Here is a 134950-nt window from a genome sequence, read left to right on the forward strand (position 1 = left end):
CCGGAAGGACCATCAGATTGAGCAGCTGGTGCAGCGGGAGCGGGACTCAGAGCGGGACTCGGGCTGCTGCGTCCAGAACGACCACTCGGGCTGCATCCAGACCCAGAAGAAGGACTGCTCGGTGGGGTGTGGCCCTTGACCCGCCCTGCCTGTCATGCGGGGGTCGGGGGGGGGGGCTTTAAGAGCAATGCCTGCCTTCCTGCCCCACACGCCCTTGGCCAGAGCAGGAGGGTAGGTACTACTGCCAAATGGCCACTGTCCTCCCAGTTTTTGAGAAGTAAAAGCCAGTCTTGGGGACAGAGTGGAGTCAGGGTTGTACCTGAGCCCTGGGCAAGTAGAAAATACCTTTGTCCTGGAAGGCCCCCTGCCCATACCCACTGGGTGACATTGTCCCGGCGTGACCAGTCCGTCTCTGCCCTCCCAGGAGACTTTGGCCACCTTTGTGAAGTGGCAGAATGATACTGGGCCTCTCATGGATGAAGCAGATCTGGGCCAGAAGCAACCGTCAAGGGTTGTGTGCCACCAGGATCCCAGGTACAGCTTAGAGCCACCCACGGGTCCCTAGTAGCCCACAGCTGTGTGAGGTGCCCCCCCCCCCCGTGGTACTGATGAGTGGGTGTGGTGGACCGGGCTGCCCCCGCCATCCTCACTTGGCCCAATCTGATTGATCGCGGCCTCCAGGACGTGTGAGGAACCGGCCTCCAGTGGCGCCCACATCTGGCCTGATGACATCACCAAGTGGCCGGTGAGTGAGTGAGTGAGTGAGTGAAGGGCGTAGAAGGTGGTCGAGGGAGGCTGCGGGCGCTTTGCCCCTTGACACCCAGGCCTGCCCACGTCGGGGCCCTTCTCTGCAGATCTGCACAGAGCAGGCCCGAAGCAACCGCACACGCTTCCCGCATATCGACTGTGAGATCAAGGGCCGACCCTGTTGCATTGGTACCAAGGGCAGGTGAGCCAGTACCCGCCCCCCTGCCTGCCTCCCCAGGCTGTGGTCTTCCTGTGGGTATCGGCTCTCCTTCCATAAGCATTGCCACCCCTTCCCCCCGGGCTGACAGGACCGTGACTGTCCCTCCTTCCCCTGATCCCTGCTCACCCAGGATGAGTCGAGGAAAGGCGAAAGGGGAGTTTGCTATAAGGTGGCGGGCTCCCCTTCCTGCCTGCTGTGGCCAGTACTGGGTTCCAGCCTAGGTGGGCAGAGTTTCTCAGGGCTCTAATGGCCCCTTCCTCTCCTTCCTGCCTACAGCTGTGAGATCACCACGCGGGAGTATTGTGAGTTCATGCATGGCTATTTCCACGAGGAGGCGACGCTATGTTCCCAGGTGGGCAAGGGCTGTTGGGCTGGACACAGGAAGCTGGACACTGCGGTGCACACCTGGCCCTTCCCACTTCAAGACTTCACACACAGCCTGACCCTCAGGTAGCACTGACCGCCTTGTGCCCCCAATCCCAGGTGCACTGTTTAGACAAGGTGTGCGGGCTGCTGCCTTTTCTCAACCCCGAGGTCCCCGACCAGATCTACAGGCTCTGGCTGTCTCTGTTCCTGCATGCTGGGTAAGAGTCTCCACCGCCCATTGCCCCCATACACACACCTCAGACTCCCTGGAGTCCTGGGCCAGGGCCTCAGTTGCTCCTACTGGGTGCCTGGCCAGTGCCCATGGGCACTTGGTGACCCTTGGTATTCCCACCCCCAGTGTGGTCCACTGCCTTGTGTCCGTGGTCTTCCAAATGACCATCCTACGGGACCTGGAGAAGCTGGCTGGCTGGCACCGCATCTCCATCATCTTCATCCTCAGCGGCATCACAGGCAACCTAGCCAGCGCCATCTTCCTCCCCTATCGGGCAGAGGTATGGAGTTGGGACACAAGGGCAGGGGGAGTGGGACAAGCCCCCCCCCCCCTTGGGCCTACTGGCATTTGACACGTGGGGATGTCCTGTTTCCTGCCCTGTCCTCCTCCACCCCAGGCTCTGCTGCAGGTCCACCACACACCTCCCATGCCAGGTTTAAGTGCAGATGGACCGCTAAGCCTGGGGCTTATTGACTGGTCCCTTAATTCCTGGCCAGAAGGAACAGTGATACTCTTGATTGAGTTATTAGGGATCCCAACCCCCACCCTACTCAGTGAAATCCCCCGTTGAGGCCATTCCTGACTTACAGAAGTGTCAGTCTTTTGCGTCGTAGCTGTGCATAGTGGCATACCTCCACCCCCAGCATTCAGGAGGCAGAGGTAGGAGGATGGTGGGAGTTCCAGGCCACCCTGAGACTCCATAGTGAATTCTAGGTCAGCCTGAGCTAGAGCGAGACCCTACCTCAGAAAAACGACAAAAAAAAAAAAACAAAAAACGGCAGTCTTTCGTTGTGCGAAATCTGAGTCAGTCTGCTTGTTCTAGTTTCTCCCTTGAGCACCTACCTGTCTGTTGCCCATGGGGAGCAGGCTGCTTTGTGCTAAGCACATGGGGTCCACACCTGATGTTTGTGTTTGCTGCAAAGATGGGTGAGGCAAGCCCAAGGGCTCCCACTGCATCCCCTGCCCCAGGCGGGCCTCGAAGTTATGCTTCCTGTCTGGGACCCAGAGGCAAGATGCTACCTCTTCCCCTCCCTTCCCCCAGGTGGGCCCAGCCGGGTCACAGTTCGGCCTCCTCGCCTGCCTGTTCGTAGAGCTCTTTCAGAGCTGGCAGCTCCTGGAGCGGCCCTGGAAGGCCTTCTTCAACCTGTCGGCCATTGTGCTCTTCCTGTTCATCTGCGGCCTCCTGCCCTGGATCGACAACATCGCCCACATCTTCGGCTTCCTCAGCGGCCTGCTGCTGGCCTTTGCTTTCCTGCCCTACATCACCTTCGGCACCAGTGACAAGTACCGCAAGCGAGCCCTCATCCTGGTGTCGCTGCTGGTCTTTGCTGGCCTCTTCGTCTCCCTGGTCCTCTGGCTCTACTTCTGCCCCATCAACTGGCCCTGGATGGAGTACCTCACCTGCTTCCCTTTCACTAGCCGCTTCTGTGAGAAGTACGAGCTGGACCAGGTGCTGCACTGACCGCTGACCCGCTGGGCACTGACCACGCACAGACGGTGTCTGCGCTAGCCTACCTGTCCGCAGAGACTTGTGGGCAGGGTCCTGGGCCCGGGTGCTTGCGCCACCCAGCAAAGCTGACTCCGTGTGAGACAGCTGGTAACAGCAGGTTCTCCAGGGAGGTGAGGCCTCCCTTTCCTCAGGCCTGAATGTTCTTGGCCCAAGCATGGGGACACACACAATACCTGCTTCTCCAGAGCTCATGTCTCAGGCCCCTTTTCTCAACCCCTTGAGGAATGCTCTTTTTTTTTTTTTTCCTCCCCCAGGGTCCTGGGCTGCCTCTGCAGTGCAGGTACCATCTTCCTACTGTCACTGGGACTGGGGCTCATTAAGTGCAGATGTTTCCTCAGTTGCTCCCAGGGTTGGGGGTCCCCACCATGTTACCATGACCCTCCCCCTTCCTGCTCTATCAGCTCTCCCTGCATCGGCCCATGGACTCAAGCCTGCTCTTAAGCTCCTGGCCAGTGCATTGTGGGAGAAGCCTTGGACATGGTCTTGGGGCAGAGAACAAGCAAAGCATGGCTAGATGGGGACTCTAAGGGCCTTTCTTTTAGCAAAGAGGCCACATCTCAGCCCACCCACCAGCCCTGGCTCTGGCATTGGTATGGGCCACACAGGTTAGCTCTGAAACCAGGGCGTCCTCACTGCCTTTCTTGCTCCAGCTATGTGGGTATGGGCCTGAGCCATCCCAACAGCCTGCTCCCAGGGACGCTAAAGGCTCAGTTGGGACTGGGATTTTTTTTTTTTAAACCAGTTTATATTATGGTCCTAATTTTTAAAGGTAACGCTAACTTTGTATGGATGATGTCTCAGTGTATTAAGTGACTTTATTTGGAAGCATTGCTTTTAACCTCCAAGATCTATTGGAGACTGAAGGCTGGAATTTGGGGGGGGGGGTGCAGGGATCAACAAAGAGCTCAGGAGCAGATTAAAAATCTCTTGTGGGGGGCTGAAGGAATGGCTTAGTGGTTAAGGTCCTTGCTTGCAAAGCCTAAGGACCCATGTTTGACTCTCCAGATCCCACGTTAGCCAGACACACAATGGTTAGACAAGTGCAAGGTTGCACATGCCCACTAGGTGGCATAAGTGTCTGGAGTTTTAGTGCAGTGGCTGAGGCCTTGGTGTGCCAGATCTCTGTCCTTTCTCTAACACCTGTGCACTCTTAAAAAAAAAATCTCAGAAGCTGGGCATGGTATTGACTTTAATACCAGCACATAGGAAGCAGAGATAGGAGGATCACCATGAGTTTGAGGCCACCCTGAGAATATAGAGTGAATTCCAGGTCAGCCTGGGCTACAGTGAGACCCTACCTTGAGAAACCAAAAAACAAAACAACTCTTGGCATGTCTTCAGGGTCTAGTTGAACCAAAAACCGGATTGGGGGGGTCACATGGAAGACTTTCGGGGCCTTCTGAGACAGCAGGGCTGCAAGCTTCCACTCTGTGGTTCCCTCAACTACCCTGACTTTGCTCCGGGGCAGCAAGGGGGCTGGATGTGCTGAGGCATAGCCTGTCATGGTTTAGATGGCCGGCAGGGGCAAAACACTTTACTCCAACCAGACAGCCTGCCCACTCACTGAGCCTACACCTCACTCATGACCCCCCCACCTCATACCCACGAGCCAGGAAGGCACTTCTGGGGCATAGCTGCTTTATTACTGTGGGCAGAGGCACCAGGATAGAAGGGAGACCTGGAGTGGAAAGTGGGGTGCCTAAAGGCAGTGGGGAGTGGCCCTGTAGCACTTCTCTGCCTGGAGTCTGCCACCATTGGCAGGTTCTGGTCCCTCCTCTCGTCCCAGGACTGAGGGAGGGAAGGAATGTCAGCGACTGGGGAGAATTAGGACCCCCAAGGATCAGCACTGGGGCTGGAGGGGCAGACCAGGGTAAAGAGGAGAGGCAGCAGGGACTGAACACCTCCCTCCCCACTGTCCCTGATTCCCAGATCACCCTGGTCTTGGTCTTGGGCACAGTTTAGAAGGTGACTCCTCACTCCTCACCAGCTAGGAATCTGTCTCCACTGCACGCCCCCGTCTCTGCTTGGACAGGCGCCAGGCCGAGAAAGGGCCGATGGGACGGGACGGGCAGAAGCCCCTTGCTTGCAGCCAGGTGAGCAGCACGGCTCAGCAGCCGCTGTTCCTGCGCAGGAAGGCGTGGCCCCGCAGCGAGCACTGGAGCTCCGTGAAGGTGAGGGAGCCCACGGTGACCGCGCACGGGCCCACGGCCTGGAAGCCACACTTCTCGTAGAACGACACCAGCACGTCCTCACACATGAGCACAGCCCGGCGCACCGCGGGGAGGCTGCCCAGGTGGTACAGGTAGCGCCACAGCAAGATGGAGCCCTTGCCCTGCTGCCGGAAGGTGCGATGCACCGCCAGCACGTGCAAGTGGGCTGTGTGGCCTTCAGGCCTGTGCAGCGTCAGGGACTCCTGGGGACCGACGAGCAAGGGACAGAGGTCTAGGTCATCTTTGCTGACACCGGTTCCCCCAAACCACCCAGTCCATACTGAGAACAAGTGTCCCCCGAGTGCCTCTAGTCGGGGCTTCCTTCCCACCCAAGCGGAACCCCGGCTGAAAGACACCACAGTCTCATGAAGAAAACTTAAGGAAGGCCTTTGAGGCCTCAACGGGCTAGGCCAAGGGCTCTTGCCCCTGGGAGGAATCCTGTGGACTGCGTTCAATCTCTGGTTCTAGATGAAATTCTACCCAACCTCTTTAACAGAGCCTTCTAAGAAAAAGCCAGGTGCCTCAGCTTCCTGCACTCACCTGAGTGAGTCTCTCCTCATCCCAAAGTGAGCCGATGATGAAGGCCACCAGGCGACCCTCCTCAAACCAGCCTAGGGACAGCTCAGGACACAGAGTCAGGAAGTGTTGGATGTCATCCAAGTCGAGAGGGCAGACGCCCGAGACAGAGATAAAGGCTGTGGCAGAAGGCAAGGGCGGGTGACCATCTGCTGCCCATGCACACAAATGGTCACTCACATGCCCTCTTTCCCCCAGGAATGCAGGTGAATTGAGATTGTTTCCTGAGCTTTCTAGAACACTCATGCAGTGGGAGCCTCTGGGACTCGGCCCCCCAAGGGCAGGAGCCTCGGATGACAACTGGGCTAGCTCTGAGCACCCTCCTGCAAGTATGCTCACCTTCACGTTCGATCTCGAACACACTGACAGCATCCTTGGGGGTGAGGCAGCGGAATTCACTGGCAGGGAGCGTGTGGCGCCTCTGGCAGCCTGGAGACTCCGAGGTCCCAGGTGGTAGGTGTAAGACCTCAGGTTTCAGGGGCTGGATGCTCAGCATAGACATCCTGGCTACTGGCACCTTTCTGGGATGCCCCGACTTTGGAAGTGGGCCCTGAGCACCTGTCAGAGCACAGCAAGGGTCAGGGGCCTGCCCCTCATCTTCAAAGAAGCAAGTCAGGTAGCTGACACATCCGGCTTCTTTTTGGGTGGGACCCCCCCCCCCCCAAAGCAATGGTATCTGCAACTGCGAACATTCGGGCTAGTTTCTCACTTTCCCGCTCAGCCAGAGGCCACGGAGAGAATCCCTCAAAAGCTCCAGATTCTAAAGCCGATCATGGTGGCTCTCGTGTTTAATCCCAGCACTTGGGAGGCAGAGGCGGGAGGGTTGCCGTGAGTTCAAGGCCAACCTGAGACTACATAGTGAATTCCAGGTCAGCCTGGAATTCTAGAGTGGGGCCCTACCTTGAAAAAAAACAAACAAGAACAACAACAAAAAAAGCTCCAGATTCTGGTTTCACTGCCGACCCAGGGAAACTGAGCCTTGAGAGACTGTGGTAGAGATGGTCAGAGCCAGGGGTACCCCAACACTGCTGCTCAAGGGAACAGTGGGGCCAGGGTACCTGAGCCACCTCGGACCTTTTTTTAAAAAAATTTTTTATTTATTTATTTGAGAGCAACAGACACAGAGAGAAAGACAGATAGAGGGAGAGAGAGAGAGAATGGGCACGCCAGGGCTTCCAGCCTCTGCAAACGAACTCCAGACGCCTGCGCCCCCTTGTGCATCTGGCTAACATGGGACCTGGGGAACCGAGCCTCGAACCGGGGTCCTTAGGCTTCACAGGCAAGCGCTTAACCGCTAAGCCATCTCTCCAGCCCACCTCAGACCATTTCTACTAAAACTCTGACATGCACGGGTGCCTGTCACACCTGCCCAAAGGAAGACTTCCAGTCCTTTGCATGTGACATGGTTGGTTGATAGCTTTTTAAGCAGCCTCAGACCTCAGTCCAGGAGGGAAAAAGCTCTCTAATCCAAGTGAGTCTTAGGGAGTCTCCATGTTTATGCAGCCAGCCTCAGATTCAACAGGCATACAGGGTAGGGGATGGGGGCTGCTTAGAGAGTCAGGGCTGGAAAGGGATGGGGAAAGAGAGGAGCAGGTGTGGGGCACATGTAGGACACTGCCCACCCCTGGGTGAGGTTCCTTAGATGTGCCCGTGTGAGTGCCCTCTTTCTCATGACTCCCTGCAGAGTGGTGGTTCTTAGGGAGTCTATCCCCACCCCCTGCTGCCTTTAAAGACACTTAAGAGAGAGCCAGGGTGGGCTGGGGAGATGGCTCAGTGAGTGAAGTGCTTGCCCTGCCCAAGGACCTGAGTTAGATGTCCAGGGCCCATGCAAAGGCAAATACAGTAGCAAGCTTCTGGAATCCCAGCACACCTCCAGAAAGACAGGAAACAGAGACGCAAGAATCCCCAGAAGCTCGTGGGCCCAGGTGGCCCGACATAAGCAGTTGCGGACGACAAGAAACTGCTTCAAACAAGGTGGAAGGAGAGGAGCAACCCCCGAGGCTGTACTCGGATCTGCGTGCACGTGCACACTCACGCCACACGTAAATACACACATGCACACCCACAAAAGACATTTAGAGCAAGAAAAAAGAGCTAAGGGTAGGGGCCTGCTTACCAGGACTGTGGGGAGGGGCCTCAGGGCACCCACCCCAGAGCCAGTCACCCTGGAGGCTGTCGCCAGGCCCAGGAACCTGGAGAACCCGGGGCTCCTGGCCGCAAGGCAGTCACAGCACTTGTCCCCCGGAGGCGGGTGATGTGCTTAGACGTTTCTAATCCCTCCCCAGCCCCAGTGCCCCTTGCCACGTTACACCAGGCAGGATGATGCTGGCAGAGCTCCAGCCCCACCCTGCTGAGGGCAGGCGTCAGTGCTGGGGCAGAGGGGATTACCAGAAGCCGCTGAGGTCCTGGGCTATGGGAAGAGCCTGGTTTAAGCCTGGGGGGGTCTGGTTCTAATCCTTGCATGGTCCCCAGGTGTCTGGGCACTAGCAATCGCCTTCTGTCGCTCCTTTTAGGTCGCTTGCTACCACTTATAGCTATGTGCCAAGCCCTGGGTAGTCAGATCATGTGATTCTCAGGACAGCCATACTAGGTGGGTGTAACCCCCATTGTGCAGAACAGGAAATAGAGGTTCAGCCCTACACTCATGCGCCCGTCACTGAAAGAGCAGAAACACTTCTCTACAGTTTCCAGGATGGAGACACCTAGATACTCATCAGCCAAAGGAAGGACTGTGGGTCTCCACAAGACGTCAAGCCATCCCACAGGCAGGAGGAGGGGCCACCTTGAACGATACAGAAACAGCAGTGGCAACAACCAGAAAGCACAAGTGGGGCTGTGTGTTGCCATGGTGGGTTGATAATCCAGGTATTGGGTTCAACTTAATGGCTGCCTGGTTGAGGGGGGGCGGTTACTGGAACATTAGCGCTTTGACTGAAGGTTGATAACCCCTGTAATTCTGTGTACATTCTACCTACAGTTTTCTTAACCATCTAGGCACTTTATCTAACATCCCAACTCCAAAGCTCTCTGACCACCTTTGATCTTACTCTCGGGATGTTCCCCAGAGTCTTCAGCACCTGTCTGTCTGTCTGTCTGTTCCTCACATGGCTCTGGACTTCCCCTTTCACTCACCTGGGCCTGCCTCTCTTAGCTGGTCTCTGAGCAGCACCTGCTCCCTGCCCATCCCAACTTCCTGAGGTCTCAGAACTCACAGACCTGCAGGCGCATTCCCTTAACCCACCACAGAGGGCGCCCCTGCTCTTACCCATGGACCTAACCTTGGGGGAGACATAGGACCAGATTAGACACACCTGTTCACTGATCTCTCACCACACACACTTTCTGCTACTGGGAGGGGTCCACTTCTTCCAGGGGCCCTCTCTGAGGCCCCGGGGGCTCCCATACTGCCTCAGCATTTGCTACCTGCCTGCTTCCTCATCCCTCCCCTGCAGGGGAGCATCAACAGACTTCCTGGAGTTAACCTCCAGGAATGGAGGAGAATGACCCCCTCAGACTTGGCCTTTGAGCCTGGTGAGGAACACAGACACACACCAGCACCTGCAACCAGGGTGGTTCTCTAAAGGGCTCCTGTGTTTCTTCTCCACCGCTAGCTCCATTGCACCCCCTGGTGGCCAAAGGCAATGACTTGTCCATGCCCAGAGCATGCTTGTGAGGGTGAATCACATTTCTTGGTCATCCACATTGCTCTGTTCTTTCGGAGGGAAAAAACTTTGAGGCATGTTCACCTACCCAAAATATGTGTGGGTATGCTATCACATGAAAGCTGAGCTTAGGGGTGACCCCTGTTGGGGTGTAGAGATGTTAATATGATGGAAGATGAGGTCATTAGGGCTGGAGAGATGGCTTAACAGTTAAGGCATTTGCCTGCAAAGCCAAAGGATCCCAGTTCGAATCTTCAGGACCCACGTAAGACAGATGCATAAGGGGGTGCATGCATTTGGAGTTAGTTTTCAGTGGCTAGAGGCCCTGTCATGCCCATTCTCTCCCTCCCTCCCTCTCTCTCTCTCTCTCTCTCTCTCTCAAATTAATTAATTAATTAAAAATTTTTTAAGATGAGGACATTAAAGAGCACATGCCCTAGAATCCAGGGAGAGTGTGTCCATGGCAGTGAGCAGCATCAAAAGGGGAAATACTCCACTTTGCTATCAAGAGTCAGACCTGAGACTGAGGAGCTAGCTCAGTGGTGAAGAGTGATTGACCACACAAGGATTAAGGGTGTGGGGCAATACACATCCTAAGGGACTGGGACTTTGTTAGAGGATCTGGTTGTCATAATACCTGCTTTTGCATAAATACTCTGTGCTGTTTTTCATTGACTGTGTACATTGTTTAGTTAAATTTTAGAACCTGCCTATATTTTGTTCCATTCAGCCTACTTGACTACTCTCATAGCAGGCACACTCAGTATCTAGGGTCACTTTTGTGGTTACTCTGAGAATATTAAGAGCCACACCTAGCACCTTAAGCTCTATCCTGAAGATACATAACATCAGATTGATTGATACATCTAATAATACTGCAGCTAATTAGAAAATCCAAGCATTAAATTAGTCCAAGATGCAAAAATACATACATTATAACACAAGAAACAGAAAAAACCAAGACAATAGAAATCCACCAAAAAGTATTAATGCATCAGAAATGACCTCCAGTGAGACTGATTTGGAGGAAATGCCTGAGAAAGATTTCAAACAAATGATTAGAAATATGTTCAAAGAAATCAAAGAGGAAATCAAAGGAATGAAAGAAGACACAGGAAACCAACTTAGTGAAATGAGGAGGTCAATACAAGACATAAACAAGGAAATAGAAATAATAAATAAAAAACAGTCAGACTTACTAGCAATGAAGAACACAGTCAATGAAATAAAAAAAAAAAACTCTGTAGAAAATCTCAACAGTAGAATGGATGAAGGAAAGGACAGAATATCTAAACTAGAAGACCAAGTAGTGGATCTAATGTAGTCCAACAAAGAGAACGACAAACTAATAGGAAAGTATGAATGGGACTTTTAAGATATTAGAGACAACATGAAAAGATCAAACATAAGAATTCAGGGTATAGTGAAGATACTCAACAGTGGACACTGCAAGACTCATATTTGGCCAGCCAGGCCAAATGAGCCAACAGGTGCAATAGTGGCACGTTTGTTATGGGGGAAAACAACTGCCCTCTAATTGGACTGGAGGCCCACTCCATGGGAGGGAGTACATCCCTGATACTGAAAACCTAAGCAGGGGTAGTCGTGAGCCCTAGGGATGTAATACCTGCTGCTGTCTGTATAAATGTACATACTATGCTCATCAAACTGCCCAGTAAGCACTTCTCTTAATGTTCATATCCATATATTAATGCTACTCTCACTTTTTCATTAGAAAAATTTCTCTTTTCAGATGGCAGTAAGTAACCTTGGGGTGACTCAGAAGGCACCATGGTGCTGAGAAGTGACAGAGAAGTGCTCAGCACTGCAGTATCTCTACCACAGCTTTCTAGGCTCAGGGTCCATTGCAGAAGAGGTGGCAGAAAATAAGAGCCGAGCTGGAGAGATGGCTTGGCAGCTAAGCGCTTGCCTGTGGAGCCCAAGGACCCTGGTTGGAGGCTCGATTCCCCAGGACCCTTGTTAGCCAGATGCACAAGGGGGCGCATGCATCTGGAGTTTGTTTGCAGTGGCTGGAGGCCCTGGTGCACCCATTCTCTCTATCTGCCTCTTTCTCTCTCAAATAAATAAAAAGTTAACAAAAAAAAAGGAAAAAAAAATGTAAGAGCCAAAGGAAGGGTATGAATCTTTATAATGTGCTCCTCCAGACACAAAATGGCCTGGATATCCGTGAACTCACAGTGCCTGACACTACCTACACAAGACCTTCATAATAGGAGGAAAAGCTCATGACATCAAAATAAAAGAGAGACTGATTGAGAGGGGGAGGATATATGATGGAGAATGGAGTTTCAAAGGGGAAAGTGGAGGGAGGGAGAGAATTACCATGGGATATTGTTTACAATCATTGTCAATGAAAAAAAAATTTTTTTTTTTTAAAAAGCACACGTCCTGGAATCCAGGGAGAGTGTGTTCATGGTAGTGAGCAGCATCAAATGGGGAAATACTCTGGTTTGCTATCAAGGGTCACTCCTGAGACTGAGGAGCTAGCTCAGCAGTGAAGAGTGCTTGGCCACACAAGCATGAGGGCCTGGGAGCCCAGAGACCACCCGAGTTCCAAGCCTCAGCATCCCCGTATCACCTGGGTGTGGCCATTTACATCTGTAACCCCAGTCCGTGGAAAGCAGAGACTAAAGAACCACTGGGGCTTGTTGAGCAAAAAGAGGAAAAACAAAGTCTCAAGGAGGTGAATGAGCACCAAGGACACCTCGTATGTTCTCCACACACATGTGCGTGCATCTGCATATACGTGTGCCCACATACTCAAGACACACACACACACCAAAATGTTGCTTGAAAACATTTTTATTTGAGAGAGAGAGAATGGGCACACCAGGGCCTCCAGCCACTGCAAACGAACTCCATGTGCCACCTTGTGCATCTGGCTTATGTGGGTGCTGAGGAATCAAACCCGGGTCCTTTGGCTTTGCAAGCAAGTGCCCCAATCGTTAAGCCATCTCTCTAGCCCCTCAAAAGTTATTTTTTTCAAAAGGTCACTCCTGATGACTTAAAAACAAACAAACAAAAAAACAGCCTCACACTATAGTCAGGCACCTGACCATGCAGCCTAGACTACTGTCAATCTCAAACAATCCTCTTGTCTTGGTCTTTTTTTTAAAAAAAGATTTAAAAAATATTTTATTTTATTTATTAGAGAGAGAGAGAGAGAGAGGGAGGGAAGGAGGGAGAGAAAGAAGCAGATAGAATGAGCACACCAGGGCCTCCAGCTACTGTGTACAAAGCACAGACGAACACGCCACCTTGTGCATCTGGCTTACATGGGTACTGGGGAATTGAACCTAGGTCCTTAGGCTTTGCAGGCAAGTGCCTTATCTGCTAAGCCAGTTCTCTAGCCCTCCAGCCTTTAAAACATTAAAAATATATATCTTATTTTATTGATTTATGAGAGAAAGAGAAAAAAGAGGCGGGGGAGGGAGAGTGCTGCCTTGGTCTTTGGAGTGCTGGGATTACAGGCATGAGCCACCACACTGGGCTCTAACGACCTTTAAGAGTCCTTCCAGGAGAAAGGAATGGTGGGGAGGCCAGGTGCAGAGGAGGGGCCTTAGCTGTGGCCAAACAGAGGCGATAAATAGAGGCTATTGCCATTTGGCTAACTCACCAACATGTCAGAGGCTGGAGAGACGCCTGTAGCCCCATCCTATCCCGGGGGAAGACGTCTGCAGCCTGACCAACTTCCTAGAGGGTCAGGCGCAGTGCTGCAGTGAGCACCTGCCTGTTTCGGGGGCAGGAGGCCCGTCTCAGAACTTGTAGTGGGGCCACGTCTGCTCCACTCCACGTGTGCCCAGTTCTCACGGCCCCCTGACGGAGACCACGATGTGGTCCCTGTGAGACAGACCCCACAGATGTCTCTGTGAGACCTCTGGGACCCCAGTTTTCCATGCCCGACAAACTGAAAGACCGCTGGAAGGAAAGACAGCCCTCTATCAGGGCACGCCTACACATTTTCTGCTAGTTTGTTTACATGTATTTTTTTTTAAATTTAAGATTTGTTTTTATTTATTTATTTATTAGAGACATAGAGAGACACATACAGAGAGAGAGAGAGAGAATGGGCACACCAGGACCTCTAGCAACTGCAAACAAACTCCAGATGCGTGCGTCACCTTGTGCATTTATTTGGCTTTCATGGGACCTGGAGAATCAAACCTGGATCCTTAGGCTTCGCACGCAAGTGCTTTAACTGCTAAGCCATCTCTCCAGCCCCTGTGTTTTTTTTTTAATGTCTTTGTTTTTTCAAGGTAGGGTCTCACTCTAGCCCAGGCTGACCTGGAATTTGCTGTGTAGTCTCAGGGTGGCCTGGGATTAAAGGCGGGCACCACCACCACTCTGCTGTTTGCTTGTTTTTGAGACAGAGTCTCATATTGACCAGGATGATCTCAAACTAGCTATGTGGCAGGGGATGACCTTGAACTCCTGAGGCTCCTGCCTCCACCTCCAAGTGCTGGGATTATAGGTGGGCATCACCACACCTGCTGCATTTTCTGCGAGTTTTAATGATTCTTTTTCAACTTCAAACCCAAATCTGAAGTGTCCCCAAAGATGCTACAGATGTTGTCTTATTATCTTTATCTTTCTGCTGCCTGCAGGTTCCTGGGAGAGCAGCCCTGGGGGGAGAAGCAGGACAGGTGTAGAGTGAGGCACGCTCAGGAGCGCCCCTGCTGGGGACCAAGGGAAGTACAGGCAGCCAAAAGCCCAGCCGAGCTGGGAAGTCCTTAGCAGAAGCTCCCCGGCTGGAAGCCCTGGGAAATCAAGGCAGGGACCAGCCTTTGCTCAGCACCAAGCCTGGGTAAAGCAGCTTCCTCCGCCTGTGGCCAATTCCTGGGCATGTGGCTGGGAGTCGTGAAGATCTGGCCAGGTGGGCAAAGAATATTCTGTGTCACTTTCTCCAACCTGCCTACAGCTATGCTAGTGGCAGGTTTGCACCAACTTCTGGGGTTCTTCCTGGGGAGACAGACCCGTAACTGCCTGGGAAGCACTCCAGTACTAACACACTCTCCTTGCCCAGCATTCCTCAGTCCCAGGCCTAGTCTCCTAGGCACCCACTCACTGCTTCCCTCCCTCAGCCAGCCTAGCGCTGTGCCAGCAGGCTATGCTGAGATTTTTTTTTTTTTAAACACTGAGATTTGAAGAGAGTAACTGGTCTGGGATAGACACCTAGAGGGGCAGCACATGTTTATTTAAAAATATATATTTATTTGGGCCTGGCATGGTGGCGCACACCTTTAATCCCAGCGCTCAGGAGGCAGAGGTAAGAGGATCACCATGAGTTCAAGGTCACTCTGAGACTACGTAGTAAATTCCAGGTCAGCCTGGGCTAGAGTGACACATTACCTCAAAAAAAAAAAAAAAATGTAGTGAAGGTGCTTGCCTGCAAAGCGAAAGTACCCAGGTTCAATTGCTCAGGACCCACATAAAGCCAGATGCACAAGGTGGCACATATGTCTGGAGTTTGTTTACAGTGGCTATAGGCCCTAGCATGCCCATTTTCATTCTCTTATTCTCTCTCCCTTTCAAATAAATAAGTAAATAAAACGTAAAAAATGTTTATTTATTTATTTTTGATTTTTCGAGGCAGGGTCTCACTCTAGCCCAGGCTGATGTGGAATTCACTCTGTATTCTCAGAGTGGCCTCAAACTCATGGCGATCCTCCTACCTCTGCCTCCCGCTGCTGGAATTAAATATTTATTTATTTTTATGTGTGTCTGTGTCGTAGTGCACGAGGAGGTCAAAGGATCGGGATCACAGACTCATGTGCCACTTTGCATCTAGCTTTTCTTGGGTGCTTGGGAATTGATCCTGGGCTGGCAAGCTTTGCAAGCAAGTGCCTTTAACTGCTGATTCACCTCCCCCACCCCCAGCACATCTCTTTAGGAAGAGTCATTGTCCTTAAGCAAAAACGGACCACACCTGTGGGGGGTCAAAACACTCAAGAAGAATCTGGCATTTTAAGATTTTTTAAAAATTTGTTTTTATTTGAGACAGAGAGAAAGGGAGAGGAAAAGAGAGAGAGAGAATGGATGCAGTAGGGCCTCTAGCCACTGCAAGCAAACTCCAGACGCATGCGCCACCTTGTGCATCTGGTTTACGTGGGACCTGGAGAATCGAATCTGGGTCCCTAGGCTTCACAGGCAAGTGCTTTAACCACTAAGCCATCTCTCCAGACCACTTTAAGATTTTTTAAAATTATTTACTTAAGGTAGAGGTAGGAGGATCACCATGAGTTCGAAGCCACCCGAGACTACATAGTGAATTCCAGGTTAGCCTAAGTTAGGGTGAAAATTATTTATTTGAGACAGAGGAGAGAGAGAGAATGAGTGCACCAGGGCTCCCGGCCACTACAAATGAACTCCAGACATATGTGCCACTTTGTGATCTGGCTTTATGTGTGTCCTGGAGAGTCAAATGCAGGTCATTGGGCTTTGCAGGCAAGCACCTTGACTGCTGAACCTTCTCTCTAGCCCCATAGTTAATAGTTTTTTTTTTTTTTTCTTTTTTGAGGAATGGTCTCACTCTAGTGCAGACTGACCTGGAATTTACTATGTATTCTCAGGGTGGCCTTGAACTCATGGGGATCATCCTACTTCTGCTTCCCAAGTGCTGGGATTAAAGGCGTGCACCACCATGTCCGGCTCATAATTAATTTTATTGCATATGTAATGTGTATACATGTGTGTGGGCTCTTGTGTGTGTTTGTGTGCCCTTGTATGCACATGCGTGTGGAGGTCAGAAGTCAATGTCAGGTGTCTTTCTCAATTGCTCTCTACTTTTTTTCTTTGAGACAAAATCTCTTGCTGAGCCTGGAGCTCACTGGTTCAGCTAGTCTAGCTGCCCAGTTAGCCCTGGGGACCCTCCTGTCTCTGCTCCCCCGCACTGAGAATTACAGATACATGTCATAATATCTGGCTTTTACATGGGTGCTAGGGCCCCAAGCTCAGGTCCTCAGGCTCACACAGCAAGCACTGAGCTATCTCCCAGCCCTAGTACTTAATTCTATTGAAGTATGACCCTGATCCTCAGCCTTCTGTCTCCTATCTTCTTTCTTTACAGACGGACAAGGAGACAAACTTTCAATCAACAATGAACTCAGCATCCACTGCCTTTCCCTGTTTTGCCCTGGTTCAGCCACCAGCCCTGGCAGCAGCCATCCTGATGCTGTAGTCCTGGTCCCCCCCCCCCCCCCGCCCCGCTCCAGCCCCTGAGGCTCTGCACCACTCACCACCGCAGGAAGGCTTAACAACCACACTGCTAGTGGGCCAGGGCCATCCATATTACACCGGCCACTGCTGACAGGTCCTCATTAGCAGGTGAGCGATCCCGCTCTAAACTCCCATCTCCAGTCTGTTTCCTAGGCCGGCCTGCTCCAACTGTTAATGTAAGTCAGATTCCACAGAAGGGAGACTTTAGCTGCATGGAGAGAGCTCCAAACAGCACCTGGGAGGGAGCGAAGGACAGAAGTGGGCACGGAAAAAGGTTGGATTAGCTGGGTGTGATTCTCACGTGGCCTTGAACTCATGGGGATCCTCCTACCTCTGCCTCCCAAGTGCTGGGATTAGAGGCGTGTGCACCACCACGCCCGGCTATTGTTTTTGTTTTTCGAGATAGGGTCTCCCTCTAGCTCAGATTGACCTGGAATTCACTATGTAGTTTCAGGGTACCCTTGATCTCTCGGCAGTCCTTCTACCTCTGCCTCCCACAAGCTGGGATTAAAGGCGTGCACCACCATGCCCGGCTCCAATACCCATGTAAAACCAGATGCACAAAGAGGTACATGTGTCTGGAGTTCATTTGCAACGTTAGGGGGCCCTGGGTGCACCTATACTCACTCTCTGTCTGCCTCTGTCTCTCTCTCTCTCTCTCTCTCTCTCTCTCAAATAAATAAATACAATACATTTTTTTGTTTGTTTTTTCAAAGTAGGGTCTTGCCCTAGCCCAAGATGGCCTGGAATTCACTATGTATTCTCAAACTGGCCTTGAACTCCTGGTGATCTTCCTACCTCTGTCTTTGGAGTACTAGGATTAAAGGCATGCACTACCATGCCTAGTTTACAAATTCATATATATGATAATGAATCTCAGGGCTTTAGTATGGGTGCATATCCATGTGACATATTATAGAGTTCTAACACTGTGCCAAGCATTGTATTGGCACCAGGGTCACACACACAAATAGGACATGTTGCACACAGCAGGGGGTTGTCTAGTGAGGGGGAGATCAGCATTTAAAATCAAGAACGCTTACCTTCGACCTGGCAGGTTCCTGATTATCTATGCAAAACTCTCCATATAGAACTCTGCATGGAATTACCGCTCGATAAGTGGTAGCTATTATTAGCCCTCATTACAAGAAGCCTCGGAATAAACATGGCACATCTTCCTGGAGTGCCAATTTTACTCAACAATTTAGGCAGGAAAAGATATTTCTATTTCATATTAGAACAACAAACAGTAGTTTGTTTGGAGTAGGATGCAAAGTGCGTCTGGAGTTTTGATATCACACACAGCCTTCATCCTCACTGTGTTCCCAGTGACGCAAGGACATGTGGACACCGCCTGCTATCAGGAGCTCCTCAGAGAGAAGTTTGGAGAACCAGCATGATCTAGAACAGCTCCTGGCCTTGGAGTTATCATTATCTATGACCCTAGGCACTGGATCTCTTGGGTCCTGTGTTGGTAAAATGGGGTTAACCACACCTACATGCCTGACTTCAGTAACAATGTTTGTGAGGGCCTGGCACAATGTCTGCTTGATCATACAACACGCTTAATAAACATTCACTTATCTGAGGCCAAAGGGACAGGCCTTGAGGGGGCTTTGAGGTGGAACAGAAGCTATTGTTATAGCTGTGACATCTGCCAGGCATTTTCAGGGGAAGGAATGAGGATTTGTGTCCTCACAGCAACGATGCCTTGCTTTTCCCTTCCTTTTTCTTTTTTGCTTATCAAGGTAAGGTCTCACTCTAGCCCCGGCTGACCTGGAATTCACTGTGTAGTCTCAGGGTGGCCTTGAACTCATGGTGATCCTCCTACCCCTGCCTCCTGAGTGCTGGGATTAAAGGCTTGAGCTGCCACACCCAGCTCTCACTCTCTCTCTTTCTTTCCTTTCTTTTCTCTCCCCTCCCCTTCTCTTTTCCTTTTCATTTTCCTCTTTTTCTTCTTCTTCGTTTTTTTTTTTTTCCTGGTGTGTATATGCAGGTGTGGAGACCACAGGAAGACATTTGGTGTCATTTAACGTTCTTCCGCATTATTTTCTTCAGACAGGGTCTCTCACCATTTTCCTGGGTAGACTGGCCGACCAGTGAGCCTTAGTGATTCTCCCTGTCTCTGCCCCACTCAGTGTTGGGGTTACAGGAGTGCACAGGCTCTTGGGATCCAAACTCAGCAATGATTTCCCTCTCTCTCTCTCTCTCTCTCTCTCTCTCTCTCTTTCAAGGTAGGGTCTGGATCTGGCTGACCTAGAATTAACTATGTAGTCTCAGGGTGGCCTTGAACTCATGGCAATCTTCCTACCCCTACCCCTGCTTCCTGAGTGCTGGGATTAAAGGCGTGAGCCACCATGCCTGGCTCTCTCTCTCTGTTTTTAAGTTTTTCTTGCTATGGCACAGGCTTACTTGGAAATCACTATGTAGTTTTAGGCTGGCCTTGAACTCATGATGATCTTAATACATCTACCTCCCTAGTGCTGGGATTAAAGGTGTGTGCCACCACACCTGACCCAGCAATGATTTCTTTTATATTATTATTATTATTATTATTATTATTATTATTATTAATGAGAGAGAGAGAATCTTGGCACATCAGGGCCTCCAGCCACTGTAATTGAACTCCAGATGCGCGTGCCATCTTGTTCAAATGGGCGACCTTGCGCTCTTGCATCACATTGTCCGTCTGGCTTACGTGGGACCTGGAGAGTCGAACGTGAGTCCCTAGGCTTTGCAGGCAAGCACCTTAACTGCTAAGCCATCTCTCCAGTCCCAGCAATGATTTCTGATGGTCATTTTGACTCAGATAAAAGGGCCATGATTTGAGACCTCAGTTTTACAATAAATTGTATCCCAACTTCCCTTTAGCTTTTAGCCACAATTTTTTTCTATGCTTAGTACATGAACTTTTCAAGATTTGGATCAACCTGCATAAGTCTATTTTTAAGCCTATTAGCAGTTGGTCTAAGGCACCTTGTATACCCACTTGCCAATTGGGCTCCAAGTTATTATTTTTTGGTGTTTTGGTTTTTAAAAATATTTTTATTTATTTGAGAGGTGAGAGGGAAGAGGGAGAGAATGTGCATGAGAGGGCCTCTTGCCACTGCAAATCAACTCCAGATGCATGTGCCCACCACTTTGTGTAGCTGACTTTACTTGCATACTGGGGAACCTAATGTGGGTTGGCAGGCTTTGCAAGCAAACATCTTTAACAGTTGAGCCATCTCCTCAGCTCAGGAATCTTCTTTAAAAAAAAAAAAGCAACTTTATTTATTTAGTTGTGGGAGAGAGAGGGAGCCGGATAGAGAGAGGGAGAAAGATCATGCCAAGAACTCTAGCTACTGCAAACAAACACCAGATGCATGTGTCACCTTGTGCATTTGGCTTATATGGGTCCTGGGGAATTGAACCTGGGTCCTTTGTCTTTGCAGGCAAGAGCCTTCACTGCTAAGCAATCATTCCAGCCCTTCTTGTTTTTAGAAGAAAAAAAGGGCAGATGTGGTAGTGCACTCCTTTATTTATTAATTAATTTATTATTTATTTGCAAGGAGAGAGAGAGAGAAAGAGAGAGAGGAGAGAGAGAGCAAAAGAAAATGGTGTATCAGGGCTTCTAGCCATGGAAAACTAACTCCAGATGCATGTGTCAGTTTATGTGTCTGGCTTTACATGGGTACTGTGGAATTGAACCCTGGTCGTTAGGCTTTGCAGGGAAGCATCTTAACAGTTTAGCCATCTCTCCAGCCCCCAGACATATTCTTTTAATCTTCTGTGAGTGTAGTTCTTTATTTATTTTTTTCCGAGGTAGGGTCTCAATAGCTCAGGCTGACCTGGAATTCACTATGTATTCTCAGGGTAGCCTCGAACTCATGGCAATCCTCCTACCTCTGCCTCCCAAGTGCTGGGATTAAAGGCGTGCACCACCACTCCCGGCTTCCTTGAGTATAATTCTGTGTCACCAGCAGACTGCAAATTACCCAAAGTGTAGGGTTCTGCCTTATGTGAAAAACCTAAATATTGTAATACTAAACCACTTGACTAATTATTTTTGATGGTCTTGCAGAAAATGTGGGGGATGCTTTTGATTGAGAAAGGTTAGGGGCAGATCTTGAATGTCCTTAATTTGCTGTAAACAACCATTTATAAGTCCTTCCTCTGAGAATGTATCTAAAATCTTTCGGAACTTACTTAGGCAACACAGTAAGTTAGTAGAATTACTCTTTATATTTTATTTTTTAATTAGCATTTTCCATGATTATAAAAAAAATCCCATGTTAATTCCCTCTCTCCCCCCCACACTTTCCCCTTTGAAATTCCATTCTCCATCATATTACTTCTCCATCACAATCATTGTACTTACATATATACAATATCAACCTATTAAGTACCCTCCTCCCTTCCTTTCTCTTCCCTTTAACTCTTTATATTTTAAAATGACAATATGGAGCAGACCATAAGTATAACTGAGTAACAGTTCTGCAGTCTGGAATGTAGTCTAGGCGGGGGTTCTGAAGTATTAGCATAAGGGTTAAGTTTTATGGCGGGGGGGAGCTATATGCCAGGTACTTTTCTACCTCCTCTAACATTTCCAACTCTGCGAGGATACAGGTATTGCTACATCGTGTGACATGGTCCTCCAGGAAAAACAACTGTACATTGTGTGACATGGTCCTACAAGAAAAACAACTGTACATTGTGTGACATGGTCCTCCAGGAAAAACAACTGTTGCTATCTTTGTCAGAAGCAGCTGCATCCATGTAAGAGTCCCTTGAGATCATGTCTGTTGACATTCCAACATAAAAGGAGGGCAGCCTCAAACTCACAGTGATCCTCCTAACTCTGCCTCCCCAGTGCTGGGATTAAAGGTGTGTGCCACAGGCTGGAGGGATGTCTTACTGGTTATAGCATTTGCCTGCAAAGCCAAAGGACCCAGGTTTGATTCCCCAGGACCCATGTTAGCCAGATGCACAAGGGCACACAGGTCTGGAGTTCATTTGCAGTGTCTGGAGGCCCTGCTATGCCCATTCTCTCTCTCCCCCTCCCTTTTTCACTGTAAAACAAGTAAATAAATAAAAATATTAAAGGTGTGTGCCACCATGCCAGGCTAAGAGACTTTTTGTTTTGTTTTGTTTTCAAGGTAGGGTCTTGCTCTAGCCCAGGCTGATAATTCACTATGTAGTCTCAGGGTGGCCTCAAACTCACAGCAATCCTCCTACCTCTGCCTCCCAAGTGCTAGAATTAAAGGTGTGTGCCACTACGCCCGGCTGAGACTTTTTTTTTCAAGGTAGGGTCTCACTCTAGCCCAGGCTGAACTAGAACTTATTTTGTATCTGAGACATCTTAAAAAATATATTTTTATTCATTTGACAGAGACAGAGACAGAGAAAGAAGCAGATAGTGAGAGAATGGGTGTGACAGGGCCTCCAGCCACTGCAAATGAACTCCAGATATATGAGCCACCTTGTGCATCTGGCTTACGTGGGTACTGGGGAATCAAACCTCGGTCCTTAGGCTTAGCACCTTTTAACTGCTAAGCCCTTCAGCCCTAGAGGGAAACTTTATCTAAAAAAAAAAAAATTAATGCTATGATCCACCTTACTTTACAGATGAGAACACTGGAATGGAAAGAAGTTAATCCGGCTGCCTCTACCTTTATAGATCAGTAAGTGGCCCAGTCAAACAACTGGAGTCCACTCGTAACCACCTTGAACTCCACCACATAGAAGACCTCATCCACCTGTGAACTCACCTAAGTGGTTTATGGCAAGCCATTGGGGCTTGTGACTTGCTCTTCTTTCTAACCTTTCTTTGGCCTTCCTTCACCATCCATTTTTCTGAGGGTCATGACCTTTCAAGCTTTGCTTGGAATTTCCTGACCCAATACACTAGACATGCTCTAAACATACCTATTATAAGCTTGTTCATAAGCTGTCTTGGAGTTGCTTCTTTAGCTCTTTAATGGGTATTTGTTTTGTCTTTCCAGCTGGAATGTAAACATTTAGAGGGCAGGAACAGTGTCACTCTCTTTCCTAGTCTGGGATGCCAAGGGGGTTCATTAGAAATTGTTGACAAGCCAGGTGTGATGGCTCACACCTTTTGTTTTGTTTTGTTTTTGTTTTTCAAGGTAGGGTCTCACTCTAGCCCAGACTGACCTAGAACTCACTATGTAGTCTCAGACTGGCCCTGAACTCACAGTCACACCTTTTATTTTATTTTATTTATTTTTAAGTATTTTATTTATTTATTTAAGAGATATAGAGAGGCAGATAGAGAAAGAATGAGCATGCCAGGGCCTTCAGCCACTGAAAACAAACTCCAGACACATGCGCCACCTTTAGCATCTGGCTTATGTGGGTCCTAGGGAATTGAATTGGGGTTCTTTGGCTTTGCAGGCAAGCGTCTTAACCGCTAAGCCATCTCTCCAGCTCCACTTTTTATTTTTTATTTTTTTTGCTTATTTTTCGTGGTAGCGTCTTGCTTTAGCCCAGGTTGACCTGGAATTCACTGTGTGATCTTGAACTCACAGCGATACTCCTACTTCTGCCTCCTGAGTGCTGGGATTAAAGGCTCACACTTCCATGCCCGGCAGGCTCACACCTTTAATCCCAGCACTTGTAGGTTGAAGTAGGGTCGCTGTGAGTTCAAGGCTAGTCTCAGCTACAGAGTGAGTTCCAGGTCTGGGCTAGTGAGACTCTATCTCAAACAACCCGGAGGCTTGGCATACATCTATAATCCCAACGCTAGGGAAACTGAGGTAGGAGGATCACAGTGTCATGAGTTTGAGGCCAGCCTGGCTACAAAGTGAGTTCCAGGACAGTCGGGACCAGAGACCTTGCTCCAAGCCAAACCATCACCAACAGAAATCCACACCCCTTTAAAAAAAAAAAAAAAAAGGAAGAAACGTCGTTGACAGCGCTCTGCCATCCTCCGCACCACCTGGGCCACGCCCCTTTTCCTCGGTGACCACTCCACTTCCTCCCCCTGGTCCCCGCCCTGGTCCCTTCCCGGCTTCTTTACGCCGGCCGGTCCCCCGAGGCCTCGCCCCGCCCTCGTGCTGCAGTCCATCCTCTTCCCCCGCCCCCGCCCCCATCATCTTTAGCGTCCCCTAGCGACCGGGCGGCGGCTCCTAGCAACCGCATCCCGGTGCCCTAACGACGGCGGCACGTAGGGCCACGTCAGCGCGCGCCGGCCCCGCCCCCGCGCCAGGCCCCGCCTCCCCGGCCTCGTCTGCCGCCGCCGCCGCCGCCGCCGCCGCCGCCGCCGCCCGAGACTCGCGCAGAGCAGTTATGGCGGATCCCGCAGCGCCCGAGCCCGCAGCCAGCGCTCCCGCCCAGGCCCCGGCCGCAGGCCCGGAGACGGCCCCGACCGGGCCAGCTGCAACCCCCGCCCCGGCGCCGACGCCGACGCCGACGCCCGCTCCGGATTCGGCCTCCGGGCCGTCCTCGGACTCCGGCCCCGAAGCCGGCTCGCAGCGCCTGCTGTTCTCTCACGACCTGGTGTCGGGCCGTTACCGCGGCTCGGTCCACTTCGGGCTGGTGCGGCTGATCCACGGCGAGGACTCGGACTCGGAGGGCGAGGAGGAGGGCCGCGGCAGCTCGGGCTGCTCCGAGGCGGGCGGCGCGGGCCACGAGGAGGGCCGGGCCAGCCCGCTGCGCCGCGGCTACGTGCGCGTCCAGTGGTACCCGGAGGGCGTCAAGCAGCACGTGAAGGAGACCAAGGTGCGGCGGGCTGCAGCCCGGGGCCGGGCCGGGCCGGGAGGGCGGGAGCCGGCCGGGACGACGACCGGGTGGGTGTCGGGGTCACTGCAGTGGCCGCCGTGGGAGGACCGCCTCGGCGGAGGGGGTGCTCTCCATGCAAAGTCATTGCACCAGCCTGGGGGTGCCCACGCCGGCTCGGCTCGGCGGGCACCGCGGCTCTGGGACCCGGCTTCACGGGGAGGGGACGAGCGAGCCGGGTTAAGCCGTGGCGTCGGCCTCGAGATGGCAGAAGCGGATGGACGCCCCGTGGGGACCTCCCCAGGCTCCGAGGCGCGTTCGGCATTACACCAGTGCGGCGTTTAGCTGACACCTACCCCCCCCCAACACCCCTTCCAAGGAGCTCCAGTGCTGCAGTGTGCATCCCCAGAGGGAGGCCGGGCCGGGTCTGTGGAGGCAGGGGCTGTGGGCATTCCAAAACAAAGCTAGAGGTGAAGATCCCCGCGATGCAAAAACCCGAGAATCCTCCAGATTATGGCCGAATGCATGATGGGAGGCATCTCAACCTCTTCTTCTTCTTCTTTTTTTTTTTTAGGGTTTTGTTTTGTTTTACCTTGCTGCCTCATTTTAATTGCTCTGAGGGAACTTTGTGAGTAAAATCATTAACAATCAGAACTAGGATATTAAGAGCACTGAGGAGGGGCCGTGTGTGATGTGACAGCTGTTACTGGGGGGCCTCTGGACTTCTTGGAGAGAAAGTCATACAGAACCATGGAAGGAGTGTTAAAAGCTGTAGGGATTTTCTTAAGCTGAGGCTGTCAAGCAAATGCCAGAATCTTCTATGCTATTAGGACAAAGTATAGGGAATATGGCAGTTTTGCAAAACAGACAGGCCTGTCATAAACCTGAAACCTTACAGCCAAGGTTGGGTTTGTTTTCCTGAGTGAGAGTTCCTATCAGTGATCCACACACACTTCTGTATATCATAGCTCATTCCCTCATTCAGCTGCCCTTAAAGAAAACATTTCTAAGCATGAATCAGACGCATCACTTCAGGTCTCTGGGAGGCTGTTATTTATTTATTTTTGCAATACTGGAGGGTTGAACCCAGGAACATGTAGATGCTAGGCAAGTGTTTTACCACCGAGTCACATCCAGGGCTCATTTTACATTTTTTTGGTTATTCGAGGTAGGGTCTTACTCTAGCCCAGACTGACCTGGAATTCACTATGTAGTCTCAGGGTGGCCTCGAACTCCTACATCTGCCTCCCAAGTGCCAAAATTAAAGGTGTGCACCACGCCCGACTATTTTACTTTTTCTGAGACAGGTTCTTGCCAACTTGTGACCCTCGTGCCTCAGCCTCCCTAGTAGCAGTGGGGTAACAGGAGTCAGGGCACCACACCTAGCAGGGGAGGCATTTTAGAAGTTAGTGTGGGTTTTTCACACTGAGGAGAAAAGGACCACAGAGGAGCAGGGTTCATGCCCCATTCTGCAAGGGAGACTGAGGGGATGGCTTGGGCAGGGAAAGGCTGTACTGAGAAGAGCCTGTGATCCATTTTCTTGTGACAGAAGTGACTGCTGATACAGCAATGTCTCTTGTCAGTAATGCACATGCATCCGTGGTGTAAATCCACACACAGCTCCCTCAGAAAAATGCAAATTGGGTAAGAACTTTTATGACGCTCAGAAAATTCAAGTATTTGGAAAATACATTTTGCTGCAGAATGCTTGTTAAAAATAATTGTGGGGGGGGTGGGGGGAGTTACTGCTTTTTGTACTGTGAGTGCATGCATGTATTGTGTTACTGGCAGTCCACTGCCAGTGGCTTTCTGTGGGGCTTAAAAAGTGCTTTATTACCCATCTTTTCTAGAAGTTTATGACTTTTAGAATGCAACTTGCTTGGCTCCAGTGTCCTGGGCACCATGGCCTTCTGCTCTGGCACTCAGAGAGCAGGCCCAACTGGCTACTGGCACTACCATGTTTATGAGTTGTTCCTGTTCTTGACTTTGGTGGTTCACTCTGTTTATAGTTAGGTTCTGCTGCCTCTCCACCACTTGTAATTACATAAAATTTGACCTGAAATACCTTTTGTGGAGTTACATACAAAACAGCATTACAGCCTCTAGCTTGGATGGATTTTGAAGGTTCCTGTTCGTGACTTTTGTGTTGGGACCCATCTTGTGGCTCTGGTAGTGATTTCCTCTGTCATCGAAGTTTCTATAGCTTCTGGACTTAACCAAGGCCAAGGAATTCAAGGAAGTGGTGGGATACAGAACTCCCAGGTGTGGGCAGCAGGTCCCAGTTCTGTTTTTAAGGACTGGAGAGGAGATTTGGGGGAATGGGGAAGTAAGCTGTCTGTCACAATGAATTGTGTCAACAGTACAGAATAATTTTGTGGCTACATATTCAGTTGGTAGGGAGTGAGTGAAGGCTTAGGAATCGTCTCTTTCTGTCTCATTTTACTTTGTAGCTCAGACTGTGCGGAACTCCTCTTGTAGCACAGGTTGTCCTGAAACTTGCCATCTTCCTGCCTCAGCTTTCTGAGTTGCTGGGATTTCTCCCTTCCTCCCTCTCTCTGTTCCTTTCTTTTTATTTTTGGTTTTTGGTTTTTGGAGGTAGGATCTTGCTCTAGCCCTGGCTGATCTGGAATTTACTATGTAGTCTCAGGGTGGCCTCGAATTCAAGGCAATCCTTCTTCCTCTGCCTCCCTAGCGCTGTGATTAAAGGCGTGCTCCACCACGTCCAGCTTTCTTTTTTGAGGTAGAGTCTCATTCTAGCCAGGCTGACCTGGAGCTCACTCTGTAGTCCCAGGCTAGCCTCAAACTCACAGTGTTTCTTCTACTTCTGTCTCCCAAGTGTTAGGATTAAAGTCGTGCACCACCACACCCAGTGTAGCTGGGATTTCAAGAAGAAACTCCATGCCTCAGTTAATACTAATCTATTTTTAAATTTTATTTATTATTATTATTATATTTTTGGGTTTTCAAGGTAGGGTCTCACTCCAGCCCAGGCTGACCTGGAATTAACTCTGTCATCTCAGGGTGGCCTTGAACTCATGGCAATCCTCCTACCTCTGCCTCCCGAGTGCTGGGATTAAAGGCATGCGCCACCACGCCTGGCTCTAATTTTTATTTTTAAAAAATATTTATTTGAGAGAGAGAGAATGGATGTGACAAGGCCTCCAGCCACTGCAAATGAACTCCAAACACATGCGCCCCCTTGTGCATCTGGCTTATGTGGGTCCTGGAGAATCAAACCGGGATCCTTTGGCTATGCAGGCTAGCACCTTAACTGCTAAGCCATCTCTCCAACCCTATTTAATTTTTTTCATTTTTTTTTTTTTGGTTTTTCAAGGCAGAGTCTTCCTCTAGCCCAGGCTGACCAGAATTCACTCTGTAGTCTCAAGGTGGCCTCAACTCACAACAATCCTCCTACCTCAGCCTACCCAGTGCTGGGATTAAAGGCACTCTACTGAGAGTTTTTTTTTTTTTTTCAAGGTAGGATCTCACTGAAGCTCAGGCTGACCTAGATTCACTGTGTAATCTCAGGGTGGCCTCGAACTCATGTTGATCCTCCTACCTCTGCCTCCCAAGTGCTGGGATTAAAGACGTGCACCACCATACCTGGCTGTGGTGGTGCACATCTCTTTTGTAAAAAATATTTTTATTTAAGATAGAAAGAGGAGGAGTGGAGAGGGCACGCCTCTGTAATCAAGGCCTTTGCCACTGCAAACGAACTCTAAGGGCATGTGCCACTTTGCATCTGGTTTTATGTGGATATTGGGGAATTGAACTAGGGCCATCAGGCTTTGCAAGCAAGTGCCTTTAACTGATAAACTATCTCTCCAGGCTAATACTAATCTCTTTTAAGATTTTTCGAGGTAGGATCTCACTCTAGCCCAGGCTGACCTGGAATTCACTCTGTAGTCTCAGGGTGGCCTCGAACTCACATTGATCCTCCTACCTCTGCCTCCCAAGTGCTGGGATTAAAGGCGTGCGCCACCACTGAGATATACTAATCTTTTTTTTAAAGTCTTTTGTTTATTTTCATTTATCTATTTGAGAGCGACAGACAGAGACAGAAAGAGGGAGAGAGCAAGAGAGAGGGAGAGAATGGGTGCGCCAGGGCCTCCAGCCGCTGCAAACGAACTCGAGATGCATGTGCCACCTTGTGCATCTGGCTAACATGGGACCTGGGGAATCGAGTCTTGAACCAGGGTCCTTAGACTTCACAGGCAAGTGCTTAACTGCTAAGCCATCTCTCCAGCCCGAGATACTAATCTTTTGATATAAGTTTGTAACAAACATTTATAGAGATGGGCAGCAAGTCCTTTGCTGCCACTTACGTGTAAATGCCCAGCAGAAATAAAGTCACTTCTTTCACAGAGTGTGGAATTTATGGTTCTATCCCCTTCCCCTTTTAAAAAAATCTTCTAAATCTAACTTTATTTGAAAGAGAGAAAGAGATAGAGAGAATGGGTGCACCAGAGTCTCTAGCCACTGCAAACAAACTCCAGACACATTTGCCACCTGGTGTATCTGGCTTTACCTGGATACTGGGGAATCAAACCTGAGTCCTTTGGCTTTGTAGGCAAGTGCCTGAATTGCTAAATCATCTCTCCAGCCATCCCCTCTGTTTTTCTATTTTTTTTATTTTTATTTTTTGGTTTTTTGAGGTAGGCTCTCACTCTAGCCCAGTCTGACCCGGAATTCACTATGGAGTCTCAGGGTGGCCACCCCCTCTCCCCCTCTTAAAAAAAAAAGTTGATTTATTATTTTTTTTGAAGGGGGAAATGAATATGGAAGTATCAGGGCCTCTACCACTACAAATGAACTCCAGATGCATGTGCCACCTTGTGCATCTGGCTTTACATGGGTCCTGGGGAGCCGAACCTGGGTTCTTTGGCTTGCAGGCAAGTGCTTTAACTGCTAAGCCATCTCTCTAGCCTCCATCCTCCTTTAAAAAGTATTTAACTGGGGGGGGGGGGGACTCCAGACACATGTGCCACTTTGTGCCTCTGGCTTTACCCAGGTACTGGAGAATTCAACCCTGGACCTTCTGGTTTTGTAAACAAGTGCCTTTAGGTGCCGAATTTCTCTTTTCTGCCCTGATGGTCCTTTTCCTGAAGCTCCCTGTGGCCAGGGCTTGAAAGAAGCAAACAGCCTTCCCTCTTCCAGGCCCTTTCCCATTTTCTTACTCCTTAGCCTGGTAGCTTGTTCATAGGCTTGACATTTCCCACCTGGCCTCAGGTATTCTCTGCAGAGGTTGGCTCCTTCTCCATTGCTGGTTGATCATCCTTTGAGCAGCACTTTGAAATAAGGCCAGAGGCTGACAGTCGTCTAAGCCTTCTTGAGCCCTGGGTAGACCTGGGTTGTTGTGTGGCTACCCCCTGCTGTGTTTCGACGAGTTTTCACCCCACAAGGAACAGATACAACATGACCCCGTGTCTGCTCAAGCTCAGCTTCCTTCTGGAGCTTCCCCCAGGTAGGCTGACCTGGATTCACCACATAGTCTCAGACTGTCCTCGAACTCACAGCAAACCTCCTACCTCTGCCTCTCGAGGGTTGGGTTTAAAGGCGAGGGTTGGGATTAAAGGGTGTTCCATCATGCCTGGCTTTTTGTTTGTTTTTAAAATATTGTATTATTTCTTTGCAAGTCAGACATACAGAGAAGTTGGGCATGCTGGCACACGCCTGTAGTCCCAGCACTTGGAAGGCAGAGGTAGGAGAATTGCCGTGAGTTCGAGGCCGCCCTGAGACTACAGAGTGAATTCCAGGTCAGCTTGGGCTACAGTGAAACCCTACCTTGAAAAATAAAAAATTAAAAAAAAAAAAAAGGAAAAAGAAAAAGAAAAAAGGAAGGGAGAAAGAGTGGGTCAGGACCTCCACCACTGTAAACAAACTCCTGATGATGTGCCACTTTGTACACGTGGCTTTACATGGGTACTGGACAGTTGAACTTGAGTTCTTTGGCTTTGTTGGCAAGTACCTTAACTGCTAAGCCATCTCTGTCCAGCCTTTTCTTAATTTTATTTATTTATTTATTTTGGTTTTTCAAGGTAGGGTCTCACTCTAGCCCAGGCTGACCTGGAATTCACTATATAGTCTCAGGGTGGCCTGGAACTCTCAGTGATCCTCCTACCTCTGCCTCCAGAGTGCTGGGGATTAAAGGCGTATGCCACCACACCCAGTTTGTGGGTTTTTGTTTTTTTTTTTTTAGATGAAGTCTTGCACAGCTCAGCCTAGCCTTGAATTTGCTATGTCGCTGAGGTTGATCTTGAACTCCTGATCCTGCTTCCACCTCCCAAGTGCTGCCATTACAGGTGTGCACCCTCGCCCAGCAGTTGCTTTCCCACCTCTGCGTTGTTCTTTCCATTGCTGTAACATGTAGGCTGTCCCGGGTATGAGAGGCAGTGTCTGCATTCAAGCTGTCTGTGGTTCCTCTGCCTTCGTGGGGCTATGTGGGTGAAGCATCCCAGATGACAGGTCTCTGAGGAATTTGCTTTGCAGTTTATTTTTGGCTCCTGCTCAGACCAGCATTTCCATGGGGAAGGCTATTTAGGTGTAGCATCATAGCCTGAGAAGTTTGTCTCACTAGTCCAGGTGCCAGCGGTGCCCATTAACAGCCACTGTTTAGTGATGTAATAGGAAGAAGTTATGTAAGGTTAGCCAAGGTGCAGGGCTAAGTGCTTCTAAATTGCATTGTATTCAGATAGGATCACAGCTTGGAGACTCTTCACAGCTGTTCTGTGATTTTTATTCTCTGTCCCTTGATTTCCCTGCTTCTAATTCTGGGCCTTAGGGCTTCTGGCATGCCTCTGTGCTCATTGCCTGACTCAAGGGCACTTTGGCCAGATGATGGTGTGTGTTTTGTATTGCAATGGGAAGGCAAAACTCTTGGATGCTCTTTGGCTGGCACCTTCTCAGAATGACCTTGGCCAAGTCATTGCCTCATTTTCTCTCTGCCATGAGATCTGAGGTTGTTCTAGTCTCTGAAATGAGCCTGTTCAGATGCAGTACTCCGAAGGGTAGCGTGTCCATGCTCCATCCTGTGGGTTAGTCAGTGCCACCCTGCCCTGAAGAAAGTTGACTCCCTGGGGCACAGGCAAGCACAAGGTGCAGAGGGAGCTGTTTTAGCAGCATAGGCATTCCCCATTGATGTGTGCCCAGGAGGGCTGTGGAAGGTTGGGCTTCATTAAGTCTCTTCTAGCTGTACTCCTCAATCTCATGTTCTTTTGTCTTTATAGGAAGTTCATGCGGGGCGTAGTGGTACACACTTTTAATCTCAGCTCTCAGAAGGCAGGGATAGGAGGATCGCCATGAATGAGTTCAAGGCCACCTTGAGACTACAGAGTGAATTCCAGGTCAGCCTGGGCTAGAGTGAGACCCTACCTCAAAAAAACAAAACAGAAATTCAGAAATGTGCAGTTAAAGATAAACCTACCAGCCTCCAGGTGGGGTGGAACATACCTATGAATGTGTGCTGGCTTCCCTCTTTTATTTATTTATTTATTTATTGGTTTTTCGAGGTAGGGTCTCACTCTAGCTCAAGCTGATCTGGAATTCACTATGTAGTCTCAGGGTGCCTTGAACTCAGTGCCATCTGACCACCTCTATCTCCAGAGCACTGGGATTAAAGGCGTGCGCCACCACACCCGGCCTAAAGTCCTCTTTTGAAATTCCCCAAAGACAGGTAACAAGATTACGAATTTCTAGGATGATGGAGATCTGGATAAGAGACAAATGTGCGCTGTTTACTATGGGCCTGGCGCTCAGGGTGCTGTGCTCAGTGCTCACAGCCGCCCTGTGAATGAAGTGCTATTATTAGCTGCATCATTCAGAGGAGAAAGCTGAGCAACAGTGAGGTTACGGAACTGGTCCAGCATCGCCGCGCTGGGGAGCGGAGGAGGCTGAACACTAGTCTAGTCGGCGTGTTCCCACCTGACGACACCCAACTAGCGTCCTGACCAAATGGGAGTCTGCAGCCAGTGCTGGCGTAGCTATCCAGTCTCCAGTCTCTAACGAGTGAAAGCCTTAGTGGGATAGGAGGTCGCCCCAGGCAAGCAGGGAGGGAGGCAGGTGGTGTTTTACCAGGTGCCAGCGCTGTGTGCTGCTTGCCAGGCTTCTCAGAACTGTCAAAATAAATACCTCTTGTTTCTGGTGAACTCTGAGGGCCTCAGTGTTGGATGAAAGCAGCTGGGGTCGGACTCAGTCCAGCACCAAGTGCCCATCCTCCCCAAGCAAAGTAGTGGGCCCCCAGCAGCTGGCATTTCCCAGTTCTCTTAGAAACCGCCAACATTGGGACTGTCAACTTGACCTCCTGTCCCCTCAGCTGCTGCCATTGTCATCCTCCTGCTAAGAGCGCTGAGTCATGAATCAGGGTCAGGAAGGGTTCCCAGGAGAGGCCTGAGTTCAACCTCAGCCTGTGCACCACCTTTTTTGCCTCAGGACATTAAAGGTCTTTTTGTCCCTTCCCTACTTTGCCAATTTATTGTGTTCTTTTTCACTTTCTTGTTTGCTCAAGAGGAACTTTCTCTTTTTTTACTATTTTACCTATTGTCTGGCCTCATGGAGTTCTATGGAACCTGTTGAAGGCCAGCACTTTTCAAAGGGTGAGGTTATCATGTGTAACGTGAATACTGCTACCACACTGCCAGGCACATGAGCAATGTCAGCTGCTCCTGGTGTCCCCAGAGCTGCAGTCAGGGCTGAGGTCTGAGCTCCAGACTGGCCTGTTTCTGGGTTGAGCTGCTAATTTCAGTTGGTCATCAAGAGGTTTTGAAAAGTGACACTTGAGACCATTTAGAAAGCACCCTACAGTTTACAGGGTGCTGCCTGCCCCTTACCCTGCAGGAAGTTTGAGAGAGTGGCTTTTTATTTTTATTTATTAGAGACAGTGGGGAAGGTGAGAGAGGGGACCTGCCAGGGCCTCTAGCCACTACAAATGAACTCTAGATGTATATATCACCATGTACATCTGGCTTATGTGGGATCTGGACAGAGAATTGAGCATGTGTCCTTAGGCTTCATAGGCAAGCACTTTAAGCTTTAACCGCTAAGCCATCTCTTCAGCCCTATTTTTTTGTTTTTTGTTGTTGTTGGGTTTGTTTTTTTTTTTAAACTGGAGCCCCTCCTGGCTCTGCTGGGCCTGGGGAGGGAGGAGGCTAGGCAGCTCTCACAGAGCAGCAGTGCCCATTCACAATTTCCTGACATCTCAGCCCCAGGGGTCTATCATGAACCACCTGACGTATGTGGTTACAGACAGGGAGGAGCTGAGTGCTTACTGGAATTTTTTCTTTTTTTGTAGTTCAGAGTAAAATTGAATCACGTTAATGGATAACTGTCTCAATTTGTCCCATCCAAGGTTACTTGCCAGCAGCTCAGGGTGACTGTTGAATGAAGCCTCAGTTATTTGTATCCAAGTTGCCCAGAGTTCACCGAGGACCCAAGTATGCTGTTTTTCTAAAGCAGGGTTGTGCAAGGTGATTGTCTGATTCAAACACATGAGCAATGCTTTCTCATAAGGATTCAGTTGTCAGTATATATTGGAGGGACTGTCCTTTTGGGGTTATATCCAGCTTATACAGTTGGGGCATTTTCAGCTTGTTTACCTGTTTTGAGAGATTGGAGCCACACTTAAATTCTGCAGTTGGGTCAAGGGGCTGAGACATTTGCTGAATCACTTTTGGTTCAAGTTGATAACGTAGTGGTATCTGGGAAGCAGTCTGACTAGCAATTTAAAAGGTAAAAATATTAAGATACTGAGTCATGTTTGGGGGTGCAGTCAGCCCTACCGACAGACAGCAGAATGAAAACAGTCAGCACTGACAGGGAGATTTCCTGCAGGCACCCTCAAAGAGAGCGTCCCTCATTTGCATACTGCCTGGGGGAGCTGGTTTTCCTCTGGCTGCAGCTCTGGTCTTCCTCCTCCCTCTGTTCAGTTCTGATCCTTTTGCAGGAGCTCTACTGAGATGCAGGCTGGGGAAGCTGCCCTGACTGGCTGGCCTCCCCAGCACAGGTCGGGGGTTACAGGCCCGTGCATCCTGTCTCTTGTGAGTCTTCAGGAGTCTTCAGGAGCATCAGGCTTGGCATGTGCACTGCTGGAAGCTTCTGTTTAATGACTTAAGGGGTTTCTAGGGCCCTGAAGGTTGATGACATCATCTGCTAGCCAAGGATAAAAGCCTGTCCCTGGTTTTGGGCATCCTAGCACTGTGCTGTTGGGAGTGGATGTCTGCCTCTGTATCTTCCTAACCTCCTCCTTCTGCCTGGCCTCTCACTGGGTGATTGCTCCCCAAAGGTCATAGATGACTACAGAATGGTAGGTCACTGCTTCTGTTGACACTGCTCTGGTCCTTGTCTTCCTTTGGACCTGTTGGTCTTACTTAATGTGGTCAGCAGTGCCCTCGTAATGGAAACTTCTTCCCTGGACTCCATTATACCTGACTGTGCCAAAGTTTTCTCTCTTGCTTTTTTTTTTGGTGGTGGTTAAAATATTTATTTATGGGGGCGGGGAGAGGAAGAGAGAACGGGCATATCAGGGCTTCCAGCCACTGCAAATGAACTCCAGACCTATGCTTCACCTTGTGCATCTGTCTGGCCTACATGGGTCCTGGGGAATTGAACCTGAGTCGTTTGGCTTTGCAGGCAAGCAGTTTAACTGCTAAGCCATCTCTCTAGCCCTCTTTTTTCAAACCTTTTAAATTGACAACTTCCATAATTATAGACAATCTTCTCTGTATGGTTCCAGTTTTAGTATATGTGCTGCCAAAGCAAATACTCTCTTGCTTTATAATCTCCTTCCCATTCATTATCCTATAGACTTTGCCCAACATCTGTCCTTCCTCTCCCCTCCCTCCCCTATTCTCCCCTCCTTTATTCTTTCCTCCCCTCCCCACTGTCTTCCCAGGTTCTAAGTACACCTGGTACTTGTACTGGGATGAATGCCACATGGGCATCACCTTCTTAGCTGCCAGTCTGAGATCTCCAGCATCTCTCATGTAGAGCCTCAGACTTTGTGGGTGTGAAATCTTGTGATGTGGCTGTCTTCCCCTCTAAAACAACATCCTCACCCCAGCTTTTTAATATGAGAAACATTCAGACACATAGAGAAGTTGAACAACTAACTGCCAGCCATGGTGAGTCAGCAGCTGTTGTCACAGTGCCATGGGGCTTTAACCATGTGCACGAATGTTTCCTCCTGAGCCACTTCTGAGTTTGGAGCAGACGCTTGCCTCAGTGCTAATGCCCGTGGCTTCTGGCAGCCAGAACATTGGGGATCGTTTCAAGTTAGCTTTTGGCCCTTATTCTAAACATGCTTGCCCTCAGTGACTTCCAGAGATGCCTCTCAATTCCTGTACCCACTTCGTAAAAAAAATTTATTTTTATTTTTATTTATTTATTTGAGAGCGACAGAGAGAGAGAAAGAGGCAGATAGATAAAGAATGGGCACGCCAGGGCCTCCAGCCACTGCAAACGAACTCCAGACTTGTGCGCCTCCTTGTGCATCTGGCTTACATGGGTCCTGGGGAATCGAGCCTTGAACTGAGGGCCTCAGGCTTCACAGGCAAGTGCCTAACCACTAAGCCATCTCTCCAGCCCTGTACCCACTTTTATTTCCTTTCTTTGAGATGCTCTGCATGGAACCTCGGCCTCATGTACGTGCCAGTCCCACTGAGCTATCACGCTGGCCTTCTTTACTTTTTTTTGGTTTTTGGTTTTTTGAGGTAGGGTCTCACTCTAGCCCAGGCTGACCTGGAATTCACTGTGTAGTCTCAGGGTGGCCTCAGACTCACGGTGATCATCCTCCTACTTCTGCTTCCTGAGTGCTGGGTCTTAAGGCGTAGACTGCCATATCTGGCTTTTTTAAAAAATCTTTTTATGGTGCTGAGCAAGCCCCTCTACACGTGAACCATGCTCACAGATGCCCGTCATCTGCTTGCAATCCCAGTTCCTCCCGGTCTGTGTGGGCTCCCAGCGGACTATCTCCAACCCAGCCCTTCTCCACTTTTTTTTTTTCCTTTCAGTATTTCATTTATTTGCAAGGAAACAGGGAGGGAGGGGATGGGCATGTCAGGGCCTCTTGTCACTGCAGACAAACTCCAGATGCATGAGACCTTTGTGTATCTGATTTTATAATCAAAGCCAGGCTGTCAGGCTTTGCAAGCAAATGCCTTTAACTGCTGAGCCATCTCCTCAACCCTTCTCCACTTTCAGTAGCCCGTATAGGCACTGTAAGTGCAGATTAGTCACAACGCACCGTATTGCAGTTTACTGTTTGGGCAGCTCCCATCACAAAGCTCCCAGATGGGGTATGTGTGCAGAAGGCTAGAACTGAGCTAGCTGGAGCTAGAAATGTAGCAGTGCCTGGAGTTAAGTCCTAGCAGAAGTAGGTACTGCTGGCCACAGGCTTCCCAGGACATGGTCTGCGTGAGAGCTATGACTGGTTGTCACTGCTCTGGGTTACCTTCCAAGCCTCAGTAGTGCTGCTCAGAGCCATTTAGGGATAGTACTGGTTTGACGCTGATGGATTGTCTGCTGGAGTTGTGAATCTGTGACAAGTTAGAGGCCCCAACAGGAGCACGTACCTCATGGTCTCTGGTTCCTCTGGTGGGGAGCATGTCTGTCTGCTTGAAGGAACAGCTGTACTCACCTCTACCCCTCTCCCCAAAGCACTGGACAGTAACATGTGAGTCTCCTCTGATGATCAGCACACAGGCCTCCCAGTGGGCGCACGGCTCTTCTGTTGGAGACAGAGCGCCAACCCTGCCAACAAGCCAGCTGGGCTTTGTGTTCTGCCTGTGTGGACACTGCGGGGTTGCAGTGGTACAGCAGGCCTGCCGCTGGGAAGAAATTTAGAACCATGCAGATGTAGAAGACCCCTGGAAGTTCAAGGCCACCCTGAGTGAGACTACATGGTGAATCCTAGGTCAGCCTGGGCTACAGTGAAACCCTACCTTGAAAAAACAAACCAAAAAAAAAAAAAGGAAAAAGAAAGGAGGGAAGGACAGCAGTCCTAGGGCTGGAACAACGGCTTAGTGGGTACGTTGCTTGCCTACAAAGTCAAAGAACCCAGGTTCTAGTCCCCAGGACCCACGTAGGCCAGATGCACAAGGTGGCACATGCATCTTGGAGTTTGTTTGCAGCAGCTGAAGGTCCTGGCATGCCCACTTTCTCTCTCTGCCTCTATCTTTCTATCTCTTTCGTAAATAAAACAAAAAAAATTTTTTTTTGAGGGAGAGTCTCATTGTAGCATACGTTAACCTGGAATTCACTCTGTAGTCTCAGAGTGTCCTCAAACTCAGGGTGATCCTCCTACCTCTGCCTCCCAAGTGCTGGGATTAAATTGCCACCACACCCAGCTAAAACATTTTTTTAAAAACTTATTTGAGAGAGAGAGGGAGAGTGAGAATGGGTGCACTAGGGCCTCCAGCCACTGCAGATGAACTCCAGACACATGTACCCCTTTGTACATCTGGCTAACATGGGTTCTGGGGAACCGAACCGAGGTCCTTTGGCTTTGCAGGCAAACACCTTAACCATTAAACCATCTCTCCAGCCCTAATTTTTTTTTTTAATGCATCTAACTGGGCTGGAAATATGACTAAGGGGGTAAGCACCCATGTAAAAAACCTGGTGTGACTCACCAACAAAATGTCACAGGCTCCAGGTTCATTGAAAGGTGTTCTCAAGGAAACGCAGCAGACGAGTGATGAGGAGGGTCCCATCATCCTCCTCTGGCCTTTGTGCATGTGCACACTCATCTGCACATACTTTGCATACACCACACGTGCACACACACTTGGCAGGACATTAGGGGTGGGTGAAGTGAGGAGAGTGTGAATGAACGCCATCCAGACTGGCACTTCTCCAAGGCTGGTGTGTTGGCCCACATGTGCGCCTCTCAGTGTGGATTGTTCAGTCAGCCAGCCAAGTGAGCTGGGCATCTGCGAGTCTGAGTGGCTCCCATTAGGGCGGCTGTTCTCTGAATGGCCTGCTAACACATGGACCCTTCAGGTCCTGTGGCCGTCAGTAGGGTCTTTGGGGTGGGTATGCATGTTTGTGTGCAGGTGCATGTGGAGCCAGTGGCGGATGGCAGGTGTCTTCCTCAGTTGCTCTCCACCTTATTCATTGAGGCAGGGCATCGTGAACCCCCAGTTTGCCCATTGGTCTAGTCTAGCCAGCCACTTTGTGCAGAGGACCTCTTGTCTTCAAGTTCTGAGCACTGGGCAGGTGGGCTGCCAGTCCCACCAGGCATTTATGTGGGAGTTGGGGATCCAAACTTGGGTCCTCACGCTTCGGCAAGTGCTATTATTCACTGAGCCACCCTTCTCAGCCCTGGTCCTCGACTCTTAGTTTTATGTTATTCATTTTAAGGGCTTCTGTTTCCTTTTTTTTTTTTTTTTGAGGTAGGGTCTCGTTCTAACCTAGGTTGACCTGTTCACTATGTACTCTCAGGGTGGCCTTGAACTCACGGTGATCTTCCTACCTCTGCCTCCCGAGTACTGTGATTAAAGGGGTGCACCACCATACCCAGCTTGCTTTTCCTTTTATTTACTTATTTTATTTGCAAGGAGCGGGGGGGGGGGGGTGGGGAAAGGGAGGGAGGGAAGGGGAGAGGGAGAGGGAGGGAGGGAGAGAGGGGGAGGGAAGAGGGAAGGGGAGAGGGAGGGAGAGAATGGGTACACCAGGGTCTCTAGCTACTGCCAACAAACTCCAGATGCATGTGCCCCTTGTGCATCTGGCTTACGTGGGTCCTGGGGAATCAAACCTGGGTCCTTTGACTTCACAGGTAAATGCCTTAACTGCTAAGTCATCTCTCCAGCCCTCCTTTTTTTTTAAAGTTTATTTTAATGAATTTATTTATTTGACGGGGGGGGGGCGGAATGGGCACCAGGGCCTCCAGCTACTGCAAACGAACTCCAGATGCATGTACCAACTTGTGCATCTGGCTAATATGGGTCCTGGGTAATCAAACCTAGATTCTTTGGCTTTGCAGGCAAACCCCTTAGCTGCTAAGCCATCCCACCAGCCCTTTATTTATTTATTTATTTTGCAAAATTTTTTAAATTAACAACTTCCATGATTATAAAAAATATTCCATGGTAATACTTTCCCTCCCTCACTTTCCCCTTTGAAACGCCATTCTCCATCATATCTCCTCCCCTTCTCAATCAGTCTCTCTTTTATTTTGATGTCATGATCTTTTCCTCCTGTTATGATGGTCTTATGTAGGTAGTGTCAGGCACTGTGAGGTCATGGATATCCAGGACATTTTGTGTTTGGGGGGGGAGCATGTTGTAAGGAGCCCTACCCTTTCTTTGGCTCTTACATTCTTTCTGCCACCTCTTCTGCAATAGACTCTGAGCCTTGGAAGATGTGCCAGAGATATTGCAGTACTGAGCACTCCTGTCACTTCTTTCCAGCACCATGGTACCTTCTGAGTCATCCCCAGGTCACTGCCATATGAAAAGGTGCATTCATAAAAGGGTATGAACATTAAAAGAAGTGCTTACTGGGCAGTTTGATGAGCATAGTATATATTTTTAGCCAGTCAGCAGTAGACATTATAACCTTAGAGCTCATGACTACCCCTGTTTTAAGTTTTCAGTAGCAGGGATCTATTCCCTCACATGGAGTGGGCCTCCACTTCAATTAGTTGGTTCCCCTCATGACAGATGTGCCACTATTGCATCTGCTGGCTCATTTGGCCTCACTGGCCAAATACAAGGCTTGCAGTATCTACTATTGAGTATCTTCACTGGTGATTTCTCTCTTTCCCATTGAACTGCATGTAGAATGGCTTTTTCCAGCTTTCTGTCAGCTGGTCTACATGGAGGAGGTTATCAGCTCAGTTCCAGCAGGATTTCTCAGTGGCCTTGCAGCCCAAGTATGTGGAGTCTTCAGCAGTAAGGTCTTACCATCTATTCCTGATGGGAAACCAAGGACCTCAGCAATGGCCTATAATGTTTTGGGGGCATCAGGGACCTCCCTGGCCAACAACTCGCTGGAAGGTATCCTATCCTGGTATTGAAAAATTTCTAGCAACAATCTATGGCTCCTTTGTGTTCCATTGTCCAAAAAAGTAGGTTTTCGTATGATTTATGTATATCCTCTTAGATTTTAATTAGTCCTCCCTCCACCACTCCTTTACTCAATCTCTTCCCCTGACCTCACTTTAATCTATTCTTCTACTTACATATATACAATACCATCCTATTAAGTACCCCCCTCCCTTCCTTTCTCTTCCCTTTATATCTCTTTTCTAGCTTACTGGCCTTTGCTACTGAGCTTTCTTCCTACTCACACAGATGATTATCTGTAGCTAGGATCCACATATGAGAGAGAACATGTGACACTTGAATTTCTGGGCCTGGGTTACTACCTCACTTAGTATAATCCTTTCCAGATCCATCCATTTCCCTTCACATTTCATAACTTCATTTTTCTTTACCACTGAGTAAAACTCCATTGTATAAATGTGCTATATTTTTATTATCCACTCATCACTTGAGGGACATCTAGGCTGGTTCCATTTCTAAGTTATTGTGAATTGAGCCCTTTATTTTTATTTTTAAATAAAGAGAGAATGGCCATGCCAGGGCCTCTAGCCAGTATAAATGAATTCTAGATGCATGCACCATGTGTCTATGTACCTGCAAGAACCTGGGTCCTTAAGCTTCACAGGCAAGCGCACCTTAACCACTAAGCCATTTCTCCCTTCCCTTCCTCTCCTCTCCTCTTCTGTGAGGTAGGGTCTCACTCTCTAGCCCAGGCTGACCTGAATTGACTGTAGTCTCAGAGTGGCCTTGAATTCACAGTGATCCTCCTACTTCTGCCTCCCAGCTACTGGAACCACCATGCACCATCAAGCCTGACTTCATTTTCTTTTTTAACTACCCTCCCCCAGGTAGTCTCACTGTAGTCCAGGCTGACTTGGAATTCACTGTGTGGTCTCAGGATGGCCTTGACCTCATGGCGATCCACCTACCTCTGCCTCCCAAGTGCTAGGGTTAAAGGTGTGTTCCACCATGTTCAATTTGCTTTTTCTTTTTCTTTTTTTAATCCTACCTGCCTCAGTGGGTATAGCTGGGGTCCCCCTGTTTTCTATGTGCCACCTCCCTCCAAGGTGGCCAGTATCCCATTTTAGAGCTGGAGTGCCTAAAACCCACAGTGTGTCTGCAACTTGTCCAAGGCTGCACAGCTCACCGAAGGCAGAGTCCTTGAACTGATGCCTGTTTGTGCTTCCAGGACCTAGGTTCATACACTAGCTGCAAAGTTTACCCTGCTTCAGGCTGGGTATTGTGGGGGGAAGACACTCCTACCCTGTTCAGGGGCCAGTGGGCTTTCTAGAAAGCAGATGATAAGTGTGGGCTTTCTTACATCTCCTTTACGTCTGCTCAGCTTCGCCAGTGGAGCACATAAGCACATGAATGGTTAGGCTGTGTTCCAATAAAACTTTCATTTAAAAATAGCTGGCAAGGGCTAGGGAGATGACTCAGCTGTTAAAGGCTCTTGCTTGCAAAGCCTGCCAGCTTGCATTCAGTCCCCTAGTACCTACATAAAGCCAGATGCACAAGGTCGCATGTGTCTGGAGTTTGCAGCAGCAGGAGGCCCTGTTGTGTGCATGTGTTCATGGGAGCACACACATACACTTTTTTTTTTGTTTGTTTTACAGGTTTTTTTTTGAGGTAGGGTCTCAGTCTAGCCCTGGGTGACCTGGAATTCACTATGTAGTCTCAGGGTGGTCTCAAACTCACAGTGATCCTCCTACCTCTGCCTCCTGAGCGCTGGAATTAAAGACATGTGCCATCATGCCTGGCTTTTTTATTTTTTAATATTTATTTATTTATTTGTTTGTTTGAGAGAGAGAGAGAGAGAATGAGCGTACCAGGGCCTCCAGCCACTGCAAATGAACTATGCCTGGTTTATAGTTAAATTATGATTATGGTTTATATTAGATTATGATTAATTTTGGTTTTCTGAGGAAGGGTCTCACTCTAACCCAGGCTGACCTGGAATTCACTATGTAGTCTCAAGATGGGCTCAAACTCACAAGTGATCTTCCTACCTCTGCCTCCCGAGTGCTGGAATTAAAGGCATGCGCCACCATGCCTGGCTATATGTAATTTTTAAAAATTTCTTTGTGAGGGCTGGAAGGATGGCTTAGCTGTTAAGGTGTTTGTCTGCAAAGCCAAAGAACATAGGTTCGGTTCCCCAGGACCCACATTAAACAGATGCATAAGGGGGCACATGTGCCTGGAGTTCATTTGCAGTGAGTGGCTGGAGGCCCTGGTGCGCCCATTCTTTTTCTCCCTCTTTCTCTGTCAAATAAGTAAATTAATAATAACAAATATTTTTAAAAAGTCTTTGTGAGAGATTTACTTATCTGCAAACAAAAATAAATATATTGAGACTATACTTGCAGGGGTTGCTTCTAGAGTTTTCCTGAGTATAGAGCACCGGAGACCACAGGGAGGAGGCGCAGTGTTGTCGCCTGCGTGGGGAGCTGGCGCTGGCGCTGCTCTGCTGCCACAACTACTTGTCACTGGTGATGGCTCCTGCTCTTCTTCGGGGCGCTGGAGGGAGAGGACACAGTTGGGTGTTTAGGCAGGGCCTCTTTCTTGGTTGTTAATCTCTCCTCTAAAAAAAAATTTTTTTAAAAAAAGCAGGCAGATCGGACCCCTAAGCTGGAGTTTGTCTACTTTTGTTTAGCAGAGTACTGAGTAGTAGATAATACAATGTCAGCCTCTACTTAACAAGTAAATTGGGGGCCCAGAGAGATGGCTTAGCAGTTAAGGCACTTGCATTTGATTCCCTGGTACCCATGTAAAGCCAGATGCACAAAATGGTGCATGCATCTAGGATTTTCAGCAGCTGCAAACCCTGGCATATCTACTCTGTCTCCTCTCTTTCTCTCTCCTTGCAAATAAATAACTAAAAATGTGTGTGTGTGTTAAAATAAGCCAGGCATGGTGGTGCATAGCCAGATCTATGGACATGGCCCTTAGACCACGAGGGTGCATCCCACTCCCCCGTCTTTGGTCCCCAGATTTGTCCTCACGCCTCCTGACTTCTGAATTTAAAACAAATGTAATAATTAAAAAAATAAGCAAACAGCCGGGCGTGGTGGTGCACGCCTTTAATCCCAGCACTCGGGAGGCAGAGGTAGGAGGATTGCCATGAGTTCAAGGCCACCCTGAGACTACAGAGTTAATTCCAGGTCAGCCTGGACCAGAGTGAGACCCTACCTCGAAAAACCAAAAACAAACAAACAAACAAAAAAAAAATAAGCAAACAAATAGCACTTTGGAAGCACTTTGGAAGTTTTTGAGTGGTGGCACTTTGAGGTGCAAGGTAGCGATGACCCCAGGGCCAGCAGGTCCAGAAAGGCCGTGTTTCATGGCGCTATTCAGTCCCTTGTGATCTAACACTAAAAACAATTGCTGGCTCCTTATCTTATTTCTCCATACTTAGAACCTTCCCCTGATTGCTCAGTTACTCATACATTCTTGACTGTCCTACGTGGTTTATTAGACATGACTTTGCCGTTTGTGGTGACATCGGAGCTGCAAGCGTTGTGCCTTCTGTGTAGGCTGCGTGCAGTGACCAGCAGCATCATGGGAGAATGTGGCCCCTGCTTTCCTCACGCCTGTGGATCTGTGGGTGTCAGGGTCCCTCCTGGGAGCTTTGTGGGATGGGCCATTGAGGGCAGCTGAAGAAGTCTCTTGTGGGCAGCAGTGCCCAGCTCTCTTTAGTGACAGATTAAAGGCCAAGGGCAGACTTTAGCTGGCTAACTTCATGACGGACAGGCTTGCAGTAAGTTGCACCCTTAGGAATTGGGTGTTTGCAGTCACCATGTCACACATGAATCCAGCATATGACAGCCTAGTCTGCCAGTCCCGTCGGGTGGGATGCAGAGAACTGGTGCTGCCATCAGCCAGCGGCCGTCAGGAGAAAATGTCTCACGGTGGGCTACTTTCTGCATAGCTCCTGGATGCACACTTGTATATTCTTTCCCTTTCCCTTTTTAAAAAATTATTTGCAAGGAGAGAGAAAAGACACAGACAGAATGGGTGTGCCAGACCCTCAGCTATTGCAAATAAAATCCAGGTGCTTGGGCCACTTTGTACATCTGGCTTTACATGGGTACTGGGGAATCAAACTTGGGTCTTTAGGTTTTGTAGGCAAGTGCCATAACTGCTAAACCATCTCTCCAGCCCTATGTTTTTAAATTTTTTTTATTTTATGTTTTTATTATTTATAAGCAGAAAGAGAGAGTATGAGCATGCCAGGGCCTCCTTCCATTGCAGATGAACTCTAGGTGTATGTGCCACTTTGTGCATCTGGTTTTACATGGATACTGGGGCATCAAACCTGGCCATCAGGCTTTGCAAGCAAGAGCCTGCTGAGCCACTTCTCCAGCCCCCTCCCTACATGAGTATATTCTTTTTTTGTTTATTTTTATTTATGAGAGAGAGAGATAATCAGTGCACCAGGGCCCCTGCCCACTGCAACTGAACTCTAGTCATGTGCTCCACCTTGTGCAGCTGCATGACCCTGTGCTTCTGGCTTACATGAGTCCTGGGGAGTTGAACTTGGGTTTTTAGGTTTAGCAAGCAAGTGCCTTAACCGCTAAGCCATCTCTCCAGCCCTGTACTAGTATCTTCTTGATTCAGATTGCATGTCCTTTAGCCAAAATGCTTGTGATTTTTCAGGCTTGAGCATCAATAGTGGTGTTTCATATGTCAGAGCATTTCATATTTTTGGGTTAGGGAAACAACCTGTACCAAAAAATGCAAGAACATTCAAAAATTGTTTCGAGGCTTCCTATAATTCCACGAGAGGCATAACTGCTCTTTATGACATACACCATCAGATGGCTGTGCCAGTCTCTGGTAAGCATGTGACACTCACTATGCCAACTCTTACCTTCCCACTCCCTACCAGGTAACAAGCTGTACAAATTGGTCAGGTTTTGAAGGACTATTTGTAAGTGCCACAAGGGGGTTCCAGTTGGCAGTACCCCATGTACTTCTATGGGTTGATGAGTGTTCTGGAAGGCACCATATCACCCACACCTGAACGGTTTGTTTTAGTGCAGGTGTTCCCCTCCTGTATAACATTTCAGTCCCAGGAAACATGTGTCTAGCATGTGAGAAGGCCCCAGGTTCAATCTCTATGTAGTCAACCTAGAGTCAGGTTAGGCTCATATAAGCTAACTAGCAGTATTCCCCTAGACCTCCAATCATATTTGCTGTTTGCTTTCAGACACAGTGGGGAGATAGAAGCACAGCTAAAGTACCCCCATGGTCAGGCACTCTGCTCAGGGCCTCCCAGCGGTGAGCTTACCAGTTCCCAAACTGCAGAAGTCTGTCACCAACACGGAAAAATTGCAGGTCTTCACGTCCACCCTGACCCACATGCTGTACCACGAAGCTACAACTCCACTGATCCTCCCTCCCTCCCTCCTTCCTCCCCTCCCCTCCCTTTTTTTTATTTTTATTTTTATTATTTTTGTTCTTTAGAGGTAGGGTTTCCCTCTAGCCCAGGCTAACCTGTAATTTACTATGTAGCCTCAGGGTGGCCTCAAACTCATGGAGACACTTGTACCTCTGCCTCCCGAGGATTAAAGGCATATGCCACCATGCCCAGTCTCCTTTTTTAATATGATGAATAGAAACTGTAATTTTATTTCCTGTGCAGACTGTTTCGAATAAGGTGTCTGACCTTCACGTAGACTTTGGCTGCAAGCAACAATATGATCTGGCCTGTTAAAACAACGCCCAGAGGTTTTTTTGGATAAATGTGAAATGAACACACAACACACAAGCTATGATTTAATAGAGGGTTGGGGGCTACACTCCAGGGCTCCCTGAACTGACCGTACTTGCAGCTTTATTCAGTTTCAGGCAGTCAAAGCGATGGGGAGTCAGATCATAAGTTCCTTTCAATTTTATTTCTTTCTTTGCGAGAGGGAATGGTGTGCCAGGGCCTGGCGCCACTGCAAACAAACTCCAGATGCATACATCACTTTGTGCATCTAGCTTTATGTGAGTACTGGGAAATCAAACCTAGGGCTGTCAGGGTTGGAAGCAAGAACCTTTAACCACTGAGCTATTGCTCCAGCCCATATGTCTATTTTCTGTTACGTTCGTTGTTCAGATTTTATTTTAGGTGCATGGGTGATGCGTGTGTGAGCATGTTCAAGTGTGAGCAGTGCAAGTGCGAGTGTGTCACAGCAGGTCTGTTGGAGGACAACTTTGGGTGTCAGTCCTCACCTTCCAGCTTGTTTGAGGTAGGGTCTCATTTCTTCTTTCAATGCCAGTTCAGCAGATGGGCTGGGATTAATGTCCAGTGCTCTCTGTAGGTGGTAGACCTCCATACTTGGAAGTCACACTGAAGTGGCAAGTGCTTTGTCCACTGAGCCATTATTTGCCAGCCCTTGACTGATTGATTCATCCCTCCCTCCCTTCCTTCCTTCCTTCCTTTCTTTTCCTGAGACAGGGTTTCATTATGTAGCCTCTGCTGTCTTTGAACTCATGGTAATCCTCCTGCTCTAGCTCCCCTGGTGCTGAGATCACAGGTGTGCCACCACACCCAGATAGAGAGAATGGACATGCCAGGGGCTCCAGACGCATGTGCCACCTTGTGCAACTGGCTTAAGTGGGTCCTAGGGAATCAAACCTGGGTCCTTTGGCTTTGCAGGAAAGCTCCTTAAATGCTAAGCCATTTCTCCAGCCCTCTAGTTTTTTTTCTTTTCAAATTTTTTTTATTAACAACTTCCATGATTATAAAAAGTACTCCATGATTATGCCTACCCTCCCCCCACTTTCCCCTTTGAAACTCCATTCTCCATCATATCCCCTCCCCCTCTCAATCAGTCTCTCTTTTATTTTGATGTCATGATCTTTTCCTCCTATTATGATGGTCTAGTGTAGGTAGTGTCAGGCACTGTGAGGTCATGGATATCCAGGACATTTTGTGTCTGGGGGAGCACGTTGTAAGGAGTCCTACCTTTCCTTTGGCTCTGCCACCTCTTCCGCAATAGACCCTGAGCCTTGGAAGGTGTGATAGAGATATTGCAGTATTGAGCACTCCTGTCACTTCTTTCTAGCACAACGATACCTTCTGAGTCATCCCAAGGTTGATTTTTTTTTATAGTGTAATTTTTTTTTTTTTTTTTTGTCAAGGTAGGGTCTCACTCTAGCCCAGGCTGATCTGGAATTCACTATGGAGTCTCAGGGTAGCCTCGAACTCATGGCAATCCTTGTGCTTCTGGCTTCCCCCCTTTAAAAAAAAGTATTTTTTAATTTAATTTTATTCCAGAGACAGAAAGAGGCATATAGAGAGAATGGGTGCACCAGAGTCTCTAGTCACTGCAAACAAATTCCAGACACATTTGCCACCTTGTGTATCTGGCTTTACCTGGATACTAGAGAATCAAACCTGAGTCCTTTGGCTTTGTAGGCAAGTGCCTGAACCACTAAACCATCTCTCCAGCTATCCCCTCTGTTCCCCCCCCCCCCCAGGTAGGGTCTCACTCTATTCCAGACTGACCTGGGACTTACTATGTAGTCTCACAGTGGCCTCGAACTCATAGTGTTCCACCTACCTCTGCCTCCCAGGTTCTGGGATTAAAGACGTACATAACCACGCCTGGGTAGTATAATGTTTTTAAGGTGCATGCATGTTATAGCACATATGACAACTGCATTCCTTTTCATGGCCGGGTAGTGGTTAAGGACATGCCACCTTTTATTTGTTCAATGATGGCCTTTTAGTAGTTTCCACTCTCTGGTCATTCTGAACAGTGCTGCTATGGAACCGTGAGCATTCGTGCACACTTTTGTGAAGGGCCGACTTTGAAAGAGGGTCTCTGTAGCACAAAGTGGCCTCAAATTTGAAGCATTCCTCGTCCTTTAACCTTCCAAATGTACAAGCGTGTATGTGGACGTGTATCTTTCGTCCTGTCAGGCCTTTACCCAGGAGGAGAATTTCTGGGATATTTGGCAAATTTGTGTTTAGTCTTTTGAGCAACTGCCCAGCTGTTTTCTAGGATGGCTGCGCCTGCGCCGTAGGTTTCTGCACACAGGGCGTGTGTCCCAGTGGCCCCGTGCCATCACCAGCTCCAGGGATCACAGGTGTGAAGTGGTTGTGCTGTGATTTGCTTTACATTTCTCTCATGCCCTGTGACGTGAGCATCTTCTCATGTTCATTGGCTGTAGGTTTATCTTCTTTGGAGACATATGTGTTCAAATAGACAGTTCCTTCTTTTGAACTGGATTATTTGCAGGCCTGCTTACTAAACCCTGCTTTCAGGCCTAGTCTGTCCTGTTGTGTCTGACCGACAGCCACCTCTGTGATGTCATTGGCATCTTGTCGAGATGCAGATGTCTTGCATCAGGTTGGCATTCAGCCCCAGTTCTTAGTCATGGGCACTCTCAAGGACTTGAGACCCTCAGCAACAAAAGCCCTCCCAGTGGCAGAGTTGTTCAGTTTGGGGCTATGTGGCCACCCTTAGGTCTTCCTGGACTCTGCTGGAGCTATGGCCTGCCAGGCGCAGTGCCAGTCTTTCATTATTATTTAGTGTGTGTGAGCTTGTACGTGTGAGTGCGGGCGTGCTGTGGTACACATGTGGAGGTTAGAGGGCAACTTTTGGGTCAGCCTTGCCTTCTCCCTTATTTGAGTCAGGGTCTCTTGTTACCGCTGTGTCACAAGGCTCCTGTCTCTGTCCCCTTCTCACCACAGGAACACTGGGGTTGCCAAAGCCTGCCACGGCTTTGGGCTTCTACATGGGGCCTGGGGACCTGAGCTCAGGTACTCAGAGTTACACCATGAGTGCTTTATCCACTGAGTCATTGCCCAGCCCGAGTCATGTCAGTCTTTCAAAGACACAGACCACACGTCTGTGTCACTTGAGGCTCCGTGTAGTTCAGATCATGGTACTCCTAATGTAGTAGGATGGCTGTATTGATTGACAGGAAGGAACTTACTTTGGCAACTGTGGCCTTCCTCCTGCATCTTTGGTCATGCTGAAAGAGGGCCCTTGCGTGGGTGTGTAGGAGGACCACGGTTCCCCAGCGTGTCTTGGCTGCTGGTATTTCACAGACCCTCCCTCCGCAGGAGGGGGAGCAGGGTGGCCGCCTGCTGAGGCCACGTGCTGCTATTTTATGTTTGGTGGCCATCTCAGGGACAGCTTTTAGTTTTGTGTTTATGAATCTGATTTAATTTTGTATGTCAGAGAAGTGTTGATCACCTACACCTGCCACATGACACCGGCCACCCTGAATCAGTGCAGGGGATCATGGTTGAGTCACAGCAGTCTATGGGTTTCAAAGGCCTTTGGCAACTGAAACCAAATGCTATTAGGAACAGACAGGTGATCTTCAAGCGCTTGCAGCATGCGGTAACCACTGGAAGAGCGCATCAAACATGAACTGGCCTCTCGCCTAAGTAGGAGTACCGAAACACGGAGTTTCCAAGTTTTAAATTTGTGATTTTTTAAAAAAAAAAACATTTTATTTATTTATTTGATAGAGAAAGAGGGAGGGAGAGAGAGAATGAATGGGTGCGCCAGGGCCTCCAGCCATTGCAAATGAAATCCGGATGCATACGCCCCCTTGTGCATCTGGCTAACGTGGGTCTTGGGGAATTGAACCTGGGTCCTTTGGCTTTGCAGGCAAACGCCTTAACCGCTTAGCCATCCCTCCAGCCCTACTTTGTGATTTCTCGTTTTCACTTATTCAATATCACCTCTCATTGGTCTTTATCAGCACCCTGTAGTTGCATGTAAGGGTTTTACAGAGTTAAGGTTAGAACTCTGCTTGGGTTGGGGTGGGGGTGGGTGGTACATACCAGCAGCATCAGGATTCAGGAGGCTCAGTTAAAGGGTCAGTAATTCAGTATATCCTCAGCTGCATAGCAAGTTTGAGGCCAGCTTGGGCTACTTGAGACCCTGTCTTGAAGCAAAGCAACAAATCTGCTTAGTGGACTAAAGGCATCTAGCATCTAGGATGTCTTAAAAATAAAGGAAAAATGAAGAATGGAAACATAGTTAAGAAATAAAAAGGTGGCTGAGGAGATGGAGCAGTGGTGAAAGATGCTTGCCAACCCAAGTTTGATTCCCTAATAACCATATAAAGCCAGATGCACAAAGTGGTCCATGCATCTGGAGCTTGTTTGTGGTGGCAGGAGGCCCTGATACACCCATGCATATTCTCTTATATAAATAAATAAGAATATTAAGCTGGGTATGGATCAGGGGTAAGGATTGCTGTGAGTTTGAGGCCACCCTGAGACTACATAGTGAATTCCAGGTCAGCCTGGGCTAGAGTGAGACCCTTCCTGAAAAAAAATCACTATCTATATATCTATATATCTATCTATCTACCTACCTACCTACCTACCTACCTACCTACCTACCTACACACACATATACATACATCAGAAAAGAACGGTCTGAAGAGATGGCTTAGTGGTTAAAAGCTTGCCTGTGAAGCCTAAGAACCCCAGTTTGAGGCTTGATTTCCCAGGACCCATGTAAGCAAGATGCACAAGGTGGCGAATGCATCTGGAGATCGTTTGTAGTGGCTGGAGGCCCTGTCATGCCCATTCTCTCTCTATCTGCCTCTTTGTTTGTCACTCTCAAATAAATAAATTGAAAAAAGAAAAAAGAAACCAAAAGGGGCTTCCAGAATTGTTAGTCATGGGCTCTGGCCTGCAGTGCAGAATGCACTAACTGGTAGCCCACGGTTTCTAGAATACTGGGGATAAAGCTTCTAAACTGAAAAAATGATCATGTGCAAAAGATGGGGATGAAGAGGAACCAGAGCTCCAACCTTACTGGAAGCCAGAAGATATCATTGCTGTGGCCTCGCTCCTAACAAGTGATCTTGTTAGGAACTACAGGGAAGGCAGGTGTGCTGTGGCTTACGTTTCCTGGACACACAGTCCACTGAGGTGGGGAAGACAAGGTGGCAGGAGTGTGAGCAGCTGGTCACCTTGCATCCGCAGTCGGCATGCGGAGTCGAGTGCTGGGGCTCGTCTGGCTCCCCTCACGATGCAGTCAGGAGCCCCAGCCCACGCGACAGTGCTGCTCAGTTAGACACTCCCTCCCAGACATGTCCAGACCTTCACCTCCTAGGTGACTTTAGATCCAATCAAGTGACAATCAGAACTAACTGTCATAGACTGTATTTCACTTACCAATGTAGAACCTGTCCTGTACTCACTTAGAAGTGCTGTGCAAGGGTGGAGGGGTGGCTCAGTGGTTGAGAACATTTGCTTGCAAAGTCTGACAGACAGGGTTTGTTTCCTCAGTACTTGTGTGAAGTGCAAGGTGGTGAGTGCGTCTGGAATCCCTTTGCAAGGGCAGGACACTCTGGAGTGTTCATTCCTAGCTCTGTCTGCCTCTTTCACTCTGCTTTTCTGTCTGTCTCTCAGATAAATTAAAAGAAAAAAATTTTTTTTTTTTTTTTGGTTTTTCGAGGTAGGGTCTCACTCTGGTCCAGGCTGACCTGGAATTAACTCTGTAGTCTCAGGGTGGCCTTGAACTCACAGCGATCCTCCTACCTCTGCCTCCCGAGTGCTGGGATTAAAGGCGTGCGTCACCACGCCCGGCATAAAGAAAAAAATTTTTAATAACCAGGAAAAACCTGTACACTGAAAACTTGTCATTAAGTTAAAAGCCTAATGTGATTATTAACTAGCATCCATTGTCAAGAAAATGCTCTTAAGTGGGCCTGTAGAGGTATCTGGGATTCGGCACAGAGAGGAGTCGGGAGCCTGGGGGAGAGGATGGCGCCCCCAGTGGGTGTCTAATGGAAATCATGCATCGTAAAAGTTGCTGGAGAGAGGATAGATCACCTCAGGTTCTAGAAGGAGACTCAGCAGCCTCATTAGTAGCAACAACAGAGTTCTCCATTCAACGTGCTTAGCTTTCAGTAACCAGCAAGGAGAACAGATAGAAGCACTTTCCCTCAGAGAACGTCATTCCCAAGCAGATCCTTACTGTAGTAAAGGAAGAAAGAAGGAATGCAGGAGGAAGAGGCACAGAAAGGGATGGTGGCCATGGTTTGGAGAGCAGTAAGTCACTCTTCTAGAAGATAAAAGAAAACAAGTGTGGAAAGTAGATAGAAAGCTCCAAACAGATCACAGAGACTATAAAGAGGAGAAATGTGCCTGTTAAGACACAAGTTCTCAGATTGGACGACTGCAGAGGAACTCCTCCAATATTCTGAGGAAAGTCTACCAAAATACCAATTAGAGAAAAGAGAAAAAGTCCTCTTCAGGCCAGTATAGACTGCACGAAGTGCTCCCCCAAGCCCTTTCTGGGTGCTCGGGGGACTAGCTCTTCTAGATCCAGAAGCAAAGAACCTGACAGGTGAGCCCCAAAGGAAGGTGGAAGGGAGGGACTGTGGCAGGAGGGAGCGCTCTGCCAGTGAAGGAGAGCCGCAGAAGATCCAGCAGGCAGGTTGGTGCTTAGAGAAGGTACGGACGGGTATGTCTTATAGAGTCTGTGAATGCAGCTGTGGACAACTGACGGAGAATTTGGAGCTGGTTGTGCTCTGTCAGCACCAGGGAACTAACTGTTACACAGATAAAGCAAGGTCTGGGCTGGAGTAAGAGTTAAGTGACCAGCTACCGAAACAGGAAGTCAGTAGGTAATATCTGTAATCAACTGGGACTAGAGCTGCAGACATGTTGTTTATGTATGCGCAGGTAAATACAGGTTGAACATCTCTTGTCTGAAATTCAAAGTGCTCCAGAATCCAAAATGTCAATTGTATCAACATGAAAATTCCACCCCTGACCTCATGTGACCTGTTGCCAGTTACAATTCAGAAACACTAAAATAATGCATGAAATTACCACCAGGCTTTTTTTTTTTTTTTTTTTGAGGTGGGTCTAGTCTAGGCTGACCTGGAATTTACTATGTAGTCTCAAGGGGGCCTTGAACTCACGGTGATCCTCCCACCTCTCCCTGCAAAGGCATTCACCAGCATGCCTGGCAAGCTGATTTTTTTTGGTTTTTCTTTTCTCTCTCTCCCTCTCTCTCTCTCTCTTAGAGATTACTTCTCTCTCTTTTTTTTTTTACTTTATTTTTGTTTATTTATTTGAGAGAGAAAAAGGCAGAGAGAGTGAGAGAATGGGTGCACCAGTGTCTCCAGCCACTGCATATGAACTACAGACGCATGCACCCCCTTGTGCTTATACAGGTCTCGGAATTGAACCGAGGTTGTTTGGCTTTGGAGGCAAAACACCTTAACCGCTAAGCCATCTCTCCAGCCCTCTCTCTCTCTCTCTTTTTAAAAATATTTATTGATTTATTTATTTGAGAGAGAAAAAAAAGCAGAGAGAAAGAGAGAGAATGGGCACACCAGGGTTTCCAGCCACTGCAGACGAATTCCAGATGCATGTGCCCCTTGTGCATCTTGCTTATGTGGGTCCTGGAGAGTTGAACTGGGATTCTTTGGCTTTGCAGGCAAACACTTTAACTGCTAAGCCATCTCTCCAGCCCTTTTTTGGTTTTTCAAGATACGATTTCACTCGCCTGACAAGCTGATTCTTTTTAAATACTTTGCTGGCCTTGCCAAGCAGAGTGGCACACACCTTTAATCCCAGCACTCGTGAGGCAGAGGTAGGAGGATTGCCATGAGTTCAAGACCAACCTGAGACCACATAGTGAATTCCATGTTGGCCTGGGCGAGAGTGAAACCCGACCTCAAAAAACAAACAAGAATTTGCTGGCCTGGAGAGATAGTTCAGATTAGGTACTGGCCTGCAAAGTCTAAGGGCCTGGGTTCTATTCCCCAGTACCCCTGAAAGGCCAGATGCACAAGGTAGGCTACAAGGTGCCGGGGATCTGAACTCAGGTTCTGATGCTTGATGCACGTTACCCACTGAGCCGTTTCCCCCGCCCCTCATGACTCTTCCCTTTTGGGCAACTTGTGAGGATTTGGAAGTCGTCAAAGGGCCTGAGTGGGTGTGCGCAGAGTAGGAGTGCCTGCACCCGTGCTCTGTCCCCACCCTCAGCCCCGCATCCTTGCCGGAAAACCTAGTGCTCTGAAGTCGCCATTTACAGGGTTAGGGTTAGAGCGAGGAGTGAGGGAGACGCGCCAGGGTGGCGTGATAGGGGTGTGCCCCACCCTGTAGGCTGCTGGTTGCTCTCAGTCTCTCCCTTCCAAGACTTGGAAGAGGCATGGACCTGTGCCTCTGGGCACACTGTGGGTACTGGTCAGCTATCATACTGGCCTGGCAAGTTGCAGTGGTGGAGTTGGGAGCTGAACCCTCGGGCCTGGCGGTTGGCCAGGGTTGCTGGTGCTATGCAAAGGCTTATGTACGTGCTGTGTGCAAGCTCTGAGCTAGCCGTTGGAGGCCCCAGCAATGAGTGCCCCCCACCAGCAGTGTTAGCAGCCCACTTGAAGGGGGCTTGCACAGAAAAAGGGTGGCTGCTGCAAAGGGCTCTTCAGGGAACCAAGTAATTGCTCAGCAGCCTTTTAGGTTCCAGGGAGGGGCTGGGCAGAAGGCACTGTGGTCCCTGGGCATTGACTGCCACGTAATGATGGCAGCAGATGCTGCTCTGGCCTTGGCTTTACTCAACCAAAGGACTTCCAGCAGCCCAAACCTAACTTTCCAGAGTGGGCAAGGATCCGCAGCGGAGGCTTCCAGGCCTGGAGATCGCCGGTGTTCTGTCATGTTCAAGGTCTGGTGGACACTGCTCTGCAGACTGCCTCTGTGGGTTACCACTCATCTTTATCTCCAGCGTCCCTCTATAGCTTCCTGCATGACCCTGGTTTAAATGGCTTAAAAGAGCACTCTTCTCACGTCCCGCCCCTGTTTCCTGAATGGCCTGCTGTCCTTCAGTGCCACCACTGACTACAGGTCAGAGAACAGTGAATGCTGTGGAGAAAAATTAAAGTGAAGGGTAGGGAGAACTTATGGAGGAGTACTTCCACAGGGCAGGTCAGAGAAACCTGAGGGGGGACGCCTGTGTGGAAGACAGGTGCGCAGCATCAGGTGTGTGGAAAGGGCACAGTGTTGTCCTTGCCTGGTGCCTCCTCCACCCTGTGCTTGACCTCACGCTTTCTTAGCATCACCTGTCTGCCAGCATAGGAGACACTTGGTTTGTTGAGTGACTGAATAGATGGTCTGCCATGAGCAAGGGAGCAGCATATGAATGGAGGTGCAAATCAGCTGGAGCCCGGACTTCTTACCAGGGAAAGATGGGCCCTGAGCTTACACCTGGGGCCCTCCAGGCCACAGCTGGCCTTCCTTCCATACAGTACCCTTGGGTATTTCCTTTTTGCCTATTGCCAGGTCATTGGTGGCCAGTCTTTTCAACTTTCCCAAGCCATGCTGGCTACGACCGGCTTCTGTGTGTTTGTGCTGAATCTTGTTGGAAAGCTTGGCTTAGAAGGCAGCTCCAAATTCCAGTGGTGTGGGAAGCCAAAGGGAGTTGAGATGCCAGACTGACATTGAGTCCAGGAGACTGAACTGCAGGCGAGGTATCTGCCAAGTCAGCAAGGTCGGCCTGTCCTCTGTGGGGCCAGGGACAGCAGTGGCATATGCAGACCAGCTGTGGAGGCTTTTGGGATGTTACCAGCTTGCTGTCTGTCAGCTGTGGCTTCCCTTGCCTTCCCCAAGCTCCTGCTTCTGTGTGGAGAAGTGTTCCCAGCAACTTACCCAGCTTGTCTGGGAAAGTCCGAGGAGGAGAGAATTGTTACTGCTTTGACAGTCATCCAGGTAGGTCATGAAGCCTGTCTACGTACCCCGTGGACCCTCCTTGCCTGCGTGTGGGGTTGCTCAACTACACATCTGAACAGAGGTCTGGTTTGATCTTTGGCCACTGGGAGCTCTCTGAACAGTGGTGGTGCACACCTTTAATCCCAGCACTCAGGCAGAGGTAGGAGGATCAATGTGAGTTTGAGGCCAGCTTGGAGCTACAAAGTGAATTCCAGGTCAGCTCGGGCTACTGTGAGACCCTGCCTTGAAAAACAACAGAACACAAGCTGACTCAGGAAATAGGACCACCCCCATAGGCAGGCCCTCCTTCAGCCCCTGTAGCGTGGGCATCTCCCTCCTTGGATCAAAGCTCCCATGTATTTTTACTGACTTTTCCTACCATATTTGTATTTTTTAAAAGAGCAGTGCTGAGACTGCCTAGAAGGGCAGGATGATGGGTTTTGCAGAGTGGAGATTGATTAGTGGCCGTTTCCTGGTGTTTGATGTTTGGAGGCCGTTGCCCTGCAGGGTAGAGGTGAGGCTGCAGAGGGGTGGGGTTGTGCTGCCTGAGCTACAGGTCTCTTCTGTCCTAGAGATAGGGCCTGTGGTGGTGCACCCCTGCCAGGACACGGGGGCCCCATGTAGAGGTGCCGTGGTAGCTCACTCCTGTTCAGTAACCCTACCCTCCTCTACACTCAGGCTTGTGCCACAGCCAGGACCCAGGTAGCTGCCAGCCCACCTGGCTGTTTTTAGGGTGGCAAAACAGTGACCTCTGGGGTCTGAGGATGGATGTTGGCAGAATCTGCTCTTCACAAGTGGCATCCGAGTTGCTCCACGCCCCCTCGTGTGTATGTTCGGGTGGGGTGTGGTGTGGTGTGGGGAGAAAATTAAGATTGCTGGTCTGCTGCTCAGAGAGCTTGTCCAGCATGCATTAAGGCCTGGGTTCAGGCCCCAGTCCCTGCCCCCCCCCAAATTCCCTGTCTTGACCCAGATACTCATTCAATTATTCAGTAGATTTTGGAATGAAAAATCAGAAATCTCAACCTCTCTCTCTGTGTGAGTGTGTGTGTGGTGGTTTCATTCAGGTGTCCCCCACAAATTTAGGTGTTCTGAATGCTAGGTTCCCAGCTGATGGAGATTTGGGAATTAACGCCTCCTGGAGGGTGTGTATTATTGGGGGCGGGCTTATGGGTGTTATACCCAGTTTCCCCATGCCAGTGTTTGGCACACTCTCCTGTTGCTATGGTCTACCTTGTGTTGGCCAGGGGGTGATGTCCACCCTCTGCTCATGCCATCGTTTTTCCCTGCCATCATGGAGCTTCCCCTCGAGCCTGTAAGCCCAAATAAACCTCTTTTTCCCAGAAGCTGCTCTTGGTTGGGTGATTTCTACCAGCAATGCGAGCCTGACTGCAACAATGTGTGTTTTGCGTTTTTTTTTTAATTTTATTTTTGTTTATTTATTTATTTGAGAGCTACAGGGGAAGAGAGAGAGAGACGGGTGGGGGGCAGATACATAGATAGGTAGAGAATTCTGCACCAAGGCTTCCAGCCATTGCAAACGAACTCCAGATGCATGCGCCACCCCGTGCATCTGGCTTATGTGGGTCCTGGGGAACTGAGCCTCGAACTGGGGTCCTTAGGCTTCACAGGCATGTGCTTAACTGCGGGGTAGGGAGAGAATGGACACGTCAGGGTCTCCAGCCATTGAAAACACTCCAGATGCATGTGCCACCTTATACATGTGTTTATGTGGGTCCTGGGGAATTGAACCTGGGTCCTTTGGCTTTGCCAGCAAGTGCCTTAACCACTAAGCCATCTCTCCAGTCAGTGTTTTGTTTTTTTTTTTTTCGAGGTAGGGTCTCACTCTGGTCCAGGCTGACCTGGAATTTACTGTGCAGTCCCAGGGTGGCCTCGAACTCACAGAGATCCTCCTACCTCTGCCTCCTGAGTGCTAGGATTCAAGGCATACATCACCATGCCCAGCTTAGTGTGTTTTTTTTTTAATGCAAGAGAGAGAGAGGGAGAGAGAGAACTGGTGTGACAGGGCCTCCAGCCACTGCAATTGAACTCCTGCAACATGTACCCCCTCATGAGTATGTGCAGTTATGTCTCTGTGTCTGGTTTACATGGGACCTGGAGAATCGAACATGAGTCCTTAGGCTCCTCAGGCAAGTGCCTTAACTGCTAACCCATCTCTCCAGCCCAGAAATCTGTATTTTTAAAGGGTTCCCTTGGGAATTCTGACAAGTGAACAATCTAAAATGTTTGTTTCTCCCCTGGAGGGACCTGTTGTGGCTGCCTGCCTCTATTTTCCACTGCATTGCAATTTTGCCTTTCAGCATTTCTAAACTGAATGCATAGACTCTGATTTTGTGAACACCTTGTACCTTTCCATCAGTTGTCCTTCAAAGACCACTAGAGTGGTGTGGTCAGCGGAGCGCCTCCTTGTGGCTGCTGGTGGTAAGATGCCTGTGAGAAGCAGGTGCCTGTAGGGGAAGTGCATCCCCAGGTACTCACTCTTGCCACCTGTGTCCTCCCACAGGTTTGGGATGAGGGCTGTTTCATGTGCAGCTGCAAATGCCATCATCAGAAGCCACATCCTTGGTCTTGGAGTTGGTTTTGCTCTCTGCCTGCTCCTGGGGCGGGGCTGGGTGTGAGGCTGGTTCCCCGCAGCCAAGTTTTGTCCTTCTCCACCCCCTAACTAGTGGTTAAGGCAGTTAAGCACATGCCTGTGAAGCCTAACTATTTTCCTTCTGCGCTGCCTGTCGTGGTCAGTGAAGCCCCCCATACTTCTTCCCTTCCATCACCCTCATTTGAGCCTGGGGTAACCCATTTCCTGCCCTGGAATTTGAGTGACTTTCTTCCTGTAGCCCAGAGCCCTTTCTAACAGTCTGCTGGGATACATTAGCAGTAGTCTGAAGGCAGCTCACATCACCTCCACATACACTCTGATGTGCTCTGATCCAGGCTTCTGCTGTAGCCCATCACTGGGGTGGGAGTGTCCTAGGCCAAAAGGTAGGAAATGTTAGGCGGTTACTACGGTGTGATTTCCTGGGGTGTTTCTTCACGTGGCTCCTGGTAGACCAAGATCCCTTTAGTTCACTAATGCGCCCTAACTGTATGTCAGTTTCTACATCTATTTTCATTCTTTGTAAATATTATTTCATTTGGCTTCTCCAGCTGAGCTGAGTTCCCAGGGTCCTATCTAGGCCCTGCCCTGCGGCTATCGTCCCTGGGGGCCATACTGAGCGTCTGTCTTTAGCTGGGCTGCTCTGGGGATCTGTGGGGATGCACACTCCAAAGAGAGAGTCCAAAAGTAAAGAGCAAAGGTCTGGTCTGAGGCCAGAAAAGGTGCTAGGCAGGGCTGGAGAGATGGCTTAGTGGTTAAGGCACTTGCCTTCAAAGTCTTAAGGACCCAGGTTCGATTCTCCAGAACCCATATAAGCCAGATGCACTGGTGGCACATAAATGGGGAAAAAAATGTGCTAGGTAGGTGGCAGTCAGGAAGACCGTGTGGGACACACACTGGGGCCACAGCCGGAGGAGCCAGTCTAGGGAAGCGCTGTTCTTTCCCCAAGTAGGCTTGCTGGTATCTGCAGAGGTACCTTGGGTGCCCAGCAGAGCATGGCAACACTGTGTCCTTAGCAAAGCCTGGTTCTTGTGTGCTCCACACTCTTTCTCATGCCATGCTCCTCTGTAGTAGAGGATCACCCAGTGGCAGGCTGTGGTCTTGTGGGTCCTTCTCCCAGGCTCTGGGATAATACTCTTTTAAAGAGTTTCCTACATGTTTGTGAGCAGAGGGCAAGTGTGAGTGCGCCAGGGTCTTTTGCTGCTGTAGATGAACAAGCTGCTGCATGTGCTGTTTGCATCTGGCTCTGCATGTACTGGGGAATCAAACTTGGGCTCGTAGGCTTTGCCAGTAAATGCCTTTAACTGCTGAGCCACCTCCCCAGGCCAGTGTTACTCTTAGTCAGTGTTCTCTGGCTGCTTGTGTGACTTAGAAGAAGTAGAGGTTCTCAGACTTAGTTACATATCCAAGAGGAGACCTCAGTCCCTAGAAGCCATGTTGACCAGCCCCGGCGTCTGCAGGCCTGCTGGTGCCCTGTGACGCCAGCATGCTCCTGATGGTATTCATTCCGTCTGTCTGGAAATAGCAAGGGTAGGTGTTGGCAAAGCAAGTGACAGCTGGTGTGCGCTCAGAAGAGGTATGTTTTCCCACATGAGTCCGTCAGTGCTGAGCAAGCCCTGTCCACTGGACTCTACTTAGGCCCCGCTGTGGGCAGAGCTGCGAGATCACCTGTGTCCTGCCAAGTGAATTTCCTAGAGCAGCTTAGAGGGCCATGGACCTTTTGGCTGTTTCCTTCCTCCCTTGTCATCTTCAAGACACCAGCCAGAAAAGCGGGGGTTTGGGGTTGTGTACCTGCCCTTTCCCCTAATGCCTCCTTTCAGGTCATGCTGCTGGGGCCAGAGATGGAGCAGTAAGCCTGGAACAGGGTGATAACAACCCCGTCGACAGTGCTCACCACTGCTCTGTGGTGACATGCGATTATGCATACAAATCAGCAGAAAGTTTTATGAAATGCAGATTCTCAGGCAGCGGGTGGGGACCTGGAAAATCTGTTTCCAGCAAGCTCAAGGCCAAGGGCCACCCTGTGGCAGCTCAGCTTGAATTGCCCAGGGGTATGGTAGAGTGCCTAGAGGACCAAACATCCACATGAGGAAAGATAAGATGCCACCACCAAGGCTCTGGTGTCCTGAGCCCCGAGTGGCTTAGGTCACTTACCTCTCTCAGCTTATGCCACGTTTTCCCTCCCATCCTTTAAGCACACCTGGCCCCTGGACTTCTGTTCTCAGGTGGGCAGGTGCTGATTGCTGGTTGTCAGAGCTCAGCCACATGATGGTCAACTGTTCTGAGGAAGTCCTTACCCTGACCAATCACATATCCATTCTAGTGTAGTCAGGAAGATGACTGGAAGAAGGGGCCTGCCACAGCAAACAGGAAGCCCCATTTTCTACAACCCTTTTATTGCTGTGGCTAAGGTAGCATTTCAAGTAAGGCCCAAGTTGCAGGTTTCTACCTCCACAGGTATTGAGATGTGGACACATGGGTGCTGGGCTTGTGTTTACCTGCTGGCATTCTGTTACTGAGAGGGCAAGTCCCCCTCTGGTGAGCTGATCAAAACTCTTAATCAGGGAGGAGAACAAACCATGGGGGCTGGCTGAGTCTTAGGTAGGATGAAGATTCTAAAAAATCTTGAGCTCTCCAAAAGTATTTATTGATTTTTTTTTTTTCAAGTTAGGGTCTTGCTTTAGTCCACACTGTGGGTGCTGGGATTAAAGAGGTGCATCACCATACCCAACAGAGAGAGTAAGAGAATGGGGCATGCCAGGGCCTCAGCCACTGCAAATGAACTCCAGATACATGTGCCATCTTGTGTATCTATCTGGTTTTATGGGTACTGGGGAATCAAACCTGAGTCCTTAGGCTTCATAGGCAAGTGCCTTAACAACTAAGCCATCTCTCCAGCACCCCCAAACTTTTTTTTAAGTTTTTTGTTGTTGTTCATTTTTATTTCTTTATTTGACAGTGACAGACAGACAGAAAGAGGCAGATAGAGAGAGGGAATGGGCATGCCAGGGCCTCCAGCCACTGCAAACGAACTCCAGACGCGTGCGCCCCCTTGTGCATCTGGCTAACGTGGGTCCTGGGGAATCGAGCCTCGAGGCAGGTTCCTTTGGCTTCACAGGCAAGCGCTTAACCGCTAAGCCATCTCTCCAGCCCCCCCCAAACTTTTTGATAGTGACCCACAGTAAACATTTTACACTATGACTAGTACATGTTTTCATTATATACACGTGAAAAAGACTTTCTCAGAATATCACACGTTAAGACATGCATGGAATGTACACAGCTACTCCCCCTACCTCCCTGTGTTGGCCATTAACCCACTAACTCGATCCTATGAGCCGCCAGTCGTGACCATAACCTGTGATTGAGAAAGCGCTGCTCCATCCACCCTAGGTGTCTGCTTGAGTTCTCAGGCATGCTCAGCTAGTGGTGGTAAGCCCCGCTCTGAATACAAATCTAACCCACGAGGCCTCTGCAAGCTCTCCCTGCCACTCCACTCACCTGCTGGGCCGAGCCTGTGTGGGGAGCAGGGGTCAGCACAGCCGCGAACGAGAGCTGTGGGCGTCAAGCTGCCGCGGGAGCGGGGACTTACTGGGTGCTGGTGGTCGAGCTTGCTCCTCCTCCGGTTCTGGTAACATGGCTGACCCCAAAAGGATGGAGCGGTTTTACAGGACACCCACATCTCCCCCTTCGGCCTTCCCTAGTGTTGGCGGGGGAGGAATGACAGTCGTGTGGCTAGTGGCACCTAATCTTCAGGCAAGCGTGCCGAAGCTCCATAGAGACAGCCTCTGTGGGCCTGCTGCAGCTTCCGTGAATGAGGTGCCCAGGAGTCAAGTATTTTTCTTCTATTTTAGCTTCCTTCTCTTTCCAGCCTGTTCATGGGCTGTATGTCGTTGGCCATTCATTCGAAAATTGTACCCAGGGAGTTTTCTTGGCCTGGTCAGTGTTGGGAATGAGGTTCTGGACTAGGAGCTATGGGACAGACAGTTGCTTCTCCTGTCTGGTCAGGAGGGTCCCACATTGCAACTCTGAGGTGCAGCATGAGCTTTAGAGGGAAGTGGCGGCTTGGCAGGACAGGCCGTGGAATCCGCTTGGAGCTCAGGTGGGGAGGACCGAAGTGCGCGTCCGTTTTGCCACATTGCCTCCCCCTGGGGCTGCTGCCTTCCACCCTTACCTTGCCAGTTGAAGTGGGCCTACTCCAACTCCTTGGAATGTCGTTAGCACCCCACAAGTACGTAGCTTTCTTGTGTCAGTTAAAAAGGGATGAAGGAGCTGGAGAGATGGCTTAGTGGTTAAGGCACTTGCCTGCAAAGCCTAACAACTTGAGTTCAATAATTCCCCAGGTCCCACATAAAGCCAGGTGCACAGAGTGGCACATATGTCTGAAGTCTGCAGCAGCTGGAAGCCCTGGCATCCCCACTCTCTGTCTTCTCTCCTGTTGCTCTGTCTGCTTGCAAATAAATATTAAAAAGGGAGGAGGGGGAGAGAATGTTTGTGGGGAATCCTTTGGTCCCCCTTTCCCCCATGTCTGCCAGTGCTCCAACTGTAAGCAGCCTTTAGGCTTCTCAGTCTGGCACTGGTGGGCTCTGGCTAGATCCTTCTCTGAGGAGCTGTACATTCACTGTGGGATATTCAGCAGTGCCCCAGCTCCTACTGCTTCTCCCATGAGTGACCCAGAATGTCACCAGCCATTTCCAAATATCCCCCAAGGGGGGGTACAAAGTGGCTCCCAGTTGAAAATCACTGGGCCAATTCCTGCCCCCTCTCCCAACATTCCCTGCCAACAGCCAGATGGTCCCATTATGTTACCTTGGCTCCAGGCCCTCAGGGACTTCTGCCTTGCTCAGAATGGACTCTGAAGCTGGAGTGACCTGGCTTCCTCTCCCACTCTCTCAAGCCCTCTGGCCTCTACCCAGCATCTTTATGGTTGTTCTGATCTTTGCTTGAAAGCTCGCTCCCCCGTTCACCCAGATCTGGGGTCAAATGTCACTTCAGAGTGGCCTTCCCTAATGGCTCACTTAAAATAACTTGCACCTGACCCTTGCTGCTCTCCCTCACGCCCACGCTGCCTTGCCCTTCTGTGTGACACTGAGCACACCTGGCCTGCTCTACTTTGCTGCTCCTAACTGCAGGAGAGCCGGGGCCTGGCAGAGTAGAGACCGGCCTCTCCACACCATGCCTGGCGTGTGAGGTGCTCAGTCAGCGTTGGCATTGGCCAGAGTGCACACCTTAAAGTCGGGCTCCCCGTCCCCATCACATGTCCCTAGGCTGTTTCTAGAGGAAGCAGCAGAGACTGTGGCCCTGCTGCATGTGTCTAAAGTAATCCATGCTCATCTCATGTGACCTAGGACTATTCCCCACATGCAGCCTCCACTAGCATTTTAAATATGTGTTTTATTTATTTGTTTATTTGAGAGAGAGAGAATGGGTACACCACTACAAATGAGGTCCAGACCCATGTGTCACTGGCTTTGTGGATACTGGGAATCAAACTCGGGTTCTTAGCCTTCACAGACAGTTGCCTTGACTGCTGAGTTATCTCTCCAGCCCTCCATTAGCATTTTATTTATTATTATTATTATTATTTATTTTTTTTTTTGGTTTTTCAAGGTAGGGTCTCACTCTGGTCCAGGCTGACCTGGAATTAACTCTGTAATCTCAGGGTGACCTTGAACTCATGGCGATCCTCCTACCTCTGCCTTCTGAGTGCTGGGATTAAAGGCTGCGTCACCACGCCCGGCCTCCATTAGCATTTTAGTATCATCTTTCTTGGTCCTTTACTGTTCCAAAACTTATGATCACCAAACCTTTCCAGGAAGTGTTGACTCTAAAGTTGTCGAGAATTCTAGAAGCTATCATGATAATAAAATCTATTCCCCCCCCCCATCCCAGCTGTCCTGGTAGCAGTAATGTATGTTTATTTAAGACAGGATCTTATGTATGTAGCCCAGGCTGGTCTAGAATGCATGATGTAACCAAGGATGACCTTGAACTCCTGCGTCTTCCTGAGTGCTGAGATTACAGATAGATGTCACCCCAGGGTTTTGTGCACCAATTGAATAATGCCATCAGTGTTTTGTTGTTTGGTTTTGTTTTTCAGTGTTAGGGGAATAGTGCTGTACCACTGAGCCACACGCCTGCCTCTTCTTCTGGTCCCTCCTTGGCAGTAGGTCCTGGGTTTTATTTCACTGCCTTAGCTTTGCTCTAGAATCTCATTTGTGCTGGGCATGTGGCACACATCTTTAATCCCAGCACTTCAGAGGCCGAGGTATGAGCATCACTGTGAGGTCAGTTCTGAGACTGTAGTGAATTCCAGGACAGCCTAAGCTAAAGCCAGACCCTACCTCGGGGTGGGGGTGGAGTGGGGGAATCATTTTTCATAGAGCAGGTGTGGCGCCCTCTAGTGATCGCCTCTCTGCAGCGTCACCCTATGATTTGTGTACTTTACCAGGTGGAAGAGGAAGTAGAGGGCAAACTGCCCACCACCCAAGGGCAAGGACTCAGGGCTTGAAAACATCTGCAGCGGGATCCACCACATCTGCATTCTAAATGCTCCAGAACAATTTGTTGCATTTATAATATAACCAAGCAGTTGTGTTCAGAGTGTGTGGACCTCTAGAGAGGGGTTTTGTTTTGTTCTACCTGTGTGACCTTGAGAAAGTAGTTACTTACCTGGAAGGTAGAGACGACTGTCAGGGTGACAATACTGACTTCATGGAGTTGTGAAGTGCCTGGCACACAGAAAGCAGGGGCAGAGGAGGGACACCAGGGCCTTGCAGCACGGAAACACTCAGTGTCCTGAGAAGACGACAGCCCATAATGGAGCTGGAACGAGAGAGGAGTGGGAAGGAGCTAGGCAGTACACAGGCGTATTTGGAGGAAGCCATGCCCAGTATGTGGGAGACACAGGAGCAGAGAGGGAAAGTTACAAAGAATGACGGAGAGCCTTTGCCTGTCCCCCTTCCACACTGGCAAAGCAGGGTAATATAACATGGTGGTCTTCCAAACCCTCTTCTTCCTCCTCCCTATCTGTGGTGGTTTGATTCAGGTGTCCCTCATAAACTTAGGTATTAAGAATGCTAGTCTCCCCAGCTGATAACAATTGGAAATTAAAGCCTCCTGGAGGTGGTGTATTGTTGGGGCCAGCTTATGGCTGTTATAGCTAGTGTCTCCTGTTCCTGTTGTCCACCTGATGTTGGCCAGGAAATGATGTCCACCCTCTGCTCATGCCTCTGCTTTCCCTGCCATTGTGGAACGTTCCCTCGAGTCTGGAAGGCAAAATAAACTCTTTTTTCCCAAAAGCTGCTCTTCTGCCAGCAGCACGAACCTCACCTTCACTGCCTTCTGCCCTGCTCCTAGAGCCAACAGGTCTCTGGGGAGATTGAGCTGTTGACTTAGAAGGTTTGCAAGAACCTTCCAAGTGGAGTAGAGGAGGCCACGTTCCTTCAGACCTTCTCCAACATTCCTGCTTTGGCCTCAGAGCCAGAGCCTGCATTTCTCTTGTACCCTGTATGCCCAGCCCCAGGTGTATGCAACTGCAAGGTGCAGGAGGCTGTGCCAACCAAGACCTGCGCATGTGTGACTCACCCTCCTCCCCGGCAGTGCTCTCAACCTGGTGGATGCAACCATGGGCATCAGACTTGACTCAGGACCTCCCCCTCCCCATGTGGGTTTCCCACACACAGCTTCTGGTTTCTGTGACTATTTAGGCCCTTAGTTGGATGGTGTTTTGCATCCTTAGCTGAGCAAGGGGGTTGAGACAAAGAAGGGTAGCGCAGAATGTCATTACAGGTGGAAAGGGGACATCAGACTCCCAGCATGTCCATTGCAGTCTGGGTCTTGGAGCAGAAGTTGGAAGAGCCTTTCAGGGCAGGGGTGGGGAGTCTCAGCCTGTGCTCCAGGGACAGTGGAGCCAGGCGCAGTGGTTAGCAATCACAGCCGCTGCATTCCAGGCGCCATGTACCCACCCATGCTTTCTTCTTGGAACTGAGGGTTCCTGGCACAAGCATCCTGAGTTGTCTGCCATAGTCTCAGAGTGGCCTTGAATTCTCAGTGATCCTCCTATGTGCTGGGATTAAAGCGTGGGCCACCACGCCCGGCCTGGCCGGCCCCCGTTTTGTGTATGTAGACAAGAACAGTCTGAGCAGTCTCCTGATTGAACTTCGCATGTGTGAACTCAGCGTCCTCTGGAACAGGTCCTGGACTCCCAGTGGGGATTTCTAGACTCCTGCGTGACAGTGGGCTCCTCGTTGGTCCCATTGTACTCGTGGAGCTTGTTTTAGTTATCGCTGCCACAATTTTAGTGACCTTCCACTTTCAACATTTCTCCTCTGCTCTCTTAGTGGTCACCTTTGATGCTTGAGAAGTTGAGAGCAGAGAGGGACTTGGGATTGGGTGCAGTTTTGGGGGGATAGCCTGCCCAGATGTGCAGCATGGGTTTCAGGGCAGGGGAGATGCAGAGACCCTTTTAAACTCACGGGCTGATGAACTGCAGAGGGGCAGTCTGGGTTTGGGGACCCAGGGTGGGAGGACACAGGCTGTTCTGGCAGAGAACTGACCCTGTCTGGGCTGTGGGAGGGGATCCAGCAGGCTGGCAGCAGGAGGTGACAGCTGCTGGGGGTTCGCAGAGGGACAGGTCAGGTCCCACAGCTGCAGCTCAGCCACCGGCTCTGCAGCACAACAGATAAGGAGGTGGCTGCAGCTGGGCCTGGAGGGTGACCCAGATTAGAAGGTGTTGCCGGTGATAGCTGGCTACAGGGTGACCTGCCACAGTCCAGTTTCTTGTTTGCCCCCCCCCCACTCCTCAGCACTGGTCAGCCAGGGTCTGAGGGCAGGTACTGCAGAAGGGCAAAGGGTTTGGTCTCCGCATAATAAGCTGTTCAATCTTGGACTAGAGTGGAGCCTTTGTGGTGTGTCACTCAACCGTGCTTTCCAGTGTACAGGAATGCCTCCTGGAGCTACTAGTCTCAGGCAGGAGGGGATCGCTGTGGGAAGGGGGAAGGTAAGCGGCCGGGAAAAGTGCCTGCCTCATTTGCCTTTGGTGAGAGAGTACAGGGACTTTGGTGGGCTGCAAAAGAAGAGGGCTATGTACAGTTTGAAAATACCTCAGTTTCATGCATGTGATGGTACAGGTGGTACACTTTAGAAGTGGTAGCTGCCAAGGCCACTTCTCACACATATTTTAATTTACAGCTGAAACTGGAGGACCGCTCCGTGGTGCCTCGGGATGTGGTCCGCCACATGCGTTCAACCGTGAGTCTTCCATCCTTCCCCATCCTGGGTCTCAGGGCAGCCACTGGGGACTTGAGCCTGCTTGCTTCCATTCAGTATGTGGGAGAGCTATCTGGCTCTGCTGGGGACCACTAGTGGGTTTATATGGGTGGGGTTTGCCACGGTGGCCTTGCCTAGACATCCTCTTGCCCCCCCAGGACAGTCAGTGTGGCACAGTGATAGACGTCAACATCGACTGCGCAGTCAAGCTCATTGGCACCAACTGCATCATCTACCCTGTCAACAGCAAGGACCTCCAGCATATCTGGGTGAGTGGCCATGCCACATCCGTGCTGTGGCTGCCCAGTCCGATGGCATTGCACACAGTCACCCCGGCCAGCTCCGTCCACTCACAAGTGAGCCACTTACACGAGGTCAGGGTACTGCCTTCTTCTAGCACCAGGCGTGGGTGTGGCATCTTTTACCTGCTTTCATCTCCAATAGTTCTTTTTTTAAAATATTTTATTTTATTTATTTATTTGAGAGAGAAAGACAGGAAGAGAGAATGGGCACACCAGGGCCTCCAGCCACTGCAAACGAACTCCAGATGCGTGCGCCCCCTTGTGCATCTGGCTAACATGGGTTCTGGGGAATCGAGCCTCGAACTGGGGTCCTTAGGCTTCATAGGCAAGCGTTTAACTGCTAAGCCATCTCTCCCATCCTCTAATACTTCTTTAAAGAAAGAATAAAGATTCTTTTCAATAATTGATTGTGTAAATGTTTTCAAACTTAACAAAAATTGGTAAGGTCTTGTGTCTACTCCAGCATTCTTGGCATCACTGTTGGTTCCATTGTCTTCCTCCTTCCTTTTCTTGACACCATCACCATCTTTTTATCTCTTGAACCTTTTGAGAGCCAGCTGCAGATACAATCCTTGCCACCCCTACTCGCCCTGTTTTCCAAGAACAAAGACACATTCCTGCCATAGGGCATCGATGGTGGCATGTCACTGTCCAGTCCTCAGGCTCCATCCCATTGTCCTGACAATACCTTTTCTCTTGGTTGACCCCGGATCCCAATCAAGACCCTTTGCGTTTATTCTCAACTCCTGAATTTCTCTCCCATCTTGAGTGACTCCCAGCCGCCTTTTCCACATCCACAAAGGCGCAGTTAGTAGCGTGACCCTCAGCCTGGGTGTGTTGCTGTGGTCTAGCCTGGGGACAACCGGGGATGCACACTTTGCTCCCTGGTCATCTGATGTCTGCCAGGGCTCTCTATCATAAAGTTATCCTTTCCAAAACCCTTTATGATTATGATTGCCTAGGAAAATATTCTGTGATTATGTCAGAATAGCGTGTCCCCTCAGGCACACACCACCTCCTGCCTCTGTGCGTGCTTGCACCCTGCAGTCCCTAGACTCTGCCACCTACGCAGTGGGAAAGGGCTTGAGACACATCTAAGAACCTCAGGGGCTAGCCTGCCCTGGCAGTTGTGGGTCCAGTAACCAGTAGTTAGACTAGTCCATCAATAAGGAGTCCAGAGCCTTCCTCCCCTGTCTCAGTAGGACAAAACCCTGGTACTGTCTCTCTTTCTCACTCACTGCCACCTTGCCCTTGCTCTGCAGCCCTTCATGTATGGAGACTACATTGCCTATGACTGCTGGCTGGGGAAGGTCTATGACCTGAAGAACCAGATCATCTTGAAGCTGTCCAATGGTGCCAGGTAGGTCCTCCCTGCCCCCAAACCGTCAGCAGCATGGGGCTGGCCTGTGAAGACACCTCAGGGACAGATGCTGTGGGCATTCAGGACCAAATTCTGTACTAGTCTCCATATCTCTGTGGCTCAGTCCACATGGCTGTCTTGGTGGAAAGCCTTCATTTAGGTACTCTGAGGAGCTGCCACTTTAATGTGCTTTTGGTGATGGGCACTCAGGTGACGCTTAGCTGTGTCCTATTGCAGAGGCTGAGCTGCTGGTGGAAACTGGATTGGGGCTGTTTAGGGCTTTTGGAAGCCATGGTGTCTCTGATGGCCTCTGTTCACTGTTGCAGGTGCTCCATGAACACGGAAGATGGCGCCAAGCTCTATGATGTCTGCCCGCATGTCAGTGACTCGGTATGCGCATATGCTGTGCCAGAAGGGAGGCTCCTTCCCTGGTTCCTCGGCCTTCTGGCTGCATGGCGGGGAGGTCTTCTCAACCAAGGTCTCACAGCTGGCCCAGGCTAAGCAAAGTGGGCTTCTTGGCAGGGGCCAGGTGTGTACTGGAGCAGCTGTAGGTGTGAACATTAGCTGAAGGGTTAGTGCTGCTGTTCACACCTGTGTTAGTGGCTGGCTGGTTTTTGTTTGTTTTTGGTAGGGGGAAGGGATTGGGTCAAGGCAGGGTCTTTAGCCCAGGCTGACCTGAAATTCATTCTGTAGCCCAGGTTGGCCTTGAACTCAAAGTCCACCTACCTCCATCTCCTGGATGCATAGAATGATCTGGTTCAGGAGAGCATAGTAGCATTATAGCACATGGACATAGTCTGTGCTGGATGATGACACAGATTTTGGGAACACTGCTCTCTAGAGCGTTGGTTCTGAGAGAGGGACCACCTGGCTAACCCTAGGTGAGAGTTTGTTAGGGCCACAGAGCAAGCCCATGGCTGCGTCCTAGCAGGATCCCCGAGCAAGTGGGTACCACGCAGTTGGTGAGATGTGCTCACACAGGGTGTGCTGCAGGGAGAGGGAAGCTGCATGCTGTGGGCTTCCACAGGCGGCCATCTAACAAGCACCTCCTGTTCCACACCCTGCAGGGCCTCTTCTTTGATGACTCCTACGGCTTCTACCCTGGCCAGGTGCTCATCGGCCCTGCCAAGATCTTCTCCAGTGTCCAGTGGCTCTCGGGGGTCAAGCCTGTGCTCAGCACCAAGAGCAAGTTCCGAGTGGTGGTGGAGGAGGTAGGGGGCCAGCGAGGGTATGGGACAGAGTCCTTGACCTCCAGTCCCTGGAACTGAGCTTCCCTGTAAGCCCGCTCCTTATGGAAGGACTTTGAGGATCAGGGGAGCCCTGGCTCTGCTCATGGAGTCGCCAGTGGGCAGAGGTCCTTCTTCCTGACCTGCTCCAGCTGAGCAGGAAACTGCTATGGCCCCTAACTGAGATGGGTGCCACACTGCATGTGGTAGTACAGAGCTGGACGGTCCAGTTCCTGCTCTGCAGATTTGGAGGGCTACAGGTTGCTGGTTAAAGAGAATGCTCTTAGAGTGTGTCCTGATGATAGTCCGCATCTGCTGTCCCCAGGTACAGGTTGTAGAGCTGAAAGTCACTTGGATTACCAAAAGCTTCTGCCCAGGGGGCACGGACAGCGTCAGCCCCCCACCCTCTGTCATCACTCAGGAAAACCTAGGCAGGTGAGTGTGCCCCCAGCTCAACAACCCAGGGGCTCATCCTGAACAAATCTTAACTCTAGCCATAAATGCATGGGAGGGCTTAGGATCCCACTGGCCTCTCAGAAGTCCAGCCCAGTCCCCAATGTCTCTCCCTCAGGGTGAAGCGTCTCGGATGCTTTGACCATGCTCAGCGGCAGCTTGGGGAGCGCTGTCTGTATGTCTTCCCAGCCAAGGTAGAGCCGGCCAGAATTGCCTGGGAATGTCCAGAAAAAAACTGCGCCCAGGGGGAGGGCTCTATGGCCAAGAAGGTATGTCCTTGAGGTTGGGGGTTGGTGGGCATTTGAGGAACTGGCCTTGAGCCATTTCTATGGCCAGGAAGGAAGGTCTGATTTAGGCCTTGGGGGGCAGCCCTGAGGACCCTAGCTGACCACCTTAGGTGTGTATAGCTTTACTCCCCCAGACCAACATGTCTGGGCCAGGCCGGTCCAGGTTAGGGCCCTGCTGCTTGCTGCTCTCCCCAGCTGCTGTCCTGCTCCGCTCTGCTCTGCACCCCACAGGTGAAGCGGCTGTTGAAGAAGCAGGTTGTAAGGATCATGTCTTGCTCCCCGGACACCCAGTGTCCCAGGGATCGCTCCACGGAGGACCCAGACAAAGCCAAGAGTGGAGCAGGGTCTGCTAGCCCCGAGGAGCCGCCGGACAGGTCAGCCAGCCCAGTGGAGATGCAGGATGAGGGTCCAGAGGAGCCCCATGAGGCAGGCGAGCCGCTGCCCCCCTTCCTGTTGAAGGAGGGCGGGGATGACGGGCTGCACTCAGCAGAGCAGGACGCGGACGATGAGGCCGCTGATGACACCGATGACACCAGCTCGGTGACCTCCTCCGCCAGCTCCACCACCTCCTCCCAGAGCGGCAGTGGCACCAGTCGCAAAAAGAGTGTTCCCTTGTCCATCAAAAACCTAAAGCGGAAACACAAGAGGAAGAAGAACAAGGTCACCAGGGACTTCAAGCCTGGGGACAGGTAACTCACAGTTAGTGAGTCCTTGGCCTCTGGGGCTCACACATGTACTCAGGAGGTCACAAATGCTTGTGACCCTGTAACCTCTCAGGGTGTCCCTCCCACATCCCTAGGTGACCTGTGCTGTCAGGGCCCTGGGTGCACAGGGGAGAAATGGGGTGGGATGGTAGCAGCACCCCCTAGCCTGGTCTTCTTAATTCTAAGTGGATTCTGTCTCAGAAAATGGGTGGCATTGGGACTCAGGTGGAAGGAGAAAAGACAGAAAGGTCATCTGCCCTTTCCCTGGAGAAGCATTTTCACATGGCCTGGCTCACTGGCCTGCACCTGGCAGGGTGGCTGTGGAAGTGGTGACCACGATGACCTCAGCCGATGTGATGTGGCAGGATGGCTCTGTGGAGTGCAACATCCGCTCCAATGACCTCTTCCCGGTGCACCACCTGGACAACAACGAGTTCTGCCCTGGGGACTTTGTGGTGGACAAGCGAGGTAGTGCTGGCCCTGGGGACTTTGTGGTGGACAAGTGAGGCAGTGCTGGCCCCAGGGTGGCTAGTGGAATCTATGGATGAGGTCTGGGGAGGGGCCAGGAAAGGTCTGTGTATGGTCTGTATGAGGGTCGTGGCAGGCAGTCTCTACCAGGGTTCCTCAGCTCGTCTGTCCCCTCTGCTTCCCTAGTCCAGAGCTGCCCAGATCCTGCTGTCTATGGTGTGGTGCAGTCAGGAGACCACATTGGCCGTACCTGCATGGTGAAGTGGTTTAAGCTGCGGCCTAGTGGTGACGATGTGGAGGTGAGTGTGTGGCCCCGCTGCTTGTGGAGGCGGCTCTGGGAGAGGGTGTTGCTGGTTCACGCCCGCCCATGCTGTTCCACAGCTCATTGGAGAAGAGGAAGACGTAAGCGTCTATGACATTGCGGACCACCCTGACTTTCGGTTTCGTACAACTGACATCGTCATCCGTATTGGCAATACTGAGGATGGGGCTCCGCACAAGGAGGATGAGGTACATCCCCACGTTCTAGTTCTGGATCACGTTTCCCTGTCCTCAGGGCAGCTGCAATCTTCAACAGTGCCACTAGGTGGCTCTGGGAGACAAGACTTGAAATCTAGCTCAGTGTGTTCCTGGCCTCGGAGGTGCACAGCCCTGACACCCGCCGAAGGCCCGCTGTTACACTTCCTAGGGGAGCTAGGCTCTGTCACAGCTGTGAGCACTACTAGCACAAAGCCAGGCACAGCCGGGCCCGGGGAGGGAGGCTTGGCAGTTGGCTTGAGCTGAGCCATAAAGAAAGGGTGAGAAGCCGGGCGTGGTGGCGCACGCCTTTAACCCCAGCGCTCGGGAGGCAGAGGTAGGAGGATCGCCATGAGCTCAAGGCCACCCTGAGACTACATAGTGAACCCCAGGTCAGCCTGAGCTACAGTGAGATGCTATATCGAAATACAAAAAAAAAAAAAAAGAAAAAGGAAAGAAAAGAAAGGGTGAGAGCCCTGGAGGGATCAGGATAGACTCAGGCAGAAGGGCAGGAGTCATCTGCAGGTGGCAGCCCCGTGCGGGACGAGCAGTGCCGGTGGGCTTAGTGGGCACCTGTGAAGTCCATACTTAGCGCTCACTGCCAGACCAAGGGGCAGACAGGGAGCCTGGGAGGGGCTTAAGAGGGTCCCAGCCCTGAGCAACCTGCAGCTGCTCACATTCTTCAGTCCTCATAGCTTTGTCTCTTAACCATCCCGTCCCCCAAGAGCTGCCCTTGACTCCCGTGACTCTGTCCTTTGTCTAACAGCCATCGGTGGGCCAGGTAGCCCGTGTGGATGTCAGCAGCAAGGTGGAGGTGGTGTGGGCGGACAACTCAAAAACCATCATCCTGCCCCAGGTAAAACTGGCCAGACCCTGACCACTGAGCCCTCACAGCCTCCTTGAAAGCCTAACGGTCACTATAGCTTTGTCCACCAAGCCCCAGGACAAGAGTAAAGGCTTTCTAGGTCCCACAGGGACACAGCTGTTCCCAAACCTCTAGGTTGCTCTGAGTTCTCTGCTTGCTATGCCAAGAAAGTAAAAGTTTTTTCCTAGACAGTTGGGAAGAGAAAGGAACTGGCTCCAGTTCGACTGTCTCTGGAGCGTCTCCTTCCTTCTCCTCTCCTGGAGCCAGTTTCATGGCCCAGCTCTCCTTTCCTGATGCCCACCAGGGAGTAGCAGAGGATAGCTCTTCCCTAACCTTGACAGCTAGCTGTTCAAGGGAAGGACAGGACACAGTGTGGCTGACTCTCTGTAAGGTTTCCTACTCCTGGTGCAGCCACAGGGACACCTCACGCTCCCTAGCAGCAGCCCGCGTCCTGGGACCAGTTAGCTTTGCTGAGGCTTCTCTCTGTGCTCTTCACCCACTTGGCAGGTGCTGACCCAAATGCACAGAGTGGGAGAGGAGGCTGGCATAGGCTTTGTCCTGCTTAGGGAGAGGATAGGAGCAAAGAGCCTCTCCCAGAGACCTGAGGGCCCATGCGTAGGCAGGGATTTGGCTCTACAGTTGAGAACAGAAAGCAGGGCTATAGCCTTAGTGAGTCGTCTACTAGGAGGATGATGAGATCTCCTCGGTGGATTTCCTTCCTGAATGACTGTCTCATTCCTGCCCACAGCACTTGTATAACATTGAGTCTGAGATCGAGGAATCGGACTATGATTCTGTTGAAGGCAGTACCAGTGGGGCATCCTCGGATGAGTGGGAAGATGACAGTGACAGCTGGGAGACAGACAATGGCCTCGTGGAAGATGAGCACCCCAAGATAGAAGAGCCTCCCATTCTACCCACCGAGCAGCCAGCAGTCCCCGAGGAGGACAAGGGCGTGGTGGTCAGTGAGGAGGCTGCCACTGCTGCCATCCAGGGGGCTGTGGCCATGGCCGCCCCTGTGGCAGGGCTGATGGAGAAGGCTGGTAAGGACGGGCCCCCCAAGAGCTTCCGGGAGCTAAAGGAGGCCATCAAGATCCTGGAGAGCCTCAAGAACATGACAGTCGAGCAGCTGCTCACAGGCTCCCCCACGTCCCCCACCGTGGAGCCTGAGAAGCCAACCCGGGAGAAGAAGTTTTTAGACGACATCAAGAAGCTGCAGGAGAACCTCAGGAAGACCCTGGACAACGTGGCCATTGCCGAGGAGGGGAAGATGGAGGCTGTGCCCGACACGGAGCGCAAGGAGGACAGGCCTGGGGGGCAGTCGCCGGTGAAGGCCGAGTGGCCCAGTGAGACCCCTGTTCTCTGCCAGCAGTGTGGCGGCAAGCCTGGTGTCACCTTCACCAGCGCCAAGGGCGAGGTCTTCTCTGTGCTGGAGTTTGCGCCTTGTGAGTCAGCTGCGTGCTCCCCCCCCCCGCCCCAGGTTTCTGCGCGCTCTCAACGCCTGCTGGCCAGGTGGCTTACCCTCTCTCAACCTCTGCTTCTGCCCTGGGAGACGGTCCTTTCCCCGAGGTCGCATCCCAGTGCCAGGACAGTGGTGAGAAGCACCTGGGCTTAGTCTGGTGACACAGCAGGCAGCTGCTCCCAGCAGGTCACACTTCCTAGCAGCCATGGCTGCAGCTGGAGCTGCCCGAGCCTCCGGTGAGGGACTCACTGTTCTCTTTTCCCTTCAGCAAACCACTCCTTCAAGAAAATCGAGTTCCAGCCTCCAGAGGCCAAAAAGTTCTTCAGCACAGTGCGGAAGGAGATGGCGCTGCTGGCTACCTCACTGCCCGACGGCATCGTGGTCAAGACTTTTGAGGACAGAATGGCAAGTGGGCTGGGAGGCAGGTGGAATTGTACTGTCATACTGTTGGATACCCAGGGCTTTAGAGGCCACTGACCTCTGGCACCTGGATCCCCAGGGTGAGCAGCACCCACCTACCCATGTTCCCAAGGGTGGAAGCGCAGGCAGCTGAGGCGGACCCTGAGTCCTGCAGCCACACAGACGCCCTTGTGTGGGCCACATGGTCGTCTGTCCTTCCTTCCACTAGCTTGGGATGTACACCGTTCCTTGAACCTGCTCTGAAAACCCTGACCGTTCAGGAAGAGCTCAGGCCACCTATGACTAGCCCTCCCCCTTTCCAGATCTAAGGTCCTTTCTCACTCCCAGAGGTCATGTCATGACTGTGGTGGGACTTTGGAGCACCTCTCAGAGGACCTTCTCTAAAAGTGTGACATTTTATTTATTTACTTACTTACTTGGGAGAGGGAAAGATTGGGCACACCAGGCTTCTAGCTGCTGCAGATGGATTCCAGACACACGCACCTCTTTGTGCATCTGGATTACATGGCTACTGGGGAATTGAACCCAGGTCATTAGACTTTGCAGGCAAGTGCCTTAAATGCTGAGCCATCTCTCCATCCCAAACTGCTGCATTCTCGTGTGCTGCACAGCACTTGGCGTCCAGTACAGAGAAAGAGGGTGAGAGAATGTTTTTTTGAGGTAGGGACTCACTCTAGCTCATGCTGACCTGGAATTCACTGTGTAGTCTCAGGGTGGCCTTGAACTCATGATGGTCCTCCTACTTCTGCCTCCCGAGTGCTGGGATTAAGGATGTGTACTGCCACAACTAGCTAGTTCCTTCTTTATCTGCTCAACTTTGTCACTCTTTTACCTGGGACAGGCCGTCCATATGGACGGCAGTGTGAGGAATAAGAAAGTGTTCTGCCTGTCAGTTTGCTGCTTGAGGCCAACCCTTACTCAGAAGGGAAGAGCCAGAGAGAAGAAAGAGCAGGCCTATCCTAAGGGCTAGATGGCTCTATGGTTGGCCAGAGGCAATAAGCAGGCTTAATACTACTGTTTAAGGTGGCTTTTTGTTGTTGCTTTGAAATATGTGTATTTTTTAGTAAGAAATAAGAAAGAGGGTTATGAGCCTTTAAGGGCCTCTTGCTACTGCAAACAAACCTCAGACACAAGGGGCACTTTGTGCATTTGGCTTTGTGTGGCCCCTGGGGAGTAGAACCCTGGTCAACAGGCTTTGTAAACTTGTGCTTTTAACCACTGAGCTATTTCCTCAGCCTCTTTGTTTGAGACAGAGTCTGACTCTAATTCAGCAGGCAAGGCTGGCCTTGAACTCATAGTGATATTCCTGCCTAACCCTCTCCACTGTTGGGATTCTAGGTGAGCCACTGCCAGCCTTGTTTTTCTTGGGCTCACCGTGGCACTCTGCTGGGAAGTTAAAAGAGCAGTTACTTTTCCAATATCCAAGGCTCCTGCCATCCACTAGGCACTGCACTTCACATTTCCATTTTTTTTCTGTTTTTCTTTTTTCCCTGTAGATTTTCTAGTGAGACAGGATCTCACTTTGTAGCCCAGGCAGCAGTTCCTGCCTTGGTCTCCCAAGTGCTGGGAATACAGGTGTGAGCCCTCATGCCTGGCTGCCCACTCCACTTTTCCAGCTCTTCACTACCCAAACTTAGGTGCCTTGGCAGCGGTGGTAGTGTGCACCCGTGTGTACATGCACACAGACGCACATATACAATGGCAGAGAGCTGATCCACCATGTTGTGGACATCATGGGTTAGTTCTTTGAACAGACTTAGTTTCTGTGGTAATCTGCCAGCTTTCAGTGCCATCCTCTTGGCTGTAAGACTGCCATGCCCCCTACTCCAGAAGGAAGTGCGTGTGGTGTCTCCATGGCTGATGGCTTGAGAATGCTGTTTCTGAAACTCCAGTCCGCCTGCCCAGTGTCCTGCAAGACATCCAAGCCAGACCCAAGTGCCAACCTCGGCTCTCACTCCTTTCCAGGACCTCTTCTCAGCCCTCATCAAGGGTCCCACTCGAACCCCCTACGAGGATGGCCTCTACCTGTTTGACATCCAGCTCCCCAACATCTACCCAGCTGTGCCCCCCCACTTTTGCTACCTCTCCCAATGCAGTGGCCGCCTGAACCCCAATCTATATGACAATGGGAAGGTGTGCGTCAGCCTCCTGGGTACCTGGATTGGAAAGGTGAGAATGACACTGACCCCTTGCCCCATTCGAGAGGGGCACCGTGGAGCACTGGTTTCCCCCTGGGATGGACCTGATGGTGATGTGTATTTCAGGGAACAGAGAGGTGGACAAGCAAATCCAGCCTTCTTCAGGTGCTCATCTCCATCCAAGGTGCGACTGCACTGGTGGGTGGTGCTGGGTGCTGGCCATGCCCTTGAGGGCAGACCTGCTCTCGTGGGCTTTCCCCGCTGAAGGAGGGTTTCTTCCTGGCAGGCTTGATCCTAGTGAATGAACCATACTACAACGAAGCTGGCTTTGACAGTGATCGGGGCTTGCAAGAAGGCTACGAGAACAGCCGCTGCTACAACGAGATGGCGCTGATCCGCGTGGTGCAGTCCATGACCCAGCTGGTACGGAGACCCCCTGAGGTCTTCGAGCAGGAGATCCGGCAGCACTTCTCAACTGGTGGCTGGCGGCTAGTGAACCGCATCGAGTCGTGGCTGGAAACCCATGCCCTGCTGGAGAGGGCCCAGGCGCTGCCCAATGGGGTCCCCAAGGACAGCAGCTCCCCAGAGCCACCAACTGGTGCCGAGCTCTCAGACTCCGGCCGTGAAGAACCTGAGGATGGTGGGCTGGCCCTTGGGGAGGCCTCTCAAGGCTCAGACTCAGAGGGTGGTGCCCAGGGCCCAGCCTCAGCCAGCAGGGACCACACAGACCAGACTTCGGAGACAGCACCTGACACATCAGCACCACCCAGTGTCAAACCAAAGAAGCGGAGAAAGAGCTACCGGAGCTTCCTGCCCGAGAAGAGTGGCTACCCTGACATCGGCTTCCCCCTCTTCCCGCTCTCCAAGGGTTTTATCAAGAGCATCCGGGGCGTCCTGGCGCAGTTCCGGGCTGCCCTATTAGAGGCAGGTATGCCCGAGAGCATGGAGGACAAGTAGACCCCAGTCCTTGAGGAAGGAGCATCATGGTGGGAGAGGCCAGCTGCTGCCTGCTCACTCCATCCCCGGAACCATCCCTCGTCCTGTCCCGGTGTGAGCCCTCCGCCACCCTCTCCCCACAGCAAGTCTGACGCTGAAGTACAAGAAGAGTCCCAAGGTGCCGCCTTTCTGCTTGGAAGCGTCCACTCAGCAAACAGCCCCGGAGCAAAGAAAATCGCAGCTCTTGTGATTTTTTTTCACTTGTTGCCCCAGGCAGAATGTCTGGCACTTGCTCCCATTCTGTCCCCTTCTCAGGTCAGAGAGGAGGTGTTGGGGACCTGGAGCTTGGCTCTAGGCCTGGAGCCTGCAGATGGGCAGAAGGGTGGATGTGCCTTGCATGAAGTGTGGGCTGCTCCTGCAATATTCCCGGTCCCTTTCATCCTCTTAGTTGACTGTAGCCTCCCTGTATCCCAGATCCTCCTGCTGCCACGGCCACTGGGTGCCCTGATTCCCCCAGCATCAGCATTTCTCCTTGGGGCTGTAGCTGTTGTCACTGGCTCCTGTCTCTGGCCTGTTGGCTCATTATAACCCTGGGCCTGTTGAACATACTCTCTAAGAGAGGTTGGGACTGGGCTGGGTTCAAGGTGACAACCAGGAAAGGTGGTATCCCTCAACACATCAACATGGAGTTGAGGACCGAGTGCTGCGGGGAAAGACATGGCTGTAGGTGCCTTGCTCTTCCAGTCCTTGGCTGGTGGGGACACTGACAGCTGCTGCCATCCAGCCTCTTTTCATCCCTACTGAGGTGGTAGGAGCAGCTGTGCAGGCCAGCCCTGAGGCCTCTCCCCACCTAGCACCCAGCCTTCTCCATTCAGCCCTTGGCTTGTAGCCACAGACACAGCCCCAGGGAGTGAGGCAGCAGGAGCTTAGCCCTCCCCTCCCCCAAGGCCCAGAGGTTTACAAGTTTTCTAAGCTTTTGATAATGTGAAGCTCCAGGTTAAGAGGATGCTGTGGAGCACACTGAAGCTATGTAATTTCTGGTGTATGTATGTAATATTTAAGGTGGGAGAAAACCCCAGAAGCAAAGATAGTAACTCTTACTAGAAAAAAAAAAAGATGACTTAAAACAAAGCCAAAGCATGATGCGTCTTGTCAGCCTTAATCGGGCTCCAAGCCTGTGCTGTGCCAGGACCCCCCACCCCCACCCCGGGCAGCAGAGCAGAGCTGTGGGAAGGCTGGAGCCGGCAACACTGGAACACTCACTCGGAGCCGGTCAGCATCTCGAGGACATCGAGTGCCTGGTGGGCTGTGCGTCCCAGGGCGTCGTTCATGCAGATGTGAATGCCTATGCTTACAGTATCTGTATAAAGTGCTGTGTGATTAAACTTTTTTTTACTTGCATTTTTTTTTTTTTGTTTGCCTCATTAACAGACAAGGTGACACCATTAAACCTGCCTCTGCCATTCATTTGGGCTCTGTTCCTTTCTTCCTTGTGTGTCAGGATCCCTCCCATACCATCTCCCCAGGGGCTGTGGCAGAGGGTACTGACCCTGTCCTCCAGTACCTCCTTTATCTCCAGTGAGGATGAACAGTGATGGGCGTGCAGGTGGCTGACAGTCACGTTTTCAACACTGGGCTTTTCCATTCCTGGCCTGTGTGCTGTTTAAGAGGTAGTCGATGGCAGTGTCGGCCTTGGAGAAGTTGTGGTCCAGCCCCTCAGATGCCAGGGGAGCTGACGTCACAGCGTCTGGCTACGGGCAGGTGTCAGTCTTCTGGGCTGCAAGCCAAAATGGTTGCCCACTTCAAAGATTGGCATCTGCCCTCCCTATTTCCTCCTTGATTCCTGCTCAGCTCAGCGTGCCTGCCAAGAGCCCATGGGAAGGCAGGCAGAGGTGCTGGGAGAGCTGGGAGGAACCTTCTGAGAAAGGCACCTGCTGCCTGACATCTTACATCTGTCTTCTTGCCACTTTCCCCAGGACTTCTGACCCAGGAACAATTTCATTTTCTGCTCAGTACACGCAAGGTGGGAGCACAACGCTTCCATCTTCCCACGTGTGGGAACTGAGCACTCGGGCAAGCTCTGGACCTCAGTAGGGTGAAGGTACAAAAGGAGACTGACTGCTCACCACCAAAATGGCTGTGCCACGGGACTAGCTCAGTTGTAGAGTGCTCACCCAGCATGCTAGACACTGAGTTTAAACCCCAATGCTGCAAAATGGCTGGGCAGTACCATAGCCCTTGTGGATGCAAGATCCCATGCCCTCCCCAATCCTCAGGACAGGACCATTGAGTTGGAAATTTAGCTTTATTTGAATTGGATTGATGGTGGAGTGTGTCCACAGGCAACTGGCTGGTCCCAGCCAGCGGGGCTGCTGCCCGAGGTCTCATTCTTGGCTTGGAGAGCAAAGCCTGTCTGCTCAAAGTGTAGCCCCACCGCCCTGCCCTCTCCAGAGGGGTCCCATCTCAGGCTAGCCAGTCAATAAAGGCACAGAGGGCCAGAGAGTCACAAAGGCGCTTCAGGAGATGGCCTCTGCTGGGGTTCCCAGCTGGTTGGGGGTGTCTCTGCTGCCACTGACCATCCAGAAGCAGTCTGGGTGCACCTGACCCTGCACAGCCTCACACGTCGTCATCTCTCCATCTATGGCAAACATGCCCCTCTGGCTCTTGGGCTCCAGGCGGAAAGCGACCACAGGGACATGCACCAAGTGGGGGCAGTTGTACTCCATGTGCTTGCCTTTGTGCATGGCCAGGAAGAGGCGCAGCAGGGTGGCCCGAGACACCCCTGCACGCACATAGAACAGATGCATGACTCCAGCTGCACAGCGACCCATGGGTGCTGTGAACATGTTGCTGGCCAGGTGGGTGTGCAGAAGCACAAGCACCAGCACGAAGTCCTGGTCAGGCACCACAGTCCAGTGAGAGGGCACTGGCTCCCCCAGGGGGACCAGGTGTGTGTCTACAGGGCCCTGCCGCGCCTCCGGCGGAGAGGCAGACATCTTGGAGACAGCGCCTCCTACAGGAAGGTAGGCCAGTTGGCCCTGGTAGATGCGCAGGGCTGCCAGGCGCAAGAAGGCGCCCAGTGTGAACCGCATCTCTCCCAGGCGCCGATACTTCTCACTCTCCAGGTCCACGTCGGCAATGAAGCCCCAGGCCAGGCTGAGTACGGAGTAGATGTGCAGCCCCGAGGCCAAGTGCAGCGACAGTAGATTCATGGGAGACAGGTGCCGGCGACACAGCAGCAGTGTGCAGTTGGTCAGGAGGTCTTCGTTGGTCACCTGCTCATACCTGCAGCGTTAAAAGTCAGATACGACAGGGTAGAATTAACCCCCCCCACCCCCATCATCCTTCCTTTCCTCCTGGGGCATGGGGACAGGCGATGCAACATGTGGACCCTAGGGTGTTGGTGGCAGCAGTAACAGCAGGTGGAGACCACCAGCTGGGAGGAGGACACCAGCATTCTTCTTGTCTGACCTCCGCACAAGGGGCACGTGGATTTGCACACACATCACACCATGCACACCGCTACCACACTACACATTGTAGAGGAAAAGAGAAAAGAAAGAGAATTACAAGAAGGACAGCACGGAGGGGTCCCTGACCTCCAGTCTGGCTCTGGGCTCTTACCCAGCATAGTAGTTCATCGAAGCTGCCAGAGCATTGCCAGTGCCTCCGGGAAGGCTGCACAGGGGCTTCTGGATGGCAGTCTCCCAGTCAGGCCGGTCCATGAGCCCGTTCACCACCTGTGGAAGCAAGAGTTGCTCAGCCCAGGAAGCCCCATGCCCACCCCACCGCAGCCTGTCGCTGGCACAGCCTCTCACCTCGTGTACGAGCCCATCCCCAGACATGATCACCAGCGCATCCCAGCGGCCCAGCTCCTCTGCACACACCAACTCCCGGGCATGGTTCGGCCGCTCTGCGTAGAGATGGATGGGTCTCAGGGCCCGTTTCCTAGCAGGAGATAGTCCCGGCAACTTCCTGAGGGAGGGTACTCACCAGTGACCTTGAGAGTGAAGGACACCTCGGCATCGGCCAGAAGGGGCTGCACGTAGCTATAGAAGAGCTGCAGGGCCTTGCCCTTGCCACCCTGCGGGTTCAGCAGCACCAGCACCCGGCATGGCCGCGGGAGCAGGCTCCCAGGGCGACCGGCTGGGAAAACAAAACCCGAGAAGGTCGCTAGGGGTCCGGAGAGAGCACGAGGGAGACACTCAGTTGGGGAAAGGCGGCGCCGGCAGAGCTCCGATAACCTACCCCATAGAGCACAACCTGGCACTCGGCCGCCCGTGGAGAGGTCCGGAGGCGTGGGACGCCCCTGGCACTTCGTTCCCTGGCTCGGGGCCTCTAGCGTTCCCCAGCCTTCACCGGGTCCCATCATTTCTGGCTCTCCCCAGTCGGGTCTCCCACCAACCTGTCTCCATAGCTCGGTTCTGCGGCCGTCCCAGTGCTCTCAGGATGCAGCTCGCGGGGACGGCGGCGGCTGCCTTCAGCTCCTTATCGGTGCTGTCCAGGAGGACGTCGTGGGACGGGCAGTGGGGCTCGCCCTCTCCGCCCGAAGCCGGGGCTGCGGGAGCAGCCGCGTCATTCCCCGGGGCAGCCAGATCTGAGGGACAAGGAGAGAGACGGCGCTGGAGGAGTTCGAGGCTCCAGGGTGTTGAGCGGGGTGGCACCCCGCCAGATCCGGGGACCACGCGCGGGGAGGTGCACGCTCCCGAACCACTGGGCCCGTGTGCCGAAGAGCTACTTTCCCAGTCTGAGCTCTCTCCCCACCACCACCCACACCCGAGGTGAACAGCTTCTTCCTGGGGGCTTTGAGTTCCGGCCCGCCGGATGAGTCAGAGACCCGTGGCTCTCTCCATTGAGCCAGCTCTTATTTACCCTTTAGCACTGGCGGGGGGCGGCGGGAGGGAATCCAGTTGCGTAAAAATTACAGAGTGGGCACCAAGTGTGGGACGAAGATCCCAGTTCCCAGCCAGCCTGGTCGCTGGGTGCCCTTCCGCTAACTCCAGAGCCTGGGGATGCGCCGCGCGCCCTTGAGAGCTGGAGCAAGCTGGGGCTGGACCCGCAGCTGCCCGCCTGGGCACGAGTAAGCAGTGACCCAACCCCGACCCCCCGCCACCGAGTTCAGGAAGCATCAGCCACGAGGGCGCATGGAGGGCTTCCCTACCCAGTCGGTCCGGTTTGCTGCAGAAGGCACCAACGCCCTTCCCTATAGCGGCTTGTGGCTGGACGCAGCTCGTCCCGGGCTCCAGCCCCGCAACCGAGGGGTCCGATCACTGAAGCTCGAGGTTGGCACCGACGCCCGGGACTCGTGCCCTCCCGCCTCAAACTTTTCGCTCAACTTTGCCCGCGAGCAGGGAGGGCGCTGTGTCTCCGCGCCGGCCTGGCCACGCCCCGCGGCGTTCCTGGGGCTCCGGGGGGCTGGAACGTGCGTTCCACGCGCTCGGGATCCCGTGCCACCCGCGCCCGGCCTCACCACGCCGTCCCCAGGACGGTCGGCGCCCACGCGCAGTCCCTCAGGGACGCTGGCGCGCGCGCGCGTGCCCGCCGCCGGCCGTAGGAACCGCTGCCGCCGCCGCCTCCCGGCTGGAGGAGCAGCGGAGGAGGAGGAAGAGGTCGGTGGGGCGTGGAGTCCCGGGCCCGGCCACGAGCGTCGCGGACAATGGGTCCCCGGAACGCGATAGTGAGCTCGAGGCGCAGGGCCCGTGCCAACTCCTCGCGGTGTCCCGCGCGGGCCTCGGGTTCTGCACCCGCGGAAGACCCCCAAGCTGCCCCTCGATGGCCGGACCACACAGCCCTAAGTAAAGCCTGCAGATCCGCCGGCGCCACCTCGCATCAGGGATGCAGCGCCTCTCTCCGCCTAGCCCTGTCCCAGCCCACCCACCCTCGCTCCGGGCCGGCTCATGTCACCCGCCACCCGCGAGCTTCTCTCTTCCTCCCCTCCTCTCCGGTGCAGAGGTTTACTTTCAGCTTTCGGAAGCGGCCGCTGGACCACTGAGCCACGAGCCCGAGGCGGCCTGGCACGTCTTTCTCGGGGACAGCACGCCTGGCCTGGGGACTCCCGAGCCCAAGAGCACGAGATCGGGAGGAGGGAGCCTTGTCAGCAACCTCAAAAAGTTGGATCCTTTTCCCGGGGGACACTATCGAAGGTCCCCGCAGCGGGTGATCCGGGTCCTCGAGAAGTGCTCTTGTGCTGGAGGAACCCGGCCGTGTGCAGCACGGGCGAGGGGGGTCCCGCCTGGATTGGAGAGGCGAGTGTGGAGGGCGGGGCCCCGCCGCTCCCCACCTCCTCCGGCTGGCTGCGCGCGGAGATGCTCACGCGCCCGGCAGTTCTCGCTTCGGTGGAGGCGAACAGGGGTCCCTCGTATGTGGTTGCGCGTGCGATACGTTTTCCTGGCAAGTGACCTGAACGAGTCCGTAACTAACCCGGCTTAAAATTCCGGCAAGGCTATTGGCGGAGACTGGAAGAAGCTGCCAAGTCCGATTCGATGACCTTAACCAGGTAGGGCTAGGGTTAAACTCCGAACCCTTGGCAGGAGGCTCGAGATGGCCCCGCCCTGGCTGCGGAGGGCCCGCGCGACCCCCACGCGCGCACACACGCCTCCCTCTCTGCCTCGCTTCTTGGAGTGGAGAAGAGGCGGGTCCGCGAGGAGCGCGGAGCCAATTAGCTGGGCGGCGCTCTGAGACTCGGTGGTGTCATCTCTCCGGGAGAACCCCGTTAGACCAGCCTCGGTTCCCATCACTTTAGGGGTCCTTGGGGGTGAGCCTCTTGATTCCTGCACCCGCGGTTCCACGCTGCTCTTGGGGTTACGCTCGGCTCTGCACCGGCCCGGGACAGCCCTGCTCAGACTGGAATATCCCCCAGCGCCTTCCGAGAAGGTGACTCAGCGGCGCGCTCACGGGTGGAAAAACTCCCAAAAATTTTAAAATAAAAAAAAAAAAAGGAGAAGAGGGAGCAGGGTATCTGTGACTCATTCCTCGTGCCGGGGTGCATGTCCCCCATGATTGGGTCCTGGACCTCCCACTCCACGTCCCAGGAATCCAGCATGGGTGGGGGAGGGCAGCTCTGCAGCCGCAGTGCCGCGGTCACGCGCTGCGGGGACGCGAGCTGCGGTGGCGGTGGGAGGAGGGGGCTCGGCGGGTGAGCGGGAGGCCAGATCTGACTGCTGCTCCTCTTTCCTTCCCCTCTCCTGCAGCGCTCACCAGGGTCCAGGTCTGGGCTTTGGTGCCAGGAAGATTCAGGTAGGACCTTGCGCTTCAGGGATCTCAGCCTTGGAGGGGGCTGGCTTAACAGTCTCTCAGGGACTCCCCTCTTCCCTGCTCCCCTCTCTTGGAAGGGCATGGCTGTCAGGCCTGAAATGTTGCCTTGGTTAGCTACTGAAGAAGGGCAAACTGAGGTACTGGAGGGAAAGACTAGGCTGTTGTTCATCAAGCTGGCATGGAGTAGCCCCCCCCTTTTCTCCGGACCACAAGTTGGAGCCCCTGAGTCTGCAGAGTGGGGGCTGGGTTGACTGGAAACTCAGTTGGCCAGGGGAGGAGGAACAGTTACCAGGCTCTTTATCCACTGGCCTCGGGGCCCAGTGCCCTTCCAGTCCTGGAAAGGCCCAGTGGGAGGGAGGTGAAGGGCCAAACCCTCTGGCCCCTGCTCTCAGGAGCACAATAGCTCCTCTGTGTGCCCATGCCGCCTCATCTCCTGGTCTCCTCACCTCCACGGCCCTTGCGCTGGCCCTCTCATTTCTTATCATTGACCTCCCTCCTCCTGGGCAAATTTTACCAGCCGCCCACCCCCCTGCCCCTTCTAAAGAACTTTATCCTGTCCTTGGAAGCTTGCCCTGGCTCCCGATTGGATACCGAGATGCTGTTCTGCTTTTGACACTTGGGAGAAGTGAGGCTCACAGAGGTGAAGGGTCTCGCTCAGGCGGCCAGACCCGTTCTGTCAAAGCTGAGAAACAATGGGAGCCCTGTCCCCAGCCTGGGAGGCCGAGGCCAGCCAGAGCCTCGGCGCTAGGGGCTCCCCTCCCCGAGTTTGCACAGTTGTTAGCCTGGTAGGTTGCTGGGCTTGGTTGGAACCACCCCAGGACCTCAGGGACTCCATGAGAAAGAGGAAACATCTCGAAGCCCTCTTTATGCTTCACCCCCACCCCAGGTCCTGATTAACCAGCCCCTGTGTCCAGCAGGGCCCACCTGGCCTGGAGTTTAGCCTAGCATGGAGGTCTGACGTCACCAACCCAGGGCTCTGCTTTGCAGGTAACATTTCTCTCACAAAGAGGATTGTTTGTTTTGTTTTGTTTTGTTTTTTCTCTCCTCAGCCTCCCTTTCTGTGGCCAGCTTCCCCAGGAAGAAACACCTGAAAATCTCTCCCTGTCTCCCCACACTCGCCCTGCTAGGAAATGTCTCACTCTAGCCATTCCAGGCTGGCTTGGAACTCACTCTGTAACTCCAGGGTGACCTTGAACCCTTGAACTCACAGAGATTCTTCTATCTCAGCCTCCCAAGTGCTGGAACTCTAAATGGGAATGCCACCAATCCCAGCTCTGTCCTCCATTAAAAAAAAGTACATATTGCTGAGTGTGGTGGTTCACGCCTTTAATCGGATTGCTTGGGAGGCAGAGGTAGGAGGATCGCTGTGAGGCCTACACAGTGAGTTCCAGGTCTGCTTGGACTAGAGCAAGACTCTACCTAGAAAAACTACCCCCCCCCAAAATACATATTTATTTATTTGTGAGAGTGAGTGATTATGGGCAAGTTAGGACCTCCTGCTGCTTCAGATGAACTCCAGACACATGTGCCACTTTGCACATCTGGTTTTACCTGGGGACTGAACCCTAGGCCATCAGGCTTTGTAAGCAAGCACTTTTAACTGTTGAGCCATCTTTCCTGCCCTCTGTCCCACTTTATTTATTTGCAAGCAGAGAGAGATTGTTGTTGCTGTTGTTTGGTTTTTTCAGGGCAGGATCTCTCTCACTCTGGCCCTGACTGACCTGGAATTCACTATGTAGTCTTAGGGTGGCCTTGAACTCACAGTGATCCTCCTACCTCTGCCTCCTGAGTGCTGGGACTAAAGGCGTGAACCACCATACCTGGCTTTAAAAAAAAAAAAAAATATATATATATATATATATATATATATATATATATATTTGAGAGAGAGATTGAGAGAGAATGGGCATGCCAGGGCCTCCAGCCACTGCAAACGAACTCCAGATGTGTGTGCCCCCTTGCGCATCTGGCTTATGAGGGTCCTGGAGAATCAAACAGGATCCTTTGGCTTTACAGGCAAACGCCTTAACTGCTAAGCCATCTCTCCAGCCCTAATTAGTTGTTTTTATTAGGTGAAGAGGTCTAGTTCTTCACCGTAACTTGAAGCTACCTGTGCTGGGTGATTTTTTAAGATAATCTTTAAAATTTATTTATTTATTTGAAGACAGAGAGAGAAGCAGATAGAAATAGAATGGGTACAAGAGGGCCTCTAGCCACTGCAAACAAACTCCGGATGCATGTGCCACCTTGTGTATCTGGCTTGTGTGGGTCCTGGTTTTTAGGATTCGCAGGTAAACGCTTTAACCACTAAACCATTTCCCCAGCAACCCCCCCCTTTTTTTTTTTTTTTGAGGTAGGGTCTCACTCTAACCCAGGCTGACCTGAAATTCACTATGTAGTCCCAGGGTGACCTTGAACTCACAGCGATCCTCCTACCTCTGCTTCCTGAGTGCTGGGACTAAAGGCAAGCACCACCATGCCTGGCCCCAATTTTTTTTTATTTTTATTTTCTAGGTTGGGTCTTACTCTAGCTCAGGCAGACCTAGAATTCACTATGGAGTCTCAGGGTGGCCTCGAACTCACGGCAGTCCTTCTACCTCTGCCTCCCAAGGGCTGGGATGAAAGGCATGCGCAACCACGCCCGGCTTTTTGTTTTTTGTTTTTTAGGTTTTTTTTTTTTTTTTAAGGTTTGTTTTGTTTTGTTTTATGAGACAGGGACTTATTCTGTAGCCCACGCTGGCTCAAACTCACAGCGGTACTCTTGCCTCAGCCTCCCAAGTGCCGGGTAACAGGCACGCACCACCATGCCCAGCTCCCCGTCTGCAAGGACCTCAGGCCTCCTTGACCTCAAGTTCTAACTTCTTTTAGCGTGTCACTCACTGCCTGGGAGGCTGCAAGGGAAAGGAGGTGTCCACTTCTATAAATTCTTAAAATTAGTGTTCTGGGACCTCCCAGGATGTGGTTTTCCATTCTGAGAGTCCTAGATACTATTCCAGGTTGGCCATGCCAGTCGTTGGCATTGCCACGTGCCATGTGTGGAGATCCGGAGCGTGGACTGGCCATCCAGGATTCCTGGCCACGTGCCAGGGTGTGGGCTTTGCCTGGGTTTCTGCCTCTGTGGTGCTGTCAACTCCCCTGGGGTCTGAGGGTGGAAACTTGGTTCTATCCCTTAGGAGGTATTCCTGTCTTTCTGGGCCAGCTTGCTGAGGTTAGGGCCCAGGTCTCCACTGGGCCTTGGGAATCTATGTCCAGAACACCCTCACCTCCAGACCTGTTGACCCTGGCGAGAATCCAAGATCATTAAGATTCCAGAACACTCTCCGTGTGTACACCCACAGGCCATGCAAATTTGCTCATTCCAGCCACCTGCCTACATCTTGCATTAGTTTCCTGATGGCTCAGGCTACAGAAATTCAGCTCAGGGTGTCAGAAGGGCTGGTTCCTTGCAGATCTACCCTGGGCCTCTCCTGGCTTCTGCTGGTTCGCTGACATTCTTGGGTGTTCCTTGACCCTCGTCCCAACCTCTGCTGTCCTCTTTACAGGGCCTCCTTGTGAAAGACTTGCCTGATACCTATTTGCACATACATATTTATGAGCAATATTTTTTTATGAGCAATATTTTTATGTGATAAAATGTTTATAAGCCAGGCGTGGTGGCACATGCCTTTAACCCCAGCACTTGGGAGGCAGAGGTAGGAGGATCACCGTGAGTTAGAGGCCACCCTGAGGCAACATAGTGAATTCAGGTCAGCCTGAGCTAGCGTGAGACTCTTGAAAAACAAAACAACAAAAAGTCTATGGTGCTGGACATTAAGTCCAGAGCCTTGTGTAGGCCAAGCAACTGCTGTACCACTAAGTTACCCCCCAACCCAAAATGTGTTGTTTAGACTCAGATATGACCTGCATTATCTAACTCTGAACACGTCTCTCAAAAGTGAATGACTTCGGGGAAAACCAGTGTCATTAGGACCCATTGTGACTTCAGTGGAAAAGGTGTAACAATGCATATGCTTTGAAAGGGGGGAAATAATACAAACAGTGCCTGTGGGCATAGGAGGAAGGGGGGTGTCTGGAAGCCAGGCTCAACCTCTTCCCCAAGCGAGCATTACCAGAGTGCAGTCTATTGGGAGGAGTTGTTTACATCTGCCAACAGCTAGGCTCCCACACTCTTCGGGCTAACTTGACCTTTAGGTCCTGGCTTCTCCCTTGGTGTATGGTGTCTTCAGTTCCCAAGAAAATGTGTTTCTTTCCCAGTTCTTGGGACAGCAAAGCTGAGTTTTGTGTTGGGTGATATATTCGCTGCCTTTTTTTTCCACACAAACTTAAAACAGCTCACATTTATTGTCTTACATTTTTGGAGGTCAGAAGTCCAAGGTGGACCTGTGGTCTGTATGACCTTGCCTTTTATGGCCTTACCCCCCACCCCAAGGTAGGGTCTTGCTCTAGCCCAAGCTGACCTGGATTCACTATGTAGTCTCAGGGTGGCCTCAACCCCCACCCCCCACCCCCTGGCGATCTCTGCCTCCCAAGGGCTGGGATTAAAGGTATGAGCCACCATGCCTGGCTCTTTTTTGGCTTTTAAAGGTCACCTGCATTCCTTGGCTCAGGCCCCTTTCTTCACCTCCAAAGCCAGCATCACAGCATCCTCAGATTGTATCTCTGGCTTCTGTTCCTTTGGTCTTGTCTCCTTCCTGGACTCTGACCCAAGCCAGATGACCAAGGAAATCTCTCATCTCCAGATTCTCTTTTTTCAGTTAGTTGGTTTTTCGAGGTAAGGTCACATTCTAGCTCAGGCTGACCTAGAAGTCACTATGTAGTTTTAGGGTGGTCTTGAACTCGTGGTGATCCTCCTATCTCTGCCTCCCAAATGCTGGGATTAAAGGCGTCTACCACCACACCAGCTGGTTTTTTTTTTTTTTTAAGTGGTTTTGTTGAAGCAAGGTCTCACTCTAGCCCAGGCTGGCCTCAAACTAATAACAGTCCTCCTTCTTCAGCCTCCAGAGTGCTCAGATTAAAGGCATGTACCACCATGCCCAGCTTAGACTTCTTTTTTTTTTTTTCATTGACAACTTCCATAATTGTAAACAATGATCTTTTCCTCCTAATTTGATGGTCTTGTGCAGGTAGGTAGTGTCAGGCACTGTGAGGTTATGGATATACAGGTCATTTTGTGTCTGAAGGAGCACATTGTAAGGAGTCCTACCCTTCCTTTGACTCTTACATTCTTTCCACCAGCTCTTCCACAATGGACCCTGAGCCTTGGAAGGTGTGATAGAGATATTGCAGTGCTGAGCACTCCTCTGTCACATCTTCTCAGCACCATGGTGCCTTCTGAGTCATCCTAACGTCACTGCCATCTGAAAAGAGAAGCTTCTCTAACCAAAAGTGAGAGTAGCATTAATATATGGATATGAACAGTAAGAGAGGTGCTTACTGGGCAGTTTGGTGAGCACAGTATATACATTTAGTCAGACAGCAGTAGACGTTACACCCCTTGGGCTCGTGACTTCCCCTAATTTTCTTATGGACTTGTATGTGAGTGAGAGTGTTTGTATGTGTGCCTGTTCATACGTGAGTACAGATGCACACGTGCCCCAGTGAGCACAGGTGACAGCTCTCAGGTGGGGTCTTCCCCGTCCACCTCACGTGAGGCAGGCTTTCTCCCTGGAGTCTCACCTGGCCACTTGCTGCATGAGCTTCTGGAAGATCCTCCGGTCACCACCTCCCCCCAGGGACAGCATGCTGGGATTACAGAAGCCCACCACAGCTTCTTGCTTTTTACGTGAGGACAGGGATGGAATGTGGGTATGGCAGCTTGACCAATGGGCCCTTCTTCCATCCCTAGATTCTTTTTGTTTTTTGAGGCAGGGTCTCACTCTAGCCCAGGCTGACCTGGAATTCACTATGTAGTCTCAGGGTGGCCACGAACTCATGGCTATTCTCCTGCCTCTGCCTCCCAAATGCTAGGATTAAAGGTGTGTGCCACCACCAGCAGCTAGATTCTTTTATTATTTTACTTTATTTTTAGAAAGAGAGAGAGAGAGACAGACTGAGGGAGAGAGAATTGGTGCACCAGGTCCTCAGTCACTGCAATGGAACTCCAGACACCTGTGCCACCTAGTGGGCAGTGTGACCTTGTGCTTGCCTCACCTTTGTGCGTGTGGTTTATATGGGATCTGGAGAGTCAAACATGAGTCCTTAGACTTTGCAGGTAAGCACCTTAACCCCCAAGCCATCTCTGCAGCCCCATCTCTAGACTCTTAATCAAATCTACAAAGTCCCTTCTGCCATATATGGAAACATGTTCATTCAAGGCTCCAGACACTGGCATAGACATCTTTAGGGACTGTTGCAGTCAGGTTCTCATTGCTGGTAGAAATCACCCAACCAAGAGCAGCTTGGAGGAGGGGTTATTTTGGCTTACAGGCTGAAAGGGAAGCTCCACAATGGCAGGGGGAAATGCTGGCATGAGCAGAGGGTGGTCTTCACCCTCTGGCCAACATAAGGTGGACAACAGGAACAGGAGAGTGTGCCAAACACTGGCATGGGGAAACTGGCTATATTACCCATAAGCCTGCCCCCCAAAATACACCGCCTCTAGCAGGTTAATTCCCAAATCTCCATCAGCTGGGAATCTAGCATTCAGAACACATAAGTTTATTGGAACACCTGAATCAAACCACCACATTCTGCCCCTGGCCCCCAATAAACTGATAACCATACATGTTGTAAAATACAGTGCATTCAATTCAACTTTAAAAATCCTCATAGTTTTTATCAATTCCAATGATATTCATACATCCCCATAATCCAAGGTCTTTTAATTGAGCCATAATATCAAAAAACAAACTCAAAAAACCCATAATGGCACAGGATAAACATTCACACTGTAAATGATGGCATTGGGCATTTCAAAGAAATATTCAATCAATACAAGATTTAAAATGACCAGGGCAAACATCAAACTCTGTAGCTCCAAGTCCAACAACTCTAGTTAGTGACAAATCTCTACGTCCACTAATTCTAATCAGTAACCAGTCTCTGGATTTCCAATTCCTCCCCTCCAGCTAGGCTACTCACAGTCCTGGAAAACTTCATTGGGGCTGGCAGCTTTCCTTGGCAGCCATCTCATGGTCCCAGCATCTCCATTGGGTCTCCACTGCAAGCCATGGTTCATCCTCATGGCCCTATCGGGTCTCCATGCAGGCACCCAGCAAACCTGCTTCACACTGCTCATGGCCATTTCCAAAACACAAGACCGTGTTGCAAACTCAGTGACCCTCTCTTTCTGCATTTCTTATACTCCACAATACCAGGTGTGGTGCCAATTTGTTAATCTAGGGGGGAATAAAGCAGACTTTGAAGAACATGACACTCCTTGAGCACTCAGGCCCCTTCAAAAGAGTCTATATTCTTCCTGTTGTTCCAGTGCTGGTCAGCTGGCCCAATCTCAAAGGTTGTAATCTCTCAGTTGCAGCTTAACGGGCAGCAGTTCACCCCAAGATTTTTCTTTTTGTGCCATATCCCACTGCTCACACCAGTTCATTTCTACACAAAGCAACCCTGTACAACTTCTCAGGATATGGACACAACAGCAAGCTTTTCACACAAACTTCTAGCCCAGTCCAAGCAAAGCTTTCTCACCCTCATAAGCCAAACCTCACAGTCCATAGTTCTTACTGCATTCAGGTCTTTCAACTCTGACCAGAATAGTCCATCAAGCTGTACTTACAGCACTGCAAGGCATCTCATAGGCTAAGGTTTCCAATCCTTCCACATTCCTCTTGAAAATCAGCTCCAAAAGGCCAAAGCTACACAGTCAGGTGTCTAGCAGCAATCCCACTCCTTGGTACCACTTTACTGTTGCAGTCCGGTTTGCATTGCTGTTAGAAATCACCCAACCAAGAGCAGTTTGTGGGAGGAAGAAAGGTTTATTAGACTTTGCAGGCAAGCACCTTAACCCCCAAGCCATCTCTGCAGCCCCATCTCTAGACTCTTAATCAAATCCACAAAGTCCCTTCTGCCATATATGGAAACATGTTCATTCAAGGCATAGACATCTTTAGGGACTGTTGCAGTCAGGTTCACATTGCTGGTAGAAATCACCCAACCAAGAGCAGTTTGGAGGAGGGGTTATCAATTTTGGCTTTCAGGCTTGAGGGGAAGTTCCACAATGGCAGGGGTAAATGATGGCATGAGCAGAGGGTGGACATCATCCCCTGGCCAACATAAGGTAGACAACAGGAACAGGAGAGTGTGCCAAACACTGGCATGGGGAAACTGGCTATCACACCCAACAATACACTGCCTCTAGCAGGCATTAATTTCCAAATCTCCATAAGCTGGGAACCTAGCATTTAGAACACCTAAGTTTATAGGGGACACCTGAGTCAAACCACCACAGGGACGATTATTTTGCTAATCACAGATGGGTAGGGAAGTAACCTGGAAATGATGTGTTTATTTGGCCCCAGAACCTTCTTTTCAACTCCTCCTTCTCCCCCACCCCCAAGCTCTACCCAAGTGAACACAAACCAGGACCTTACTTTCCCCCCAAATAAGCATTTAGGTCGAGGGGGGACTGAGCCATGATCCTACAGACCCTGTGGTCTTTGGCTCATCCAGTCCAGAGAAAACTGTTTTCCATTTCTGAAAAGTACCCTAGAGGAAGAAATGGGCTTCTTTGCTAAAATAAACATAGTAATTACAGGATTGAAAAACCTCAACTTTTCACATGAGGAAGGGGTTGTAAATAGACCAGTACATCCATTTTTCAGCCTGGCAGAATTCCCCACACTGCTCTGTAGAAAGGGCTCGCTGGGCACCCACGGAAATGTGCGGCTTTCCCACCTCCTGTCATGTGACCAGTTGCTGCCACTGGACCAGGCCGACCACGGGGAGAGCCACGTTCCATGGACAAAAAGCGCAATGGGAGCATTCCATGGGCTTCCTCTGACATTGGCTCCCAGCTGGGCCTGAAGTGGACTATGGCCTGGCCTCCAGTGACTAATCCCACATCCTGGATTCTAGCAGGGATGGATGTCTCCCCTTGGGCCCAGGTGACAGCCAGGCCCCCACCCTGCCTGCTTCTAGCTCCCTCTCCCTTGCTTAGAAGTCCTAGTCTGCAGACCTTACCTTCCAGGCAAGAGAGGCCCACCAGCTGTGTGCCAGACCACCTGACTCTAGCAGTTTCCAGAAGTGAACCAGGAAGCAAGACCAGCAGTGGCGGAGCCGGAAAGCCAGGCTGCTGGGCTGAGGGGCTGGTATTGGGCAGTTTTCCGGGGGCTTTTTGTTTCAGAATGTTTTCCACTTTCACATCTCTCAAAAATGTGTCCTTGGGTGAGTCCCAAAACAAACAGACAGGAGTTGACCATGGCCCCAGGCCAGGCAGCGCCTTTGTCCTAACTGTCTGGAGCTGCGTCCACCCACCTGGAAGCATGGGAAGAAGCTGGGATGCCCCCCAGGGGTGTTCCTCTTCCCTTTTACCCGGCCTGCAGTTGCTCAGGCTCCCTCCACCGAAGCCAGCTATGGGGCAAAGGAGGGGTATGGATGTCCTCATTCACCCAACTGGAAAAGACATGGCCCTCTTCAGGCTTATTATCCACATCCCCAAAATAGAACTTCCTCTTTCCCTGGAGGCTCAATTCCCGAAGGTCAAAGCCTTTGATTCTTTGCAGACACAAGCCTGGTAATTTAAGTAATGATTACTCAGAATGGGCTGGACAGCTGGGGCCTGGAGGGGCGCTCTGCACAGGGGATGCCTTCGCCTAATTCCATGTGGGCTGGTTGCCAGCCTTTGTGGGCAGGGAGTGATGCCACACGGATCCGACAGAAGAGTGGTTCCCAAAAGCTGCTTTTCTCATTCCCTTCCCTCATTGCCCGGGGGTCCTGATCACAGCAATGATCATGAGCGCTGGTAAGACATTACATTCCTCCAGCAGCCTCCTCCCACTGACCCAATTTCAAAACTGAATGGGAAGTGATTATCTGTCAGGGTGCTAGAGATTTAGATCCCACACCCCCCTCTCCCCACTTTCTTTTGGCTTTTTTGAAGCATGGTTTCACTCTAGCCAGGCTGACCTGGACTCACTCTAGCCCAGGCTGTCCTTGAGCTCACAGCGATCCTCACACTCAGTCCCTGGCCGGTGGAGTTGAGCTGGAGAAGACGTCACTTGAGGGCGAGCCTTGGGGTGTTCTAGATCATGGTCGCCTTGCTAGACAGAGCCATTCACTTGCTGCCACCTCCTAGTTACTCTGGCAAGATGTGATGCCCAGCCTCTGCTCTGCCATACCATCATGAAGCTTCCCCTGGAGACCGGAAGCTGAAATAAACCCTTCCCTTCAACAGGAAGCTTTCAGAGTTTTATTGATGTTTTAGTCCAGCAATGAGAACCGTATGTTAGCTTCTTGTCACTGTGACAAAACACCTGACAACCTAAAGGTGGGCAGGTTTATTTTGGCTCAAGTCTCCAGAGGTCTCAGTCCATACTCCTTGGCTCTGTTGATTGGGGCCCGTGGAGTTGGGGGATAGGCGTAGGTGGCAAAGTCTGCTTATCTTATGGACAGGAAACAGAATGCCTGTGCTCACTGGTTTCCTCCTCATACTACTTTAAAAAAAAAAATGTTTTGATATTTATTTATTTGAGAGAGAGGGAGAGGGACAGAGAGAGAAGAGGCAGAAATATATAGAGAAAGAGTGGGCACACCAGGGCCTCCAGCCACTGCAAACAAACTTCAAATGCATGTGCCACCTTGTGCATCTGGCTTATGTGGGTACTGGGGAATCAAACCTGGGTCCTTAGGCTTCACAGGCAAGCGGCTTAACTGCTAAGCCATCTCTCCAGCCCTTTATCCCACTTTGATTCCATTCAAGCCCCTCCAGCAGTGAGACGAAGCCACCCACATCCAGGGTAGATCGCTTCCCCACAGTCACTGCGTGTCAGTGGTATCATCTTCATACACACAGGCATTAGTGTCTTGAGCGTCTTCTCTTAAACCAATCAAGTTGAAAGCTAAGATGAAACACCTCAGGGAGGAACTGCTTAATATATATACATACACATATTGGAAGTAGGGTCTCACTCTAGTCCAGGCTGACCTGGAATTCACTATGTAGTCTCAGGGCGGCCTCAAACTCCTACCTCTATCTCCCAAGTGCTGGGATTAAAGGTGTGCGCCACCACGCCCAGCTACAAATATATTTTTAAAAAATTGTTGCTGTAGGGCTGGAGAGATGGCTTGGTGGTTAAGACATTTGCCTGCCAAGTCAAAATACCTCTGTTTGATTCCCCACGACCCATGTAAGCCAGATGCACAAGGTGGCGCATGTGTCTGGAGTTCATTTGCTATGGCTGGAGGCCCTAATGCATCCATTTATCCATTTTCTCTCTCTCTCTACCTCTTTCTCTCTTGCCTTCTCAAATAAATAAATAAATAAAATTTCAAAAAACATGTTACAGTATATAGAGATTGCGGTGGTTTGACTCAGGTGTTCCCCATAAACTTAGGTGTTCTGAATGCTAGGTTCCCAGCTGATAGAGATTTGGGAATTAACGCCTCCTGGAGGCAGTGTATTGCTGGGGGAGGGCTTATGGGTGTTATAGCCAGTTTCCCCATGCCAGTGTTTGGCACACTCTCCTGTTCCTGTTGTCCACCTTATGTGGGTCAGGGGGTGATGTCCATTCTCTGCTCATGCCATTGTTTTCCCTGCCATCATGGAGCTTCCCCCTCAAGCCTTTAAGGCAAAAATACATCTTTTTTTTTTTTTTCCCACAAGCTGCTCTTGGTTGGGTGATTTCTACCAGCAATGCGAACCTGACTGCAACAGGGAATGGAGATATAGATCAGCAGTTAAAGGTGCATTAGGGGATGGAGAGATAGCTCAGAGGTTAAAGGCACAAAGCTTAGCAACCCAGGTTTGAGTCCCTAACACCTACATAAAGCCAGATGCACAAAGAGGACAAAGTGGTGCATGCATCTGGGGTGCATTTGCAGTGACAAGAGGTCCTGGTGTCCCCATACTTGCCCCCCCTCTTTTTTTTTGTCTCTCTCTCAAATAAATGTTTAAAAATATTTTTAAAAACTTGGGCCAGGGTCTGGAGAGATTGCTTAGTGGTTAAGGCACTTGCCTGCAAAGCCTGAGGACCCATGTTCTACTCTCCAGATCCCACATAAGCCAGACACACAAGGTGACACAAGCGCAAGGCTGCACATGCCCACTAGGTGGCGCACGTGTCTGGAGTTTGATTGCAGTGGCCGGAGGCCCTAGTGTGCCAAGTCTCTCTCTATCTCACTTTCTCTTTTGCATGTGCTCTCTCTCTCTCATAAAAAATAATTGTGTGATCTAGAGAGATGGCTTTGCGGTTAAGGCGCTTGCCTGCAAAGCCAAAGGACCTCGGTTCGATTCCCCAGGACCCATGTAAGCCAGATGCACAAGATGGTGCATGCATCTAGAAGTCGTTTGCAGTGGCTGGAGGTCCTGGTATGCCCATTCTCTCTCTCTCTCTCTCTCTCTCAAATAAATAAATAAAAATTAAAAAATTAAAAAAATAATAATTGTGCCGGGCATGGTAGCACATGCCTTTAATCCCAGTGCTTGGGAAGCAAAGGCAGGAGGATTGCTATGAGTTCCAGGCCACCTTGAGACTACATAGTGAATTCCAGATCAGCCTGAGCTAGAGTGAGACTCTATCTTGAAAAACCAAAGAAGGAAGAGGCTGGGCATGGTGGCACACACCTTTAATCCCAGCACTCAGGAGGCAGAGGTAGGAGGATTGCCATGAGTTCAAGGTCACCCTGAGATGCCATAGTGAGTTCCAGGTTAGCCTGGGCTAAAGCAAGACCCTACCTCAAAAAAAAAATTATTTTATTTATTTGCTTACTTATGTAACAGGAAAAGAGAAAGGGAATGAAATGAGTGTGCCAGGGCCTCTAGCCACTGCAATGAACTCCAGATGTATGTGCCACCTTGTGCATCTCCTTACATAGTATTGGGGAATCAGACCTGGGCCCTTAGGCTTTGTGCAGGCGTCTTAAACAGTAACCATTTCTCCAGCCACTGCACAGCTCTCTTTATAAAAATGGGCTTAGTTCTAGGCCCAGTGGGCATTTTTCCAATTTTTATCTAGACTGCTACTAGGGAGGAACTTGCATCCCACGACCTGGGGCTTTTTCTAGTAGCATCTGTAACAGTTCAGCAGACACTTTTATTTCAGGGACCCCCCACCCCTCCGCTCAGTCTCAGGAGTTTGGGGTTAATACCCAATTCGAGTGTGTCAACAAAGTCGCCAGTATAGCAGCAAAGGAGGATTCAAAGCCTGTTTTCCAAGTGGCTGGACAAACTAAGTAAGGATGACAGGGATTTCTCTAACTGCCACAGGAAACTTTTAGAAGGGCACCATGAACGGTCACAAACAGTCCCTGTGACAATTTCGCGTCTGGAAATGAATCAGGCATAGTTGCAGAAATGACACACACTATTACAATCTCTCCCCACTTCCTCCCAGACACCAGCGTTGGAATGTGGGAACGGTGACGAAACTGCCTGCCACCCTGGCTCTAAGAACAGTGAGGCAGGGGTGGGGGACCCCTGCAGCGCTGGCTCCGTACGTCTTACTGTCCCTCTCTCCCACCAGACGCTGTCAGCATCTGGAGCTCTTGTGAATTAGAAAGCTAAATTACTCCTATTTCCCTGCTGGACAGTAATATAATTTTAGAAAGACTCTTTAAAAAATATCTAATTGGTATTTCATTACTAGGGAATTTGCTTGCCTATGTGTAAGATGAAGAGAAACTACCTTCCCACCATAAGGACTCAGAGGTCTCACTCTGGTGGCTGGCTGAGATGTTAGCCATGACTTGTCCTGTCTCCTCTCCCCCCGCCCCCACACACTGTGTTTCAGATTTGGGTCACAATTCTTCCCTCCCCTTTTTTTTTAGAGGTAGGGCTGCGCTCTAGCACAGGCTGACTTGGAATTCTCTATGTAGTCTTGGGGTGGCTTTTTCTACCTCTGCCTTCGAAGAGCTAGGATTAAAGGCTCCCCCCCCCCCCACGCCTCGTTTGTTTTTTGGGGTAGAGTCTCACTCTAGACCAGGCTGACCTAGAACTCACTATGTAATCTCAGGATGGCCCTGAACTCACAGCAATCCACCTCATGAGGCAGAGGTAGGAGGATTGCTGTGAAGTTCGAGACCACTCTGAGCTACATAGTGAATTCCAGGTCAGTCTGGGCTAGAGTGAAACCCTACCTTGAATGGGATTTCTTTGTATTTTTTTTTTCAAAAAGTAGTGCATAATATGACTATAAATATGACATTCTCTTTTAGCTGTAATGTTCTTATAATTATTCTTGAATGTACTGTGATGTCAATAAAGCTCTTTAGTTCATGTTTGTTAAAAAAAAAGAGGAAAACCAAAAATACACACACACACACACACACACACACATATAAATATATATTAGGGGCTGGAGAGACTGCTCAGTGGTTAAGGTGTTTGCCTACAAAGCCTAACGACCCTGGTTTAATTCCCAAGTGCCCATGTAAAGCCAGATGCACAAAATGGGGCATGCGTCTGGAGTTCGTTAGCAGTGGCTAGAGGTGCCAGTGCACCCATTCTCTCTGTATCTCTCTATCTCTCTTCTCTCTGTCTCTGTGCACATAAATAAACAAATAGGGATGGAGAGATGGCTTAGCAGTTAAGGCCCTTGCCTGTGAAGCTTAAGGACCCATATTCAACTCCCCAGATCCCACATAAGCCAGACGCACAAGGTGAACAAATTGACATATACACAAGGTCGCACGTGTGCACAAAGTGGCCCATGCATCTGGAGTCTGAGTACAGTGGCTGGAGATTGTGGCAACCCAGCCTTCCTCTCTCTCTCTCTCTCTTCCACTTACCTTCTCATTTTAAAAAGGCCAGTCTGGCCGGGCGTGGTGGCGCATGCCTTTAATCCCAGCACTTGGAAGGCAGAGGTAGGAGGATCACCGTGAATTCAAGGCCACCCTGAGACTACATAGTGAATTCCAGGTCAGCCTGGGCTAGAGTGAGACCCTACCTCAAAAACAAACAAACAAAAAAAAAGGCCAGTCTGGGGCTGGAGAGATGACTTAGCAGTTAAACGCTTGCCTGTGAAGCCTAAGGATCCCAGTTTGAGGCTCGATTCCCTAGGACCCATGTTAGCCAGATGCATAAGGGGGCGCACGCATCTGGAGTTCGTTTGCAGTGGCTGGAGGCCCTGGCGCACCCATTCTCTCTCTCTCTCTGCCTCTCTCTCTCTGTGTCGCTCTCAAATAAATAAATAAATAATTTAAAAAGGCCAGTCTGTTGAGCTTACCTCAAAAGATCTTTAAAATAAATAAATAAATGGATAAATAAAATATTTGAAAATATTTTTTTAAAAAATATATTTGCAAGCAGAGAGATAGAGAGTGGCTGGGTGTGGTGGTGCACGCTTTTAATCCCAGCACTTGGGAGGCAGAGGTAGGAGGACTGCCGTGAGTTCAAGGCCACCTTGAGACTACATAGTGAATTCCAGGTCAGCCTGGGCTAGAATGAAACCCTACCTCAAAAATAACTACCAAAAAGTAATACAATGAAGAGAGAGAGAGAGAGAGAGAGAGCGCACATTAGGATTTCCTGCCACTACAAATGATCTCCAGATGCATGTGCCACTTTGTGCATCTGGCCTCATGTGGGTACTGAATAATTGAATCAGAGCCAGGAAGCTTTGCAAGCAAGTGCCTTTATCCACTAAGCCACCTCCCCTGACCCCACTTTTATGTTAGACAAGATCTCATAGTCCAGGTAGATCAAGTAGTGAAGGTTGGCCTCAAACTCCCTATATAGCCTTGGGTGATTTTGAATTTACTTTTTTCTTTTGCATGTGCATGTAGTTGCGTATGTATTCATATGTGTGGGTGGACATGTGTGTATCAGATGCTCGTGCACATGAGTGTGGAGGCCAGAGGTTAATATCAGGTATCCTCCTCAGTTGCTCTCTATTTCATTTATTTATTTGTTTATTTTGTGGGTTTTTGTTGTTGTTGTTTTTCTGAGGTAGAGTCTTGATCTAGTCCAGGCTGACCTAGAATTCACTGTGTACTCTCAGGGTGGCCTCAGACTCACAGTGATCCTCCTACCTCTGCCTTCTCAGTCGCTGGGATTAAAGGTGTGTGTCACCACCCCCAGCTCTACCTTATTTTATTTTTTATTTTCTATTTTTTAAAATTTATTTATTTGAGAGCGACAGACACAGAGAGAAAGACAGATAGAGGGAGAGAGAGAGAATGGGCACGCCAGGGCTTCCAGCCTCTGCAAACGAACTCCAGACGCGTGCGCCCCCTTGTGCATCTGGCTAACGTGGGACCTGGGGAACCGAGCCTCGAACCGGGGTCCTTATTTTCTATATTTTTGAGGTAGAGTCTCACTCTAGTTTAGGCTGGCCTGGAATTCATTATATAGTCTCAGGGTGGCCTTGAACTCACGGTGATCCTCCTACCTCTGCCTCCCAAGTGCTGGGATTAGAGGCGTGAGCCACCACGCCCAGCTTGTTTATTTTATTTTTTGGTTTTCCAAGGTAGGGTATCACTCTAGTCCACGCTAACCTAGAACTCACTGTGTATTCTCTGCCACTCACAGCAATCCTCCTACCTCTGCCTCCCAGGTGCCAGGATTAAAGGTGTGTGCCGGGCTGGAGAGATGGCTTAGCGGTTAAGTGCTTGCCTGTGAAGCCTAAGGACCCTGGTTCAAGGCTCGATTCCCCAGGACCCACATTAGCCAGATGCACAAGGGAGCGCACGCATCTGGAATTTGTCTGCAGTGGCTGGAAGCCCTGGCGTGCTCTCTCTCTCTCTCTCTCTCTGCCTCTTTGTCTATTGCTGTCAAATAAATAAATAAAAATAAACCAAAAAATTAAAAATAAATAAATAAATAAATAAAAAAGGTGTGTGCCACCACATCTAGCTTTTTTTTTTTTTTTTTTGAGAGAGTAAGAATTGGCATATTAGGGCCTCAGCCACTGAAATCAAACTCCAGATGCTGTGCCACCCAGTGGGCATGTGGGACCTTGCCCTTGCCTCACCCTGTGTGTCTGGTTTATGTGGGATCTGGAGAGTCGAACATAGGTCCTTAGGCTTCCCAGTCAAGTGCCTTAACCACTAAGTCATCTCTCCAGCCCTCTGCCTTATTTTTTGAGGTAGGGTCTCTTACTAAACCCAAAGTTCACTAATTCTGCTAGACTAGCTAGCCAGTAATCCCTAGGGATCCTCTTGCCTCTACCTCCTGAGTATTGGGCCCACGGGAGTGCCAGCACCACACCCAGTTTTTGGCACTAGGGATGAAACCCAGGGCTTCAGGCACACTAGGGAAGCACTCTCAACTGGATTGTATACCCCTCGCTCATTGGCTCAGATTTCTAAGAACCTGTGTTTTCATAGTATTTGGTTTGGAATAGCGGGGAGGATGACAAGAAGAGGAGAATGGAAAAGAGGAAGAAGAGGGCAGTAGGAAGGGGCGGGGGCTCTGGAATGCCCATGTGGTGAGGGTTAGCTGCCATGAGTTGGTACTGAGTGTACACTAGAACTTGACCCTGCATTGGGTTTGGCTTGCCTCTCCATCAGCTGTGGATACACTGTGTGAACTCGTCCTGGACAGAGGCTGTGAAGATGATTGCTCAGCATACGTTTCTGAAAGCACTACATCCCCGGGGTAGTGCTCCGATGATCCGATGGAGAGTAATAAACCACCCTCAGACGTAGTGGCCTGAAGCAATGATTAATTGGTTGTGGGCCGACAAGGCGCAGCTGGCTGCTGTCACGTAGGGGGTCTCCTGCAGTTGTCATGTCACTGCGGCTGAACATCTGCGATGGCTCCCTGACATGGCCACAGCAGATTCTGGCTGTCAGCTGGGAAGATGGTGGCTGGGATCCGAGAGGGAATATCCCATGAGCAGCCGTGCCAAGAGACCCAGTCAGAAGCTTCAAGAAACCTCCCTCCATAGCCTGGAGTCCCAGAACATTATGACCACCACGCTGTTGGGCCCGTGAGTGACTAAGGTTCCCTGCTCAGATTTCGGGGTCAGAAACCAGACAGCTCAAAACAAAAATAAATAATAAATACATAAAAAGAAACTAGACAGCCCTCCTTGTAAGGAGCCCGTAGGGAGAAAGGGGATTCATGGTGACTGTCTGGAGATTACCTCAGGAAGTAAGAATTGGACAACCAAAGGGAATTGGCTTGTAGCCCAGGAACTGACTCCTTCCAGCGTGTGTTCAGGACCCCAGCATTAGCGTGACCAATGCCCTGCTTTGGTCTTGGTGCTGTAAATGAGGCCTCCTACCCTAAGAACATTTGTCCTTAGTCCCTGTATTTCCACTGGAAGCTGATTTTCCACTTCCCTCTTTTTGGGGAAATGGGGATTTGTTTGTTTTTCTCTTTCTTTCTTTTTTCTGTTTTGTTTTCCAAGGTAGGGTCTCCCGGTAGCCCAGGCTGACCTGGAATTCACTATGGAGTCTCAGGGTGGTCTCAAACTCACAGTGATCCTCCTACCTCTGCCTCCCGAGTGCTGGGATTAAAGGCGTGCGCCACCACGCCCAGCTCTTGTTTTACTTGCCATGTGTACATGCGGTATATAATACATGTGTGTAGCACAGGCATGTGTATATAAAGATGGGTGCACCGTGCATGCAAGCTTGTACAAACTGGAGGAAAATGTCATGTGTCCTCTTTTTCAGTTAGCAAACGCCAGTCACTCTCTTGTCTCTGCCCCCTGCAGGACCAGCATTACAGATGTGTGTGGCCATGCCCAGCTATTTACACAGGTACTGGGAAATTGAACTCAGGTGGTTTGAGGCCCTGTTAAAGCTTGTGCCACCTCTCCAGACCCTTGTTTTTTTTTTATTTAATTAATTTATTTATTTGAGAGAGAGAGAAAGAGAGAGTGGGCACACCAGGGCCTCTAGCCACTGCAAGCAAAGTCCAGATGCATGCACCCCCTTGTGCATCTGGTTTACATGGGTCCTGGGGAATCGAACCTGGGTCCTTTGGCTTTGCAGGCAAACACCTTAACTGCTAAGCCATTTCCCCAGCTCCCTTGTTTTGTTTTGCTTCATTGAGACAGTCTCATCACTGCAGCTCATTCAGACATACTGTGTAGCTCAGGCTGGCCTCAAACTTTCAATCTTTCTGCTTCAGCTTTCCAAATCTGGGATTAAAGGCACGGGGCACTGCATAAAGCATGTGCTTGCTTTCTTCTCCTTCTCCTTCTCCTTCTCCTTCTCCTTCTCCTTCTCCTTCTCCTTCTCCTTCTTCCTCCTCCTCCTCCTCCTCCTCCTCTTCCTCCTCCTCTTCTTCTTCTTTTCCTCCTCCTCCTCCTTCTTCTTCTTTTTGTCATTTTTTTGAGGTAGGGTTTCACTCTAGCCCAGGCTCACCTGGAATTCACTATGGAGACGCAGGGTCGCCTCAAACTCATGGCAACCCTCCTACCTCTGCCTCCCAAGTGCTGGGATTAAAGGCTTGCGCCACCACATCCAGTTTACTTTCATTTTTTAAAAATAAAATTTTTAGACCAGGTGGCAGAGGTAGGAAAATTGTTGAGTTTGAGGCCAGCCTGGGACTACAGAGGGAGTTCCAGATTAGCCAGGTTAGCCTACCTGGAAAAACCAAAAAAATATATATTAATTTATTTTATTTATTTCAAAGAGAGAGAGAGAGAGAGGATAAAGAGAGAGAGAATGGGTGTGCTGGGGCCTTCTGCTGCTGTAGCAAACTCCAGACGCATGCACCACCTTGTGTAACTGGCTTATGTGGGCCCTGGGGAATTAAGCCTGGATTCTTTAACTATGCAGACAAGTACCTTAACCACTAAGCCATCTCTCCAGCTCCTTACTTTGTGTGTGTGTGTGTGTGTGTGTGCGCCCATGTCCTGTGGTAAGGAAGGTTTATTCGTGGTGGCAATAGTGGCCCACTCCATCACTCTCACACCTGTTCTTACTGGAACCAAGTCTCTTACTAGTCCTAGAGTGTGTGTGTTTGTTTTCAGGAGTTCTAGCAATTCTCCATTCTCTGTTCCCTTGCAGAACTGAAGTTATAACTGTGCACGGCCACACCCAGCTCTTTGGGTGGGTTCTGGGGATCAACATCAAGTGCTCCCTCAGCTTCCTTGGGGCCTCATGCTTGTATAGGATGTACTTTTTTTGGGGGGGGTTCTTTTTTTTCGAGGCAGGGTCTCACTCTAGCCCAGGCTGACAGGGTGGCCTCAAACTCATGGCAATCCTCCCACCTCAGCCTCCCAAGTGCTGGGCTTACAAGCATGAAACAACATGCCCAGGTTCATTTCCCTGTCAGCACAAGTGACTAACATTATGACATTCATGGCACTCTGGTTTTGTGTCTGACACGCTAAGTGTGTGTGTGTGTGTGTGTGTGTGTGTGTGTGTATCCAGTTCCACGAAAGACTGGCATATGCCTCATCACGCACATGAAGTTGCTGTCACCAGTGTGCTCGCTGAAGACTGCCTTCCCAGCAGAACTCGGGCTCCCTGGGAGCCACCCAGCCTGAGCCCCAACTTCTGCCTCCAACACTTCGGTGTTTTAAGATGAGCCTCTTTAAAATTTCAACCTTTTTTTTTTTTGGTTTTTCGAGGTAGGGTCTCGCTCTAGCTCAGACTGACCTGGAATTCACTATGGAGTCTCAGGGTGGCCTTCAAACTCATGGCGATCCTCCTACCTCTGCCTCCCGAGTGCTGGGATTAAAAGTTTGAAATTTTAGCTGGACGTGGTGGCGCACGCCTTTAATCCCAGCAGATGTAGGAGGATCGCTGTGAGTTCGAGGCCACCCTGAGACTCCATAGTGAATTCCAGGTCAGCCTGAGCTAGAGCGAGACCCTACCTCGAAAAACCAAAAAAAAAAAAGGAACAACCAAAAACTTCAAACTTATCTCACACACCTGCAGCCTTCCCCAGCACTAGTAGGCCCGAGGCCCCAAATTGGAGCAGGAGACTCAGATGTTGCTGGCCGCCATCCCCTGTTCTCTGCTGTCTTCTGTGAGGTGGAGGCAGGAAGGAGAGAAATGAGAAACAGATGTGTTTCCTGTGGTCCTGGTGGGGGTGGTGCCCTGGCTGCTCCCTGTTGTGGGGTTCTCTGCTGAGCTAGCTCATTCCCCAGGATAGGGTTGCTCAGGCTCCCCGCTGTTGACATTTGGGACCCAGGCTGGGCTTTATTGTGGGAACCAGACCTACGCAGCATCCAGCCACATCCCTGGCCTTACCATTGGATGCCAACAGCAGCCCCCACGTGTGGCAACCCAAAATGTCTCCAGACTTCACCAAATGTCCCTGGAGAACAAACCTACTCCTGATTGAGATCGACCACTCTATATACTTCATGGGGTCTGCTGGTGTGAGCCTCTCTCCCAAGGGACTCCTGGATCCCACATCCTTCCTGGTCCTAGGAAGTGGCCTTGTGCCATATGGCTCCAAGGAGGATCCTAATCACCAATCCTGGAATCTACAATTCTATTCAGCTCTGGATTGCAAGTCTGGGGCCTGTGGGTACAGCATCCATGCCCTGAGAGGCTGCTCACACTGGGCCCCTTGGCTACCACTCACAATGCCAGCTTTGGATACTTGCCAAAATTCATGAGCCCCAGAGCTGATAAGCCAGTGTGTGACCAAATGGACAGCCATGGGGAGCACAAGGTCTTCCTTGTCCTCCCACATTCTTCACAATGATTCCTCTGTATCCCCAACCCCTCACCTGATTTGAAGGAGAACCAGCCAACTGCAGGAGGCGTCTTGCCATAGACACCTGCTCTCCTTAAAGGTGGCCTTTCACCCCTCCCCCACCGCCCCACTTAGAAAACCAATTACCTAAAATTAGACTGAGGGCTGGAGAGATGACTTAGCAGTTAAGGTGCTTGCCTGTGAAGCCTAAGGACCCAGGTTCAATTCTCTAGTACCCACGTAAGCCAGATACACAAGGTGGCACATGCATCTGGAGTTCATTTGCAATGGGTAGAGGCCCTGGAGTGACTATTTTCTCCTCAAATAAGTAAATAAAGAATTTTTAAAAATAGGACTGAATTTTTCATGTGAAGGACACTATCCTCCCCAGAACTGCTCCCACTTCATACAAGTTCCAGGGCCCTCACTTTTGACCCGTTGCCTACAAACCCAGGCTTCGCAGTGCCAGTAATTCTTAAGACTGGCATCCAGAACATAGGCAAGTGTTGAAATCTCTCATCAGCACAAAAGGCTTCAAATCAGCACCAGCCACAGGGAGAGACAGACACAGAGGCAGCCGTGTGGGAAGGCCACACGTGAGAGCTGTCATCCGCAGGGATGTGTGACCCTCCTGGTACATTGGGTTGTGATGATCAGGCAAGCTCACATGTGTGCTGGTGGCTGGAGGGTTTTGTTTGTTTTGTTTTATCCCAATACTGGAGATTGAACCAGACTTTCACTCCCCTCAGAGATCCCAGCACCATTTGGGCAATGACCGCTCTTTTGTGTCAGTGGCCTTTCCTCTAGGACCTGCTAACCTGAACTCTGTTCTCCCAGCTGCAGGGGCAGAGGAACTGCTAACACCACTACCACCTCCTCCTCCAGCCCCACAAAAATAGTTATTTGTTTATTTATTTTATTTCAAAGAGAAAAAGAGAGAGACAGAGGAGAGAGAATGGGCACACCAGGGCCTTCAGCTGCTGTAAACAAAATCCAGACGCATGCACCAACTTGTGCATCTGGCTTACATGAGTCCTGGGGAATCAAACCTGGGTCTTTTGGCTTCACAAGCAAATGCCTTAACTGCTAAGCCATCTCTCTAGCCCCATAAAGTTGTTATTATTATTTGTTTTTCGAGGTAGGGTCTCACTTTAGCTCAGGCTGACCTGGAATTCTCTATGTAGTCTCATGGTGGACAATAAAGGTATTTTTAAAGAAGAGAATCTCTTGGGAAGCCTGTACCCATGTAAGGGTGTGTACTGTCCTTTTCCTGTATATTTCTATCTTCTTACTTAACAAACTCACTAACTTTGCTTCACTCCTGTTCATCCTGAAATTCTCTTCCGAGGCATAGTCAAGGATCCTGCTTTACCTGAGTAGAGGTTCCTGAGAGGGAAGGGGACTTCCCAAGCTGCTGGTGGCTGTGCTGGGCTGGGTCATCCTGTTACCAATGACAGAGGACACTCATATTATTTGTATTCCTTGGGGATTCTAAGTCCCCATGAACCTGGATCTCCTTGAACCGGACACATTTGGCATTCTTGGGCCAGTTGCTGTGTGACTTCCTGTACTTCTGGCTTCACGATTTATCATACCCTGTCTCCTTGGTGCTCACCTCCTGCCTCCTCAGCCTCTAGAGCTCTGGCCTTTTCCCTTGCTCTGTTTCTTTTCCTTTCATCCCATCTTGCCAATGCTGCTAAAGACTCGAGCCACATGTCAAGGAAATGGCTTGTTTGCCTGGAGTTTCTAGCGCACACACGAAAGTTTCTCCAAGGCAGGTGTTTGGGACACACTGAAATGCCCGCAAGGCCTGCACTAGGCACCACCAGAGCCCCACATCTATGTGAGACCTACCTGTCCTACCAAGGACGCTGGGCATGCCATGCCACTTGAGCTTTCCCCGCAGCCAGCTCAGCAGCCGCTCCCCACCTCTGTCCTCGCTGAAGCTGGGAGGGTCACTCCCAGCGCGCTTGGCTCGCCTGCCTGGTATTTTGCCCTCGTCCTCAGCGTGGTTTCTGATATCCTATAGAGAGAATCAGCTTAGAGATCCAAGTTGGTGTTATTTTTAGAAATGAAGATCATCAGACCTCAGCTAGCAGAATCTTGTTAAGAGGATAAAAGTGGAAAGGCCTCATTTTTTTTTCCCCCGAAGTTCAAGTTGAAGTAAGGCAATGTGGATGCAAAACTCATGAGTTATTTGAGCCCCGGGGACCCGGCTGCGGCTCTGTGGGAAGCCTGAGCTTAGTCTAGGGGAGGCCCTGACGGGGGTCCGTCCTCAACCCCCATCCCCGCTGGAAAACAAACACTTCTGACTTGCATTGTTACCTGAAAGGTTCTCTTTTGTTACCAAGACTGACCTTGTCTTCACGATAGTTCACCTTCGGAGCAGGACTGTACAGTCTTAAACACATACGTCTTTGTTTTGTCCTGTACATTCTTGGGCAATACCTCAGACCAACAGGAACCTAAGCCAGCCTGAATCTCCTCATTGGTAGGGCAGAAGGGGTGTCTTTCCACAATCCAGGGGGAACCTGCAACGCAGTTGACAAGATCTTTTTGTTGTTGTTTGTTTTTTGTTGTTGTTTGTTTTTCAAGGCAGGGTTTCAAGCTGACCTGAAATTCACTATGTAGACTCAAGCTGCCCCCAAACTCACAGTGATCCTCCTACCTCTGCCTCTCAAGTGCTAGGATTACAGGTGTGTGCCACCATGCCCAGCAAGACCTTTTTTTTTGTCATTTTTTTTCTAGGTAGGGTCTCACTCTAGTCCAGGCTGACCTGGAATTCACTATGTAGTCCCAGGCTGGCCTTGAACTCACAGTGATCCTCCTACCTCTGCCTCCCAAGAGCTAGGATTATAGGCATGTGCTACCACGCTAAGACCTTTTTTTCCCTTTATTTATTTATTTATTTTGATTATTTGAGGTAGGGTTTCACTCCTAAGACCATTTATTTATTTATTTTTTATTAACAACTTCCATAATTGTAAACAATATCCCATGGTAATACCCTCCCTCCCCCCACTTTCCCCTTTGAAACTCCATTCTCCATCATATCCCCTCCCCATCTCAATCAGTTTGTCTTTTATTTTGATGTCATGATCTTTTCCTCCTCTTATGATGGTCTTGTGTAGGTAGTGTCAGGCACTGTAAGGTCGTGGGTATCCAGCCCATTTTGTGTCTGGAGGAGCACGTTGTAAGGAGTCCTACCCCCTTTGGCTCTTACATTCTTTTCATCACCTCTTCCTCAATGGAACCTGAGCCTTCGAAGGTGTGATAGAGATGTTTCAGTGCTGAGCACTCCTCTGTCACTTCTCAGCACCAGGGCTGGAGGATTGGCTTAGAGGTTAAGGTGCTTGTCTGAGAAGCCTAAAGATCTAGGTTCAATTCTCCAGATCCCACGTAAGACACATGTACATAATGGTGCGTACATCTGGAGTTCGTTTACAGTGGCTAGAGGCCCTGCTCTCTCTCTAATAAATAAATAAAAACTAAAATATTTTTTAAAAAGATTTTATTTAATTGAGGGGGAGAGAGGGAGGGAGAGAGACAGAGAGAGAGAGAGAGAGAGAGAATGGGCATGGCAGGGCCTCCAGCCACTGCAAGCGAACTACAGACGCATGTATCACCTTGTGCATCTGGCTTATGTGGGTCCTGGGGAATCAAACCTGGGTCCTTTGGCTTTGTAGGCAAGTGCCAACAAGACCGTTTTTTAACATGAAAAGTGAAATAGGGCTGTATGTGGAAAATGTCCCCTTGTGGTAGACAGGGCTGCAGGAGGAGGTCCAGCCAATCTGGAGCCTCAAGGATCTGGTTTGATGCAGAGAATAAAACCAGAAAGAGGGCCTGGGGAGATGGCTTAGCAGTTAAGGCACTTGCATGCAAAGCTTAAAGGACCCAGGTTTGATTTCCCAGGACCCACATAAGCCAAATATTTTATATTATGTATTTATTTATTTGAGAGAGAGAGAATGAGAATGGGAGGACCAGGGCCTCTAGCCACTGTAAACAAACTTCAGATGCATGCACCGTCTTGTGCGTCTGACTTATGTGGGTCCTGGGGAATTAAACTGGGTCCTATGGCTTTGCAGGCAAATACCTTAACCACTAAGCCATCTCTCCAGTCATTAAGGAAAAACAATATGTTTTTAAAGAATGGAAGAGCCAGGTGTGGTGACACACACCTTTAATCCCAGCACTTGGAGGCAGAGATAGGAGTATCTCTGAGTTTGAGGCCATCCTGAGACAACATGGTGAGTCAGCCGGGAGTAAGTGAAACTCTACCTCAGGGGGGTGAGGGGGCAATTGATGCCAGGCGTTGTGGTGCACACCTTTAATCTCAGCACTTGGGAGGCAGAGGTAGGTGGATTACCATGAATTTGAAGCCAGTTTGTGACTACACAGTGAATTCCAGGTCAGGCTAGATTGAAGCAAGACCCTACTTCGAAAAGCAAAAAAAAAAAAAAGAGAGAGAGAGAGAGAGAGAGAGAGAGAGAGATTCTAAAAACAGAATTGAAAATGGCAAAATTGGGCTGGAGAGATGGCTTAGCGGTTAAGCGCTTGCCTGTGAAGCCTAAGGACCCCGGTTCGAGGCTCGGTTCCCCAGGTCCCACGTTAGCCAGATGCACAAGGGGGCGCACGCGTCTGGAGTTCGTTTGCAGACGCTGGAAGCCCTGGCGCGCCCATTCTATCTCTCTCCCTCTATCTGTCTTTCTCCCTGTGTCTGTTGCTCTCAAATAAATAAATAAAAAATGAACAAAAAAAATATTTAAAAAAAAAAAGAAAATGGCAAAATTGCTCAGTGGTTACAGGCTTTTACTTGCAAAGCCTGCTGGCCAGGGTTTGCTTCCCCAGTACCCATGTAAGGTCAGATTCACAAAGTGACACATATGTCAGGAGTTTCTTTTCAGCAGCAAGAGGCCCTGGTGTGCCCATGCGCTCTCTCTTTCTTTCTCTCTCATAAATAAATAAATATTTCTCTCTCTGTCTTTTTTTTTTCTGTTTTTTTTTTTTTTTTTTTTTTTTGAGGTAGCGTCTCGCTTCAGTCTAGTCCTGGAATTCACTCTAGTCCTGTAGTCTCAGGGTGGCCTTGAACTCATGGCAATCCTCCTACCTCTACCTCCCAAGTGCTGGGATTAAAGGTATATGCCACCATGCCTGGCTAAATAAATATTTTTTAAAAATACAACAACAAGAGCTGGAGAGATGGCTCCATGGTTAAGGCGCATTCCTGCAAAGCCAGGACTGAAGTTTGATTCCCCAGGACCCAACATAGTGGCTCATGCCTTTAATCCTAGCACTGAGGAGGCAGAGATAGGAAGATTGCTGGGAGTTCAGGGCCAGTCTGAGACTACATAGTGAATTCCAGGTCAGGCCAGGCTAGAGTGAAACCCTACCATGAAAAGAAAGAAAGAAAGGGAGAGAGGAAAAAGAAAGAAAGAAAGAGAGAGAGAGAGAGAGAGAGAGAGAGAAAGAAAGAAAGCGGGGCTGGAGAGATGGCTTAGCTGTTAAGCGCTTGCCTGTGAAGCCTAAGGAACGTGCCTCGAGGCTCGGTTCCCCAGGACCCACGTTAGCCAGATGAATAAGGGGGCACAAGTGTCTGGAGTTTGTTTGCAGTGGCTGGAGGCCCTGGCACGCCCATTCTCTCTCCCTATCTGCCTCTTTCTCTCTCTGTCTGTTGCTGTCAAATAAATAAATAAAACCAAACAAAAAATTTTAAAATAGAAAGTCGCCAAATGAAGTCTCAGACATTTTCCACAAAATTAACAGAGACCTCTTTCTTCTGATTGCAGACAAAGCCTGGATTAAGGTTGTCCTCAGCCGGAGGGACTGGAGGGAGGTGGCCCGCAGGGATGGTGGGGACTGGCAAGTCCGGTCTTCCGGGCAGGCCTGCAGCTGCAGAGAAGCACTGGAAGCTGGGAGCCTGGTTGGCAGGATTCCTTCTTGTCCCTGCAGAGCCCAGGGTCTGTTTTCCTCGGGCCTTTGGCTGACCAGGTAAAGCCCATCCACATTCTACACCGTAATCTGCTTTACTCAAGTCCACTGATGAAAATGATAAGATCATTGAGAGAAAAAAACACTGTAAAGAAATGATCGTCGAGGTCTGGAGAGATGCCTTAGCGGTTAAGCGCGCGCTTGCCTGTGAAGCCTAAGGACCCCGGTTTGAGGCTCGATATCCCAGAGCCCAAGTTAGCCAGCTGCACAAGGGGGCACACACATCTGGAGTTCGTTAGCAGTGGCTAGAGGCCCTGGTGCACCCATTTCTCTCTCTTTGCCTCTTTCTCTGTCACTCTCAAATAAATAAATAAAAATAAAAACAAAAAAAAAGAAGAAATAATCGTTGAGAATAAAGTTCAAACAAATATCTGAGCAGCACAACACAGCCAATTTGGCTTAAATAATTAAATCTCACAGACCCCCTTTAAATTTACACTATAATGGCCTGGCACAGTAACACACGCCTGCCATCCCCACACATAGGAGGCCAAGGAAGAAAGGTCATGAGTTCAAGGCCAGCCTGGGCTACAGAGTGAGACCTTGCTTTTAAGACACACACATAAAACCCCAGCAGGGTATAATGGCACACACTTTTAATCCTTGTACTTGGGAGGCATATGTAAGAGGATCACCATGAGTTCAAGGCCACCCTGGGACTACATAGTGAATTCCAGGTCAGTCTGAACTAGAGCATGACCCTACTTCAAAAAAAAAATAAAAAAGGTGGGGAGACTGGAGAGATGGCTCAGCAGTTAAAGGCCCTTGCTTGTAAAGCCTGACTGCTCAGGTTTGATTCCTCAGTACCCACAAAAAGCCAGATGCATTAAGTGGCACATGCATATGGAGTTTGTTTGCAGTGGCAGGAGGCCCTGGCATGCTCATTATCTCTCAAAAAGGAAGATGGTGAGTCATTTTAAAAATGACTCAGCAAAGCCGGGCATGGTGGTGCACAACTTTAATCCCATCACTTGGGGGCAGAGGTAGGAGGACCACCATGAGTTTCAGGCTACCCTGAGACTACAGAATGAATTCCAGATCAGCCTGGGCTAGAGGGAGACTATACCTCAAAAAACAAAAACAAAACAAAAGACTCAGCAGTTAAGGCACTTGTCCATAAAGCCTAAGGACCTGAGTTTGATTCCCCAGTACTCACTTAAAGCCAGATGCACAAAGTGGTGCATACATCTGGAGCTTGTTTGCAGTGGCTGGAGGTCCTAGTGCACCTTTTTAAAATTTTATTTTAGGGCTGGAGAGATGGCTTAGTGGTTAAGGTGCATGCCTGCAAAGCCAAAGAAACAAGTTCAATTCCCCAGGACCACGTAAGCCAGATGCACAAGGTGGCACATGTGTCTGAAGTTCATATGCAGCAGCTGAAGGCACTGGCATGTCCATTCTCTATCTGCCTCTTTCTCACTGTCAAATAAAATACATTATTTTTTAAGAAATGGTGGGGGCTGAGAGATGGTTAAGTGGGTAAAGGTGCTTGCTTGCAAAGCCTGCCAGCCTAGGTTCAATTCCCTAGGACTCACCTAGCTCCAGATGTACCAAGTGGCTCATGCATTTCATGTTTGTTGTAGCCCTGGTGCATTCCCTCTCTCTCAGATAAAAATAATTTTTATGCCGGGCGTGGTGGCGCACGCCTTTAATCCCAGCACTCAGGAGGCAGAGGTAGGAGGATCGCCGTGAGTTCAAGGCCACCCTGAGACTACAGAGTTAATTCCAGGTCAGCCTGGACCAGAGTGAGACCCTACCTCGAAAAACCAAAAACAATAATAATAATAATAATTTTTATTTTATTTTATTTTATTTATTTTCTAGTTTTTCTGTTTTGTTTTTCCAGGTAGGGTCTCATTCTAGCTCAGGGTGGCCTTGAACTCATGGTGGTCCTCCTACCTCTGCCTCCCAAGTGCTGGGATTAAAGCCGTGCACCACCATGCCCAGCTTTTTTTTTTTTTTTTTTTTTTTCCTTTTTTTTGAGGTAAGGTCTTGCTCTAACCCAGGCTGACTTGGAATTCACTATGTAGTCTCAGGGTGGCCTCGAACTCACTGTGATCTTCTTACCCTGCTTCCTGAGTGCTGGAATGCACCACCATGCCTAGCCTAATAATTTTTTTAACTTGGGTGTGGACAGGCTCATCTGTGACCCCAGTCTGTATGTAGGGAAGAGGTAGAGTAGAGAGCAGAGAATCTCTGTGGCTCACTGACCTAAAAATCAGCTGCCCTGGGTTGAGGAACTGTCTCAAGGAAGTGCTTGGACGAGCAATAGAAAAGAAAACCTAAGTCGGAGTGGCTCAAGTTGTACAGGAGACAGAGGTAGGTGGATCGCCATGAGTTCGAGGCCACCCTGAGACTATACAGTGAATTCCAGGTCAGCTTGGGGTAGAGCGAGACCCTTCTTTGAAAAACAAACAAAAAGAAAGGAAGGAAAGAAGGGAGGTAGGAAGGGAGGGAGAGAGGGGAAAAAAAGAAAGAAAAAGGAACCTGAAGTTCTCTGGTCTCTGCGCGCACACACGCTGTTGCGGTCAGCTTCACATTGCTGGTAGAAATCATCCAACCAAGAGCAGCTTGTGAGAAAAAGAGGTTTATTTTAACTTACAGGCTCAAGGGGGGAAGCCATGATGGCAGGGAAAAGGATGGCATGAGCAGAGGGTGGACATCGTTCCCTGGCCAACATAAAGTGGACAACAGCAAGAGGAGAGTGTGCCAAACACTGGCAAGGGCAAACTGGCTATCACACCCTTAAGCCCGCTCCCAACCATACACTGCCTCCAGGAGGCGTTAATTCCCAAATCTCCATCAGCTGGGAACCAAGCATTCGGAACACCTAAGTTTATGGGGGACACCTGAATCCAACCACCACACACGCATATGTCACATATAATATACCACGCTATACATACACATGCAAATAAATAAATGAGAAAAGAACCTGACCTGGTAGTGCAGGGTTGTAATTCCAGCTACTTGGGAGACTGAGGCAGGAAGATTACAAGCTGAAGGTTTGCCTATCTACAGAGTGAGTTCAAGGCTATCTATTCTGGGTAACTTAGTGAGACCCTGCCTCCAAAATGCAAGGTAAACAGAGGGTTGGGAGTAGAGCCCCGTGTTTGATCCCTAGAGGGAAAGCGAGTAAGTCTCACTAGGAAAGAGAACAATGCGGCACGTCCCTTCTTAGGCAGATGCAAGGCGTGAATGTGGCACAAATAGTTTATTGAGAAGTGAAACCAAGAAACAGCCATGGGAAAAGAAAGGAAGGAAGGATGATTCAGGGGTCGCGACCAGGGAGTAGGCGGCTGTGGGCAGTTGAGGCTCATCCCCACCAGGGAACCGGAGCCTGTGGAAAGCACCCCTCAGCCTGTCCCTGGTGAGCCAGGAAGTGCTCCCCGCTGGGCCTGCAGCTGGCCCTGTACTAGGATAGAGGCCCCATGGCCACAGGGCTTGCTCTGGCCAAGACTGGCAGAAGCTGCTTTGCAAACAGCCTCCCCACCCCACCCCCCGCGCGCGCACACACACACACACACACAGGACAGCAGCGCTCAGTATTGCTGTAAAGGTCATCGTGTCTCCACGATTGGGGGGTGGGGGGAAGAATGCGCGGGTTTCAGTTGACAAGTTCTGGCCTTCCAGTAAAAGGAAAGACACAGACAAGTAAAAACTGGGCTTGAGGATGTGGCTCAGGGTTGAGAGCTTGTCTAGATACGTGAAGCTCTGGGCTCCAGTCCCAGCCCTGCAAAAGGAGCAAAAATAATAATTTAGTAAGTATGGGTTTTGTTTTCAAGAATGTGACATAAATGCTTCAACTAACCTGATTTTAAAACTAAGAGCAGGGCTGAAGAGATGGCTTAGTGGTTAAAGATACTTGCTGGCAAAGCCTGATGGCCTGGGTGTGATTCCTCAGTACCCATGTAAGTCCAGTTGCAAAAGTGGCACATGTATCAGGAGTTTGTTTGCTGAGGCCCTCATGTACCCATTCTCTCTCTCTTTTGCTCTGCTTGCAAATAAATACAAATATTAAAAGTGAAACCCAAGGGCTGAGGAGATGGCTTGGTGGTTAAGGTACTTGCCTGCAAAGCCTAAGGACCCAGGTTTGATTCCCCAATACCCATGCAAGCTATATGCACAAGGTGGTATGTCTGGAGTTCATCTGAAGTGACTAAGGCCTGTGGCAGGCCCATTCTCTCTCTCTCTCTCTCTCTCTCTCTCTCTCTCTCTCTCTATATATATATATATATATATATATATATATATATATATATATATATGGCATATATATTTATTTATCTATCTGTCTTTCCCTCTTTAAAAAAAGACAAAAAATAAAAATAAATTTAAAAAATACAAAAATCTATGAGCAGGGTTAAGAAGATGACTCAGTGGTGAAAAGTGCTTGCTATGCAAACCTGACATCCAGAGTTCAAAACCCAGGACCCTCTTAAAGTTGGATGCACTGGTTGGCATACAACTTGTAATCCTGATGTGTTTTTCTGACAATGAGAAGCAGAGTCAGGAGAATTTCAAAACCCCTGGGCTAGCTAGTCTGGTTCACAGCCTCAAACAAGAGAGCCTGGCTCAAGGTGGAAGGTGTGGACTGACACCTCAAGGTTGTCCTTTGACCTCCACACTCATACATGCATGTGTCCGTATTCATGCACACACAAGTGCCATACATGCACAAAACTAAGAGCAAGAAGCCTAACATGTGTTTCAATGATTTCCATTTATGGGGCTGGAGAGATGGCTTAGCTGTTAAGGCATTTGTCTGCAAGGCTAAAGGATCCCAGTTCGATTCTCCAGGACTCACATAAACCAGATGCACAAGGGGGTGCGTGTGTCTGGAGTTCGTTTTCAGTGGCTTGAGGCCCTGGCATGCCCATTCATATTCTCTCTCTCTCTGCCTCTTTCTCTCCCTCAAATAAATAAATAAAATCAATGATTTCCTATTTATGATCACTGTCATGGGCTACATTGTATAACTCCCTAAATTCATATGTTACAATCTCAATTCCTAAAACCTCAAAATGTGCCTGTATTGTGTGTGTGTGTGTGTGTGTGTGTGTGTGTGTGGCAGGATCTTACTCTAGCCCAAGCTGACCTCAAATTCACAGTGATCCTCCCACCTCAGCCTCCCAAGTGCTGGGACTAAAGGCATGCACCACTACACCCACCTTTGAAGATATCATTTTGAAGGAGGTAGTTAAGTTAAAATGAGGTCACATGGGTGGCTCCAGTATGACTAGTGCCTTTGTGAGAAGAAAACAATCAGGACACAGACAGACAGAGTAACAACCAAGAGAGGACACAGGGAGAGAGCAGTGATCTGCAAGCCCAGGGGAGACCCAAGGGAGAACCAACCCTGTGGAGACACTGGACCTACAGCCTCCAAAACAGTGAGAGGAAACCTTTCTGTCGTTTAGGCTGCCCTGATTTTGGCATGTTGTTACAGAAGCCCAAACACACTAACTCAATCAGTTAAAGGCAAAGAGAGGGAAGATAGAAAGAAAGCTAGTTATGCCTCAGGAGTAGTGGTTTATACCTGTAATCTCAGTGCTCAGGAGGCTGAGACAGGAGGATTGCTGCAAGTTCAGGGATAGCCTGGACTACACAGTGAGACCCTGTCTTTAAAAAGGGTGAGTATGGGCTGGAGGAATGGCTTAGTGGTTAAGGCATGTGCCTGCAAAACCAAAGGACCCAGGTTCGATTCCCCAGGACCCACATAAGCCAGATGCACAAAGTGGTGTGTGTGTCTGGAGTTCGTTTGCAACAGCTGAAGGCCCTGGAGCAACCATTCTCTCTGGTCTGTCTATATATCTACCTACTTCTCTCTCTCTCAAAAATAAAATCTATTTTTAAAAAAGGGGGAGTTGGGGGTACGTCTCAGTTGGCTGAGTGCTTGCCTAGCATCTGTGAAGTGGGAAGCACAAGCTGGGTGTGGCGCCTGCCTGCAATCCCAGCTCTTGGAAGAGGCAAGTTCATGAATTCAGAGTCGTCCTCAGCTACAAAGTGAGTTTGAGGCCAGCCTGGGACTACAGAGTGAGTTCCAGGTCAGCCTGGGCTAGAGTGAGACCCTACTTTGAAAAAGCAAACAAACAAAAAATAATAATGATGAAAATGATAATGAAGCTAATTATGTAGGAGAAAGGAGTTCTGGTGATGAGATAAAATATGGGGATCAGATAAAATGACCCAACTCTTCCCCACGAGTATTTGGCTAAAAGGTGAGTACTGCTAAATACTTTTAAAGCACTGTTAATGTTGATGGCAGGCTTTTTCCTGTGAATACCCCTTTCAATTCTTATTTTTCCTTTAAATAAGCTAAGATTTGGGGAGCAGGGCAATTTGACTCCCTAGTTACTGGACCATTTTGCCTTGATCAGAGGACTATCAGCCAAGAAACCCCTCTTGGGCAGCCACCCCAGCTGCCTCCCCCACCCCATGCTGCGCAGCGCCCCATCTGCTTGCCGCCCATGCGCACTGCTGGTTCCCAAAGGCACCAGTGCAGCCAGGGCTGTTCTGTTCCCGAGGTTCACGCTGGTCTTTAGCCATCAGTGAACTGAAGCAGCCATTTCCACCCGGGTCAGAGCGGGGCCCACTCCCTGTGGTCACTCCGTACAAAGCCTTTGATTGGTGCTAACACAGCTCTTGCTGTGAGTGAGGTAAACACTTGCCACACATGGCTTCTGGCTATGCATCGGACCAGAGCTGGTCACACAGTGTCTTATGCTGCCCCCTGGTGTGACTACAGCATTAGGTCCACAGAAAGGATTCTTGCAGGCTGGGTATGTGGCAGGTGCCTTTAAGCTCAGCGCCCCGGAGATCCAGGTAGGAAGATTATTGCGAGTTTGAGGCCACCCTGAGACTACAGAGTGAGTTCCAGGTCAGCCTGGGTTAGAGAGAGACCCTGCCACAAGAAAAAAAAAAAAATAGGGCTGGAGAGATGGTGTGGTGGTTTGATTCAGGTGTCCCCCATAAACTTAGGTGTTCTGAATGCTAGGTTCCCAGCTGATGGAGATTTGGGAATTAATGCCTCCTGGAGGGAGTGTATTGTTGGGGGTGGGCTTATGGGTGTTATAGTCAGGTTCCCCTTGCCAGTGTTTGGCACACTCTCCTGTTGCTGCTATCCACCTGATGTTGGCTAGGTGATGTCCACCCTCTGCTCATGTCATTGTTTTCCCTGCCATTATGGACCAGCACCCCTCCAGTCTGTAAACCAAAATAAACCTTTTTTTCCCCCCACAAGCTGCTCTTGGTTGGGTATTTTCTGCCAGCAATGTGAACCTGACTGCAACAAATGGCTTAGCAGTTTAGGTTGCCTGCAAAGCGAAAGGACCCAAGTTTGATCCCGCAGAGCCCACATAAGCCAGCACAAGGTGTCACATGCATCTGGAGTTCGTTTGCAGCAAGCAACTGAGGGCCCTGGCACACCCATTCTCTCTCTCTCTCTCTCTCTCGCTCTCTCTCTCTCTCTGTCCGCCCCTTTCTCTCTCTTAAATAAATAAATTGAAACAAATATTTAAAAAGGGCCGGAGAGAAGCCAGGTGTGGTGGCACATGCGTTTAATCCCAGCACTCAGGAGGCAGAGGTAGGAGGATTGCCATAAGTTTGAGGCCATCCTGAGACTACATAGTGAATTCCAGGTCAGCCTGAACAAGTGAGACCCTACCTCAACAAAAGGTGGGCCGGGTGTGGTGGCGCATGCCTTTAATCTCAGCACTTGGGAGGCAGAGGTAGGAGGATCGCTGTGAATTCAAGGCCACCCTGAGCTTACAGAGTGCATTCCAGGTCAGCCTGGGCTAGAGTGAGACCCTCCCTCGAAAAAAAAAAAAAGTGGGGGAAAGGGGGCTGGAGAGATGGTTTAATAGTGAAGGCACTTGCCTGCAAAGCTTAAGGACGCATGTTTGACTCTTCAGGTCCCACATAAGCCAGACACACAGTGACGCAAGCGTGCAAGGCTGCACATGTGCACAAGGGGGTGCACACATGTGGAGTTCAACTACAGTGGCTGAGGCCCTAGTGCACCAATTCTTTCTCTCTCACTCTTGCTCTCTCACATAAAAAAAAAAGGGCAGTCTGTTGGGTTTGCCTCAAAATAAAAAAGTAAAACAAAATTTTAAAAAAGATTTCTTACCATTGGTCTTGTTGGCGTGTTCTCTCTCATGTGTGGATCCCAGCTACAAATGTGTAGACTTGTGTGTGAGCTGGAACCAAAAATCTGTAGCAGAGGCTAGTAAGCTAGAAAAAGGCTGTAAGGGAGGGAGGAGAGGGAAGGACTTAAGGGGATGGTTTTACATATATGCAAGCAGAAGAACAGATTACAGGGAGTGAAATGGCCTAAGTGAGGCCAGGGGAAGAGATTGAGTCAAAGAAGGGTGGGGGGAGGGTCAATCAAAATCCAAGATATTATGAATAAGACATATGAAAGCCTTTTGGATTGTGGCACATCTAGAAGCCATAGATTGTTACTAGAAAGTTTTCAGTTCCAGGGATGGGATACCTTCCAGTGAGTTGTTGGCTAAGGAGGCCACTGTTGCCTCCAAAACATGACAGGCCATTGCCAAGGCCCTAGGTTTTCCACCAGAAACAGATGGTAAGACCCTATTGCTGAAGACTCCACATGCTTGGGCCGCAAGGTCACTGAGAACTCAAGCTAGGGCTGAGCTGAAAACCTTCTCCCTGTAGACCAGCTGACTGAAAGCTGGAAAAAGCTGCACTGTATGCAGTCCTATGGGAGACAGAAGTCATCAGCGGCGAAAACAGTGGACACTGGAAGCCTCAAGTTTGACCAGACAGGCCAAATGACCAAACAGGTGTAATAGTGGCATGTCTATTCTGGGGGAAACCAAGTGCTCTCTAGTTGGACTGGAGGCCTGTGCTATGGGAGAGAACACATGCCTGATACTGAAAACCTAATCAAAAGCCTATGGCAGGGGAGGTCATGAGCCTTAAGTGTATAAAACCGGCTCTTGTCTGACTAAATGCATATATTATACTCACTAAACTATCCTGTAAACACTACACTTAATGCTCATATACATGTATTAATGCTACTTTCACTTTTGGTTTCTCTTTTCAGATGGAGGTGACCACTGGGATGACCCCAAAGGCAATATAGTGCTGTGAAGTGACAGAGGAGAGTCTAGCACTGAATCATCTCTATCACAGCCTCCAAGGCTCACTGTCCATTGTAGAAGAGGTGGCGGAAAGAATAAAAGAGCCAACCCTGAGACTAAACAGTGAATTCCAGGTCAGCCTGAGCTACAGTGAGGCCCTACCTCGAAAAACCAAAAAAAAAAAAAAAGCATGTAAGAGTAAGACTGCTTTTACAATGCAATCATCCAGAGAGAAATTGGCCTTGATATCCACGACCTTGCAGTGCCTAGCAATACCTCTCCAAGACCCTCTCATGATAGGAGGAAAAGATGATGACATCAAAATAAAAGAGACTCATGGAGAGAGGGAGGGGATATGATGGAGAGTGGAGAGTTGTGAAGGGAAAAGTGGGGGGAGGGAAGGGAATTATCATGGTTTATTGTCTATAAGTATAGAAGTTGTTAATAAAAATTATACATTAAAAAATTAAAAATAAATAAAGTACACAGCAAAAAGTTTTTTTTTTTTTTTTTTAATTTGAGAGCGACAGACACAGAGAGAAAGACAGATAGAGGGAGAGAGAGAGAATGGGCACGCCAGGGCTTCCAGCCTCTGCAAACGAACTCCAGACGCGTGCGCCCCCTTGTGCATCTGGCTAACGTGGGACCTGGGGAACCGAGCCTCGAACCGGGGTCCTTAGGCTTCACAGGCAAGTGCTTAACCGCTAAGCCATCTCTCCAGCCCAGCAAAAAGTTTAAAAATTATAAAAATTACTTCTTACGAAGTGTCTTGTCTCCCCCACCGGCTCTCTTCCTCTTTTTTTTGTTTAGTCTTTTTTTTCTTCTTTCTTTCTCTCTTTTTCTCTCTTTCTATTCCTTCCTTCTTTAAATATTTTATATTTATTTAAATAGTATTTACTTGCAAACAGAGAGAGACTGAAAGGGAGAGAGCAGGGATACTAGGGCCTCTAGCCACTGCAAACGGCACATGCATCACCTTGTGCATCTGGTTTTACGTGGCTACTGGGCTCTTGGGTTCTGCAGGCAAGCATTTTAAGTGCTGAGCCATCACTCCAGCTCTTATTTACGTATTTATTTCTTGTGGTAGGGTCTCCCTCTAGCCCAGGCTGACCTGGAACTCAACCTGTAGTCCCAGGCTGGCCTTGAACTCATGGCGATCCTTCTACCTTTGCCTCCAAGTGCTGGGATTAAAGGCCTGAGTCACCACACCTGGAGTTTTGTTTTTTTTTTAATTTTTGGTATATGAGTGTGGGTACACACATGTGTCGTGACATGTGGAGGTCACAAGACGCTCTTACAGGCTCGGTCCTTGCTGGCCACCCCGTCTGAAACAGGGTTCTCTTGTTCTCACTGTTGCTCACTGTGATGCGTTTGTCAGGCTAGCTAGCCCATGAACCACAGAGTGAAAACCATGAACCACAGAGTGAAAATCTTCCTGGCTCTGCTTTCCATTTCACTGTTAGATTGCTGGAATTAAAAAAAAAAAGCCAGCCTAGGGCTGGAAAGATGGCTTAGCAGCAAGGCATTTGCCTGAAAAGCCAAAGGACCTTGGTTCGAATTCCCAGGATCCACGTAAGCCAGATGCATAGGGTAGCTCATGCATCTAGAGTTCATTTGCAATTGGCTGGAGGCCCTGGCGCGCCTACTCTCTCTCTCTGTCTGCCTCTAATCCTAGCACTGGGGAGGCAGAGGTAGGAGGTTTGACGTGAGTTCAAGGCCACCCTGAGACTACATAATGAATGTCAGGTCAGCCTGGGCTAGAGCAAGACCCTACCACGAAAAAGAAAGAAAGAAAAAAGAAAAACCCCAAAAACAAAAAAACAGAGAGACTAAAAAGAAACAAGGGCAGGCTGCCCACTGAGCTGAGGAGTGGGCTTTCTGGATGGAGAGGGGCACAGAAGGCAGCAACGAAAGCAGACTGGTCATGTCAGCTGCTCTTTCTGGGGAAAAGCAGAGGGATTCCCTTCTGTTTTCGGTCCCGCAGGCTGAAGGGCCCTTCCTGGTTCATTTCTATACTATATTGCACCACCGTGCCCAGCTAAATTGGGCTATTTCAAAGTTCCGGTTCCTTACAAAGCACCTACAATGTTATCTCGTTTGTGAGCCCTAGATCAGCAGTCCAGTCCAGACAATGGCCTCCCACAAATTCTATTCAACAAGATTAAATCTAATGCAGACATGGCTCAGGGGTTAAAGGCACTTGCTTGCAAAGCCTGACTGCCAGAGTCGGATACTCCAGCACCCACATAAAGCCAGATACCCAAAGTAGCACATGTGTCTGGAGTTCATTTATAGTGGTAGAATGCCTAAACTCCCTCTCTGCCCCCCATTTTTTTTTTTCCCAGGAGGGTCTCACTTTAGCCCAGGCTGACCTGGAACTCACTCTGTAGTCCTAGGCTGGCCTCAAACTCACAGCAATCCTCCCACCTCTGCCTCCCTAGTGCTGAGATTAAAGGGGTGCACCACCATGCCTGGCTCTCCTGATTCTTTGAGTTCCCTGGCACTGCTGCAAGACCAACCTGTCAGTCTATACTATTTCTACAACCTGGGAGGATGTCCCCCTCCCCAGGGCTGGGGCACTCAGGAACACTCCTTTGGTGGGAGGTGAGGGGAGCATTTGGAACACTAAGCCTTGATTCAACAATAAAAGCCTCCCGGGCTGGAGAGATGGCTTAGTGGTTAAGGAGCATGCCTGTGAAGCCTAAGGACCCAGGTTTGATTCTCCAGGTCCCACATAAGCTAGATGTACATGGTGGCCTATGTGTCTGGAAGCCCTGGTGCGCCCATTCTCTGCCTCTCTCTCTCTTTCTCTCTCTCCCTCTAATAAATAAATAAATCTTAAAAAAGAAAAAGCCTCCTAAGGGAGTCTCAGTCCCCAGGCTGTGTCCCTGTGCGGCCTCTTTTTCTTCAGGAGGCATGCAGGAAAATGAGATTCAGCTAATTTCTAAATAAGGTTATTTCACCCTTTGTTTATGCAGCATTTTATTATGAGCATGTCCCTAAGTCTTCCATGAACCTTTAAAAAGGAAACTGGTAGCTGCCAAGTATCCCATTGTCTGGAGGGATCATAATTTATTTAGCTGTCCTGTTATCCTTGACGTTCAGCTGCTTCTCATTCCTCAGTGGTTGAGCTGAGCAGACACTCCTTGGGCCTGAAGCTCGGTCTGCATAGAGAGTCCAGCTGTCACTTCTCTTCCCAGGGGGAACCTTGTGAGGCTGCTCTGTGAGGGGGAGGTGCCCGGGGGCATGCACTGCATGGCTGTTACCACTTGGTCTCAGTGTGGGCTGCTTCTGGGAAGGATGATGTGGCTATCTCGGGAAAAGTGGGACCAGGTCATGGTGAGACCCACCTGCCAGATAAGATGTGGAGGCATGACACCCTTGCCAGGCTCAGGGTGGCTCCTAATCTGATGTTACAGAATACCACAGAATAATGGAAGGCTTAGACAGTGGGCTTTATCTTTCACAGGCTGAAAGTTCCAGATCAGAGAGCCAGCAGGGTTGGGTTGTGATGAGGGGTCTCTTCTGGGTTGCAGATAACTGCCTTCTCCCATGTGCCAGAGAGGAAACTGTGGTCTCTTCTTATTGAGTTTCTTTAATTATTTTTTTCGAGGTAGGGTCTCACTCACTCTGGCTCAGGCTGACCTGGAATTAACTATGTAATTGCATAGTGGCCTCAAACTCACAGCGATCCTTCTACCTCTACCTCCCGAGTGCTGGGATTAAAGTCATGCACCACCATGTCTGGCTGATTTTTCTTTTAAATATTTTATTTTTATTTATTTATTTGAGAGAGGGAAAGAGGCAGAATGAGAAAGAGAGAGAGAGAGAATGGGTACACCAAGACTTCCAGCCACTGCAAACAAACTCCAAATACATGCACCACCTTGTGTAGCTGGCTTACGTGGATCCTGAGGAATTGAACCTGAGTCCTTTGGCTTTGCAGGCAAGCGCCTTAACCACTAAGCCATCTCTCCAGCCACTTACTGATTTTGTTTTGTTGTTGTTTTCCCAGGTAGGGTCTCACTCTAGCTCAAGGTGACCTGGAATTTAGTGTGTAGTTCAGGGTGGCCTTGAACTCACAGCTCCTCCTACCTCAGCTGGGATTAAAGGTGTGCCCCACCACACCCAGCTTTTTTTTTTTTTTTTTTTGGTCTTCTTTTTATAGTTAAAGGTTGTGACCTAGTTCAATGGAAAGGCTCTGGAAGCGTGTCTAGGTGAAATATTCTTTACTGATAGAGGCCTTTCACAGTGGAAGCAGATTCGGAGGTAGTCAATGCCAGAAGCTTTCAGACAAAGGAAATTCTCTTCTTTTATAACCTTTCAAGTGATGGGTTCTCTTAACTAGAGATAAGGCCTTTCTTCGAGGTAAACATGAACATGGTTGCTAGTCTTAGGGGCTAGGAGAAGGCACTGTATATTAAATAGGTTATAACATCATAAATCAGGTCACCTTGGCTTTAGCTGGTCCTATTGTCCAGTCTCAGTCTCTCTTTTTCTCTCTCTTTTTCTTTCATGGTTCCTGGGATGGGACTGCAGAGGGCATGGCTACTTATCTCTGTTCCACTAAAGCTGTTCTTTTAAAGAACAGGGTCTAGATCTAACACTTATAAGAGCATTCATTACCCCATTCTTGGGGCTCCAATTGCATCAAAGGCCCAACCACCTGGATGTAGAGCTTCAGTCTATGAATTTGAGGGGGCTGGGAAGACTGCGCAATGGTGAAAGGTGCTTGCTTGCAAAACCTGCTGGTTTGGGTTCAATTCCCTAGCCACCCATGTAAAGCTGGACAGGCATTTGTTTACAATGACAAGCGATATTGTCACACCCATATACACACATTCAAATAAACAAAGGGAAAAAATTTAAATTAGGACTAGAGAGATGGCTTAGCAGTTAAAGCACTTGCCTGCAAAGCCTAAGGACACAGGTTCAATTTCGCCATTACCCATGTAAGCCAAGATGCACAAGGTGGCACACGTATCTGGAATTCATTTGCAGTGGCTGGAGGCCCTGGCATGCCTTCCTCTCTCTCTCTCTCTCTCTTCTCTGCCTTTTACTCTCAAATAAATATAAATAAATTTTCTTTTTTTTTGTTTTTTGAGGTAGGGTCTCACTGTAGCCCAGGCTCACCTGGAATTCACTAGGTAGTCTCAGGCTGGCCTCGAACTCACAGTGATCCTCCTACCTCTGCCTCCTGAGTGCTGAGATTAAAGGCGTGCGCCACCACGCCTGGCTACAATCGTTTTGTAAAAGTTTGAAAATTTGGGCTGGAGAGATGGCTTTAACAGTTAAAGAGCTAGCTTGCCTGTGAAGCCTAAGGACCCATGTTCGACTCTCAGGTCCCACATAAGCCAGACACACAAGGTGATGCACGTGTGCAAGGTCACACATGCGCACAAGGTGGCGCACGTGTCTGGCGGTTGATTGCAGGGGTTGGATCGGCGTGCCAATTCGCTCCCATTCTGATAAAAAACAACTACAAGAAAGTAGCCGCCGGGCGAGGCGCAGGCAGCGGGGCCGGTTTGAGCGCAGTGCGGGCCGCGGCCGGGGGCGGCGGTAGTGAGCCCCGCGCCGCGCTCCCGCCCCTTTCCCTCCAGGTTGCTCTCGGCTCCCGCGGGTGACGTGGCTCGGGGGGCTCCGCGCGCTTCTCGCCGCCGGCGGACTCCCCCCCATCGCAACCCCTTCCGACGGCCCTCGCCGCGGAAAGTTAAGCTTGAAGGGGGGAGAGGGGGACGAGGGGAACATGGACATGAGGAAGAGGATCCACCTGGAGCTGAGGAACCGAGCCCCGGCAGCTGTTCGAGAGCTTGTCCTGGACCATTGCAAATCCAAAGATGGGAAAACTGAGGGGTTACCATCTGACTTTGTGAACTTAGACTTCCCCCCGTTGAATAGGTGTAAGGTTTGATGTCAGTTTCAAGTCGACCCAAGCTACCTAAACTGACAAAGCTGGAGCTCAGAGACGACAGGATCTTTGGAGGTCTGGACATATTAGCAGAAGAACTTCCAAATCTCACACATCTGGACCCAAGTGGAAATACGCTGAGATATCAGCACCTTGGAACCTTTGAAAAAGTTGGATTGTCTGAAAAGCCTGGATCTGTTTACCTATGAGGTCACCAACCTGAATGACTATGGACAGACCACTATGACGGAGAGGACCAGGAAGCCCCTGATTTAGATGCCGAGGTGGATGGTGTGGAGGAAAAGGAAGAGGATGAGGAAGGAGAAAATGAAGATGATGAGGACAAAGATGGTGAGGAGGAAGTGTTTGATGAAGATGATGGTGAAGATGTAGAAGGAGAAGATGCAGTCACTGGTGAGGAAGAAGAATTTGGACAGGATGGAGAAGTTGATGAAGATGAGGATGAAGAAAAGGAAGAGAGCAGGAAAGGCAAAAAGAGAGAGAGAGAAACAGATGATGAAGGAGAAGCTGATTAAGACCCAAATGAACTGCAGAAACAGAACTGTTCAGTATTGGTTGGACTGCGCATGGATTTGGTAGCGGTGATACAAACCCCAGGACACCACCCAGCCAAAGAGCCGAAGGATAGTTCCTGTGACATTCTACCTTCCTCCATTTGGTCCCTCTTGGAAATCCACCACTAAGCTTGGGGACTTCATCCCAATAAAATTGTAAGCGTCGTTAGGCTTTTGTGTAAGACTCTTGCTGTAGCATGCATAGCTGTGATTGGTGAGTCAACTGTCCCTGGCTACCAGTTACACTGGGATTGGAACATTTTTACTTTCTGTACAACCACAAAAAGCTTTGTAAATAAAACCCTAACATTTTGAAACAAACAAACAAAAAAAGCTGAGCGTGGTGGTGCAAACCTTTAAATGCCAGCACCAGGGGAGGCAGAGGTAGGAGGAGCTGTGAGTTCAAGGTCACGCTGAGACTACAGAGCACATTTCAGGTCAGCCTGAGGTAGAGTGAGACTCTACCTTGAAAAAACAACAACAAATATATATTACAAAAATATTTAATTTTTTTTTTCAAAAATACAATTTTTGGAGGAAAGAAACCTCCAGTCCATACAATAACCATCACCCAGCCTAAGGCCACCTCATGCTATTGTAAGGCAGTTCCTGGTGCCAGGCAGTAGGGGGCACTGTAGAGGTGACCAACTGCTCTCTTTCCTGGGGCTGGAGTTGCTGGAAAGATCACGTTTCCCAATTTCCTGTGCAGTTAGGCTGTCTCAGGGACAGAGGTTTTTGTCTATTTGTTTTTGGTTTTTCTGTTTAATACATTTTACTTATTCATTTGAGAGAGCGACAGAGAGAATGGGCACACCAGGGCCTCCAGCTACTGAAAACGAATTCCAGATGCACTGGGGCAACTGAATGCAGGAGGGGAGAGGTGGGCAGCCTAAGCCTGCTTCTTGGATCAGCCAGTAGCCAAGTGGATGAACTGGTCATGTCATCTTCCGCATGTGGACAGCGTATCAGGTGCACAGGGGACACTCCAGCAGTTGGCATTTCCCAGCAGTAGACATCCAGGGCATGGAGAGACCAAGAGGTTTTCCTATCACTGTTGTCATCCCATTGGCCAAATATGGTCACGTGGCTGCTCTGGCTGCAAGGGAGGCTGGGATACAACAGAAACTGAGTTGTTCTAAAACGAAAGGGAAGAAGGGAGATGGATCCAGGGCCACCGTTGCCGTCTCTATAAGACACATAGTGGCAATATGTGATCAGAGGGAACACATCCTTGGGAGAGCCAATACCAGGCCTGGGTCTTGGGCCTCGTGAGGGAAAATAAAAAGGCCCACTCCATCCCAGCACGGATGAGCTGACCGAAGGAAGGATACGTGGAAAAAGCGTGAGGCAGGACTGGGGCTGTGCTCAATGAATGGCCTTGTCCAGTGAGTGAGAAGCCTGGATTTAATCCCCAGTACCACCCAAACAAAAGCCCCGTGACAGCAAGGGACAAAGCCAGTGCAGGGTGGCAGACAGCCAATTTGTTTGAGGCCAGAGAGGCTATGAGGTGAAATGGCAAACGGGAAGAGGTTGTGATGTTGAGATATATATATTAATCTTCATCCATAGCTCCTGCTCCTCCCTCCGTCTCCAAGGCAGTATGCGGAAACTCATCTTCCTGCCTTTCGCTGAGCCGCCCCGTCTCAAAGTAGTTCAAGCCTGCCCCACACCCCGAAGGGAAGGACAGCCAGCATGGGGGTGCCCACCTGTAATCCCAGCATTTGGGAGACTGAGGCAGGAAAGTTGCCATGAGTTTGAGATAACACAGACTTCCAGGCCAGAAGGCTACACAGCAGGATCCTGTCTCCATCAATTAATCAATTGAGCAAATAAGATTTAAAAGGAGGCAGTCTTGAGGATTACACCTTCAACCTGTGGGGTCTCACCCAACACCTAGAAAACTGATTGCTTGCTGGTGGGGAGAGTGCCCCATGTTTTTTGAGGTTAGAGGTGTCTTCCATACAGATTGTATGAGAGTGTGAGGGCAGAGGAAAATGAATTTTCTTTCTTTCTCCCCCCCCACCTTTATGTTTTGTTTATTTGAGGTAGGGTCTCACGTTAGCCCAGGCTGACCTGGAATTCACTTTGTACTCTCAGGGTGGCCTTGAAGTCAATGCAATCCTCTTACCTCTGCCTCCCAAGTGCTGGGATTAAAGTCACACACCACCATTCCTGGCTCAAAAAAACTTTTTTTTTTTTTTTTCTGTAGGAGGTTTTTGCTTCTTCTAAAAGTAGCAGAGAGCCACCGATAAATTTGGGGTGTCCTGGGAGCTTCCTTGTATGTAGAGCTCCCGATGGCTGAGGTGAGGAGACTGGATTACAAGGTCTTCCCCTCTCCTTGCTGAGGCACAACAGTCAGAAGCACAGACTCGATTCCGTAAATGTTCACCCCAGTGAGAGAGGGGGGTCCTGGATGACGGAGGTCCCGGATGACAGAGGTCCTGGATGAGGGAGGTCAGGAGGATGGTGCTGTTAGGAAGGTTGTGGTGCCCGAGTGAAAAACTCACAGCAGAGTGAAGGGGTGGAAGGATCCCAGCCACGTTCCAGGAGTAAAAGAGGGAAAATCCATTTACTACCCTTTTGGAGCCCCCTTCCTTCCCCTTTGAGGTGGTTTGACTCAGATCTCCACCCCCCCATAAACCCATGACCCCAGCTGTTGGTAATTTGGGAGGTGGAACTTTGCTGGAGGTGGTGTGTTGTTGGAGGCGGGCTTACGGGTGTGAGAGCCAGCTTCCCCTTCCCAGAGCTTGGCTCACTCTCCTGATGCTGTTTCCCACCTGCCATGGCAGAGGTGATGTCCAGCCTCTGCTTGTCCCATGCTGTCCCCTACCATCAGGAAGCTCCCCCTCAAGACTGTAAGCCACAATAGATCCTTTCCTCCCATCAGCTGCTTTTGGCTGTGATTTTTTGTTCCAGCAAAATGAAGGCAACTACAACACCATGTTCCCCCTTTTCTCCACCTGTGACAGGAAGCGTAGTGACTCCAAATCCCAAGCCCTGTGAATATGTCACCTAACATGACACGAGAAATATTTTCAGATGGGATTAAGGATCTCGGAGGTTACCAGAACCTGGGAAGAAATGAGGGAAGGAGAAAAGCTGATGAATACGTGCTGAGTTATAGCTGCAGAGAAGCAAGATGCTCAGGCACGCTGCTGCACAGTGAGGTAACCATAGCAGCGAGAAAGCCCTGTCCATTTCAAAAAGCCAGAAGAATCATGAAAGTTTTTTTATTTATTTATTTAATTTTATTTTATTTTTTTACCATAGGGCTGGAGAGATGGCTTAGCGGTTAAGCGCTTGCCTGTGAAGCCTAAGGACCCAGGTTCAAGGCTCGACTCCCTAGGACCCACATTAGCCAGATGCACAAGGGGGCACACACATCTGGAGTTCATTTGCAGTGGCTGGAGGCCCTTGCACATCCATTCTCTCTCTGTCTGTTGTTCTCAAATAGATAAATAAAAATAAAAATAAATATTTTTAAAAAGTTTTTTTTACCATAAAGAATGAGGGCTGGAGAGATGACTTAGCAGTTTAAGGCGCATGCCTGTGAAGCATAAGGACTCAAGTTTGATTCTCCAGGTCCCACATAAGCCAGATGTACATAGTGACACATGTGTCTGGAGTTCGTTTGCAGTGGCTGGAGGTCCTGGCATGCCCATTCTCTATCTCTCTCTCCCACTCTTTGTCTCAAATAAAAAAAAAAATAGATTTAAGAATGTTAAAAAAAAGAAAAAAGAATGGAGCCAGCGTGATTGTACATGCCTTTAATCCCAGCACTTGGGAGGCAGTGGTAGGAAGGTCACCATGAGTTCAAGGCCACCCTGAGACTACATAATGAATTCCAGGTCAGCCTGAGCTAGAGTGAAACCCGACCTGGGGGGGGGGGGGAAGTAAACAAATAAAAACAAAAGTCAAAGTCAGTTTGGGATACAACAAAAAATCTGATACAGGAAATGTGTTGGACCTGATTTGTTATACCTGTTTTTTTAAATTTATTTATTTGTAGGAGACAGAGAGAGAGAGAGAATAGGCACACCAGGGCCTCCAACTGCTGCAAACAAACTCTAGATACATGCACCACTGTGAGTATTGGGGGAATTGAACCCAGGTCACGAGGCTTTGCAGGCAAGCCCCTTAACCTGTGAGTCATATCCAGTCCACAAGTTTAATTTTAACAAAACACTTAAATCTATGGGGTCATATATTTAAACTATCACATTCAAAATATGCCACCAATGGTTTGAATAGACTGTTGGGAGATCTTGGGCCTGTGAAGGTGATGCTTAGTTGAAGGAAGCATATCACTGGGAGTGTGTCCTTGGAACATTCTATCTTGTCCCTAATAACTCCCCTCCTTCTCATAATCCTCTCTGGCTTCCCAGCCACCATGATATGAGCAGACTCTGTCACATACTCCAGCAGCCTTGTCTCAGGCCCAAAGCAAATGGATCCAGCCAACCTTGGGCTAAAACTGATGAAACCATGAGCAAAGACAGGCAGAGCTACACAGAGAGACCTTGTCTCAGATAAAACTAACAAACATACAAAAAAAAAAAAAAAAAAAAAAGAAGGCTGTAGAGGTGGCTTAGCAGTTAAGCACTTGCCTGTGAAGCCTAAGGTCCCATGTTCAAGGCTCAATTCCCCAGGACCCATGTAAGCCAGATGCACAAGTTGGTGCATGCGTCTGGAATTCATTTACAGTGCCTGGAGGCCCTGGTGCGCCCATTCTCTCTCTCTTCATCTATCTATCTGCCTCTTTCTCTCTCTGTCGGTGGCTCTGAAAAAACAAAAACAGCCAAGGAGTAAAAGGTAAAAGATTTAATGGGAGATGGAGTTACCTGAAGGGCAGGCTCGGGGGCAGTCCTGATAGAGAAGTCCTGATAGAGATCAGACTGCCCCAGAACAAAGGGGCTTTTATGGTTATAGTCTACTAGGCTGAACTAGAGTCTAGTAATTTTCCACTGGTCATGACTTTTTTGTTGCTGTTTGTTTTTTCGAGGTAGTTTCAAGCTGGCTTCAAATTCACAGCTATCCTCCCTCCTACTAACCTCTCCAGGGCTGGGATTAAAGACATGCACCACCACACCCAGCCCTAGCTAGTTTTTTTGGTTTTTTTTTTTTTTTTTTTTTTCCACAAATAGGACCTTTTATTTGTCACTATTAAAACCAGAATTTT

General features: G+C 50.0%; 4 protein-coding genes, 1 long non-coding RNA gene and 2 pseudogenes across 6 annotated transcripts in view; 5 read left to right on the forward strand and 2 right to left on the reverse strand.

Moving 5' to 3' along the window:
• Rhbdf2 (rhomboid 5 homolog 2) overlaps positions 1-3865 on the forward strand; it is a 25840-nt gene extending 21975 nt beyond the window's left edge. The window contains exons 11-18 of the mRNA XM_045158660.1: positions 1-121; positions 425-534; positions 682-745; positions 855-949; positions 1244-1319; positions 1451-1551; positions 1692-1845; positions 2608-3865. The exon at positions 1-121 is cut by the window's left edge and continues 41 nt beyond it. Coding sequence (XP_045014595.1) covers positions 1-121; positions 425-534; positions 682-745; positions 855-949; positions 1244-1319; positions 1451-1551; positions 1692-1845; positions 2608-3027 — 1141 coding nt within the window. The 3' untranslated portion in view covers positions 3028-3865. The remainder of the gene's footprint in view (positions 122-424; positions 535-681; positions 746-854; positions 950-1243; positions 1320-1450; positions 1552-1691; positions 1846-2607) is intronic.
• Positions 3866-5182: 1317 nt separating this feature from the next.
• Positions 5183-6399, reverse strand: Aanat (aralkylamine N-acetyltransferase). The gene is made up of 3 exons (XM_004655213.1): positions 6201-6399; positions 5826-5980; positions 5183-5488 (listed from the first exon to the last, which is right to left on the reverse strand). Exons 1-3 carry the CDS (start codon positions 6361-6363, stop codon positions 5183-5185), a joined length of 624 nt encoding a protein of 207 aa, XP_004655270.1. The 5' UTR covers positions 6364-6399.
• Positions 6400-24046: 17647 nt separating this feature from the next.
• On the forward strand, positions 24047-80679 carry Ube2o (ubiquitin conjugating enzyme E2 O). Its single transcript, XM_004655212.2, has 18 exons — positions 24047-24478; positions 67998-68057; positions 68234-68344; positions 69640-69737; positions 70064-70127; positions 70805-70948; positions 71289-71398; positions 71535-71685; positions 71935-72392; positions 72721-72875; positions 73062-73174; positions 73257-73385; positions 74158-74247; positions 75005-75701; positions 75987-76123; positions 78104-78307; positions 78403-78460; positions 78563-80679. The coding sequence occupies exons 1-18, from the start codon at positions 24047-24049 to the stop codon at positions 79231-79233; spliced, it is 3882 nt and encodes a 1293-aa protein (XP_004655269.2). The 3' UTR covers positions 79234-80679.
• LOC123463679 lies at positions 42863-43057 on the forward strand (annotated as a pseudogene).
• An 824-nt stretch (positions 80680-81503) lies between the features above and the next one.
• Positions 81504-84571, reverse strand: Sphk1 (sphingosine kinase 1). 2 transcript variants are annotated; one of them, XM_045159710.1, is made up of 6 exons: positions 84374-84571; positions 83618-83809; positions 83206-83358; positions 83031-83125; positions 82837-82952; positions 81504-82497 (listed from the first exon to the last, which is right to left on the reverse strand). In XM_045159710.1, the coding sequence occupies exons 2-6, from the start codon at positions 83625-83627 to the stop codon at positions 81729-81731; spliced, it is 1143 nt and encodes a 380-aa protein (XP_045015645.1). In that variant the 5' UTR covers positions 83628-83809; positions 84374-84571; the 3' UTR covers positions 81504-81728. The 2 variants fall into 2 exon arrangements, with proteins under 2 accessions (XP_045015645.1, XP_045015646.1); XM_045159711.1 differs by lacking the exon at positions 83206-83358 and having other exon boundaries at positions 83031-83160.
• A 1233-nt stretch (positions 84572-85804) lies between these two features.
• LOC123463577 lies at positions 85805-114256 on the forward strand. Its single transcript, XR_006638991.1, has 4 exons — positions 85805-86085; positions 86403-86448; positions 87353-87453; positions 113977-114256. It is a non-coding gene; the product is annotated as an uncharacterized LOC123463577 (long non-coding RNA).
• Positions 114257-129030: 14774 nt separating this feature from the next.
• LOC101606077 lies at positions 129031-129936 on the forward strand (annotated as a pseudogene).
• Positions 129937-134950: the final 5014 nt, after the last annotated feature.

The sequence above is a fragment of the Jaculus jaculus genome, chromosome 9, assembly GCF_020740685.1.
Source record: "Jaculus jaculus isolate mJacJac1 chromosome 9, mJacJac1.mat.Y.cur, whole genome shotgun sequence".
Lineage (NCBI taxonomy): Eukaryota > Metazoa > Chordata > Mammalia > Rodentia > Dipodidae > Jaculus > Jaculus jaculus.

Excerpts from the sequence above, each read along its gene's own strand:
- Sphk1 (XM_045159710.1), bottom strand. Across the intron at positions 82,953-83,030 it reads GGGATGGGCTCGTACACGAG|GTGGTGAACGGGCTCATGGA; the intron begins GTGAGAGGCTGT and ends TTGCTTCCACAG. Across the intron at positions 82,498-82,836 it reads TCGATGAACTACTATGCTGG|GTATGAGCAGGTGACCAACG; the intron begins GTAAGAGCCCAG and ends TTAACGCTGCAG.
- Aanat (XM_004655213.1), bottom strand. The coding sequence starts at position 6,363 with ATGTCTATGCTGAGCATCCAGCCCCTGAAACCTGAGGTCTTACACCTA. Across the intron at positions 5,981-6,200 it reads GTTCGAGATCGAACGTGAAG|CCTTTATCTCTGTCTCGGGC; the intron begins GTGAGCATACTT and ends CTTCTGCCACAG. Across the intron at positions 5,489-5,825 it reads ATGAGGAGAGACTCACTCAG|GAGTCCCTGACGCTGCACAG; the intron begins GTGAGTGCAGGA and ends GTCGGTCCCCAG.
- Ube2o (XM_004655212.2), top strand. The coding sequence starts at position 24,047 with ATGGCGGATCCCGCAGCGCCCGAGCCCGCAGCCAGCGCTCCCGCCCAG. Across the intron at positions 71,686-71,934 it reads AGGGCTCTATGGCCAAGAAG|GTGAAGCGGCTGTTGAAGAA; the intron begins GTATGTCCTTGA and ends TGCACCCCACAG. Across the intron at positions 78,461-78,562 it reads GGTGCTCATCTCCATCCAAG|GCTTGATCCTAGTGAATGAA; the intron begins GTGCGACTGCAC and ends TCTTCCTGGCAG.